The sequence below is a fragment of the Poecilia reticulata genome, chromosome 12 (genome assembly GCF_904066995.2).
Source record: "Poecilia reticulata chromosome 12, P_reticulata-male-v2, whole genome shotgun sequence".
Lineage (NCBI taxonomy): Eukaryota > Metazoa > Chordata > Actinopteri > Cyprinodontiformes > Poeciliidae > Poecilia > Poecilia reticulata.
Window position 1 is genome coordinate 28,103,429 of NC_088841.1, and position 144,179 is coordinate 28,247,607.

Below are 144,179 nucleotides of genomic sequence, written 5' to 3' on the forward strand. Positions count from 1 at the left end.
AACATCAGTGCCCCTAGGCTGTGATGATCTTTAAAGTTTTGTTTATGAACCCTGTCTGAATACACTGATTGCAGCTAGGTCATTTACTTGAATTAAAAACGAACTTCCATCAGTACAGGCACATTTCTTTCCTCCTGTCTATGTTATTTATTGCTGTTGCAAGCCAGATGAAGAGAAGTAAAGAGCTGAGAACCTGATCTTTGAACACAGAGACCATAGGTCAGGAGCAGCCTGGGATGCTTACTGAGGAGCATCCAATGATGATACCAGAGAACCAGGAAGATACTGTGATAGTGCTTGATCTGGTTCCTGTTTCTCCTCCTGTTGTCCCATCCTCTCAGTCTTTTCAGAAGAAGAAAAGACCCAGAAGCATCTCTCCAGCTGCCTCTCCTCCCAGTCTGTCATCTGTCTCCCCCCAAAGATCAGACAAAGACAAAATATATATTTGTCTTTATTTTTTTATGAGGACAAAAACGGGCATCACAACATGAATAAGTAGTACGTATACCACATAAGTCACAACATCTTTGGGTGAAACAAATTCATACAAAAAAGTCAGCATTTGCGCAGAAACATAGAAATATAGAGATAGAACTCAAAATATCATAATTAGGCCGCTTATCAGCAAAGGAATGCTGATTTTGATATTTGGACTTTTTAAAGGTGATTCAACACTTATTATTTAACACTGTGCTTTTTATAATTCATATAAGCTGGAAATTAAATAAATCTGAAGCTGTCACTTTTTCCTGTTTTGATTGTTAGACTTTTCTAAGAAACTGAAGCACTACAAGAGAATTTCATTGTTTGTGTAGTGGTAATAATTACTGTGCAGTCAGTTTATCGTTTACCACTTAAGTCAAGATAATATTGTATCTTTGGGACAAAACAAGATGTAAGTACTAGCTGGCATTTGGGTGGATGTAGGCATAGAAAATACATTGGCTACATTACCTTCTTTTAAAGTCAGGTATACATCTTAGAAAGAGATTTGTGAACTTTACAGCACATAAAATCCACATCCTGATTTGATTGTTGTTCTTTTCTAGCGGAAAAATCTGGGATGATACCTGGGAACCTGCAAGTAAATCCTCTCATGTTGCTGTCCCCCTAGTGCCACTTCCTTCAGACAGCGAACAAGTCCTTTCTTTATGTTACTTTTTTGTATTACAAAGTATTAATTTATTTTCTATTTTTGACCATTTTACGAAGTTTTATGTGTAATATTGTTTTTGGCCATTCACTGAAATAAATGCTATGGTTGTAATATAGTAGTTATGTAAGCTTCTGTTGGGCTGTTTACTGACACATTTTTGTCAAGTTCTGTAAAAGACTAAGTGAGGCTCATTGAGTCACTGCATCAGTCAGGTATCGTGCCTGTATTAAGTCTTGAAATTTACAACACAATGGTTTGTAGATTTTGTTCAGTAAATATGACCAAAAGTCTTAAAAACTTAAAACATGGTATTGTACACATTTCTTTTTGAGTGTTTTTAATGTTGATGCGGATGTACAAAGTAAAGTCTATAATAACAAAATAAGCACAAGTTGATTTTAATATAACTAATTGGAAGTGTTTTTTTATCTCAAAAAGCTTTAAATTTAATATCTTTTTTGTGTCATAGATTTTGTCAATCAAGACTGTATTTGCAAAATGCTATAATAAAATTGCTTTCAAATGCAGTACATTTATTTTTAAACACAGTAACTTTAAGTGAAGTTATTGATGAAGAGCATGATAAAATACATTAATGTCCAAATCAACTGACTCTATTAGAACAACACATTTTAATAAACCTATGCCACAAATGCCATACACCATACAGAATTTTGAAGAACACACAAAAATAGAAATTTGCATATATATATATATATATATATATATATATAGCAGGGACACAATATTTAACAGCCAAATACAGGACGATTCCGTATTTTAAGGGACGGGTGGCAACCCCAGCTGTATGTGACCTACAAGCTATCAGTAGCTTTTATCTGTTTCATTTATGGTGAGGTTAGTTTTGTGATACCAAACATTTGACATTTGTTTATTTTTTTTCTCTATGTACAGAAATCCTGATTTATGTCAACTGTTTGGCCAAAAGAAAACAAATCTGAGTGAATAAGAGTACAAGTTAACCATGAATTTGTGGAAGATTTTAAATATGGAACCTGGAAAAGATGGATGGATGGATGGATGGATGGATGGATGGATGGATGGATGGATGGATGGATGGATGGATGGATGGATGGATGGATGGATGGATGGATGGATGGATGGATGGATGGATGGAGCAAAGTCATTAATGATAACATAACTCTGTTTTATTTTATTTTGCTGTTTTGGATTAACAGGATACATTCATGAAGAATGGTCATCTGTTCCCATGAAGTAGCTGATATATTCGTTTGCATGAAATTCTTCCATAATGAAAAAGAAAAATACAAAAAAAACATTGAGGTTTGGATTGGAAGCAGCTCATTTGTACAAACAATAATGCTTAAACCAAAATGACATAATTTTTTCAATGTTTGTTCAGATGGTGATGTTGAAAACTTCTATAGATAAAAAATCCTTGTTTTTACAAAAACAAATGGTTTTAATCAGGAAACTGGAGATTATCTTCAGTTTCTTGATTAAAAACATTTGATTGTCAAAGTAATAGAAATAAAATTTCTAATGCAGCAAGCTACAGAGTCAATCATAAACTTACCAATCATCTGATCAATAATGATTAATTTGTTCTTCATGTTGAGATCACCAGCTGCTGTCTGATCACGGAGATCTTTATTGGTTGGATCTTTACTGTTTTATTAGTGTAGAAGAATGGAAACATCTTCTTAGTGAAGGTGTGTGTGAAGGTGTGTATGTGTGTGTTAGTATCCAGATCAGAGAAGGACAGTTTTCCTCTGTCCCAGTCCAGATTCACTCTGATCCTCTGAAGATTCTTCTGGACTGAGAGAAAAATGGAAGGAGCTGGAGGAGATTCTGCTGAGTATTCACATCCATTGAACTCTATGTTCAACAATCCATACTTTATCCTTCCCTTCCTCTGAACAAACTCTTCTATCACACCAAGATCCCAGAATGAACTGCCTCCAACATCAACATCCCAGCTGTGGTTCCCTGAGTTAAAACCCTCAGAACTCAGAACAGACCAGTAATAATCAAATCTCTCTGGATTATCAGGAAGCTGCTGTTCTTCTCCTAAAGTCAAACTGGTCAGATCTTCAGACAGATGGAGTTCTGGACCAGCCGTGTTTGGGTCCAGAACCAGAGGAGTGTAGGTCACCATGGTCTCCATGTGGCTCCAGATGTTGAAGGCCAGGTTGCCCAGATGTTTGGCCTGGTCTATCAGAGCTCCTGAGGGCAGCTGTGGATCCTCCAGCAGGGGGCAGCGCTGGACTCTTTCCACTGCAGCCTTGTAGTTGTGCAGGAATGAGACGTCTGCAGCTCTCAGCTCCTCCTCTGTGGCTCTGACTGTGTCTGAAAGAGCTGCTATCTCTCTGCTCAGAGCCTCCATCTTCTCCTTCATCATCCCTCTCTTCTGCTCCTCTTCCTCCCTCAGTGCAGCCAGCCTGGCCTCCTCTTCCTCTGCTAGAAACTGATGAAGCTGCTTAAACTGCTCCCTAATCTGCCTCTCTGTGTGTCGGGCCTGGACCTTCAGGTGTTCTGCTGTCTGATCAAACTCCTCCTGAACTTTCTTCCTGAGCTCCAGCTTCTCCTTTAAAGGCTCCAGAGTTTCCTGAAGCTTCTTCCTGTGGGGCCGAGCAGCTTCATCGATGGGTCTGAATCTGTGGTCGGTGTGTTTTTCTGAATCTCTGCAGACGAGACAAACTGGCTGCTGATGGTCCAGACAGAAGAGTTTGAGTTTCTCAGAGTGCAGAGAGCAGAGACCCTCTGAAGCTTTTTGGTTTCTCTGCTGTAACAAAGACTCACACAGATTCTTCAGAGCCAGATTACAGGGAGGAGCAACTGATGCTGATCTTTTCCTACAAACAGGACATGAGCGACCAGGTCTTGCTCTCCAACATTTCTGCAGACATTCCTTACAGAAGCTGTGGCTACATGACAGAAGAACCGGATCCGTAAAGATGTCCTGACAGACCAGACAGCAGAGATCCTCCTCTAAGCTGGAAGCCATTTTGTCTTAAAGTGAAGCTGAAAACCCAGCAGACTTAAAGTTAAAACAGGAAGTCAGTTTCTCTCCTGCAGAAACTTTATTCTCTTACTTTGAGTATGATTCCCTTGTTTTTCCTCCAGCAGCAGTCTGTGTTCCAGCGTCGGGTTCCTCAGCTGTCTGTTCTCCTTGTTCAGTGTCAGTCGGTGATCAAGTTGACCCTGAGTGATTTCTCGATTAGTTTTTTCTCTCTGATCTATTTGCTGTTGGATTTACAGCCTTCTGGCTATAAATATCAGTCAATGTTTTCCAGTATCATGTCCTGGATGACACCAAGCACTGCTAATCCACCTCATTTGCTTTTGCTGTTCCTCTTTAAATCTCTGTTTGGTTAGAAGAGACGGTTTGAACTTCCTCTTTCTGCTCCGCCTACATGAAGCCTCTGTTTCAGTTCCTAATAGATATTTGGAGTCATAGTTCAGATTTTATTTCAGCTTTTGTGAGGTAATCAGCTGCATCTTGTTGTAGAAACACCTCGTTTGTTGTTGGGACAAAAGAAAGCGAGAGACATATCCAAAGTGCACACAAGAGTGTGCTGCTTCTTCCAAGAAGAAGGATCGGCTCTACAACTCGGTTTTTCTTTTCCACATTTTTATTAATTTATTTGAAATTGTCTGAAATATATGTTCAAATTTTGTAAATTTCTCAAACTATTCTGCTCTCTTTCACACCTATTTTAACCTGGGTATTCTATTTTCACTATCTGTACAGTAGTTTTATTTTGCAATAAATTTGCCCTAATTGTACAGTTTAATTTTTTATGATCTTTCACCTTTTTATGTGAGTCTGCATGCTTCCCTCAGTCTGTCACTTTGTTGCTGATACACCTGATTTTTTCCCCATCGTTTTCTCTGTAGCATTAATCATATCTGGCCCAAAAGCTGCTTTAATAAACTGACATTAGGTTATTTTCTCTAAGCAGGTGCAGTGAAAAAAAAACAAGGTTTCCTAAATATTCCAAGCATTTTCTTCCCACAAAATATTAAATTAAAAGTTTTATTAATAGAATATTGACTGTATTTCCTGTTGTGCTCTTTATTGGAGATAATAATTGGGTTAAAATAGAATGATGATATAATTTTAATTTATTAGCTTCATTTAATGAACCCAAGCAATAATAAAAAAAGCTGGAGATCAACTGTTTTCCATGTATTTGCTACTGAAGCAAAATTATAGCCAGGCTTCTCTCCAGCTTTTAATTGCAGTAGTTAAACTCATCCCCATCTCTGATAATTTGTTCTTCAGCTGCCCGCCTCCTCCACTATTCTCCCATCAGTTAACCAGCACAGGATGCAGAGACTCTAAATGTGCCATAACTCCAAGGTAGTGGTTCTTAACCTTTTTTGAGGTACAGAACCCCCCAGTTGCATATACGCATTCACCGAACCCTTCGGCCTGTAAAGTTCTGGTTCTGGCCTTTGAGCTCATCGTTGTCTTCTCTCCTCAGGTGGACAGATTTAGGAGTGAGATCGCTGCGGTTCCACATCAGTACGGGGTCTTCAGGCAAATGATCAGAGTATCGGCAGCTCAGGAGGACAGACTCCGCCCCCTCATTAACCTCCACCACTCCAGCCAGGGCATGCTGGGAAACTGAGGACACAGACAGGAAACACTACGTGTTCAGTGGGAAGAAATTACATTGCAAGGATCTTATGTGGGATTTTTAATTGGTGAACAAAGATTTTTAAAAAGATTCAAGTCCTGGACTCCATGATTTGGGTCGAAGGGATCACTCTTTACTTTGGACCCTTTAAATAAACAGGGACATAAAAGTGTCATAAAAACTGATAGTTTAATGAAAGTATAGCTCATCGTACCATGGTAAAGAAATGTAGCTGTCAGAGCAGCAACTTCAGTTTGAACATTAATATAAACACAAAGATAAAAAGTATAAAAGTGAGAATACGGAACTACAATCAGGACGACTTTAACACTTGATTCAGATTCAAACATATTGATCCCAAGGGGAAATTAAATGTAACGCATATTATTCAAGGCTCTTCAAAGACTTATTGTAGGTGGTGATGGTTGTGGGCAGGAAAAGTCTCCCGTAGTGGTCTGTGTCGCAGCACATTTCAAGGAGCCTCTGACTGAAGACACTGTTTCTCTAAGGCCGTCTGATGAAGAGGATGGTCAGGGTGATCCATAATGTTCCTGATTTGATCTAAAGTTCCTCTGGACCATCATCTCCAGTAGCCCCACAGTCATCCCCAGAACAGAACCAGAACCAGAACCAGCCTTTTCACCAGGGATCCAGACGGTCTCAAACTGGTTTTTCCTCTTTGGCTCCGTCTTGGTCTGATCTGACAAATTGTGTCCAGGCTGGTTTGAGACTTTATGGATTTAGTCCAAATGACCACAACATAACTCGTCTTTATCTTCACCTGCTCAGCAAACTGAATTTAATTAAAAGCAACATGATATTTAATAGATTAGATTTAATAGAGACTCTTTATGTTCACATGCTGACGTTTGCTGAGAAAACACCTGGAACCTGATAGCAGGAAATTATTACATTTGTCTTTTTAAAATACATATCTATGTTAAAAAACATTTAAAACATAAAAATACCTGTTTATTTGATGACTGCCAAGATGAACAATATGTGAAGAGAAGGAGACAAGATCTAGTTTTACTAGATCTACAGCAACAAAAGGACAAGTAGCATCTGATTTACTAACTACATCAACCTTTGTCAAAAGTGCCAACATTGTGTAAAATGTGTTCAAATCCTAACTGAGCCATTAAAGACAGAGCAATGCTAGAGCATCGCTGTCTGAGCCACACAGGAACCCTTTCAAAATAAAGGCCCAACAGCTTCAACCATCATCACACAGCAAAACTCACTGAAGCAGTGGCTGGTGAAGAGGAGAAACCAGACTAATGTCATCAAGTCAGAGACATCAATTCAGTCTCATCTCCAATGAGACGTCGTTAACTCTAACTGGTTACATTTTGGCATCTGGGGACAACATGGGACATTTTGGGGAGCCTTTAATTGTCCCCAGATTATCCAGCTGTGGCTCATTTTGTCTGCCCCACTCATGCACCGAGTAAAACTCACTGACAGCATGTTGGATTAAAGATCACAGAGAAATATTACATTTGGAGAATAAATGTCAGCAGATGCTCATTTACAGCTGTCAGCTTCACATGGCAACAATATGTCCATGTTGTCCAGCTTCACATGGCAACAATATGTCCATGTTGTCCAGCTTCACATGGCAACAATATGTCCATGTTGTCCAGCTTCACATGGCAACAATATGTCCATGTTGTCCAGCTTCACATGGCAACAATATGTCCATGTTGTCCACAGATGAAACCAGCATCACCAGTTCAGACTGGTGTCTTCTCCTCTCAGCTCTGAAGCAGGTTGATCTTTTCTTCCTCTCCTCTGATCCTGGACAGCAGACCAGTGGAGGTGGTTAAAGCTCAGTCACACACAGTTTCAGTCCAAATGTCCAACAGGAGACAGACAGTCGTCCCCTGAATGGAGACGTCTCATCGGTTCTCTGGTGTCAAATAAATCAGGATCAACAGAAACTTCAGAGCCTGGAGGTGATGAAGGTTTCCTTCATCTTCCTCATCTTGTTGATCCACTGGATCACTTTGATCAGCTGGTGGTGAGAGAGGGACGTCATCTGGTCCATGGAGGACAGGGCTGAGGAGTTGAGGTCAGAGGTCAGATGCACCACAGTGAGGCTCAGACAGAGGAGAGAAGAAGAAGCAGATAGAAATCGATTAGGGTTTGTTTTGTTGTTTTTATTGTTTATATAAAAATAAACATCTTATTTTTCCTTCTGCATGATTGTTTTAGTCACTTATTATCCTCCTTTTCAAAATAAAACCATTTGCTTATTCAAACTCACTAAAACATATTAAGGCCTGTAATTTATCGACTAAAGATTTATGTCCAGAATTAGAAGCATTTCCATCTGTTCATCATTTTTCCGTCTTTCTCTTCTTTTTCTCTTTCATTCAACTTTCCAAACTTTCCTCGTTTCTCAGGATCAACTCGACTCTTCGTTTCTCATTTCTTTGCCTCAGTTCACTTCCTCTGCTTCTAATTATCTTTCTCTTCCTTTCTAAACGATCAGCTTCAACGAACAGGAGAAATGACACTTTTCATCCTTTCATTCACATCATGCAAACTTTCTTCTCCATGTTTCATTATTATATAGTGAATCGATTCACCCTGAGGAGGAGAAAAGACCCAGGAACCACTCAGACCCGTTTCTGCTGAATAGGTGGGATTTCCTCTTTAGACTGCAAACGTCTCCACAGAATCCAACCAACCAGCTTTGTGGTCGCTCTGCCTCTTCATCCTCCAACAGGTTTTTATTTCTCATCAAGTCTTTAGATTCTCTAAAGGTTTGGTTCCCTGAATTTAAAACTCTAGTAAATACCTGCCTTATCCTCCAATAAGGACTTTAACTAGGACTCATCCTAGAACCTGTGGTTCCATCAAAACTCTGTAAAGGTTTTTATTCAGCTTTACAAGAAAAACTAAAATATCCAATCCAAATGTTCAGTTCTTGATGTTCAGTCAGAGTTGAACCAGTGAATGTAAATGTTGCTCCATGTCTCCATCTAGTGGACTGATAGTAGAAGTGCAGCAGCTGATGGCAGCTTCCTCTGCCTCTCTGCTGTCTGACTGCATTCACCTGACACTGATATGAAGCAGAGAAGAAGAGCCAATCAGAGGAGGAGCAGCTGATCTTTTTCCAGCACTAATGATGTAAAGGATGATCAGAGTTGATGTGCAGATGAATGATGTGTGTTTCCTCTGCAGGTGAAGCTAGAAAGTGTGTGTGAGCTGATGTGAATTCAGCAGCATGGATCAGTGTGAGGACAGAGAGGAGGGAGTCCCTCCCTCTAAAACCACTCTGTGTGGGGAAGATGAGAGCCAGAGCAAAGGTCAGAGGTGAGGTCACCATCTCTAACTGTCCACAGCCCTTTTCACACAGCGTTCACTATATCAGGCCCAAACAGACGTGAACAAACAAATGAAATGTGCTATACCAATAAAATTTGATTGATTGATTGTTTGATTCAATTTAGTCTGTATTGCTGATCTATTGAGCTCATTTTAAAAGCTGCTGAGGAACAAATAATTTTTTCATTCATGTCCTAATGAATGAAACCTAAGAACTGATTCTGGTTCTGATCATTTTTGGACATCACTGACATCTTAGGATCATGGAAAAATGCTTCATCAGGGTTTAATAATCATTCATCATGCAGGTTATTTTTTCACCACCAGAGGAATAAAAATCAGATGAAGAGTCCAGTTGGTTCACAGTTAAAACAGATTTTGGTTCCAGAACAGCTGAACAGAACCTGTATCACCAGAATTACAGGAACATTATTTGTGTACAAACTGGGAGTTAAAATAAGGGTTCATGTGTTGAGACAACAGTGGAAGTCTAAGTCATTCTGACCAGTCTGACCAGTTGCAAAAGGACACCAGGAGCTCTGTCCTCTGGGCTCATTTCTCTCATAACACTTTCAGTTTAAACTCACCTGTTCAGGTGTGGCACCAGTCTGGTTCTGTTGGGTCTCAGTCTGTTACTCAGATGTTCTTCTTCAACTCTTTGGATCATTTGACCAAACTGTAAGTTTCATTTATTTCCTATTTGAATTTCGTCTTCAGAAACTTTCCTGTTTGTTTCTGCTTCCTGATGTGAGAAAATATTCACTTCTGATTTCAGCTCAAAGTTTAATCTGTTAATGACAGATTATCTACATGATTATTAAATTAATGATGAACTGGAATTAAATAACATTATGAACAGATAGTTGTTTTCTTATGTGAAAAAACAAAACACAGCTTAATTTTTTTTTCTTTTTCTAAAATTAATATTTGGTCTCCATCTTCTTTTTAGTTCTTCTTTTCTAAATTAAATATGGTTAAAGCTTTTTTAGGTGAGATTAATAAATAGGTAATCTTTTATGGAGCAGATAACTCACTTTAATACGTTTAATAAATGTGAAATAAAGTTCTTGATAAGTCAATTAGGTGAATGTGAAAGTTGCTCCATGTCTCCATCTAGTGGATTGATAGTAGAAGTGCAGGTTGAACCAGTGAATGTAAATGTTGCTCCATGTCTCCATCTAGTGGACTGATAGTAGAAGTGCAGCAGCTGATGGCAGCTTCCTCTGCCTCTCTGCTGTCTGACTGCATTCACCTGACACTGATATGAAGCAGAGAAGAAGAGCCAATCAGAGGAGGAGCAGCTGATCTTTTTCCAGCACTAATGATGTAAAGGATGATCAGAGTTGATGTGCAGATGAATGATGTGTGTTTCCTCTGCAGGTGAAGCTAGAAAGTGTGTGTGAGCTGATGTAAATTCAGCAGCATGGATCAGTGTGAGGACAGAGAGGAGGGAGTCCCTCCCTCTAAAACCACTCTGTGTGGGGAAGATGAGAGCCAGAGCAAAGGTCAGAGGTGAGGTCACCATCTCTAACTGTCCACAGCCCTTTTCACACAGCGTTCACTATATCAGGCCCAAACAGACGTGGTGATGAAGCTGCTGCTGCTCCTCTTTGCTGCTTCATCCAGACTGAACAGATTCAGTTTTAATCATCATGTTTCTGTCAGGATCCATCAGAGACTCAGACCAGAACCAGAACCAGAACCCAGCTGTGTGTCCTTTAAGAGCGACAGGTCAAAGGATGGATTCATTGACTTTAAATCTCCTGGATCTCCACCATCAGAGAGGTGAGCTGTTTCTAACTGCTGTAACTGATCTGTTCATATCAAATAACATTTTATTTGAACAGCACATTTCAATATCAAGGCATTTCAAGGGCTTTACAGAAGCTCCATCAGATCCTCCTTGGATGGTCAGAGTGGAAACGACTCCTGGTTCTTCTCCATGTCAGAGATCAACACTAACATCACCAAACTTCTGTCAGTCATTTAAACCAACATGTTTGTCTCAGAATCAGATCTGCTCTTTAAACAAGGCTGGACATTATTCAAGAGGATCAATGATCAGGACCATTTTGGATGATTGGACCGGTTCTGATCATTTCTTTTATTTTTATTTTTCCTTTATTTAACCAGGTGAACCCTGTTGAGATCCAGATCTCATTTTCAAGAGGGACCTGGGCAGAAGTCTGCAACACACAGCAACCTGGTTACAAAATAAAACTAATTAATACATATGCACAAATGTAAAACAGTAGAAAACAATTTAAAAACAGTGACACTGTTCAGTAGCATCTCGTTGTCTATTTTTAAGAATCACTTGAAATAAATCCAGAGAAACCAGTTCTGACATCTTGAGTTCAGACTGGAGCTGATTCCAGGCTGAAGGAGCATCACACTGAAAGCTTTCTTCCCTTTTTCAGTTCGGAAACGTGGAACATGCAAAAGAAAAATGTTGTTAGAACATAAAGAATGAGAATTAACAGATCTACGTAAAAGAGAGTTTCAGTATGCTGGAGCCGAGTAGAGATTTATAAATCAGGATCATCAGGGGCCTCATGCATAAAGATGCGTGCGCACAAAAAATGTGCAGTCCCATATTTTACGCAAAAGTTGGCGTGTACTGTATAAAAATTAACTGCGTCAAAGTTTGCATAAATATACGCACTTTTTCAATGGTATGAAAATGTGCGGCCAATGTTTTTCATGATTTTAATATTTTATTGCTTTGTGTTCCTACATCAGTTGTGAGCAATAGGGGGATTTCTGATAGTTTTCTAGAGTGTGAAAAAAACATTGCTTTTGTCTGATCCACATTCAGAACCAACTTCAGAGTTTGTAAACGAGTTTGAACTACATTAAAAGCAAAACCTGTATGGTCTGAAAAAGTGATGAAGAGTTGCAGTAAATTACTAAATCATCTGCATAAAAATCATAAAAAGCATTTGACAGATTTTCACACAAGTTATTTATATAAATAGAGAATAAAAGTGGGCCAAGAACTGAGCCCTGTGGGACACCATTTAAAATCATACAAATAGAGGAAGTGAAGCCGGCCAATTGGACTCTCTAGGTTCTGATCAACAGGTAATCAGCTGCCCACATGGTAGCTTGATGTGAGAGAACAATGCTGTGTAGAATATCAATTAAAAATGTGATTTACTGTGTCAAATGCCTTTGATAAATCAATAAACAGAGCAACACAAAGCTTTTTGTTATCAAGAGCCTGAATAAGATCATTAATAACCTTTAAAGTGCCAGTAACAGCACTATGTTTTTTCCTAAAACCAGACTGTACATTTTGTAAAACACAATTAGAATCTAAAAAAATCTTCAATTGATCTGCAACTAATCTTTGAAGAATAATTGCTATAATAAGTAGTTTAGAAATTGGTCTGTAATTGTTTACCTGTGACGATTCTCACTCTTGAGGCAAAACAAATGCTGATTTCCAGACACTCAGGATTTTCTTATAGATTAAACTTAGATTAAAAATATGAGACAATGGCTCTGCTATAAACTCCGCAGCTAATTTTAGAAAAAAAGGATCCATGTTATCTGGCCCTGCTGATTTTTTGGTGTATATGTTTTTCAATTCTCTGAGAACCTCAGCTGATGGAAAATTAAAAGTGGTGAAGTAACAATCATTATTCAGAAACTGATCATCTCATTGGATCATCTAAATTTTTTGGCATCTCTGCCAGGAAATAGTCTGACTTTTCTTTTTTAATTAATAAGCCAGATCTCCATAGTATTGTTTTTCTTTCCAAAGCTGCATCTCTTTGTTTAAGCAAAGCCCCAATAGCTGAAGAAAACCATGGATTATTTCATCCATTCACCCTAATTTTACGTACAGGAGCATGTTTATTTATTAGTCTTAAAAACTATTCATGGAAATACAGCCAGGCAAGGTCAACGTTATCAAAAAGAGAGACCCTATTCCAGTTAAAATGTAACAAGTCATGAACAAAAGCTTGATCATTTAGGTGTTTTAAATCTCTTTTGGTCAAGATATGTGGCTTAGGTTTTGGTAACTTGAGATTTCTAACTGTACCTACAGCACAATGTCACTAAGGTTGTTTGCAAAAACTCCTATCCCTGTATATTTATGTGGCGCGTTTGTCATAATTAAATCAAGGAGTGATGATTTTAGAGGACATTTGTTATTAAGTCTGGTGGGTTATTAATTAACTGGGTGATATTTAAAGAATCACAGACAGTTTTTAAGCTGAGGATGAAATTTAGAACATCTAGTTGATGATCTGTCTGGTTCTGCTGTGTCTCAGCTCTTTATTTTACAATCAGTCCCACTAATTAAAGCAAAACTCCACAACAAGATTTTAATGAGTTTAACACAAGAGTTTGTGAGTTTCACACAAGAAGAATCAGAACACAGTTGTGTGTCCTTTAAAAGCAACAGGTCAAAGGGTGAACTCAGTGACTTTAAATCTCCTGGAGCTCCATCATCAGAGAGGTGAGCTGTTTCTTACTGCTCTAACTGTTGAAAGCTTCATGATGTGGTTGGTGAGATCTGCTGGAACTCAACCAGACTGATCTGATGTGGACCATCAGAGGTTCTGCTGATTAGTGGATCAGCAGGAACATTAAATCTTTTCAGCTACTTGGATCATCTGGATCACTGCTCACATCCAGATATCCCTTCATGGACCTTTACCTTCTGATTGTCTCTGTGTGGACAGATATAATGTGAGCTCACTGGCTTCCAGGATCTACAGGATCCATTTTAAATCCTCTACAACATCCAGGAGAGGATCCCACATGGACACACCCACATATCTCAGAGCTCCTCCATGTCCACATCACCTCAGATCCAGTCATCAGAACCTGATGGATGTCCCACACTGTCCTGAAGACCTGTGTGGACAGAGCCTTCACTTCCACTGTCCCCAAGCTCTGGGACTCTGTCTCCACCAGCATCAGATCTGCTGACAGTGTGGACAGTTTGAAGTCCAAGTTCAGCACCAACTTTTTAAAATGTCTACTGGTGATTCTGGTGTTACTGGTCTTCATCCTTGTAGTTCATCTTCCTCTTTCTAACTTCTTTGTATTGTGTTCATGTGATGCTCTGTTTTTCTGCTTTAAGGACTTTTAATGTGAAACTCTTGGTGATTTCCTCTGTGAATACTGCTGGATGAATATTTCCTGACTTCCTGATTGTTCCTGGTTCCTCCACAGAGTGGACCAGCAGAGCTCAGAGGTTCCCAGTGGTCCGTCTGCCCAGCAGCATCAAACACAGCTGGACTCCATATTTATGGTCTGTACATGAACAACAACTACTTTTCCATGGTTCTGTTCACAGTCGTCTCCATGCTGCACTTTGTAGACCAGAGGACTGTCAGTCTGTCCAACATCCATCTGGTGTTTGGCTCCATGATTTCAGTCTGATGTTTCCTTCATCTATTATTCTGTTCCAGCTGCTGGAGGAAAACATTGTCACTTCTGTGAAGAACGAGCTGAACAAGATCCAGAAGATTCTGAGTCCAGATTACCCAGAATGCTTAGAGACTCAGAGAGAGGATGATGAGGTGTTGGCAGGTGAGGATGTGCTCTTCATCAGGAGGAGCAGTACAGAGGCAGTGATGAAGATAACACTAAACCTCCTGAGGAGGATGAAGCAGGAGGAGCTGGTTGACCATCTGCTGAGTAAGAGTATTTCTAAAAAAGATTTGACCTGGTGGATAAATCAAACATTTACTGATATCTGAAGTGATGGAATCACATTAATTTAAATTTTCTTCAGGAGATGATTTTGTTTTGTTCCTAATTTTACATTTTGTCTTTTCTAGAACATTATGCTGCAGTCTGTCAACATCAACTTAAATCTGGTCTGAAGAAGAAGTTCCAGTCTGTGTTTGAGGGGATTGCTAAAGCAGGATGTCAAACTCTTCTGAACCAGATCTACACAGAGCTCTACATCACAGAGGGAGGGACTGGAGAGGTCAATGATGAACATGAGGTCAGACAGCTTGAAACAGCACCCAGGAAACCACAGAGACCAGAAACAACAATCAGACAAGAAGACATCTTTAATGTCCCACCTGGAAGAGATCAACCAATCAGAACAGTGATAACAAAGGGAGTGGCTGGCATTGGGAAAACGGTCTTAACACAGAAGTTCACTCTGGACTGGGCTGAAGACAAAGCCCACCAGAACATCCACTTCATATTTCCATTCACCTTCAGAGAGCTGAATATGTTGAAAGAGAAAAAGTTCAGCTTGGTGGAACTTGTTCATCACTTCTTTACTGAAACCAAAGAAATCAGCAGCTTTGAACACTTCCAGGTTCTGTTTATCTTTGATGGCCTGGATGAGAGCCGACTTCAACTGTACTTCCACAACAAGGAGATCCTGACTGATGCTACAGAGTCTAGCTCAGTGGATGTTCTGCTGACAAACCTCATCAGAGGGAGACTGCTTCCCTCTGCTTTCCTCTGGATAACCACACGACCTGCAGCAGCCAATCAGATCCCTCCTCAGTGTGTTGACATGGTAACAGAGGTCAGAGGGTTCAATGACCCCCAGAAGGAGGAGTACTTCAGGAAGAGATTCAGAGATGAGCAGCAGGCCAGCAGGATCATCTCCCACATGAAGACGTCACGAAGCCTCCACATCATGTGCCACATCCCAGTCTTCTGCTGGATCACTGCTACAGTTCTGGAGGATGTGTTGGAGACCAGAGAGGGAGGAGAGCTGCCCAGAACCCTGACTGAGATGTACATCCACTTCCTGGTGGTTCAGACCAAAGTGAAGAAGGTCAAGTATGATGGAGGAGCTGAAACAGATCCACACTGGAGTCCAGAGAGCAGGAAGATGATTGAGTCTCTGGGAAAACTGGCTTTTGATCAGCTGCAGAAAGGAAACCTGATCTTCTATGAATCAGACCTGACAGAGTGTGGCATCGATATCAGAGCAGCCTCAGTGTACTCAGGAGTGTTCACACAGATCTTTAGAGAGGAGAGAGGGCTGTACCAGGACAAGGTGTTCTGCTTCATCCATCTGAGTGTTCAGGAGTTTATGGCTGCTCTTCATGTTCATCGGACCTTCATCAAATATGGGGTCAACCTGATGGAAGAAGCACAAACATCTAAAAAGTCTTCATTATTTAATAAACCTAAACTAAAGTCTCTCCATCAGAGAGCTGTTGACCAGGCCTTACAGAGTCCAAATGGACACCTGGACTTGTTCCTCCGTTTGCTCCTGGGACTTTCACTGCAGACCAATCAGATACTCCTACAAGGTCTGCTGACACAGACAGGAAGTCGCTCACAAACCACTCAGGAAACAGTTCAGTACATCAAGGAGAAGATCAGTGAGAATGTGTCTGCAGAGAAAAGCATCAATCTGTTCCACTGTCTGAATGAACTAAATGATCGTTCTCTAGTGGAGGAGATCCAACAGTCTCTGAGTTCAGGAAGTCTCTCCACAGATAAACTGTCTCCTGCTCAGTGGTCAGCTCTGGGTTTCATCTTGGTATCATCAGGAAACAATCTGGATGTATTTGACCTGAAGAAATACTCTGCTTCAGAGGAGGTTCTTCTGAGGCTGCTGCCAGTGGTTAAAGCCTCCAACAAAGATCTGTAAGGACACACATTGTTACTGCAGTTATTTTTTTGATTGAGAAAAATAAAAGAAACCACTAAAGTTGTTTTGCGAGTAGAAAAGTTACAGACGTCCTTCGGCGACTGGCCATGATGTTGTATTTTCAAGGAGCAAGACTCCAGCAGAACTTAGGTCATTGTGGTATTTAATAGTTTTCTTGCCAGCCTCTTTTTTATTTTTAGATAAGGTCTTAAAAATTGCATGCCAACTATAGACTGAACCATTTCACAACACAACCGGTTCAGTGTAGTTGTAATATAAGACACATAAAGATGTTTTAAATGAAACAGTTCCTTAAATCTTTCCAAGAACATTGTCAACTGGAAGTAAAACATTCATTTTGATTAACTTTTTAACAGATTTTACTTTCTGTCTACTCAGACTGAGTATCTGTAACCTCTCAGAGAGAAGCTGTGAAGCTCTGTCTTCAGTTCTCAGCTCCCAGTCCTCCAGTCTCAGAGAACTGGACCTGAGTAACAACAACCTGCAGGATTCAGGAGTGAAGCTTCTCTCTGCTGGACTGAAGAGTCCAAACTGCAAGTTGGAAACTCTCAGGTAAAATGATCTCAGTCCTGGTGATGCCAGATTTCTGTTCACTAGCTGCTAAGAGATAACACTATACTGCTAAAAGTTCAGTGCCTTGCTAAAATATTCGACACCCTTGAACTTTTCAACCTTGTGCCATTTTTCAGGCTTCAAACATAAAGATCTAAAATTTGTATTATTTTGTGAAGAATCAACAAGAAGTGGCACACAATCGTGAGGTGGAAAAAATTTTTTTGGGTATTTTAAACTTTTTTAACAAATACAAAACTGCAAAGTGGGGCATGTAATACTATACTTTACTTTCAGTGCAGCAAACTCACTCCAGAAGTTCTGTGATGATCTCTTATCCAGGGTTGGGTCGCGGGGGCAGCAGCTTCAGAAGGGAGGCCCAGACTTCCCTCTCCCCAGCCACTTCTTCCAGCTTCTCCAGAGGAATCCCAAGGCGTTCCTATGCCAGCTGAGAGACATAATCCCTCCAGCGTGTCCTGGGTCTTCCCCGAGGCCTCTTCCCGGTGGGACGTGCGCGGAACACCTCACCAGGGAGGCGTCCAGGAGGCATCCTGACCAGATGCCCGAGCCACCTCAACTGGCTCCTCTCGATGTGGAGGAGCAGCGGCTCTACTCTGAGTCCCTCCCGGATGACCGAGCTTCTCTCTCTAAGGGAGAGCCCAGCCACCCTGCGGAGGAAACCCATTTGGGCTGCTTGTACCCGTGATCTCGTTCTTTCGGTCATGACCCAAAGCTCATGACCATAGATGAGGGTGGGAACGTAGATCGACCGGTAAATCGAGAGCTTCGCTTTTTGGCTCAGCTCTCTCTTCACCACGACGGACCGGTACAGCGCCCGCTTCACGGCAGACACTGCCCCAATCTGCCTGTCAATCTCCCGCTCCTTTCTTCCCTCATTCGTGAACAAGATCCTCAGATACTTAAACTCCACCACTTGAGGCAGGACAACACCCCTGACCCGGAGAAGGCACTCTACCCTTTTCCGGCTCAAGATCATGGCCTTGGATTTGGAGGCACTGAGCCTCATCCCGGCCGCTTCACACTCGGCTGCGAACCGCTCAAGTGAGAGCTGCAGATCACGACCTGATGAAGCCAACAGGACCTAATCATCCGCAAAAAGCAGAGATGTGATTCTAAGTCCACCAAAAAAGATTCCTTCAACACCTCGGCTGAGCCTAGAAATTCTGTGAAAGTAATGAACAGAATCGATGACAAAGGGCAGCCTTGGCAGAGTCCAACTCTCACTGGAAACGAGCCCGACTTACTACCAGCAATGCGGACCAGACTCTGACACCGGTCATATAGGGACCTGACAGCCCGTATCAAAGGGCCCAGTACCCCATACTCCCAGAGAACCCCCCACAAGGCCTCCTCTTCAGGCTGAGCCTGACTGGGCTCCGTGGGTAAAAGCCTGGCCATCAGGCGCTCACCATCGTGCCCCACCTCCTGGTCTGGCTCCAGAGTGGGGCCCCGGTGACCCACCTGCAGGCGAGGGAACAACAGATCCAAAGATATTTTCCATCATAAGGGGTCTTCGGGCTGGACTTTGTCTGGTTCCTCACCTAGAACCTGTCTGCCTTGGGTGGCCCTACCAGGGGCATAAAGCCCCAGACAGCATAGCTCCTAAGATCATTGGGACACTCAAACCCCTCCACCACAATAAGGTGGCAGCCCAAAGAGGAAACTGAGAATCAATTTTATTTTTGTTTTTGGTTGTTTTGTTTATTTAGTTTATTAGTTCCAGTGCTATGTGTTCTTTTCAAAATAAAGTGTATCTATCTATGGCAGGAAATAGCATGCATTATTACATAATTTCAATTAAATTAATTTCAAAAGGCCTTTTAAACAATATTATCGTTTATGGCAATAATTTTTTAGACAATCGCTCAGCAAAATTTTCCATCGTGACAGGCCTATTGTCAGATTGCTGCATCCTAGGTGTACAAATGACCATTATTGCAGATCCTTCCTCCCAGCAGTTGTTAAGACTTTTTAGCCAGAACTGCTTCCAACAATCTCAGTAATTACATCCTGACTGTTACAGGGAGTCTTTTTAGGTTTCTTTTAAATAGCCTATAGCTGTTTTAACATAAATATATACTTCTTATACATGATTATAAATTGCTCTACTCACCTTCATGTGTCTTTCAAACTGATGCTGTTTTTATTAAATATCCAGCATTATCATTCCTCTGTTGTAAATGTGTCTTTACTGTACAGCCTCCTATTATTTTTTGTTTTTACCTTTTCTTGAACTTCTGATTCTTCCATTTACCCTAAACTTGTTGCTGGTAAACCTGAACTCCCTGCTGTGGATCAACAAAGGATGTTTCTATTCTGATCTGTTCTACATGTGATAAATGTTGATTTTTATTATCCACAAAAACTACAGTGTTATTATTATTTAATTCCATTGACCTGTTAAGTACAATTTATGGACTTTTTTCCTCTCCTATAAATGTCCAGTTCAGACCTTGGGCTCTACCTCAATGTTCTCATCTTCTCATCATGTGATGAATTGTGTGTCTGCAGCTTATCAGGCTGTTTGGTCTCAGAGGAAGGCTGTGCTTCTCTGGCCTCAGCTCTGACCTTTAACCCCTCCCATCTGAAAGAGTTGGACCTGAGCTACAATCATCCAGGAGACTCAGGAGTGAAGCTGCTGTCGGCTGGACTGAAGGATCCAGACTGGAGACTGGAAGCTCTCAGGTATGGAGGAACCTGCTGCAGGAGCAGAGAAGGTCTGATAGAGGAGGAAGAGGAGAAACGTCTTTAGTCAGTCTGATGGGAAATGTTTAGTTTGAAGAATATTTAGTTTGATTATTAAATATTTAGACGCCTCATCTGGAGGCAGAGATCATTACCCAGTTTTCTGGAATATTCTCCTGACTAAGAACGGCTCACAAGGAAAATTAAAGAGTGGGATGGATTTAATAGAGTTTAATAGGGAATCTGACTAAATGAATAAAAGTGAAGTTCAGTTAGATTTCCATGATGATCTACTGATGACAGAAAGGACTTTAAAACAATATTTGATGGAGCTCCAGACCAATCAGCCCCAAGGAGCAAAGATGAGAAGAAAAGTAACTCCATGTTGGTCAGATGGATGTTTAAAAGTTAAGAGAGAAAAATAAAGATTTTTAACAAAACTCACAACTTTCAGGATTTAATAAAATATAAAATACATAAAAAGTGAAGAAAACTATTCATAAGGCAAAGAAAGTGAAAGTTTAGCAATTTTATCCATTTAGTAGTTTGTTCTCCACCAGGGGGCGACATCTGGAAAATTATCAAATGAATGAGAGGAATCAGGAGAGAATGGAAATCCATTGTTTTCCAGAGGAAATGGAGAATTGCAGTGAATGATGAGGAGAAAGTAGAATTGTTCTCTGTTGACCGTGGTAGAAATTAAAAACAATAATAAGACCTTTTAGAGTTCAGCTCCAAGAAAAGACTGATGTGTTTAGGTTTTCAGTAGTTGGGAAAGCTTTTGGGATTGTTCAATAAAGTTTGGGAAAAATTACCAACGTCTTGGAAAAAGGCAGAAACCCTTCATGTTGGAAAACCAGGGAAATATCCATCCGACCAATCAGATTCCAGATTCACTTCTCTGACGTCCCATTTAGGAAAGTAATGGAATCATAATAGAGAAAGAAAAACCTTTTATTTGTAAAGTAGAGGGATGATATCAGCCCATCAGATGGTTTAGAAGAGGGAGAGGAAGCATCATGGACTGCAGAGGTCCTTCACCTGATCCTGGTTGTTGGGACAAGAACTTTGTTACTGAACTTAAGGACATTTTTCATGGATCTGTAAGTAGATTTAATCCTGGCTACTTTTACTCCACTACATTTTACAGTATCTGTACTTTCTACTTCACTACATTTCTATAAAGCGTTGCGTTACACGTTACATCCAAGCCGCATTGAGCTTTTTTGATTTGTTTGTTAGTTTGAAAGTAATCAGTGATTCTGGTGCCACCTTTGCCTCCCTGTTAGCATGAACTGCTAGCTTTAAAAATTCATCGTCTGTAAAAACATATTGAGGTAAGTTAAGCTGCTAAACGCTGTCTGAGTTTTGGGTGTGAAACTGATTCAGGTTAGAGAAGTTTAATGTAATCTTACCAGCTTCTAGTTTAAATCAACTGTAATAAATAAACACATTAAATAGTTGTAAGCTAGCATGAACTGGCAGTAGCATTGATTACTGCGGTCGGGGCGCGTGGAGCGCAGCGTCTCCTGCCATGAATGTCCCAGTAACGTTAAACTCCTCCACATCCTGGTTACTGAGTTAATGCCAATAATATCCATCTCATATTTAATTCAATAAATTAGACTATGGTTCCAATGAGGCTCTTTAAAACAACTTAAACAGATATTAAACATATTTTTCATCAGACCCAAACTTCTGCATTAAGGTTTTTTATTGGTCTATAAATTGATTGGAAATGTCATGTTTTCATGAGCTGTAAGCAACAAATCATCATCATTAACAAATAAAACAGTTTGTGGGGAATTAATCTGTATGATGTGTTTAACTTGTGAGCTGAGTTACTGAAATACTTTTCATAAATATTCTAATTTATTGAAAATGACTGTAGTTAAGGACTGCTAGAGTGACGCAGGTCATCCTGAGATTCTGATGCATAGAATCACAAATCTAGATCTAAACTGTCAGAGAGAAAACACAATAAAACTTGATTTATCTGCAGCATAGTTCATTAAACGGCTGATGTATTAAAATTAAATATGATAGAAACACTTAATAATATTGTATTAGGTAATACATTCAGCAAGTACTTTTACTACTTTAAGTATTTTTAAAAGCCAAGTAAGTAAGTGCTTTCTTACTTTTATTCAAGTAAAAATGTTAATGGGGTTATTTTACTAGAGAATATTTTTGTCTGTTTATTTGTACTTTTACTTAAGTACATTATTTGAGTTATTTCTCCAGCTCTGGTGAACAGCCAGTAGGTGGCGCTAGAGTCAGCAGGAGGCAGCCTGGAGAAAAGGCTGTTCCTCCCTGATCTGTTTCCCAGCAGTGTTGAAGTTGAGAGCTGGAGAAGTTTCCTCCTGTTGCTGCAGCAGCAGAGATGTTCTGCTTCATGGACTGAATCAGGTTGGAAAGAGGAGAGATCTTTACTGAGCTGCTGTTTAGGCAGCTTCTTCTTCTTGGTCTCATTATAAATGCGTGCAGCGCCACCTGGTGGTGCTTGTAAGTAGAAGTGCTGAAAGGTTGGAGGTGTTTGTCAGAGGTGTGTGTTGATGGAAGCCTCTCCCTGGTTTGTGAGTCTGAGCTCAGAGATCAAATCTTTGGTTCTTGTTGAACTCTTTGTTGAATGTGATGCAGCTTCTCCTTTTTAATGTTTGTATTTCTGGATATTACAGTGAGGCCACAGCAGGTTTTCAGCAGCAGGGCTGTTTAGTGTTTCATTCCTTCATCTGTGTGTGGGAGTGTGGATGGAGCAGGTATCCAGGTGTTGATCAGTTTAGATTGATTGGATTTATTGGTGATTATTAAATCAGGTTGAGCTTCCAGAAATGTTTCCTTAGTTTCCTGATGTCCTTTCAGGCTTCAGTGAGTTTCTTCAGGTTGTTACTGAGGGATTTCCTTTCTCCTCTCTGTTGGAGCTTTTCCTGTGTTTGGAGAAATGAGTTGTGCTGCAGCAGCACCAACTGTCCTTCCTACATCCACTGCAGTTTGCAGGCCAGATGTTGGACTGTTCCTGTCTCAGTGGAGGACAATGTGTGTCTGAGAGACATGTAATGTCCATGTTTGCTGCTGAAAGAGACTGATGGTCTGACCCCCCTCCTCCTTTCAGGGTGGAGCCTGCTGGAGGCCGATTCTTGACACCAGGTCTGAGGAAGTGTAAGTGTGTTTTTCATCTGATTCATGACAACAAAGCAGCTCACATTCAACCATCTTCAAACTGTCACATCACTCATTCAGGATCATCATCAAAGATCAATAAATGATCAATAACTGCAGCTGGATTGTGTTTGTTCTCTCCATCAGATTCCTGTCAACTCACCATCGACACAAACACAGTGAACAGAAACCTCAAACTGTCTGAAGACAACAGGAAGGTGACATACAGGTGGATGGAGCTTCAGTCATATCCTGATCATCCAGACAGATTTGATCACTGGCATCAGCTGCTGTGTAGAACTGGTCTGACTGGTCGCTGTTACTGGGAGGTCGAGTGGAGAGGAGGAGTTTATATATCAGTGAGTTACAGAAGAATCAGGAGGAAAGGAGACAGTAGATACAGTAGTTTTGGAGGAAATGATCATTCCTGGAGTCTGAGATGCTTTAATGATGGTTACTCTGTGAGGCACAATAACATAGAAACACCTCTCTCCTCCTCCTCTGTCTCTCACAGAGTATCAGTGTATGTGGACTGTCCTGCTGGCATTCTGTCCTTCTACAGAGTCTCCTCTGACTCACTGATCCACCTCCACACCTTCAACACCACATTCACTGAACCTCTGATTCCTGGATTTAGGTTGTCCAGTTCTGATTCCTCAGTGTTTCTTTGCTGATTTGAGTCTAAATATTTTAATCCTGTCAGAGAAAATCTCTCACTGTTGAACAGATAGTTCGTCTCTACAATCTATTTCTTGGTGAAACTTTTCTGATCGAGTCCTTGGAATCTTGTTCTTCTTCCAGTCCTTTAAAGATGGATGCTGGGATTATAACAGGATTATTCCAGGATTATTCCAGTTTCCTCATGTTTTCCTGTTTGTTTCCAGTCAAAGCTTCACACTGAATATCAAGATGTTGTTTCTCTTATTTTTTCCTTTTATTCATCAGATTTCATTGAAATGTTGATCAGTTTTTCTCAATCACTGAACATTTTCTGTTTCTGTCGGCTCCTAATTTTATAAACTCGTCAGATTTGAATATTAAATCTGTTTTCTTTATTTGCTGCAGTTTTTCTTCATGTGTTTTAGAGAAATAAAAACAATTTTCTTCTTCTGCATTTGGTTCATTTCTGCTCATTCTGTTCTTTTCCTGTTCAAATTTAAATATTGCATTAAAAATATTTTTTCATAATTTCTCAGTTTGTTAATCTATTTAATTCATCCCCATCTACTAGGCATATAAAAGAGGTCTGGGCTTTATGGAGAGCCGTTTCAGCCAAAATTAAATAAATAAATAAATGGGTGAAATATATAAAAAAATGAAGAAAATGAGTGAAATAAATAAAAAAATTGTTAAATAAATAATTTTGCTTTTACATTAACCCAATTTTTCATTTATTTATTTTTCATATTATCAATTTCTCAATTTCCCTTATTTCATTAATCTACTTTTTATTTACCCATTTTTCATTAATCTATTTTTCATTTAACCATTTTTTAATTTAGCTTTTTCATTAACCCAATTTTTCATTTATTGATTTTTTATATTATCAATTTCTCAATTTCTCTTTTTCATTATCTATTTTTCATTTATCCCTGTATCCATTTACCCATTTTTCATTCATCTATTTTTCATTTAACCCCTTTTCAATTTCCCTATTTCATTAACCCAAATTTTTCATTTATTTATTTTTCAGATTATCATTTTCTCAATTTCTCTTTTATCATTTATCTATTTTTCATTTATCTATTTTTCATTTGTCAATTTTTCATTTATCCTTTTATCTATTTACCCATTTTTCATTACCCATTTTTCATTAATCTATTTTTTCTTTTTTCCATTAACCTGATTTTCTATTTCCCAGTTTCATTAATCAATTTCTCATATCCCTTTTTTATTTACCCATTTTTCTATAATCTATTTTTCATTTAACATTTGTTTGAAAAATAGTTACTTTTCCCATTTTCCAATTTCCCTTATTCATTTAGCATTTCCTTATTTTCTTATTTATCACATTCTATTTCCCCGCAAAACTTGGAAAAAATAAATGCAAATGAGGAGAGGCACGTCATCAGGCTACAACTTCCCCAATTGGTTGGTTAGCGTCACACCCATACTTTGCTTCAAGAAAGATGGCGACCTACTAACGGGTTATCAATAAGCTGAAGCTCATTAACTTCATTAGAAAATAGTGTTGTTGACTTTAGTTCTCGTGTGGCAGCTCAGACAGAACGTGTTTGAGTTGGCGGCTCTCATGGACTCAGAGCTTCACCGTCGGGAGTTTTTATAGTTTGGACGAAGCGGCCGCTGAAGTTGGCTTACGATTGAAGGTTCGGGACACCTTCGTAGCTACCAGCTGTGATCCAACTATAAGGAGCAACTTTACTGTATATCGTAAGTGAACTGCAATATCCAGAGGCAGCTCTACGGAGCATTGAGCTGAAAGAATGAGAGTGGAGAGCCTTGGACATCTGCATCGGAGGCCATTTTTAAGACATGCACCGCTGCTGTCCGTCCAGGATCCTCCGCTTGCCCAGACGTTACACGGTAAGCTACCGCTGATGTTTGTTTTCCAACTACAGTCATATTTAATCAATAGGGCTCAATTACGATCGCGGAAAGTTTTGAGTTGATCTCGGCAGTAGGTGACAAACTGAACGCCTCCAGCATGTTGAGACCAGCACGTCCTCTGATCCAATACATCTTATTAAGTATAAAATCAACAAAACGTCTTCAAATTAATGGCCCAACAAAATTAATAATCTCAGTAATTATTGTTTAAACAAGGTGTGTGCATTTCTGTGCATTTCGGTTCCCTTACAAAAATAAAAAGGGACTCAAAGACCCTGATGAGCAGCAGTAAATATGAAGCCTGAAAACCTAATATCTTAATGGACTGAATCTTTTGTGTTTTTAACTAATCTCTGCTGGTTTGTGGGGCGCAAGCGGTTGCCACGGCAACAGATTGATTAAATGACATTAAAAAGTTAGAGGTTTAGAGTCGATCGCCTTGTTTTACCTTTGTTTACCTTTGCTGGGATGCATCACAGCTGCTGTTCACATTACACTAAACTGGATTAAACCTGTTCACATTACACTAAACTGGATTAAACCTGTTCACATTACACTAAACTGGATTAAACCTGTTCACATTACACTAAACTGGATTAAACCTGTTCACATTACACTAAACTGGATTAAACCTGTTCAATAACTGTTGCTGAATGGAGGAGAAACTGAAACATGACAACATGATGGAGCGTCTGACTGAACAACCAGACATGAAAACAGGTCATTAAATATGTAGTTTTTAAAATTAATATGGAATTTGAAAATAAAATTTTAATTTGGAAAAAAAAATTTTGAACCTAAATATTAATTAGTAAATATTTTATACCAATACTTAGTTTGTAGGCATTTCCAATTTTTTTCTGTGTGAAATGCTAAATAAACTAAAATATCGATGTTAATTTTTCTACAATAATCAGTACAGTCATCATGGTCTAAACGACATGTGTCAAACTCCAGTCCTGGAGGGCCGCTGCCCTGCAACTTTTAGATCTGCCTCTGCTGCACCACACCTGAATAGAATAATTAGGTCATTAGCAAGGCTCTGGAAAACGTATCTACACAAGAAAGAGGTAATTAAGCCATTTCATTCCAGTGTTTTGTACCTGTGGCACATATAAAAACTGCAGGACAGCGGCCCTGGAGGACTGGAGTTTGACACCCCTGGTCTAAACTAAGTAAATTCTCATGAAGATTTGATCAACCTGCCTCTGATTTCACTGCAGACCTTCTACTTCCTGGTTCTGCTGCTCTGAAAGAAGAAACTACAAACCACATGAGCTGTGACATCATCAGTTACGCAACATCCGTTACATTTACTTTCAGTTTGAATTACACTGTTAAGGTGCGGCTCTGATTAGAAGGTCCTCGCTGCAGCAAACAGAAAAGGGCGGGACGGACCACTGTCAGTCCCATACCTTATTTGGAAATGGGACTATTGCACTCCGGAAGTGAAGGGGGCGCCATTTTCCTAATTGCTAGTATAAATACCTTAAAGTAGCGGGGTTGAGATGTCGATTGAAAGACGTTTGAGAGGTTATTTCATTGTTCCACATGTTCGGCACACGATCCAAAATGGAAAAGGCACAAAGTCAGCAAAAGGTATTTTTACCTTCTTAAAACTTTTTTCACACAGTAAATCAATACGCTTTTCTAGATGAGGTTGAACATATAATAAACAGCTGTAAACTATTGAAATTCGTAATTCATTGAGGGTAAAGTTAAATTTAGCATGTAGCATAGGTAATTATTTCCCTGCAGGGCACCATTAGATAAAAATAGAAAAGTAGATAAAATGTATAATTGAGAAGTGTATTTTATGCTCAAACTTTGTTTTTTATTGTCTTTAACAGATCCACGTTTCTATTTGCAACCTTCGGAACAGCGAGAAGATTCTTCCGTATTGCATGAATGATGGATATTGCTGTCCCCTTTGCTCATACAGTGCCGATGAGTCGTTCAAGGTAGTGAACCATATAACAAGTACAGCTACGGTTCAACATAACGGTATGTAAAACTACACTTACACTACAATTTATTTATTTATTTACATCAACAGTTTTCTAGTGGTTTTTTTATTTTTTTATCATAAAACAACCACTAGAAAAAGGTTAATCCTTTTTGAAATATGTTTTTGTACATCAACATTTCTGGAAAGTCTTAATACTTTTTATAAACTAAAAGCTGCCATCATAGGTGGGTGTAGTACCCTCTACTTCAATATATTTTAGTAGTAAATAACTGCAAAAACACTAGTAAGAGTAACAGTATTTGGTGAAATGTCTACTATTAAGTATGGTTTTACCGATCATAATGTGCAATTTAATATTACTCATTTATTTCTGCAGACATGAATAAAAATGAAGTTATGTGCACTGTTAGGTATTTTAAAAACAAAAATTAAAAACATTAATATAAGTCAACAAATTAAGGTTAGAAGAAATCTAACAAACAACATTTATCTGTGCGTCGTGTTTTTTTATGGGTTAAAATATGTTCTTCATTCTGTGAAGTTACTCGCATTAGGTTGCATATCAACAAAATCTACTCAAATAAGAGTATAACGTATGACAAAATAGTCCATATATATATATCAAAACATATTTAATTGTTTGCAGTGGATTTATTACCTGGAAGCCATTGTGACTCCTAAAATTAGTTGTTGAATCCTACAAAACTGGAACAATAATGTTAAAGAATGTAAAGTGATTCATTTCAAAAATGCCTTTTTTTAAACCAATCATTTGTATATATTCTGATGTGTTCTAACATTTTTGTTTTATGTTTGTAGCTATTACACTGTGTCCTTGCTCTATTTTTAGTGGAAATGAACCATTTCTTGTTTAAAAGTATCCATAGTTTAAAAAGATGTTGTTTTTAATTATATTAATTTCTTTTTGTCACTGCAGAATTCCAAATCTTCAGATGTGGCCTACCCTGTAGACGCACATCTCACTTTCATTGCCCATACTGGTTTTTTTAACCATCGACAGAAGGGATAGGTTTGTGAATCATTTGTTGAACCATACAATGACTTTTAACATGGTGTCCAGCTGTGCATCAGCACAGACTCCTGTCCAGCCAGCAGCTACCAACATGCAGGAAACACAAGCTGCTGTCCGCTCAGAAGACATAATTACATGTGAAATATGCAATCTTCACTTGAGAAAAAAAAATCTTCGTATTCATTTGAAAAGAAAACACCTGGGAAATGTGGAGCTGATTTCACAAAAACGTCATTTAAGGAGTCAGTGTGTGGATGCCAAAAAAGGTGTTTTTGCTGTTGAGAAATCCTTTTATGGTCCATCAAAACCTATTGATGTAATAAAAAACACCTGGTCACAATTTCACAGATCAGAATGTGAGCTTGACAGGTGTAATGTGAATGCACAGTTTGCCAAGCGAAGTGGGATTTTGCCTTTTGAGTGCGAACACATTCAGTCATTACGCTTCTGTCCACGCGCCACAGACTCAGAAGAACCTCTGTCTGAATCTACCCTCAACATCCTGGTTGACAACTTATGGTTCAGTCTTCAAAGAAAAGAAGAACTTTTGAAAAGACAGCGGGAGGCCCTATCAAATAATACGCCGTTTTCATTTCTTCTTTTTGTCAGTGGGACGGAAACAACTTTTCATTTGTCTGTCTTTGAACCTAAAACCGCATTTTTCAGCAGACTTGGAAGGGTCATTGTCACTTATGACAAAGAAAATAATACCTGGCATTGTGCATGTACAGAGGGCAACAGATCCTGTACGCACAAGGCTACAGCAAAGTGGCATCTCTTTGAAAAAATGCCAGACATGTTCAAAGCGGCAGTAAATTCAGAGGAGGATGTTATGTGTGGGACGACAACAGTATCAGAATGTCAGGAGGAAAGTGGTTCCATTACTGATGAAGCAGCAGAGAGGATAATCAAGTACTTGATTTACCAGAAGAAAATACCTGCTGATCTTCCAGAAAGTCTTATCACCATCAATAGAGACGCCAAGGCTCTCAATGGGTTCCCCAAACATCTGATCCCATCAGAGACTGAATGCACAGAATGTGGACAGCACACCAATCTTAGTGACCCTCAGTCAGTATCATCCACAGCTAAAATATTGACTATGACAGGAGTAGTTAAAGGTTTGTAATTTGTTCTAATCTTCTCTGATTACAAGTGTATATTCCATTATGTCAATGTAAGATCTTAATGATAACCGTTTTAATATTCTTATAGGTATATCAACATACAGGAAGACTTGCCCCAATACGCAAAGATAAAAAATAAACATTCAGCAAACTGAACTCAAATGTCACAGTTTAACCAGAAAAAGATTTAATAAAGAACAACGAGTGAAGAACTGGAACATTTCCTCTGAATCAGTAAAATGAATTTATTCCACCTCTAAATCTCCAGCAGCTTTTAAAATACATATATTAAATTTTTGTTGACAGTTTATAAAAACACAAAAAATCTGTAAAAATATTGATCTCCTCTGTTTTCACCCTGTTCTCGACACAACCAATCAGTGCCAGGAGGCGGGTCTTAGCGCTGTCAATAACTAACCCACCGTTTTCTCTGCTACGTACAGCTAGCGTAGCATGTTGTGGATGCTAAGGCTAGTTAGCATAGCCACCGATGACAGCGGATTAATGTTTTTTTTTTATAACGGTAAGTTGTCATGATTTTGTGCTGCAGCTTTAATAATCCATCTAGCATCATGTCTATCTGTCATGATTTTGTGCTGCAGCTTTATTAAGCCATCTAGCATCATGTCTGTCTGTCATGATTTTGTGCTGCAGCTTTAATAATCAGTCTAGCATCATGTCTATCTGTCATGATTTTGTGCTGCAGCTTTAATAAGCCATGTAGGATCATGTCTGTCTTGATTTTGTGCTGCAGCTTTATTAGGCCATCTAGCATCATGTCTGTCCGTCTTGATTTCGTGCTGCAGGTTCCGCAGCCTGAACACGGCGTTCTTCAGGGACGCCATGGGCTTCCTGCTGATGTTCGACCTGACCAGCCAGCAGAGCTTCCTCAACGTTCGCAACTGGATGAGTATGAAACATTCATCTGACCCAGCAGAGCTTAAAACTCATCAGAGGTTTAATATTTCAGTTTATAGTTCAGGAATATCCTGTAAATATTTTTATAGATCTATTTTAAGACATTTTTACTAAGTTGATGTTCTAGTTTATGAATTTATTCAGGAAAGAGATGGACTAGAGTAAAATCATCTCCATCCTCGGTGCAGAAATCAGCATAAACTCAGATCCTTCCTCCAGAACCATCACTGCTCACATAAACTCCATAAATATTCACATCCTAACTTTTATTTACAGTTTTATTTTCCACATTTTTTATATTATTCAGTCTCATATTTCTTTGGATCGGATTTTATTTCATGTTGTAATTTTGCTGTTATTTTACTTCTTTAAATTTATCAAACTTTTATTTTTGTATGAATCTAAATTCCTCAGTTGCTCTTAGTTCTGGGCGACATGGCTTAAAAATAAAATCTCAAATTTTCTCATAAATTTCTGATTTAATTAATTATTTTTTTACAGAAAATATTTTTGAAAAAGTTCAGTTAGTTGACTGTAAGGACTTTTGTTCAATTCTGGGAAAATTTAGTGATAAAGTTTTGATTTAGCAGGAACTTCAGAAAATGTTCAACATTCCTAATTTAAAGTTTTTGTTGTTTCTCACAGTTATAAAATCATTAATTTATTCTGGTAACATTATGAGTTTATTCTGGTTTTACTTCAACTTTTTTCTGTGAATAATAATCTTAATCTGCCTTCTGTATTTTGCTGAATAATTCAAAATCAAAACAGAAGCTGTAAAAACACGTTTGTAAACCAAGATGGCCGCCGTTGGCTCTGAAGAATCAAAACCCAAAGAGCAAATTGGTGAAAAACTCCTGATTTTTTTCCAAACTTCAGGAATTTAATTGATAAATCTGATCTATCTGAGGTCAATCGTCACTTTACTGCTGCTACGTCTGAATTAACGTCACGTTTCTCCGTACTCTGCTGCGCCGCCTGGTTGCCGTGGCGACCGAACCGCAGGCCAGCTGCAGGCCAACGCCTACTGCGAGAACCCGGACATCGTTCTGGTCGGGAACAAGGCGAACCTGGCCGACCAGCGGGAAGTTCAGGAGAAACAGGCAAAGGAGCTGGCCGACAAATACGGGCAAGTGGCGATTAAAACAGTTCACTGAGTTTTTACCACAAAACATTTCACTGAGTTTTTACCACAAAACATTTCACTGAGTTTTTACCACAAATAAAAACATTGCCAAGCTGGGCGAGGGAACGCCCGACCCGAAAAGATGCTCATGTTAGACCCGGAGACGCTGCTCCGTCCTCTGTCCTCCTCACGTCCCCTCCGTCTCTTACTTTTCTCCCTGTCTGTCCTCAGCATGTTACTTTCATCTTTCAGTCATTCCTGTTTGCAGCTCTGACAGTTAACACCCTGCAGCTCCCTCTAGTGGAAATCCGAGGCATCGCAGCCTCCGCCTGTCAGCCTTGAGGAGCAAATTGAACCAGTAGGGGGCGCCGTCATCGCTGTCAGACGCATTATGTGCCTCGCCGAAAACCTGCAGCCTGGGAATTAAACTCTGCACGCTCCTGCTTCACCGTTTGTCAGAACCAGAAATCCAACCTCAGTTCACGGCTTCACCGCAGGAAAAGGTCCAACTTTGGGTCAAATCTGGACTAAAACGAGTTTAATGCCAGGCTGTGAGAATGAAGCTTTTTATCCTGGACGACACTGAGGATTAGTGGGACCACTGTGTTTAAATTATATTCCTTTGTTTCTCTCCGCTCTGTTCCGGACCGGTACCAACCACACATTAGAGAAGCTTTGTTTTAGACATTTACTGAACATGTGCCAAATGTGTTTTGTGTTAACGGGCTTTACTGGGAGTCTGACACAAACATGGAGCGGCTCCAGCGTTTCTCTACATGAAGCTGTTTGTGGTGTCTTTTTGTGACCACTTTGTTTTATTTTTTATTAATCAAAGCTTTTTTAGCTAATTTATGGAAGTATTTCAGCTTCAGTCATATTTCTTGCTTTACTTCTTGCTCTGTGAATATGTTTTTCATACTCGCTAACTTCACTAACATGATAAAAAATCAAGCTAACCCAGCTTAGCCTACAATGTTTTGCTTGTGAAAACGGAAAATAAATTACAGTGGCTCTCAAATCTGTGTTCACAGTAATCATGTTTCTACAGTTAATAGAGATATTTTTCAGCAGTTCATCAAAAATAAGAAAACTTTAATTTTCACAGGCTGTCCACACTTTTAAGATCCAATGCAACTAAACCATCTCTTTGTTTTGATATGTTGTAATAAATATTTTGTTGTGTTATTATTGTGGACATCCACCACAAATGGTCGTCCAAAATTAAACCTCTGTTAACATTTATTTACTTTTTTAAACAGTGGATACAAAAGACTCATTAGCTAATGTAGCATTAATGCTAGCCAGTTAGCTTTTATAACTGCTAGCAGGATGCTAACGTATCAACAGTAGCTACTTTTAATTTTAACTAAAAAATAAAGTTTTTATGTTTTGCTTTATTTTCATTTGGTTTACTTCTGATCAGAACGCACTAGCATGCTAAAGAAAGGCTAACTTAGCATAGCCACCTAGCATTTTTTAGCATGACATAAAATTGACTAGTATTGGCATTGTTTTGTCATCTGTACACTTTATAGCTACAGTTAATTTCCAGCACAAAGGAACCTGAAGTTTAAAGTGAATGAACCTCAGTTAGCATCATTATACCTAATGTAGCTTCAGTGCTACACAGTTAGCTTCAAAGATATTGTAATGTATCAACATCAGCTCAAGGTTTTGCATATTTATTTTAAGCAATTCTATGTATATTTTATTATCTTTATCTGCCTCACTAACTTATTTTATTCATAGTCATGCTAGTTTAGCAGAGCCGGCTTTTTTTTTTTACACAAACATCAGAGCTTGGAGTAAATTAATTTAAACCTACATTGTTTGATTCGTCATATGGTGTAAAAAATTTAATGTTTTAACTATGGATGTCCATCTTAGCTGAAAAAATAATAAATGCTCAGTTAGGCAGCCGTTCCGTTTTGTCTCTTTGCCATTTTTTGTTTTTTTATGCCAGACTTTCTCCAGTACAAACTGTCTTGTAGACGCCGGGTTGTTTGGTACCGACGGATGTTTGTGACAGTTATTTCCTAAATTTATAGAAAATACTTCAAAAAAAGTTTATAGTTTAGTTAAATGGCTTTGCTACAAAATATCGATGCGTTTTTAGCTGATGGTTGAATGAATTTCCAGAGGGGCAACTGACCCGGATACATTTAATTAACACTAAATTTTATTTGAATAGCAAACAATAATAACTCTACAGTATTTATTTACTAATGTAGCATTGTTGCTAAGCCGGTAGCCTTCATATCTGCTAGCACAATGCTGACTGGAGTGACTCAAAGTTTTCCCATTTTTCTGTCTCAATGAAATAAATCAGTTTTGGTGCCTAATTTGCCTCATTTGCATCAGAAAAGTTTTCATAACTTCGATCTATCTGCAATTTATATGTTATAAATTTTCCCTGTGGATGATTAAGTTGCTCTGTGTTGATTTTCACCCAACAAGCATTAAAGTTTTTTTTGTTTAAATTACTGACATGTTCTTCTTATAAATTAATTCATATCATTATTTTACCACCACTGTGCTTCATTGTTGGCTTCATTACTACACTTACTAAAAAATATTAGTTTGTTTTATTGTTTTTGGGAGCAATAAGTTTTATTTAGGTGTGACTCAAAGTTTGCTAAAAAAAACACAAACTTGTTGCTGCAGCAGCAATTCTATGGAATACCTCACATGCCAAGATTGGCTCAAATGATCTGTGTTGGAGAATTGAACAATAATCTGCATATTAATAATGAAAATACAGAATAATTTCAGTAAATCAGAAAAACACCAAATGAGCTCCAGACTAACTCTGTTAGCATCTTTTAATGTTTCAGAAAGGAGGAAAAGACGTGGAGATTTAATTCCTTTTAAATCTCCATAAATAATTACATATATGTTGCATGACCAGTTGTGGAACCAATGCCTTGTAATCATGAAAATCTTTGATACGGTTAGTTTTCTGCATCGCTGCTCTTTGTTTATATTTTTTAACGCTACCTTTAGCTTAACTCTTTATATTTGATTTTGTTTCTGGTTGTTTTCAACACATCTGCCATCTTGAAACCTGAACATTATGTTGCGTTCATGTTGTGCCTGTTGAACCTTCCTGTTTGTGAGGTTTTGTCGGCTGCTGAATGTCTGAATAACAAACCAGAAAGTCCTGAAGTTGGTTTTATTTTTGGAAACGCGTCTGTGTGAGTTTCTCTGATGCCTCCAGTTTGAACTCGTTTGTTTTATCGCTGTGCGTGTCGATGCCTGTATGTTGAGCATGTTGGACACAATGAGAACAACATGAGATGCTTTGTGTTTCTGGTGCCAGAGCTGAAATAAATCGGTTGGTTTTATCCGCACAACTGTTTTGGTTTGGTTTTTTATTTTGTTTTTTACAGATTAGTTTTAAAGTAAATAGTAAAAACAGTTTTTGTGCTTCATTTTATAAAGGAGATAAAGTTGGACTAAAGTCTGTCAGAATCCTCTGAGACCCGTTTCTACATTTAGTTTCTGCAGCGTTGAACTCAAAGGGAAGATTTTTCGTTTCATGTTCTGAGGTAAAATGGATGAGGGTCCAAAGCACAGAAACACTGAACACACCAGTCTCTTCCTGCATAGAACACACAGGCCTGGTTCTGGTCCAGATTCTGATCAACTGATCGTAACACAGCTGGATCAATTGAAGGCTGTTCCCTGATGACTCTGACTTCTGTTCCAGCATCAGACTGATGGCTGCAGTCGGGTCGACATCCTGATCTTTGTCCTCATCAGAATCTCTCTCAGATTCTCATCACACTGTAATCTTACAGCTTCAGGAGCCAGAATCCACCGTTCATCCATCACATCGTCTCTGTTTGGTTCTCCTTCTTCCACCGACTCTGAATCTCCTCAGGAAAGTTTCTCATGTTTGTCTGTCTGTCTTAAAGCTTTTCACAGACTCAACGTCCTCAGAACCAGGAAGTCGTCTGCAGCCAGAACAGTAGAAGAGCTGATGGGTTTGGACCATCATGATGTTGGAATAATAATAGTGCCGACTGAATACCAACATGAATCAGCAGCTTTTTAATGCAGGTGGAAAAAAGACCCAAACAGGCGACAAGAAGGTGAATCAGTGACAAACAGTCTCCACAGCAGAGAGATGAATCACGGCTCCTCCTCCTCCTCCTCCTCCTCCTCCTCCTCCTCCTCCTCCTCCTCCTCCTCCTCCTCCTCCTCCTCCTCCTCCTCCTCCTCCTCCTCCTCCTCCTCCTCCTCCTCCTCCTCCTCCTCCTCCTCCTCCTCCTCCTCCTCCTCCTCCTCCTCCTCCTCCTCCTCCTCCTCCTCCTCCTCCTCCTCCTCCTCCTCCTCTCCTCCTCCTCCTCCTCCTCCTCCTCCTCCTCCTCCTCCTCCTCCTCCTCCTCCTCCTCCTCCTCCTCCTCCTCCTCCTCCTCCTCCTCCTCCTCCTCCTCCTCCTCCTCCTCCTCCTCCTCCTCCTCCTCCTCCTCCTCCTCCTCCTCCTCCTCCTCCTCCTCCTCCTCCTCCTCCTCCTCCTCCTCCTCCTCCTCCTCCTCCTCCTCCTCCTCCTCCTCCTCCACTGAGTTCTGATGGGTCGGTTCAGATCGTCTCTGAAGATCAGACACCAGAACAGAGGCGGATCAGAACCAAAGCCAGCAGCTCTGCTGAAGCTCAGGAGAACTCTGAGTCCAGATGTGGACCCTGGTCTCCTCCAGAACCTCCTCTGTTCTGCTGTGGAGGAGGAACTGTGTGGCTTCAGTTCTGCAGCAGGACCTTCTCAGCTGCAGCAGAAGAAGAAAGGACTTCCTGTGTTCAGGTTGGATAGAAACCTGGATCTTTTTCTAGCTTGTGGCTCTGCTTCCAGCGTAGATGTTCTCCAGGTTCTGGTCTGGATCTAGTGGAAACAAACAAACCCTAAAGTCGTCCCTGCAGACCAGCTTTAGATTTGGATCAACTGAACATCAAGCTTCAGTAACATCTCAGTTAAAGTTTGTTTTCCAGATCTGAGGTCATTTTTCAGTTTTCCCTAAAGTTGAAAGTGTTTACATTGTACAACCAGCTCCAAGAGTTGCTCCAACATGCTGAATTGTTTTGTTACCTTTAAAATGATCTGCAGCTTTTGCTCCTTGGTCCTAATGATGCTGCCTGTTCACCAACGTTCACTAACAAATACACTTCTAGTTGCTGATAAGCTCCATTACCAAAGCTTATAGATGATCAATGCAAATCTTCTGTATGTGTTAAAAAGTATCAAATAGTCAGATTAAGTAAAATATTAATGAACTCAGATCAATCATAAATATTAATATTTTCCTCTAACAAGTAATTTCTCCTTTTCAGGAGCCTAAACCGTATAAACAGAATGATTGAAATATACTATGAAAATATTTAATTTACAGAATCCTGATGATAAACTTCAGTTGTGAACTGAATGAAAGTGGAGGAAAATGTTCTGTTCACACTAAATGTTTCTGAGCTCAATTCATTGTCATGTTTAATAAAATTCCTCATCACATCAGACATTTTATTCATTCGACTTCAAACAAGAATTTAAATGAATCTAAAGTAAAATAAACTTAATTTAACTTGATATTTTGAGTGAAACAATAGAGAAATGTTTGCTCTTTCACCAGGTGACGACAGTTTTTATTACATATTGTGAAATAATTATTTAGTTTAAATTGCAGCTTTAAGTTAAAACTGAAAATTCAAGATTAATGAACTTAAAAACAATGTTTAGACAACTTGTCTCTTGTTGTTGAATAAACTTCATGAACTTGAGTTAAAACCAAAACTAATTTCTTGTTGACTTAAATTACATTTTCAAGGCAGCAGGTGGATTTTTATTTTCAAGTTAAATCACCTTCAAATGTTTTACAGTGCAGCTGGTTGGTTGATTTGATGCTGATGAAACTTAATGAGACATTTTCCATGTAATACAGTTTGTTACTGGTTTGACCTGCTTATAGAAACTGGGATCTGTTCTATTCATTCATCTCTATGCACTGTAAACCTTGACAAGTTGACTTTACTTAAAAATTGAGGATTGCACTGAAAAATGTGAGTAAGTTTAACTACTATTCTTATGTTTAGTTTCCTTAACATATTCTTGTTCAGTTTACTTAACACCTTGTTGTGTGAACGTAATTGTGTCGAGTTAATTTAACTTAGTTTAGTGAATTTGTTTCAACTTAGAAATATCAAGTAAATGATCCTCTTCTTAACTCGACTACATCAAGTTAGTCCATCTTACATGAACAGTTTACTTAGCAGAATCTAGGAAACCAGTTGCCTTAGTAAGTTATGTAACCACAACGAAAGACTTTAAGTTCACATGATTCAACATTTTATCTGAACAAAATGATAAACTTAACATAACAGTCAGTGACCCCACATGAACCAGGATGAAGTCGCCATGGCGTCTGAATCCTGTGGATAATAAGAAAAGCACAAGTTAAAAACAGATGAAAGTTTAGATTTTTGACAAACAGAAAAGCAAAACATAGCAGAGACATTGTAGAAGCCTGTCATCGTCCTGGAGGACAACTGAGAGACATGGCAGGACAGCAGGCGTCATGGCAACAGCATCTTTGGTCTACAAGTAGAAAAACAATAAAAGCTCAAGCATATTCTGAAGAAATCACTTTTTCACAATAAGTGTCCTAAAATAATTGTTCACCTTATTTGCTGTCTAAGCCTGATTGGACTGTTGATGGTTGTCCAGTTAAAGGAGAAACAGCAACGATCCAACCTGCTGTCAGCTGATTATTATATTAAAGCCACAGGCTGTTGCTCAATCATTCATTATTTCAACAACTAACTGTGTTTTTTCTCGTCTCAATCACCCAAATATCATCGATACAAATCCCCCCAAACAATGTGACTCAATGTCCCTTTAATGCAGCATCAAACTGGCTGCTTGTTGCAAATGACAGGATGTGAAGAGGAGTCATGTGCATGTGAGCGCGTCCAACTGAACAACATATGGATTAAAAACATGCAGGATCTTCTTCACCTTGAACAAAATCCTTCATGAAGCTCATCCTTGGTTCAACCTGGACACGAATCTTGGGAAGTGTGTCGTCAACGACTCGTTTCCAGAGCTGAAAGCAGCTCAGGAGATCCCAGCATGCACTCTGGTGACCTCTGCAGAAACAGGAACCATCACATCCAGCTCCACAGGACTTTAGATGGCTTTGGGAAGGCATTTGATTTAATATGGATACATAAACAACCTTCAGATCAAATGCTGATTTTGCTTATTGATATAAAAAACTAATGATGTAAAAACTCACATATAGAAAATGCTGATCAATGTTTATGCTCAGATTTGCATAAACATTTGCTGATATGTTGCAGAAGTCTAAGAATCTCATGTTTCCAATCACTGAAGTCTATTTCTTTATACAAAGTCAATCTACTCAAGTATCAATAGTTCCTAATATTATTTAAACTGCTATCAGTAAAAGTGAAAAGTTCACTTCCCCCCAGTAAATGACTCATGTAAATGTTTCCACTAGCTTGAAGGAAACCAACAAAATGAGTCGCCTGTTCTTAACGAGCTTCACCTGATAAATTGTAGATAACATTGTTTGCCCAACAGCTTTACTTCCTTGGTTTGTTTAGAAAAAAGCTGCAGTGCAAAGATTTTAGTCTTTTAACCATGACTTATGAAATACTCTTATTAAAATCTTCATCTGGGTTTCAGACGGTGTTCTGGAAAGAAACCAAGAATAATCCATCACTCTAATGATTTGATGCCAAAGTTACAGTTACTTGTTTTACTTGTAGGTTTTCCCTCAAAGTCAGTTTTCTTCTAAGTAAACCTGCTCTGATTCTTGTCCATGCTGTGTTCAGCTCTCATCCAGCTCACCTGCCACCCTGATTGCTCACCTGTTCCACCTTAAACTCGTCTCAGTCTCTGCCTCGTTGCCAGATTATCTTTAAAGTCCCTGGATGTTGCGTTTTGGATCTCCTGGTGCAGATCTTCATTGCTCCCACTGTTCCTCTGGTTTCCTGCATTTCCCTGTTGTCAGACCCTCAGCTCCTCTGCTCCACCCGTCTGCTGCTCTGCAGGCCAGTTGAGATGAACATTTCAAAGATACCCTCCGTTATCTGAGCATCACCAGCCTTCTCGCCTCTCTCCTCAGTGCTGTGTTTGACAAACTCTTCCTGAACCAGAGTCTGAATATTAACTAAACTTGTTTTTTCACTGCTTCCTCCTGTGTGTGGTTGAATTTCTGGGTCCCACTGAGTGTCCTTACAAAACCAATATTAATTTAAATATTTCACTTTAGGACTGATCCTCAACACAACCATCCTCCAACTTTTGTTTAACATGTCAGAGTTTTAACAATGAAGGAAAACACAGAGTGCCATTTTATCTTTAGGTTTCATGTCAGTGATTCTTGAGAATAGGGACAAAATGGGTTTTAATTTTCCCTTTTTTTCATTTCTCAACCTTAAGTATGCAACAATGACAAATGATGTTTTGGAAATGTAAAGATGCTAAGCTACAGGCTCCCAGTTGCAACATAAAAAAAAAAAAAAACATTTTTAATGGACCTGACCTACAACGTTGTCATCACCATCTGACAAAAATAAATATAAAATAATTTTAATGACCCTATTAGTGATATTTTACTCATTTTACTGACAAATGCTTCTCAAGAAACAAAATAAATATTATTTAAAACAAAAAAACAACAAAAAGTACGTCTGTCGGAGTTGACACAGAACTGTAGGTGACAAACTAGTGAGTAAAATGAAAAACTAGGTACATGTGATGTAATGCAATTTATGTAAAATACATTAAAATGAATTAATTGCACATTTAAGTGAGATTTGACAACAATTTCACTGAAAGAGTCACAGAAACTCTGACGGAGTTGACGGAATGTCAAACTATCTCAATTTATATGATCTTATTCTGAAGGACCATGAAATCTTTACATTTTACCAAAATTAAGCTTTTATTTCACAAAATTTCATCAAAGTTTTGTAAATTGTCCGTTATGGTGTTGACACATCATGGTTGTGACAAAAAACTTGGGAATAAAAAGTAGAAAAAACTAAAGAATAGCATAAGCTAACCGGAGCTAACTAGCCCTGTTAGCAAAGGAAGAAACAGGAAGTGGTCATGGGGTCCTCAGAAGTTCTGGTGCCCCCAATAATGCCTGATTTTTTTTTACATTCTTTTCATTTCTGACAGTGTCGACAAAAACTAGGGACAAATTTCAATGGAGTTGGAAAATATATAAAAATGATTTTTAATTCAATTTATTAATACGTTTATAATTATTTATATAATTACTTATACTTAATTGTCATAATATATAGTTATTTTATTTCTTTAATTGTTTTAAACTATAATAATGTATTGAGTTCTGCTCCTGGACAAAGGGTTTTTACAGGCACCATCCACCGACTGTAATGTTTAAAATTAAAAGGAAAATATTCCGCAAATACCAGGAAAATATACATAAATAATGTCACACTGAACACAAATCCTAATCAATAATCTCTACTGTATCTGCTCCTTTCTTCTTCTTCTGCAGCCCCTGAATTAACAGGAACAACTGATGTTTGTTCGTTCTGTAAGAAAAAAAACAACAAAGTTTTGCTTCTTTTACATTGCTGATTTTAGAGCACACACATGATACAGTACTTAATAAATTAAAATGAAAGTTGTTCATTTACATTATATTCATTTAGCCACAAAAGGAAAGTTATTAGTCATATTCTATAATTCAGAGGGGAAAAGTTTTAGACATTTTAATGAGATAAAAATGTTTTCAAAGTTTTGACAAACCTTAACGTCTCTTCGTCTCCTGGAGTCGTTTCAGTGAAGTTTGCTACTAATCTGCTGTCATGTCATGAGCTGGAAAAAGAAATCAAAGATAAGACTTACAAAATAGTTTCATAATTTTGGTTATGGTTGTAGAATTTAAACTGAGGTAACACTGAACAATACATTGTTGGGTGAATAGTGTGAAAAAGAGGAGATATTAAAGAGATTCTAACATAAATGGCTGCAAATGCATCCGTTGCTGAAAATGAATAAAACTCATGTAACACAGTGTAATGATTCTCTGAAACACTTTGAGTCGCCGAGCTTTATGCTTTTCAAACCCTTGTTATTTGGTCAGTTTGATTTCAGAAGAGCCGATGACATTTCTATTACAGAAACATAAAATGTACTCATCTTTAAGACGACTAGAACAAGACTCACTGATGGCGATGAGTTCAGCCAAAAGTAAAACATTCAGGATTCCCAAAGCCACACAGAGGCAAAAACCTGAACAAAATGTAATTAAATACATACTAGTGTAACAAGGCGGCCGTTTTGCGGTTGGATTTTACGATGATGAAGATTTCAGGAGGCAGAGTCAGATAGAAACAGCAGTGGGTTTATTCTCCTCACAGCATCAATACACAGATAATAATTATTCTCTTCACAGGTGAAAACTGAAGGCTTAAATAGTCTGAGCTGTGTTGGACTCAACCACTTCCACTTCACAGTGGGATCTCCCTTAACAAATCTCCACCTATTTAAATAAAATACACTTTAATATAAACATTTAAATTTACTTTTTATAAATATTTCATATTTTATCCTACACCAAATGAAACACCACAAAAACCCATAAACAATTATCTCCCCACACCTTTCAATGGCCTCTCCCAGAACCTATAAATGGTGTCTGGACCCCCGGGGTAGTATTTGCCCAAACACCCTGGAGAGGACACAGAAAAGACAGGTGAGTCACTCAATATCAGCACTCCACACTTTACAGATTATGCACACACATTTGTTCAGTTTTACCCACCAGTAGCTCATTGCTCTGAGTAACAATTATCCTCCCTCCACAGAAAACCAGCTCACTCTCCAATGACGAGCAGCTGTGCAGAGCCCAGAACAAAAGGCTACATGCTAATTACTAAAAATACTCAATAAATACCATTAAAACTTCTCGTGTACAAATTGTTATTTATGTGCAAATCTCTGCTTAAAGTGCAGTGCTAAATAAAGTGCTTGTTAATAAAGTGCAAAAAGTGCATTTAAAGTGCTATACAGCGATTTAAGTAAAAGTAGACCCAGTAATGAAGCTCTCTTCATTACAACTAGATTTATCTTTAACTTTATTCTTACCTGTGTGATTAGATGCAGTTTGTCCAACAGGCTCCATGTTGACGTAAATTTCCTCCATCGCTTCAGATTCTGTGCTGCTTTTAACACTGACTATAAAATCCACTGCAGTCGTGGAACTAAGTGAAAAACTGGGAAAGAGGTGAGACGTCATAAAAAGTAACGTGTTTTAGAGATAACAGTCAAAGAAATTCATGAGTGCAGTTTCACTATTTTCTTAAATATCGTACACAACATAAGATTCTAGAAGGTTCCAATAGTTTCATAAGTTCATATTTTCTGATTTGGTTTTGTATCAATGAATATTAATTTCTCCTTTTTCTTTGTTTTCCTTCAGCTCAGTTAATCCTACTCATAATAAACATTTTACACTTTTCTGTCGGTGAAGAAGAATTGACTTTTACATTCAAGCACAGCTTTGCCGTCTACTGCATGGTATCAAAAATTATAATAGTTTTAAATCACTGATATAAGGATGAAAAATATCTGATATAAGGATGTTGTGATGTTCCTGCTCCTGGTGTCCAGACATGGTTCCTAAAGGTAATAAATTGTTGGAGCAGATGACTGGTTCTCTCCTTGGTCATAAGGACCCAACAGTTTTTCAGGTCTCATTTTGTCCTGATAACTAGTCATAACCCAGTAAATACAACTATCAACTATTTTATTTCTAAATCCTCGTTTAACCCTATTCCTTGTCTTCTTACTGTCTCACTCCAGTAGCAGAAACACTGACATTAAGGAACCACAATCCCTGAATTGCATTACTACCAAACTTCTATAACCGCTGGATCGAATAATTATGAAATTGTACGTATTTATTCATAATTTAAAGATATATACTTGTAGGGCTGCCATCTAGTAAAAAGCTGGATGAGCTATCAACTAGTGTCTAAAACTCAGTCACCATGTCTTCTCATCTTCTGAGGGAGATCAACAGTTTGACAAACAGTTTGCTTTGTGAAGCATCGCCTCACTGGGAGGGAACTGAAAGGCCAACATGCCAATCAGGTGCAAGTTGGGCGGTTAAAGTAAGAGAAACCAGATGCTGCATTCATAGCATGAAGACCAGCAAGCAAAGCTTTCACAGAATGAATTCTGTAGAATATCAGAGTACAGGAGATACAGGATAGAAGATTTGACTGAATCAAGACATTGTCCAGAAGTTCAGACTGGGAAGCTAACTGGAACATTGCTAGCCAAGTATGTGGAGCAGGAAAATAGGTTGTAGTTACTTAAATTTATGCAAACCAGTTGCCTCAAAAGATTCAATTACTGCAGCATGTAAAAGACAAGTGTAGTTACATTGTGTGATTTTGGCAAACAATATTCTTAAACTCATCCAAAATATTATTCAATGCAAATTTTATTTTACTTTCTGCTTAGAGCAGCAGCAGCAGAAATGTATTTACTACATAGATTAAAGATACATGTTGTTGACAAAGTTGTTCTGTTCAAAACCTCAGTTTGCTTGAGTAGAAATGGAGTAATGTCTGTGTATGTTAAAATGTTAAACATTTACCATCAAAAATCCTCACTACTATCAAATAATTCACTTTTTATTTTATTCTATTTGTTGCAGACTCAACTTAAATAGATTAACTTGTAAAGCATCTTTTTTTCTTTTTTAAATCCAAATGTTTCTGCCACTTATTCAAGATGAGAACAAACAAGTTGATGAGAATTAAATGATGTTCACTTGAGCTCTTTTATTAAGCAGAATGTTTTATTTTACAGTGAGGAAGGCCGGAGTCCAGCTTTAGCAGACGGCTGGAGGCATCTGACCCGCTTCAAACTCAGTACCTGTTTGCTCCACGGCAACAATTTGGTAAGATTAAATTTAGTCGACTAAAGAAAGTCAGACGGTTCATTAGAGTGAAATCCATTGAGGTCGTCACGTTTCTTGTTTGTTCAGATGTTGCTAGTCATTTCCATAGTATTATTACTAATTAACAGTTGATTTGCAATCTAATCATTCAGTTCACAATTGAAGTTTTATTATCAGGATTCTGTGAAATAAATATTTTCATCGTATATTTCAATCATACAGCCTAAAAAGGATACATTACCTTTCAGAGAAATATAACTCTGATTATTTTGAGTATCATGTTATTTTACTTATTCTGACTGATATGATCTTCTTGAACGCAAACTGATGCTTCACATTGATCATTTATAAGATGATCAATTACAAGAAGTGTAAAGTGTACCAATGGCAAACTTTGTCAATGTTATTATAAATTAGTCCAGGTGGGAACTTGAGAAAAAAACACAAATTCACTGATTGAATTGTTGGCTGATAGCAACTGGATTAAACCTGTTCACATTACACTAAACTGGATTAAACCTGTTCACATTACACTAAACTGGATTAAACCTGTTCACATTACACTAAACTGGATTAAACCTGTTCACATTACACTAAACTGGATTAAACCTGTTCACATTACACTAAACTGGATTAAACCTGTTCACATTACACTAAACTGGATTAAACCTGTTCACATTACACTAAACTGGATTAAACTTGTTCACATTACACTAAACTGGATTAAACCTGTTCACATTACACTAAACTGGATTAAACCTGTTCACATTACACTAAACTGGATTAAACCTGTTCACATTACACTAAACTGGATTAAACCTGTTCATGCCATGAAGGTAGCATGAGAAATGGACCAGCTGTATTTTGGTATTAATAAATGGAATTTATGATTTAAACTCACTGACTTTTCTTTAACCTCATAAATCACAAAATTAGCATGGAGAAGAGATAATTCTCCAAAATCCTCATTTCCATCAGAACTTCTCTTTTTCCTCGTGAAGATTTTATCAACCTGCCTCTGATTTCACTGCAGACCTTCTACTTCCTGGTTCTGCTGCTCTGAAAGAAGAAACTACTAACCACATGAGCTGTGACGTCATCAGTTATACAACATCCGTTACATTTACTTTCAGTTTGAATTACACTGTTAAGATGCGGCTCTGATCAGGTTGTTGGATCTTTATTTGCTGTTCAGATGTCCTTCTTCAACTCTTTTGATTGTGGATCATTTGAACAAATTGTAAGTTTGACTTGTTTACTTGAACTTTGTCTTCAGGAACTTTCCTGTTTCTTTCTGCTCTCTAAAGTTTGGAGAAAAGATTCACTGTTTATTTCAGCTCAAAGTTTCATCTCTCTGCTGTTAGAAAGTCAGTATTATATTACTGATGAACTGGAATCAAACAACGTGATAAAATGACGATGTTTCTATGATTTCTTCTCTGAAAAATCTGCTTCCTGTTTTTATTTCCTGTAATCAAACTCTGGTCTCCACCATCAAGGTCAGAAGAAACAATAACTTGTTGCTTCCTTTCAAAGTAAAATATCTATTTATATCATCTTTGATGAAGAATATAATCCAATCACTACAAATGATACAAGTGATTAATAATGAACTAAAATCCTTCCTGTTGTTCAGGTTGAACCAGTGAATGTAAATGTTGCTCCATGTCTCCATCTAGTGGACTGATAGTAGAAGTGCAGCAGCTGATGGCAGCTTCCTCTGCCTCTCTGCTGTCTGACTGCATTCACCTGACACTGATATGAAGCAGAGAAGAAGAGCCAATCAGAGGAGGAGCAGCTGATCTTTTTCCAGCTCTAATGATGTAAAGGATGATCAGAGTTGATGTGCAGATGAATGATGTGTGTTTCCTCTGCAGGTGAAGCTAGAAAGTGTGTGTGAGCTGATGTGAATTCAGCAGCATGGATCAGTGTGAGGACAGAGAGGAGGGAGTCCCTCCCTCTAAAACCACTCTGTGTGGGGAAGATGAGAGCCAGAGCAAAGGTCAGAGGTGAGGTCACCATCTCTAACTGTCCACAGCCCTTTTCACACAGCGTTCACTATATCAGGCCAAAACAGACGTAGTGATGAAGCTGCTGCTGCTCCTCTTTGCTGCTTCATCCAGACTGAACAGATTCAGTTTTAATCATCATGTTTCTGTCAGGATCCATCAGAGACTCAGACCAGAACCAGAACCAGAACCCAGCTGTGTGTCCTTTAAGAGCGACTGGTCAAAGAGTCTTACCATTACCGCACAAAAAAAGGGATGCATAAAGCGGCACGTGGCGGCACACCTGTCCTTTATAAATCCTAATTTGCGGGAAATAGAGCAGCTGCTGGTCCACCTGTCGCCACCCATAAATACATATTAATGTAAATTAGTATAAATACCCAGAAGTCTGCCACCACTTGAAGCAGTAACCATGGCTACGTCCTTGTTTGAAGAAGTGTAAGTATTTATAATTATAATAATTATAGTAATTATATATTTTTTTGAAAGGTACTTTGAGGTGGGTGTGGTGTGGTGTGGTGGCGCAGGGGTTAAGCACAACCCACATATGGAGGCCTCAGTCCGGCTGTCACAGGTTAAATTCCCAGCCTGGAGACCCTCGCCGCATGTCTTCCCTTCTCTCATTACCTGCTTTCCTGTCAACTAACTATCAAATAAAGGCCACTAGAGCCAATAAAATGTTTTTTTTAAAAAAAGGTCCTTTGAGGGCACATAATGTCGCCTCACAAAAATAAAAATACATTTTAAAGAAAAAAAATACAAATTAAAAATATAAAAAATAAAGAGATTGTGCAAATGCCTGTCTAAACAGCAAAGTGTTCAGCTGGGATTTAAAGACAGACAGTCAGAGAGTCCATTGAGTGGGAAAGTGTATGGTTATTCTAAATGGTAGAATCATGTTTATAAGTTTTACATTTACAGAATAAAGATGCGTTATGTCCATAAGGCTCATTCACAAAGTGGGCGGCTCGATGACTGCATCTGGACCGGTACCGCTCGGCTTTTTCTTTAAGTTCTGCTCAGAGATCCAGGATGATCAGTCTGGATTAATCTAAACACTAATAAACCATCATCAACATTTCCCAGCAGCAGATCAATATGATCTCTGATCAATCCTCCCTCTGAATCCTTTCATTGATGATGTTCTTCATCAGAGCCAAAAGCTCCATAATATGACTCACCTTGATGCAGCTACTGATATACGTGTGATTGCAGACACACCTTGATCACCTTAAAAATAATCAAACCTGTTGATTATTTTTAATCAGCAGGTTTGAGTTAATCTGCTGATCCAACCCCGTTTTCTTCTTTTAGTGGGAATAAAATTACCCCATAGATGCATTTCATGCGCTTCGGCTCACAGACCAATGAGTTACATCTTTATGAGACAAAAACTGAGAAGTTCTATTTATATTCTAGTGAGGTTTTCACATACTTTTATTTTTATTTTCTTTATTTTGTGTGCGTGTTAGCTTATCATCTGAGGATAAATGCGGTTCAGTTTCATCGTTTAAACAATAAAATATTAAAATCATAAAAAACATCGATTTGATGCTTCTTGGTCTAATAACTGAATGTAGTCAGACTTCAGTGTATTTAGGTGAGTTTTGATGTTTTGTGGTTTGATATTGTCCGCAGAAAAATTTTGTGTGTATATATTTACGCAAACCTTGACACAAAGTTAATTTTTATACATGCCGACTTGTGTGTAAGATATGGAACCGCACATTTTTTGTGCACACTGCTTTATGCATGAGGCATCTGGTGACATCGTAATATAGAGCTGTGTATCATCTGCATAGTTATGGTAGCTGATCTTATTTCCTGTTATAACCTGAGACAGTGGGAGCATATAGATGTTGAATAAAGAGATCCTAGGATCATGTGGATCTGGTTGAGCTTCAGTGTCTCTAACTGACCATCTGGTTCTGAATGAAGCTCCATCAGATCCTCCTTGGATGGTCAGAGTGGAAGCGACTCCTGGTTCTTCTCCATGTCAGAGATCAACACTAACATCACCAAACTTCTCTCAGTCATTTAAACCAACATGTTTGTCTCAGAATCAGATGTTTCTGCTCTTTAAACAAGGCTGGAATTTATTCAGGAGGATCAATGATCAGGAACATGTTGGAGGATTGGACCGGTTCTGATGGGAATCATTTATTTTATTTTTCCTTTATTTAACCAGGTGAACCCGTTGAGATCTAGATCTCATTTTCAAGAGGGACCTGGGCAGAAGTCTGCAACACACAGCAACCTGGTTACAAAATAAAACTAATTAATACATGTGCACAAATGTAAAACAATAGAAAACAATTTAAACTCAACAGATTTCCCTCTCTTCCTCCTCTCTGAGTTGTTTCTTTTCCAGTTGGACTTGTTGTTTCTCCTGCAGCAGTGAGAAACTCTTTGTCTCTCTAAGCGCTGCTGGAAACCTGAACAGATCTGCTGGAAGCTGAGAGTGATCAGATCCTCCTCATGATCTCCATGGATCACCTGATCCTGAATCTCTCTGATTGTTGGTCCGTCTGGAAAATATTCCTTCCACATATTCCTGCCTCTCTGACTGAACCGACTCTCAGCAGGAGGACTGGCAGCCCGTCTAAAGGAGGTCTGGACCCCACAGGTTTCAGAACCGCTGCTTTAACTGAGCCCATCTGTTCAGGACCAACACATCACCACTTCATAGGAAATGTTCACTCCTTCATTCACTACATCTGACCTCACTCTGGATGTTTCTGCAGACCTGGAACATGATTCCAGTTCAGGTTTCAGGTTTTAAATGTTGTTAATAAAGTCAGAAGTTCTCCAGAAGGTTCTGGATCAGCCAGCAGACATCAGAAGGTCATGAAGAAGTGAAGGAGAGAACAATTCAAACCCAGATGGTTCCTGCTGGATCAGGTTCCTCTGATCCTCTGAACACATGATGGGATCAACTTTCTGCTGACTGGATCACTGGGAACTGACTGGTACTGGTTTCTCTTTCAGACTCACTGAAATCCAGAAGATGGAAGATTTGGACCTAAAGCAGGACAGAGCAGAACCTGCAGGATCCGTCTGTCCCTCTATGAGGAGTGACCGGTCCAACGATCAACCTCCAGACTTCAGTAATGAACCTGGACCCTCAGACAGGAAGTAAGAAACCAGTTTCTCACTGATTCATGTGACTCCACACAGATTTATTTAATATTAACTTGTTTATCTTCAGCAAATAAATAAAAATAAACTTAATTTTTCTGCCAACTTGAAGCTGAGTAGACATGAGGAATGTCAGCCAATCAGAGGAGTTTTAATGAGGCTTCAGTGAGTCAGAGATGGATGGAAATGATCCATGGAAACAGAAACAACCAGAACTTTAGAGAGCAACAATTCAGAGATAAACCCACTGAGAGAGGAAACTTCTTTACTGGGACCAGTTTATATACTGGGAACACTGGGACCAGTCTATATACTGGGAACACTGGGACCAGTCTATATACTGGGAACACTGGGACCATGTGATCCAGGTTGATGATCCAGAACTTTAAACTTTCTGTTTCTCTGCAGCAGTTTGTGTTCTGGAGCCTCAGGCATAAAGCGTCCGCACAAAAAATGTCTGGTCCCATATTTTATGCAAAAGTCGGCATGTATAAAAATTAACTTTGCGTCAAGGTTTGCATAAATATACACATTTTTTCACTGGCGTGATAATGTGCAGCAGCCAACAAACTTTTTCTGTGGACAATATCAAACCACAAAGAGTCAAAACTCACTAAATACTGAAATCTGACCATTTAGACCAAGAAGCATCAAACTCGATGGTTTTCATGATTTTAATATTTTATTGCTTAAACGTAAACGATGAAACTGAACTGCATTTATCCTCAGACAATAAGCTAACAGACACACACACACACACACACACACACACACACACACACACACACACACACACGGACACAAAATAAAGAAAATAAGAGTGAAAGTATATGAAAACCTCACTAGAACGTAAATAATACTTTTCCTCAGTTTCTGTCTCATAAAGATGTAACTCATCTATGGAGTAATTTCATTCTCACTAAAAAAGAAAACAGGTTGGATCAGCAGATTAACTCCAACCTGCTGATTAGAAATGATCAACAGGTTTGATTATTGAAGGTGATCAGGTGTGGAGACAATCACAGGTCCATCAGTAGCTGCATCAAGGTGAGCAGCTACCTGAGGAGCTTTGGTTCTGATGGAGAACAATGGAAGGATTCAGAGGGAGGATTGATCAGAGATCAGATTGATCTGATGGTTTATTAGTGTTTAGATTAATCCAGACTGATCATCCTGGATCTCTGAGCAGAACTTAAAGAAGGAGCCGAGCGGTACCGGTACCGGTCCAGCTGCAGCCATCCTTCAGTCGAGCCGCTTTGTGAATGAACCTTATGGACATAAAGCATCTTTATTCTGTAAATGTAAACTTATAAACATGATTCTACTATTCAGAATAAACGTCCACTTTCCCACTCAGAGACTCTCTGTCTGTCTTTAAATCCTGGCTGAACGATCTGCTGCTCAAACAGACATTTGAACTTAGATCTCTTTATTTTATTGTTTTAATTTGGATATTTTTTTAAATGTATTTTTATTTTTGTGAGGTGACATTATGTGCCCTTAAAGCACATTTTAAAAATATAATTATTATTATTATAAATACTTATGCTGCTTCAAACAAGGACGTTGCCATGGTTACTGCTTCACATGGTGGCAGACTTCCAGGTATTTCTACTAATTTACATTAATATGTATTTAGGGAGGCGACAGGCCGACCAGCAGCTGCTTTATTTCCTATAACTTAGGATTTATAAAGGAAAGGTGAGCAGGTTTTATGCATCCGATTTTTTTGTGTGCCAAACTTTTCTAAATTTTTCTGTTCTCCAAGTTTTAGTGTCAAAACTGTGCAGTCTTTTCTGCATGAGGCCCCAGATCTTCTTCAGTGTTTTTATCTCAGAGTTTCTCAGTAATTGATCTGAATAACGTTTTGTGTTTCAGAGATCAGAACCTCAGACTGAGAGCAGAACCTGCAGGATCCGTCTGTCCCTCTATGAAGAGTGACCGGTCCAGAGGAAAACCTCCAGACTTCAGTACTGAACCAGAACCATCAGAGTAAGAAACCAGTTTCTAAGTTATTCATGTGACTCTGCAGAGACCAACCAGGATTTAAACTTTGATCTCAGCTTACAAACTGATTCATAGAGACCAAAACATCATTTTAAATCATTTTAGTTATTTTTTCAGTTGTGATCTTTGAGAGAACAGAACAAACTGGAGGAAAAACTAAATGGTTTCCTTTGTGTCTTTATGAATCTCTATAACAGTGGTCCCCAATCTTTTTTCTGTGAGGGCCACATGACTTTTCCCTTCTCTGGTGGGGGCCGGAGTCAGTTTGTAACAGAAAAAGTGTGACGATTGCAGGAGTGCCTAAATGTAAAAATATATTGTTTTCCAGAAAGCACAATCAAATAACCCTCTCTGGGTTCTTCACAGAAACAATCCAGGAAGGATTATAGTCCGTATTTTCCGAACTATGAGCCGCACCGGACTATAAACCACAACCCCAAAGTTTTTTGTTTTAAACCAGTAAACATGCACATCTAAGCCTCAGATATCTCTGTCGCTCCAGGTTTTCCACAACGATGCAGCAGCAGCAGAGGGGGGCGGACACCCAAAAATTGAGTCATAACAGGTCAATTGAATATCAAATTTATTAGGGTTGAAAAAGAAAAAGTTGCCAAGAGTAGATTTAACAGAACTGATTACAGTAGTTTCTGAACAGTAACTGTAACAGTAAAAGTGCTGATCCTTCGTGTTGCTACTACCGTAGCACGTGCTAAATCATTGGTCCCCAACCTTTTTATTACCGCGGACCCGTCAAGACTTGGAAATTTTGTTGCGCCCGGGGGGGAGAGAGGGAAGGGGGTGGTGAACAGTCAGATAAGGCTTCTGCATGTTGGTGTTCCCACTTAATACTGAATATGCCCTATTTGTCTTGGCCCTTTTATCGCAGCCTGTGGGGTTTTTCCTGACTTGGAACGAGAATACGACCTATTGAATGTGACAGGCAGCCAATCAGAAAGCGCGGTGACGTAAGAACGGAGGGGAATCCCAAACAGCTGACATATCGCGCAACTTAAGAGTCTGGTGAATATCGGAGATGATATGTGGAAATGTTAATTATTAAATCTAAAAGGTCATTATTATGTTTATTCAGTTAAAAATGTTAACTATGAAAAAACATTCACCTCCAAATTATAGTGCAGCAAATAGAGCGGCTGCTCCGTCGTCTTTCATCCACCGCCTTTTCTTTTTGTTACAATGACTCCACAAACTATCACTATTGCGTCTACATTGTTATCCGTGTTTGCTTATTCTAAATTCCCGCTATGTTGGGGGTTTTACTGGATTATCCTCTGGAATCGGGATGTTCGTGACTGGAATCGGTTCGTGCCGTGTGGCTGAACACGAACCGATCGAACCTGTTGTACTTTATCAGCTCTGTGGTCACAGAGGTTTGGAGAATCGGCCGACAATTCTTAAATCTTGCCGTCTAAACCAGACTTAAGACTCATAAACTCTACTCCTCTCCTCTCGACCACTGTCCAAACGCTCTGACTCTGGTCGCTATGGTAACGTTTATATATCCCTTCAAAATAAGATACAGATGTGCCACAAAAATGAACATTTTGCTTTTGTGAAAATTTTAACTCACAATACTGACTAACAAAGCCCTGAGCTTGTTTCTCTGCAACCAGACGGTCCCATCTGGGAGTGATGGGAGACAATGACACCCGAAGTGTTGCTTATATGCACAGCCTGCTTGGTCTCTACTGGCAAAGCAGCTTGAAGCTTCATTGCCTCATTAGCAGCCGGTCGCAGTATTGTTACGCAGAGCGGCTTGTAATGTGGGACTCACTTACCGGTCCGGGATAAATCCATTCTCCTGTCTCTTCTCTGGGCCTTTTCCCCTTTGCAAAGAAACTTTCCAAAGACATCCGATCTGTTTCTTACTAATTTTTTATGTTTGTGGGCTCAATGTTGGCGCGCAAGTAACCAGACTTCCAATGATTCACTTCCTGCTAAAGAACCCTATGGTGGTTGAAGAAAAATCCACATATAAACGGCTTATAGTCTGGAAAATACGGTAAATGGAAAAAACTCTGAATGCTTTCTGGTATTTTTCAGGGGGCCGGACCAAATGTGGAGGCGGGCCGGATCCGGCCCGCGGGCTGTAGTTTGGGGACCACTGCTCTAGAACAACCACATGCTAGCAGCAGGCACGACAAAGAAATGTTTCAAACTCGTATGATGCAGCTTTTAAGTTGAGGGATGTCGATCTGGCACTATAGGAGGGAAATGGAGCCGCTGCACTTAAGCTCGGCGTGAACGAAACCATGATTCGGCTTTGGACACCGAGGGCTGCGTCCTTAATATATGCAGCAGACTTAATATGTCTCAAAGCTCAGTATTTTAAAATGTTCCACATTCAAAATCAATTTTACAGAAAAAATACACAGAAATATTTTAATGAGAAAATATTTCTGTGTATATATTTTTGAGTCTCGGTCAAAGGGTGAACCCATTACCTTTAAATCTCCTGTATCTCCACCATCAGAGAGGTGAGCAAATTTCAAACTGCTGTAAACTGAACCAGTAAGTTTCAGATGTTCCCAGTTATATTTACAGATGTTTGATCCATTATCTAAATCAGCTGCTCTGTTCTAATGAAAACACCTTCATATCTTCATCTCTGGGTGATGATGATGATGTTCTGCTGCTTCCTGGCTCCATGTCAGACTAACAGTGGGACACATTTCCACCACCCACTGGGAAATACCTGGTAAACCAGTCTGGTCCACCAGGACTTGGTTCCTGTGTGCATTGTGAGATCAGTTCAGCAGGAAGGAAAGCTTCATGATGTGGTTGGTGAGATCTGCTGGACCTCAACCAGACTGAGCTGATGTGGACCATCAGAGGTTCTGCTGGTTCTTAGTGGGATCAGCAGGAACATTAAATCTTTACAGCTACTTGGATCATCTGGTTCACTGCTCACATCCAGATATCACTTCATGGACCTTTACCTTCTGATTGTCTCTGTGTGGACAGATATAATGTGAGCTCACTGGCTTCCAGGATCTACAGGATCTATTTTTAATCCTCTATAACACATGTGTCAAACTCAAGGCCCGCGGGCCACATGTGGCCCGCCACATCATTTTATGTGGCCCCAACGTTTTATAGGCCCATGATTGACTTAAAATAGGTTTTGAGCATGAATTGACTACAAACTACATCTCCCATAATGCATTCCGATTGTTACCAGCCAACATTGTGGTTTCTCGCCACTAGACAGCAGCAGAGTCACCTCAAGCTGCTTATTAATTTTCCCAGTGAATAAAACTGAGACATCGACAAGCTAACATCAAAAAGCAGGGCCGCGCAGAGAGCACTAAAGGGGCAGGTGCTCAAAAAAAATGCACATCTAACCGGATTTTAGAACAGAATATTAACAAAGCCACACAGCTTTCGGAGTTTAATAAACAACGATACATTACAAAATTGTGACATATACAATCAAAGCTGAAGCAGAAACGATATGTTTAATGTTTTCCATCATCTGACAAGTAGCAAGTCTGCTCCACATTATTCACCATAAACGTTTTATTTTTAATTCACCAAAAACTGTTCTGTAATCTGAAACTTTCGCTACGTTGAGCTCCACAGTTATCCGCCTTATCTCACTGCACAAGAGGCATTTGTGTCATACGTCACGGGCAAAGGTCAAAGGTAACAAGGTGACTGGCTTATTAATGTTGTACAAAAAAACACAGAAAAAAACAAATAATTTTAGTACATGTTATGTGTCAGAAGAGGGCTTAGGAAATAATAATACCAAAAAAAGAAATGGACCGAAAGGGCACTTGGGGGCAAGGAGCAAAAGGGGCAGGTGCTTCTTTGTATTGTCTTCATGTGATGCTCTGTTTTCTGCTTTTAATGTGACACTCTTAGTTATTTTATTAGTAAATATTGCTGGATTAATATTTCCTGCCTTCTTGATTGTTCCTGGTTCCTCCACAGAGTGGACCAGCAGAGCTCAGAGGTTCCCAGTGGTCTGTCTGCCCAGCAGCATCAAACACAGCTGGACTCCATATTTATGGTCTGTACATGAACAACAACTACTTTTCCATGGTTCTGTTCACAGTCGTCTCCATGCTGCACTTTGTAGACCAGAGGACTGTCAGTCTGTCCAACATCCATCTGGTGTTTGGCTCCATGATTTCAGTCTGATGTTTCCTTCATCTATTATTGTGTTGCAGCTGCTGGAGGATAACATTGTCACTTTTGTGAAGAATGAGCTGAAGAAGATCCAGAAGGTTCTGAGTCCAGAATACCCAGAATGCTCAGAGAGTCAGAAAGAGGATGATGAGTCGTTGGAAGGTGAAGATGAAGAGCAGAGGAGGAGCATCAGAGAGGCAGTGATGAAGATCACACTGAACTTCCTGAGGAGGATGAAGCAGGAGGAGCTGGCTGACTGTCTGCAGGGCAGTAAGAAGATTTCTACAAAGATTTAACCTGATGGATAAATGACACATTTACTGATGTCTGAAGAAATGGAATCACAATTTTAAAATCATTTTCAGAAGGTATTTTTGTTCCATCCCTAATTTTACTTTTTGTGTTATTTTAGAACATCCTGCAGCAGTTTGTCAACAACTTAAATCTGGTCAGAAGAAGAAGTTCCAGTCTGTGTTTGAGGGAATCGCTAAAGCAGGAAGTCCAACCCTTCTGAACCAGATCTACACAGAGCTCTACATCACAGAGGGAGGGACTGGAGAGGTCAATGATGAACATGAGGTCAGACAAATTGAAACAGCATCCAGGAAACCACACAGACCAGAAACAACAATCAGACAAGAAGACATCTTTAATTTCCCATCTGGAAGAGATCAACCAATCAGAACAGTGATAACAAAGGGAGTGGCTGGCATTGGGAAAACAGTCTTAACACAGAAGTTCACTCTGGACTGGGCTGAAGACAAAGCCCACCAGAACATCCACTTCATATTTCCATTCACCTTCAGAGAGCTTAATGTGCTGAGAGAGAAAAAGTTCAGCTTGGTGGAACTTGTTCATCACTTCTTTACTGAAACCAAAGAAATCCGCAGCTTTGAACACTTCCAGGTTCTGTTCATCTTTGACGGCCTGGATGAGAGTAGACTTTCACTGGACTTCCACAACAAGGAGATCCTGACTGATGCTACAGAGTCCAGCCCAGTGGATGTTCTGCTGACAAACCTCATCAGGGGGAAACTGCTTCCCTCTGCTCTCCTCTGGATAACCACACGACCTGCAGCAGCCAATCAGATCCCTCCTCAGTGTGTTGGCATGGTGACAGAGGTCAGAGGGTTCACTGACCCACAGAAGGAGGAGTACTTCAGGAAGAGATTCAGAGATGAGCAGCAGGCCAGCAGGATCATCTCCCACATAAAGACTTCACGAAGCCTCCACATCATGTGCCACATCCCAGTCTTCTGCTGGATCACTGCTACAGTTCTGGAGGATGTGTTGGAGACCAGAGAGGGAGGAGAGCTGCCCAGAACCCTGACTGAGATGTACATCCACTTCCTGGTGGTTCAGACCAAAGTGAAGAAGGTCAAGTATGATGGAGGAGCTGAAACAGATCCACACTGGAGTCCAAAGAGCAAGAAGATGATCAAGTCTCTGGGAAAACTGGCTTTTGATCAGCTGCAGAAAGGAAACCTGATCTTCTATGGATCAGACCTGACAGAGTGTGGCATCGATATCAGAGCAGCCTCAGTGTACTCAGGAGTGTTCACACAGATCTTTAGAGAGGAGAGAGGGCTGTACCAGGACAAGGTGTTCTGCTTCGTCCATCTGAGTGTTCAGGAGTTTCTGGCTGCTCTTCATGTTCATCGGACCTTCATCAACTCTGGTCTCAACCTGATGGAAGAAACACAAACATCTAAAAAGTTTTCATTATTTAATAAACCTAAACTAAAGTGTCTCCATCAGACAGCTGTTGACCAGGCCTTACAGAGTCCAAATGGACACCTGGACTTGTTCCTCCGTTTCCTCCTGGGACTTTCACTGCAGACCAATCAGAGACTCCTACAAGGTCTGCTGACACAGACTGAAAGTAGCTCACAGACCAATAAGGAAACAGTTCAGTACATCAAGGAGAAGATCAGTGAGAATGTGTCTGCAGAGAAAAGCATCAATCTGTTCCACTGTCTGAATGAACTGAATGATCGTTCTCTAGTGGAGGAGATCCAACAGTCTCTGAGTTCAGGAAGTCTCTCCACAGATAAACTGTCTCCTGCTCAGTGGTCAGCTCTGGTCTTCATCTTAGTGTCATCAGGAAAAGATCTGGATGTGTTTGACCTGAAGAAATACTCTGCTTCAGAGGAGGTTCTTCTGAGGCTGCTTCCAGTGGTTAAAGCCTCCAACAAAGCTCAGTAAGGATACACATTGTTACTGCAGTTATTTTTGATAGGTAGAAATCTGCTAATTATGAGGTAAATATTCATGTTTCAGTTTATATATTGGTGCTTTGTCTCTTCAAGGTGTCCCACTGAGGGGCATGTGCAGTAAAAAAACAGACTTTCTTTAGCAGCTGAACATAATGTTACATAGTCAAGCAGCAAAACTCCTCCACTTTATGTTAACATTGAAATTGGATTAATATAGTTAATTGTGTAATTTTATAATTCTCTTTCCAACCTCCATGTTACCCATAGTTCTGTCATTTAAGGCTGGAGGCCCAACTATAGAATGAACTAGTTCACAACAAATACAAAGGTTGTGTAAAATAAGATGGTTCCTTCTCTGTCCAATAAAAACATTGTTGATTTGAAAGAACATGAATTTAGAAGAATTGTTTAATAACAGATTTTTCTCCCCGTCTCCTCAGACTGAGTGACTGTAACCTCTCAGAGAGAAGCTGTGAAGCTCTGTCCTCAGTTCTCAGCTCCCAGTCCTCCAGTCTCAGAGAACTGGACCTGAGTAACAACAACCTGCAGGATTCAGGAGTGAAGCTTCTCTCTGCTGGACTGAAGAGTCCAAACTGCAACCTGGAGACTCTCAGGTAAAATGTTCTCAATGCTGGTGAAACCAGATTTCTGTCCTTTACCTTCTTTCAAAGATGATGACATTAATATTTGTTATAATAATAATGTCTGACTATGACATGGTTAACTTGCTAAATCTCAACACATAATAATGTCTAATTTTCATTTCCTCCAGGCTGAAAGAACCACTGATAAGTATATTGTATGTATTGTATATACAATTCTTTGTATGTACAATACAATATATTGTTTTTTTATTTTGTGTATATAATACAATATATTGTATATTTATTTTAGATATTGTAAATTTTGGATAACCTTTTCTGCATGCTTGTTCATGACATACTGGATTATAATTGCTATGCTAATGCTATTCAGAAAGTAAAAACTTGAGCGTCTTTTTAAACCAGAGCAGATTAAAGGTTGGTAAAAAAAATAAAAATAGACAGACTAGCCCTTTAGATATTTACTGAATGGGAAGATGCATTTAGCAGCCATTGGCTCCATATACAAAACAAAGTTGGAGATAAAGGCTGTCTGTGTGAAGGTATCATGATCAAATTAATTACATGCCGCTTTGGGCGAGTGTAGAAAAACAAAGTGTGCGGGACAGAGAGGACTATGCAGGGAGACATGCTTGTTCATTTCAGGCTGTGTACTGTAGTATTTTCTGCCAGCTGCAAGTGACCAATGTCCGGTATTATTTGTTTCTCACAGGAGAATTAGTTCAACTGACTTCCGGCTAGCAGTAAATACTACAGTTTATATAGCCTGAAATGAACAAGCTTGTCTCCCTGCAGCCTGCATAATGTGTGTGATACGACCCCTGTGTTGCCGGACAGAGAGAACTTCCGGGTCAGACCGATTGTCAAAAATGAAATAATGACAAGTGAAATTAACAGGTCGTTTTATTTTTTCTTTTTGCAATCACAGTTTTTCTAATTTCATTTTAAAAACGAGAAAACAAACAAAAAAACATATGGATGTTTTGTTTTTCCAGTTTTATTTTGAAACAAAAAAAGACAAAAAACAAACCATACACGGATTGTTAGGCTACAGTTTATAAAATTATTCCTCTCCTACAAATGTCCAGTTCAGACCTTGGGCTCTACCTCAACGTTCTCATCATGTGATGAATTGTGTGTCTGCAGCTTATCAGGCTGTTTGGTCTCAGAGGAAGGCTGTGCTTCTCTGGCCTCAGCTCTGACCTTTAACCCCTCCCATCTGAAAGAGTTGGACCTGAGCTACAATCATCCAGGAGACTCAGGAGTGAAGCTGCTGTCGGCTGGACTGAAGGATCCAGACTGGAGACTGGAAGCTCTCAGGTATGGAGGAACCTGCTGCAGGAGCAGAGAAGGTCTGATAGAGGAGGAAGAGGACACTTCATGACAAAGTCGTAAACATTCATAAAGACTCCTTCATCTTCATGACAGAAGATATTTTTGACAGTTTCATGTCAATCTTATTCACAAATAAAGTGTTAATTTTTTTGTATCTAATTTTGGCTAGTGCTTGTTTTTGGATTGTTTTAGGAGCAAATTTGTTTCTATGTTTTCCCACATTACTATTGTCGCAATTTTTTTCTCACAACTAAAGGCAACATAATTATATATAAAACAGTCACTTAAATCAGTAAAACAGGAATATTGTTGACTGGATAGAAAAAGAATATAAATTCTGATGAATTGTTTAATAACAGATTTTCCTCCCTGTCTCCTCAGACTGAGTGACTGTAACCTCTCAGAGAGAAGCTGTGAAGCTCTGTCCTCAGTTCTCAGCTCCCAGTCCTCCAGTCTCAGAGAACTGGACCTGAGTAACAACAACCTGCAGGATTCAGGAGTGAAGCTTCTCTCTGCTGGACTGAAGAGTCCAAACTGCAACCTGGAAACTCTCAGGTAACTCTGGGCTCTTGACAAATTGCTGCATCTTAGGAGCAAAAAGAAGAATTATTACAGATCCCAGCAGTTGCTTGGCTTTCTTATTTATTCCACACGTTCCAAATCCATCCATCCATCCATCCATCCATCCATCCATCAGTGACCAGTTCAGGCCTTGGGCTCTACCTCAATGTTATTAATCTTGAGGGGTTTCTTAATGGCACAATATTTTTTTACCTGCAAGAGTTTTCCACACTAGGAGAAGAGATTGGACATTCTTGAGTTAATCTGATATGCTTCCGTCTGTCCGCCATATTGGATTTAACAAAACAATTCTTGCACTTGCAATAAATGGACAGTAGTTGGCAGCGTTTTGCCTGATGCACAAGTGTCCACTTCAGTGGACTGTGTGCATTTATAGCATAAAAATCCACAAGAAACACAAGAAAATGTTTTTTAGATAGATGTCCACTGTAGTGACCACAATGCGAGAAAGAGTTAATGTTTTGCCAGTGCAAAGTTTTGGTTTTGTGTCTTGGAACGTTTTTTTTCCTCCTCCATTAGTTATCATGGATTTTTGTTGGTAAGACTTTTAGGACAATCCTGCTACCGACCAATTTGACTGTATAAAGGAACAGCTTTTTCAATTGCTGCTCAGTTTTTGATCTCTCCATCCAAACAGTTAAAAAAGAGATGAAATCTGAGATTCTCTCTGCTTTGATTCCCAGGATTGACACTGGATTAATTTAGTTCATTGTTGCATTTTATAGTTCTCCTGCCTTGCAAATTTTCTTGTTGCCTGTAGTTCAGTCCTTCCAGACACCCAACTATAGCATAAACTAGTTCTGAAAAAATGCAACATAAAGACATAAAACAAGACACAACCTTCAGCCTTTCTAAAAAGATCATAGTTGACAATAAAGAAAAACATAAATTCTGATGAATTGTTTAATAACAGATTTTCCTCCCTGTCTCCTCAGACTGAGTGGCTGTAACCTCTCAGAGAGAAGCTGTGAAGCTCTGTCCTCAGTTCTCAGCTCCCAGTCCTCCAGTCTCAGAGAACTGGACCTGAGTAACAACAACCTGCAGGATTCAGGAGTGAAGCTTCTCTCTGCTGGACTGAAGAGTCCAAACTGCAACCTGGAAACTCTCAGGTAAAATGTTCTCAATCCTGGTGAAACCAGATTTCTGTCCTTTACCTTCTTTCAAAGATGATGACATTAATATTTGTTATAATAATAATGTCTGACTATGACATGGTTAACTTGCTAAATCTCAACACATAATAATGTCTAATTTTCATTTCCTCCAGGCTGAAAGAACCACTGATAGTGTAACTCTGCGTACTTGACAGAACAAAGTAGATTTTTGCAGATTTTTCCAACCAGCAGTTGTCAAACTTTCTCAACCATCGTTGGGGCAAAGGCGTGGGAACGAGTCTGCCATTGGGGGGGACGCATATCGGAAACCTGACAGATCAGTAAATATCTTGAGCAGAAATTTCAGAAGCTATTATGTCATCAACACGTCAGTAACACATTACTCTAATCTGACCCTTGTTTCAGTAACAAGTTTTCTAACATGTTACTATTTACAATCCAATAATCAGATTAAAGTTATGCATAGTATAATGACCGTCATTCCAGGATGAACACCAGATTCTGATATATTTTATTGGTCAAAATGCATTGATATAAATTGACTTGCAATTGAATTGGTTCTACTTCTTTCTAAAACCAAAGTAGAAAACAGCTCATATAATAAGACTCAGCAGTTTTAAACTCAATACATCAGTTTAACCAACAAAAATAAAATCTAAAAAACAAGTTTTGTTCTTCTTGAACATCTCTCTACATCAGTGCAACAGTTTGATCTACAAAATAAATAAAAATGATACTTCTCACGTCTAACAGACCTTTAGCTCCTCACTGTTAACTCAGTCTCACTTCCAGCTCTGCATTCAGTAACTTAACAAACATGAGCCATAAAAACACTGAAGCAAAAAGACTACAGTAATTTACAGGATCAGAATGTGAACTAAATATAAAAAGTATGTTTTTATCATACAGAATGAGAATTTAAATAACTTAATTTTCAGATGTATATATTATACATCTAAACTCTATTTACTGTGTAGCAAAATTTTTCACTAATTTATTTTTGAACCTCTCCTCGAGCACTTTTCTTATCGTCTCCTAACCGTTACCCTATAGTGTGGAAATTATGAAAAAATATTGAAACGTTGAAAGAAATCAACCTGACATCAGTCTTCAAAGTTCTCCTTTCTGGTTTTATTGTATTAATGTAATTTTTATATTTTCACACTTTGAAACTCCACCTGGCTCTCCTATGCCCGACCTGCTCCTCTAATAATAAAATAGTTTAGTTTATTTAAAAATTAAAAAAAGTTATTACATATTTCAATAAACTAAATGAAGACCTCACCAGAGCTTCTTCACCTTTCAACATTATTGTAGCTCTGCTGTTCTCCCAAATATCTAAATATAATATAATATAATATAATGTTAAGTGGTCGAGTATGAAAGGGTGTTGCTCATTTCAAATATTAAAAAGGCTCATTTTGCTGCTGTTTCAGTCTCATTCTAAATCATTGTGACTAGACTAGCTAACTTTTAAACAAAAGTTAGCAGTAAAATATTGGATATGTGACTATTCCAGAATTAAAGTGGCTTAACCAAAAAGATTTAGTTCTATATATGAAAGTAAACTGACAACAAGATGTAATAAAGGAGCGATATTCATGGCAACATTCCTGACAGTTTACCTCATTGCCTTTACTCTGAGCCGTTCAGAGGGGGATGGGGAGGAAGCGCTCTGCTGAATGCGCTGTTGTGCGCCTTCAAAATAAAAGCACGCGAGTGGAAGATTTTAAAATTCTTCACAACTACGGTGAAATTATTGGGGAGACCAATGTGACTGTCTCTAATATTGGGGGGACATGACCCCTGCTATCCCCCCCAGCCTGATGCTAATCTTCAACCAGCTTTGATACTCAGGATTGACACTGAATTCAATTAGTTCATTATTTCATTTTATAGTTCTCCTGCCTTGCAAGTTTTCTTGTTGCCTGTAGTTCAGTCCTTCCAGACACCCAACTATAGAATCAACTATTTCACAAAAAAGGCAACATAAAGAAATAAAACAAGACACAACCTTCAGCCTTTCTAGAAAGATCATAGTTGACAATAAAGAAAAACATAAATTCTGATGAATTGTTTAATAACAGATTTTCCTCCCTGTCTCCTCAGACTGAGTGGCTGTAACCTCTCAGAGAGAAGCTGTGAAGCTCTGTCCTCAGTTCTCAGCTCCCAGTCCTCCAGTCTCAGAGAACTGGACCTGAGTAACAACAACCTGCAGGATTCAGGAGTGAAGCTTCTCTCTGCTGGACTGAAGAGTCCAAACTGCAACCTGGAGACTCTCAGGTACAATGTGACCAATCCTGGTGAAACCAGATTTCTGTCCTTTACCTTCTTTCAAAGATGATGACATTAATATTTGTTATAATAATAATGTCTGACTATGACATGGTTAACTTGCTAAATCTCAACACATAATAATGTCTAATTTTCATTTCCTCCAGGCTGAAAGAACCACTGATAGTGTAACTCTGCGTACTTGACAGAACAAAGTAGATTTTTGCAGATTTTTCCAACCAGCAGTTGTCAAACTTTCTCAACCATCGTTTGGGCAAAGGCGTGGGAACGAGTCTGCCATTGGGGGGGACGCATATCGGAAACCTGACAGATCAGTAAATATCTTGAGCAGAAATTTCAGAAGCTATTATGTCATCAACACGTCAGTAACACATTACTCTAATCTGACCCTTGTTTCAGTAACAAGTTTTCTAACATGTTACTATTTACAATCCAATAATCAGATTAAAGTTATGCATAGTATAATGACCGTCATTCCAGGATGAACACCAGATTCTGAAATATCTTATTGGTCAAAATGCATTGATATAAATTGACTTGCAATTGAATTGGTTCTACTTCTTTCTAAAACCAAAGTAGAAAACAGCTCATATAATAAGACTCAGCAGTTTTAAACTCAATACATCAATTTAACCAACAAAAATAAAATCTAAAAAACAAGTTTTGTTCTTCTTGAACATCTCTCTACATCAGTGCAACAGTTTGATCTACAAAATAAATAAAAATGATACTTCTCACGTCTAACAGACCTTTAGCTCCTCACTGTTAACTCAGTCTCACTTCCAGCTCTGCATTCAGTAACTTAACATGAGCCATAAAAACACTGAAGCAAAAAGACTACAGTAATTTACAGGATCAGAATGTGAACTAAATATAAAAAGTATGTTTTTATCATACAGAATGAGAATTTAAATAAATTTTCAGATGTATATATTACACATCTAAACTCTATTTACTGTGTAGCAAAATTTTTCACTAATTTATTTTTGAACCTCTCCTCGAGCACTTTTCTTATCGTCTCCTAACCGTTACCCTATAGTGTGGAAATTATGAAAAAATATTGAAACGTTGAAAGAAATCAACCTGACATCAGTCTTCAAAGTTCTCCTTTCTTGTTTTATTGTATTAATGTAATTTTTATATTTTCACACTTTGAAACTCCACCTGGCTCTCCTATGCCCGACCTGCTCCTCTAATAATAAAATAGTTTAATTTAAAAATTAAAAAAAGTTATTACAACATTCCTGACAGTTTACCTCATTGCCTTTACTCTGAGCCGTTCAGAGGGGGATGGGGAGGAAGCGCTCATCTGAATGCGCTGTTGTGCGCCTTTAAAAATAAAAGCACGCGAGTGGAAGATTTTAAAATTCTTCACAACTACAGTGAAATTATTGGGGAGACCAATGTGACTGTCTCTAATATTGGGGGGATATGACCCCTGCTATCCCCCCAGCCTGATGCTAATCTTCAACCAGCTTTGATACTCAGGATTGACACTGAATTCAATTAGTTCATTATTTCATTTTATAGTTCTCTTGCCTTGCAAGTTTTCTTGTTGCCTGTAGTTCAGTCCTTCCAGACACCCAACTATAGAATAAACTATTTCACAAAAAAGCAACATAAAGAAATAAAACAAGACACAACCTTCAGCCTTTCTAGAAAGATCATAGTTGACAATAAAGAAAAACATAAATTCTGATGAATTGTTTAATAACAGATTTTCCTCCCTGTCTCCTCAGACTGAGTGACTGTAACCTCTCAGAGAGAAGCTGTGAAGCTCTGTCCTCAGTTCTCAGCTCCCAGTCCTCCAGTCTCAGACAACTAGACCTGAGTAACAACAACCTGCAGTATTCAGGAGTGAAGCTTCTCTCTGCTGGACTGAAGAGTCCAAACTGCAACCTGGAGACTCTCAGGTACAATGTGACCAATCCTGGTGATTTCTATCCACTAGCTGTTAGCAGAGATTGACAAAAGTATTTTACCAGCATCCAAACGATGGGAATCAGGTGTTCCAGTAACTTCCATGGCCACAGGTTTATGAAAGTAGCACCAAGGCATGTAGACTATTTTTACAAACATTTGTGAAATAATGTCTTGCTCTCAGGAACTCAGTGGATTTCCAGCCTGGAACTGTGACAGGAAACTATGTGTTGCTCATCCTGTCACTAACAAGTTTCTACACATAAACGTTGCTGGTTTTCATTCCCTCCATGCTGACAGAACCAAGAACAGAGGTGTTTAGAAAGGCAGGGGTCAGACTTCATTGATAGTGTCGACAGATTGCTGCATCCTCGGTGCACAAATGAACATTATTACAGATCCTTTCTCCCAGCAGTTGTTAGACCTTCTAACTAGAACTGCTCCCAATAGGGAGCTCCCAATCAGTGCACCCCTAGCTCCCAGGAAACTCATTAATTATATACATTCAGGCTGTTACCAGGTGCCTTTTTATATTTATTTTAAATAGTCAATTGCAGGTTTCTGGCCGATCACAGATTACCAATCTCTTAAAAAGCCTAATTTACCAATCCTGATTTTGGCCGATACAATGTTTTTGTCTGAAATGTTGCTCAATATATGAAGAAAGTTACTGAATTGGCAACAATGGGGCGACTTTTGTTAACTGTAAATGTGCAGACATGAGCTGGTCGGCCGGTTTGTCAGTCAAACCTTTCGCACGGGAGAAAAGAAAAGCACAGTGGTTGATTTTTAGACGTTTGCTGAGGTTGATAACATCGGTGGATAAGATCATTTTGACATGCAAAAATTGGCCGATTACCGATCTCCTAAAATTAAGGAAATCGGCACTGATGAATCAGTGCACCCCGAGCTCTCAGGAAACTCATTAATTATATACATTCAGGCTGTTACCTGGTGTCTTTTTACATTTATTTTAAATAGTCTATTGCTGTTTCAACATACAAATATAAACATCTTATAGATGATTATAAATTGCTCTACTCAGATGCACATTTCTTTGAAACCGATGATGCTGTTTTTATTAAATGTACAGCATTATTATTATTCCTCTCCTACAAATGACCAGTTCAGACCTTGGGCTCTACCTCAACGTTCTCATCATGTGATGAATTGTGTGTCTGCAGCTTATCAGGCTGTTTGGTCTCAGAGGAAGGCTGTGCTTCTCTGGCCTCAGCTCTGACCTTTAACCCCTCCCATCTGAAAGAGTTGGACCTGAGCTACAATCATCCAGGAGACTCAGGAGTGAAGCTGCTGTCGGCTGGACTGAAGGATCCAGACTGGAGACTGGAAGCTCTCAGGTATGGAGGAACCTGCTGCAGGAGCAGAGAAGGTCTGATAGAGGAGGAAGAGGAGAAACGTCTTTAGTCAGTCTGATGGGAAATGTTTAGTTTGAAGAATATTTAGTTTGATTATTAAATATTTAGACGCCTCATCTGGAGGCAGAGATCATTACCCAGTTTTCTGGAATATTCTCCTGACTAAGAACGGCTCACAAGGAAAATTAAAGAGTGGGATGGATTTAATAGTTTAATAGGGAATCTGACTAAATGAATAAAAGTGAAGTTCAGTTAGATTTCCATGATGATCTACTGATGACAGAAAGGACTTTAAAACAATATTTGATGGAGCTCCAGACCAATCAGCCCCAAGGAGCAAAGATGAGAAGAAAAGTAACTCCATGTTGGTCAGATGGATGTTTAAAAGTTCTGAGAGAGAAATAAAGATTTTCAACAAAACTCCCAACTTTCAGGATTTAATAAAATATAAAATAAATGTAGTAGTTTGTTCTCCACCAGGGGGCGACATCTGGAAAATGATCAAATGAATGAGAGGAATCAGGAGAGAATTGAAATTCCTTGTTTTCCAGATGAAATGGAGAATTGCAGTGAATGATGAGGAAAAAGTAGAATTGTTCTCTGTTATTTATTAATAAAACATTAAGCCTAAAACGTACTACAACAACAAACTAAATGTTCTGTGTGAAAAATTCTTGAATGTTTTTGGTGTTAAATCCTAAATGAAGTGGCATTGTTGTCAGTTGCTATGGCAACGAGTCTGCGTAGCTTGGCGACTACAGATCACTTTGCTGTGGATCATAGCAACAAATTAATTCCTACATTTATAAGTTTCACTGAGTTAACGCGGCTATGGATGAATGTAAAAGATTTGTCTTTTTGCCCCCCAGCGTTGTACGCATGCGCGAAATTTCCGTAGGTCCAACAAGATGGATGGTGTCCAGGGGCGGATCTAGCGGGTGGCAGGGGAGGCAGTTGTCACCCCAAACCAGAGCCTCGCCACCCCTGTTGCCACCCCAGCTAGCGACATGAATTCAATAAATAGTTATGGCAAATCGTACATTAAGCGCACGAAACTCTTTTTTCCCGACAACATTGAATGCAACACAATGTAACCTGACACCTACTGCTGAGTAGCAGGAAGTGAGAGAGAAGGACAGAGCGCGAGGCAGCAGCATTGATGGATGTATATGTTACTGGACATTATGTGATTTACCGTAAGTCACACATGATGCGCCATTTCTGTCCATTGAGTCAGAAATATCGGTGGTCAGGAAAATACTACAATCACGCAAAGAATCAGAACAACGGACGCAATGTTTAGCAGTTAATTCAACCATAGATAATGGTAATAAGGGCTTCAGATTTCACAGGTGAGGAAAACTTTTAATTTAAAGAAAACATTGAACAAGTGAGCAGTGGGTCAGTTATGCTAGGCTAACATTGATAACCTTAACATGCTGCGCAGTTCGGAGTGTTTTGGTTCCGTTGGCACTAAAACAGGTCAACCCGCCACCACGTCATCAGTAGAGCAGCTGTTTATTAAATCAGCTGATCAACCGCCGCTGCGCTCAGGCGAAAACTTATTAATAATCCAAATATAGACATCAAGCCTGACGGCATAATGTAACAGACTGGATGTTCTGTTTGACTGTTTCTGCTACTTTTTGTGAGGGAAATGTTTGTTTTTTGGTGCTGATTCCCCTGATCGGTAATCTCTGCTCTATGTGCTCGTTGAGCTGTTGTCTGTCGGTCGCCATGGCAACGGGTCCGCGTAAAGCGACACAGAGCGAGAAAAGGCAGAATAAAAGTTGTTGGAGCTATTTTTACTTTATTTCTTTATCCATTTGAATTTTGTTACTTTATTCTTAAATTTCTATTTTTTGTATTATTTACAGAGTTTGTTTGTAGGTTGATAACTGTTGATTTTATTTATTAATTTCTTATTTATTGTCTAAATTCAGACAGGAAGTAATGTGGGTCAGTCCACATAGATCAGTGCAGGGGCCTGGAGAAGGACCAGCAGGCATTTGGGTTTGGGGCCGATGGTTTTTAAGAGTGGTAGCATGAGAACAAATGAAGGTTTGATGTCTGTAATTGTTTTGGTGAAAGAGGAAAATAAATCACCAAGAACAATCAATAAGTTTGGACATTGAACCTTGTTTTGCCCGTGTCTAGAATCTTGACCCCAGTGCCTCAGTAGTGGCTTGGTGGACCTTTTACTGGATGTTTGGCTTTGCAAACAGTCAGAAGTGGTTCTGTTTGGTTCTTCACCTGTTTATCAGCTTTATTGTACCTTTATTGTGGCGCCACTGCAGAAGCTGCAATTCCTAAAACAAGCGACAAAAACTGAGCGAATCCCCTGAGTTCTAAAAACATGGTGATATTTATAACAGTCGTCAAACTACGGCTCCTACAGCATATTTAAAATAAACCGATTGACCAATATAAGTAGATATTCACCCTTTCTTGTATCTTGACAGAACTAACAGAAACTGAACTGTTTATAGATTTTTATCATGGAGAATTGATCAAACATCAGTTTTCTAATCTAACAAATGATGGCGCTGCTAATATTTTGTGACAGATTTCTCCTTGTCCTGTATAAAATGGTTTTCTGGACACAATGCATGTCAATTGATATGCGTATCAATAATGAATATCAATTATCAGGAGAATGAAAGACGTGAAAATAATTAACTACAGTAAGAAATTGAATTTAAGCCTCGTTGCTACATGGAGCTCATTTTGAAACAATGCAAGTTAAAAACATTATTTCATATTTAATACGGAATATTAAAACAATACATATATAAGACTTTTATTTTGAAGTCTTTTATATTCTTCAAAATAAAAGACTTCCTCTATTCAAATAAATCACTTAAATATATTTCACTTCACCTTTGTAATTATATACAATCATGTTCAGATCAATTAATAATAATCATGTAAATGATGCTGAACATATAATTGTAAATCCGTCACTTATGAAAATAAACTGAACACAACATGGATTTTAATGCCGATATTAAATCAGGTTGAGCTTCCAGAAATGTTTCCTTAGTTTCCTGATGTCCTTTTAGGCTTCAGTGAGTTTCTTCAGGTGGTTACTGAGGGATTTCCTTTCTCCTCTCTGTTGGAGCTTTTCCTGTGTTTGGAGAAATGAGTTGTGCTGCAGCAGCACCAACTGTCCTTCCTACATCCACTGCAGTTTGCAGGCCAGATGTTGGACTGTTCTTGTCTCAGTGGAGGACAATGTGTGTCTGAGAGACATGTAATGTCCATGTTTGCTGCTGAAAGAGACTGATGGTCTGACCCCCCTCCTCCTTTCAGGGTGGAGCCTGCTGGAGGCCGATTCTTGACACCAGGTCTGAGGAAGTGTAAGTGTGTTTTTCATCTGATTCATGACAACAAAGCAGCTCACATTCAACCATCTTCAAACTGTCACATCACTCATTCATCATCAAAGATCAATAAATGATCAATAACTGCAGCTGGATTGTGTTTGTTCTCTCCATCAGATTCCTGTCAACTCACCATCGACACAAACACAGTGAGCAGAGAGCTCAAACTGTCTGAAGACAACAGGAAGGTGACATGTGAGGAGGAGCTTCAGTCATATCCTGATCATCCAGACAGATTTGATTATTATCCTCAGCTGCTGTGTAGAACTGGTCTGACTGGTCGCTGTTACTGGGAGGTCGAGTGGAGAGGAATAGTTTATATATCAGTGAGTTACAGAAGAATCAGGAGGAAAGGAAACAGTAGAGACTGTTTGTTTGGATATAATGATCATTCCTGGAGTCTGAGATGCTCTGATGATGGTTACTCTGTCTGGCACAATAACATAGAAACTCGTCTCTCCTCCTCCTCCGTCTCTAACAGAGTATCAGTGTATGTGGACTGTCCTGCTGGCATTCTGTCCTTCTACAGAGTCTCCTCTGACTCACTGATCCACCTCCACACCTTCAACACCACATTCACTGAACCTCTGATTCCTGGATTTGGGTTCTGGTGGTTCAGTTCTGGTTCTTCAGTGTTTCTTTGCTGATTTGAGTCTAAATATTTTCCTCCTGTCAGAAACTCTCTCACTGTTGAACAGATAGTTCATCTCTACAATCTATTTCTTGGTGAAACTTTTCTGATCGAGTCCTTGGAAACTTTTTCTTCTTCCAGTCCTTTAAAGATGGAAGCTGGGATTATTCCAGGATTATTCCAGGATTATTCCAGGATCCTCATGTTTTCCTGTTTGTTTCCAGTCAAAGATTCACACTGAATATCAAGATGTTGTTTCTCTTATTTTTTCTTCTCATTCATCAGATTTCATTGAAATGTTGATTAGTTTTTCTCAATCACTGAACATTTTCTGTTTGTCGGCTCCTATTTTTATAAACTCGTCAGATTTGAATATTAAATCTTTTTTGTTTATTTGCTGCAGTTTTTCTTCATGTGTTTTAGAGAAATAAAAACATTTTTCTTCTGCATTTGGTTCATTTGCTGCTCATTCTGTTCTTTTCATGTTCAAATTTAAATATTTCTGTTAAAAATATTTATCAACTCTGCCTTTCAGAAAGTCCTAGTTAAAGTAAAACATTCCCATCCCATGAAGGTGAAAGATGAAAAAATATAATCTACAACATTGGGTCATTTAAATACAGGTTTGTCTCACCAAATTAGTTTCCAGCAGTTAATTGTTTATTGTAAAATTAAAAGATGGCACTTTGTCTATTCCCTCAGAATAAACTCTGGACTCTCAGTGCAGAATTAGTAGTTTGAACAAATTCAGGCATTTATAGCTGCAGTGTGTAACTTTTATTAAAAATATGTTTTTTACATATTTGTGAAAAATGTTACCGTGTCATGACTGTATGGCATAAGACAGACGAAATGTGAACAGATCAAACTCCTCCATGAGCTGCTATTGAGGTTTGAAGAAATACACCAGGTTGGTGTAGCGCGTTAGCATTAGCTCCTGTTAAGTACCATGTTATGTAGTGCTTTAGCATTAGTTTCAGATAAATGCATTAGTGTAGCGTTTTAGTGTTAGCTACTACTAAATACCATGTTGGTATAGCGCAGTGGTTCCCAAACAAGAATCAACTTTTTCAGGGACAAAATGAATGGTAGCTGAACACAGTCAACAACATTGATAGTCTACAGACTACTTGTTAAGCTTAAGGTGCTGTATTGATATTAGCTAGCTAGTCATCTTTTAGCTAACATTACCTCCATCCAATAGCTTCACTCAACTCAGTCGGTTAGTTTGGGGGAAAAACAGTGAAAAGTTCTTAGCGTTTTGCTGCCATGATTCTAACACACCTGTGTAGTTCTGTGGACTACACAGGTGTGCAGTCCACAGACACGCTGTGGACGCTGCACCAATCCACCTGTTGATTTCTCACAGTCACTGAAGGACACGGTCGAACACCTTTTCCAAGTTCACAATACACATGTAGATTGATTGGGCGAACTTCCATGCACCCTCCAGGACCCTGCTGAGGATGTAGAGCTGGTCTAGTGCTCCACGACCAAGACAAAAACCACACTGCTTTTGACTAATCCAGAACCACTGAATAGACATTACCAGGGAGGCCTAAGAACCCTCTGTAGCTGGAGCATACTCTGTATCCTCCCTTTTTAAATAGGTGGACCACCACCCTGGGATGCCAGTCCAGGAGAACTGCCCCCAATATACATCTTCTTTCACTCATTCACCTTCCAAGTAAAATTTTGATCGCGCAATATCCTTAAATGAATCGAAAAACCATCAAATTGGATCATGAGTTAAAATGGGCCCCTCTGAATCGAAGCATTTTTGGACATTTTAATTGATATCCAGCATTACTTCCTTTTGCCCTTCCTATTAGGTAATTAATATTTGTTGCCATAAAATAGTGTAACCAAAAACTAAATCAAAAACTGCTGTAATTCTGTAAAAAAAAAACAATAAGAAAGAGTATTAAAGTTTAAATGCACCATGTATTTATATTTTCATTTCAAAAAGACACTGTTCATCACCGTAATCTTGTTTTTCATTACCACAACAGGTCTCAAATTACGTGGTAATGAAAGTTGTGCATTACGGTAATGAGTGACATTTGCATTAGATAGCTTAAAATGGTAGCATGCTATGGGGACTCAGCAAAAAAAAATTCACCTACAATACAAATTCCCTAATATCTTCTTTACAGGAAAATATCTAATTATTAACTTTTTAAGCACATGAGGTAATGCACATTACGGTAATGATCACTTCAAGTGAGGAAATAGGCATATTCAAGGAGAAACGTAACAATTATAATCAAAAGATGTCAAACAATCTTATTTTTTAGCCATCTTTTGTCTTTTCTTTGTGGCGCATTATGGGTCAAAATAACTCCTGTTTGTTACTACCCAATAGTAAGTCCCACCTACGCCTCACAACTCTTCGGACTCACTACTGCCCAGTTCTCTGTCTAACAGGTCCGGAAAATCCCCAAATCTTGGGTCTTACCCTAGCGATAGTTTGTGGAGGATTATCTATTTAAACTGGGGTCGGAAAGGACTCGTCTAGCTCTAACTACCTTCAATCCAGAAGTTATGACCCTTTACAGTTGAGGAACAATCAGCTGAGTAGCCCTCACAGCTGCATAACCCCTACAACCACTCCTGTTAACGGTAGCTCCTCTCCTAATGTAACGGCACTTGTTGACTGCTAGATTAGATTCAGTGACTTAGATTTAAGTCCCAGGGTCATTATTTTAACACTCACCAGAGGAAAACACAAAGCCACCCTATCTTTAGAATCATGTATATTAACTTTACCATAATCAGGAGAACCGACAATAATTAAGACTGACACAATTAAACCCACTGTTCACAAGCTTTAGCAGGGGTATTTAACAGGCAGGTTAATTTCCCAAAAGTTATAAAATAGGTAATCATATAACAGATTCAAATAAAAATCATTCACAATCTATCCTTGTTCTTGTCCCTAACTTGTGTCACTAAGTTCACTGAGCGAGGCTTTGGGGGGAGCAGGTCAACTCATACCCGATGGTTCTTGCTCTCGGCAGCTGTAATCTTTGGATGTCCTTGGTCAGAGTCTTTGTCCAGCCGGAGCATAGTCCTCTTTCTGAAGAGAAGCGGATCAGAGCTGTTCGTTGTCCTTCTAACGTGCAGAATCTTTGTCATTAAATGACCTCAGTCTCTTCTCCAAGTCGGCTGCGGCAGGGTTGAGAGCGTTGGGTAGAGGCAGAGGAGTTGGTCGGATTTGGAACCAGGGTTGGTGGCCAGTGGAACTCGTCCCTTCTTTGCGGCGTGAAGTCTTGAGCTTTTCCTCGGTCCCGGGGTGTAGTCCTCCGCTGGTCTTTAGCCTGCTTCCTCTCGTTGGCTCCTCTTCTGCGCCGGGGACGAAGAACCCCGTTTCTGCCCTGTGCTCCAGCTTTTAAGCTCTCAACTCAGGGCGGTCTACTGGGCAGGGCTGCATTACTTCAGCGCCTGCTCACTGTGTCTCACTGTCTGTGGAAAGCCCCAACCTTCCCCAAGACTCTGATGACTCATTCCTGCCTCCTTACCTCATCAAGGCACCTCCCTTGTTTTTCGTTGACCATATGTTTCTAATTCCGCCCCACCCTCGCTCAGCATACAGTGACTCATTTTGAGTCTTATTCTCCTCACAAAACATAATCAACATTTTACTTCATGATCTCTCCTCCTCACATATTATTCTTAATCTTTAATAGTCATTGATTAAATTCAACCCTTACTTTCCACAATGTATTATAACATTCAGCTGATTAAAGGTACAGAACATATATTTTTGATTACATATTACAGGCATTCCGTCTTTGGCATATGTGTGGTTATTTCAACTTGTTACAATCCATAATCATTGTTAAATCATCATACAATGTTTACCGTTATTTCTCAGGCCTTTAATCCGTTTTTTGCGTGTACCTGGACAGATCTCACATGCTTATACCAGATTTCACGACACTCCATTTTGAAAAATTCTATAAATATAAAAGGACTTCCAACAAGGTGCTACGGTAATGAGTTTTTCACCTCCGGACACTCACTTTTATTAAAATAGTTTTTATTATTTAATAGGAAATTATATATTACAATATTGAGTTAGTTTACGTAGTTTTAAACAAGTTGGTAGTATTTTTTAATAAACCAGCTTGAATAATTACAATGATAAATTGAGGTGAAAGCATTTTTATTTACTTGGGACGCATTACGGTAATGAATTTCTGACTCCAAAATTAGTTAAAAAACATTTTAAAAAGTATTTTGGTAACAAACAATTAATTGTGCCAAATATTAGAAATGATGATTGTTCAAATAAAAGTGAATTATTTTTAGTTTTCATGAGTATGACTTTAAAATCTTCGAAGACATTCAAAACACTGGGTTCGTGAGAATCACCCAACCGTTCCTGAAATATGGAAGACACTGTAGTGTTTTACAGAGTATCATTTAAAGCCATCAAAACCTTCTTATAGTAGCTGTCCAGCTTTCTGTATGTTGCTGATATTTTGAATTTTTAACGACAAGCACTGTAGCTAATATTAGCTGGTATCCTGCCGGTGGACGTAAATACAGTAAAGTAATATTCTAATCACAATATATACACAATAATATGTCCATCTTACTTGTGAAATGTCGTTTGTGGAGCCCTCGCATCAATAGTCCGTCGATTCGAACAACAATGTCCCTCAGTGCTGAGGCATCTTCTGCTGTTTTGATTGAGCAAAGTAGGAGGGACGACCCATCCAAGATGGCCACCGTAATTCCTTTAACGGAGCAGCCAATGCGGGGTAAAAACACATTTGTCCAAGAAGCAGAAGTGTTAACATTTATTGGAGGACCAAACCAAAAATAGAAAATTTTTTTGACAAATAAACATTTTTTAATATACATCTCAATAAATAAATGCACTTTAAAGGCAATTAAGAACTTTACCTAATGTTTTATAAATTTAATTGACCATCTATAATGTCCATATTCATTTTCCACCTTAGTTCCAACAAATTATAGATTTTAGCCTACAGTCAGCACGTCGATGCAAAACTTTGACCAAGCGTCGACATATGTGCTTCTGAGTAAATGTAACAATACAAAAATTGTATTTTCTCTTAAAAAGTTCTATAAGCGCAACCGAGTAGCAAACTGCGTTTAGCTAGCTGCATTAACCAACTCCTGCCCTCGACAGTTAGCAAGCTGTTGTTTTACGTCTCGTGCTTAAACATGCAACAGAGACACGAACTTTTAACTCTTAATAACACGTTTTAAAAATGGATGGCATTATCAAAAATCGATAAATGCAGCTTACCTTACTTTTATGGCTCCAGCTCACTTCGCATTTAGAAAAAAATGCCCCGCCGAATTTGAACGCCGTTGGGACGGATCCAGGTCTTGGTAAAATGGTATTCATCCGCGACTTTGCTTTCAACGTCCTTAATCTGGTCAGGTGGTGTTCCTCTTCTTCATTTAATATACAATTTAACTGGGATGGAGAACTTTATAAAGTCTTTACTTTATAAATTTTTACATACATCTCAAATAAATGCACTTTAAAGGCAATTAAGAACTTTACCTAATGTTTTATAAATTTAATTGACCATCTATAATGTCCATATTCATTTTCCACCTTAGTTCCAACAAAGTATAGATTTTTGCACATTTACAGTTTATCATTTTTAAAAAAAATGTTTTTCCCCCTTACTTAAAGATTCATCTATTACTCTTAAATATTTTATCTTTTTTTTTCCAAAAAAACTTTTCCAGGTGTTGCTTTACCTGTGCATTTCTCCTTTATTCTGCAAATAAGGCGGGCAGTGACATTTTTCTACTTTAAGACGAGACAAAAATATTGGGTTAATGAAAAGACAAGGTTTTAAAACAATTTAAAGGAACCACCACTGACTAAATGGGGGCTGCATATCGATAGTGAAAAAAATATTCAAGCTCTTATCAATTAACTTGTTACTCAATATAACAATAAACTCAATAAAATAAATCTATGAAAAAACAAAACAAAAAGTATTTTAACATTTAAGATAATCAGTAACAGCAGTGTGGGGCAAGGACACATGAAACAAAGGACACGGCTAATTACTGACAGGGAACACGACTAATTAATGATGGACAGCCTTTCCCGAAGCCGCTAACTCACCTGCAGTCAGCACGTCGATGCAAAACTTTGACCAAGCGTCACATATGTGCTTCTGAGTAAGTGTAACAATACAAAAATCGTGGTAGCTGCTTGTATTTTCTCTTAAAAAGTTCTATAAGCGCAACCGAGTAGCAAACTGCGTTTAGCTAGCTGCATTAACCAACTCCTGCCCTCGACAGTTAGCAAGCTGTTGTTTTATGTCCTGTGTTTAAATATGCAACAGAGACACGAACTTTTAACTCTTAATAACACATTTTAAAAATGGATGGCATCATCAAAAAACGATAAATGCAGCTTACCTTACTTTTATGGCTCCAGCTCACTTCGCATTTAGAAAAAATGCCCCGCCGAATTTGAACGCCGTTGGGACGGATCCAGGTCTTGGTAAAATGGTATTCATCCGCGACTTTGCTTTCAACGTCCTTAATCTGGTCAGGTGGTGTTCCTCTTCTTCATTTAATATGCAATTTAACTGGGATGGAGAACTTTATAAAGTCTCACATCATATTTAGTCCCTTATCAGATAAAGAGTGGCACTATTTGGATCTCGCATTAATATTGCCAGTGGTGATCAGTTTTTATAAGATCCGGTTACCATTTTAAAACTCAGCTTGTCAAGTTATGTTCACACATTTAAATTTATGTTTCACTGAACTGACCCGTTTAATAAACCGTACTGGTCAGTAGTAAACCAAGGGCAATACACATGAAGAGAGCACAGTTAGCTTTCAGCATTTAGCACACTTAGTGCAACCGCGCTGTCTCAGAACTGTATAAAACAACCCTTTAAAGTGAATACATAAGAAATAAGCAAACAAGGCTGAATGTATCAACCACACTATTCAGTCTCTTGAATTAGTAAAGCAGTCAGTTAGCTTTACAAACGTTGCAGGCCTGAAGGGACTCAGTTAGCATTCGTCCTCGGAATAGCAGCTCCAAAGATGGCGGCTCCCAGAACAACTACAAGGAATGGGTTACTCACCCCACCATGGATTACAGTTTTAAACGAACGGTAATAAAACGGCTCCAACTCCAGTCCAACAGTCCTTTCCGGTTCACGAGCGTGGTCCGGTTCTGTGGCTCCAAAAAACGTCCAGGGAAAAGTTCGTAGCTCCAACTGGTTAGTTAAAAAATAAAAGTCCACAGCAGCAAAGATCCAACCTCGTCCATGAACGGCTGCTGACCAACTGCCAGTACGTAGCAGCGGCACGTGCACCTCCAGTCCCGTTCTCACCCATCACAGCCAATCAAATTGCTTAAACTTGATTTTGCCCTTGACTGACCAGTGAGGTGGTAGAGACAAGTAAAAACGATGCATTTACTGGCCGTAGTAAATAACAGTTACTGACGAAATGCTGCATTTACTGCGTGTTTTAAACCAACTGAAAATACTTGTGCGGACTATAATGTTAAGGACTTTTACAGCGGGAAAAACCTCCAATATGTGAGTGTAAAACATTAACCAGGTTAAATAACAGGCGATTATTACTGTTTAAATGCATTGTATTTAAGAACATGTCTAAGGTGTGTAGGAGAAAAGAGCCATATAACCCGAGGCGTTACACTTGCCTTTTCATGGCTGATAGGAAAATCCGTCATAGTGGCGACTGGAACCGGGTTCTGGACCCAGTCTGGACTGGGATCAGGATCTGACCAAACACTGAGCTGAAGTAGGGAAACAGTCCCAGATTTTATGAGAGAATTAAATCTGGTAGATATCTGGAGACATTTAGAACCAGCTGAAATAATCTACTCATGACAATCAAGAACATATTTGACTATTTATTGATTCCAATCGAATTTCTCTCAAATGTAACTGATTGTTGCTATGGTAACGTGCTACTGTCAGATCACGCTCCCTGTAGTTTCATGTATTCTAACAACAGCAAAAGCAGAGATCATCCCACTTCCCAAGCTGGAGATTTAGTTTAATAGTAATAAATAAATAAAGTTTCCTTTAAAGTTAATCACACTAAGTAACATTTAGACCCAACAGTCAAACTTTAATCAAATCAATCAGGTTGTCTGTTGTTTTGTCTCCAGCAAACTTTGCTTTAATTCTACTTTCTTTTTTCTATCTAATCATAAAAACAAAGTCAGGCTGAAAGAGAGTCATGAAACAGGAACAGCAGGTTTCCTGAGAGAAGAGGAAGTTTCCAGCTCATAGATTCATAGAAATAGTTGAAATTATTCCTTATTTCAAAGCATAAAAGTGTTAAAGAATGAAGTCTAAACATTCTGAGTAATTGAATAAGACCTAAAGTGAAATATTTAAATTAATATTGGTTTTGTAAGGACACTCAGTGGGACCCGGAAATTCAACCACACACAGGAGGAAGCAGTGAAAAAACAAGTTTAGTTAATATTCAGACTCTGGTTCAGGAAGAGTTTGTCAAACACAGCACTGAGGAGAGAGGCGAGAAGGCTGGTGATGCTCAGATAACGGAGGGTATCTTTGAAATGTTCATCTCAACTGGCCTGCAGAGCAGCAGACGGGTGGAGCAGAGGAGCTGAGGGTCTGACAACAGGGAGATGCAGGAAACCAGAGGAACAGTGGGAGCAATGAAGATCTGCACCAGGAGATCCAAAACGCAACATCCAGGGACTTTGTAGATAATCTGGCAACGAGGCAGAGACTGAGACGAGTTTAAGGTGGAACAGGTGAGCAATCAGGGTGGCAGGTGAGCTGGATGAGAGCTGAACACAGCATGGACAAGAATCAGAGCAGGTTTACTTAGAAGAAAACTGACTTTGAGGGAAAACCTACAAGTAAAACTAGTAACTGTAACTTTGGCATCAAATCATTAGAGTGATGGATTATTCTTGGTTTCTTTCCAGAACACCGTCTGAAACCCAGATGAAGATTTTAATAAGAGTATTTCATAAGTCATGGTTAAAAGACTAAAATCTTTGCACTGCAGCTTTTTTCTAAACAAACCAAGGAAGTAAAGCTGTTGGGCAAACAATGTTATCTACAATTTATCAGGTGAAGCTCGTTAAGAACAGGCGACTCATTTTGTTGGTTTCCTTCAAGCTAGTGGAAACATTTACATGAGTCATTTACTGGGGGGAAGTGAACTTTTCACTTTTACTGATAGCAGTTTAAATAATATTAGGAACTATTGATACTTGAGTAGATTGACTTTGTATAAAGAAATAGACTTCAGTGATTGGAAACATGAGATTCTTAGACTTCTGCAACATATCAGCAAATGTTTATGCAAATCTGAGCATAAACATTGATCAGCATTTTCTATATGTGAGTTTTTACATCATTAGTTTTTTATATCAATAAGCAAAATCAGCATTTGATCTGAAGGTTGTTTATGTATCCATATTAAATCAAATGCCTTCCCAAAGCCATCTAAAGTCCTGTGGAGCTGGATGTGATGGTTCCTGTTTCTGCAGAGGTCACCAGAGTGCATGCTGGGATCTCCTGAGCTGCTTTCAGCTCTGGAAACGAGTCGTTGACGACACACTTCCCAAGATTCGTGTCCAGGTTGAACCAAGGATGAGCTTCATGAAGGATTTTGTTCAAGGTGAAGAAGATCCTGCATGTTTTTAATCCATATGTTGTTCAGTTGGACGCGCTCACATGCACATGACTCCTCTTCACATCCTGTCATTTGCAACAAGCAGCCAGTTTGATGCTGCATTAAAGGGACATTGAGTCACATTGTTTGGGGGGATTTGTATCGATGATATTTGGGTGATTGAGACGAGAAAAAACACAGTTAGTTGTTGAAATAATGAATGATTGAGCAACAGCCTGTGGCTTTAATATGATAATCAGCTGACAGCAGGTTGGATCGTTGCTGTTTCTCCTTTAACTGGACAACCATCAACAGTCCAATCAGGCTTAGACAGCAAATAAGGTGAACAATTATTTTAGGACACTTATTGTGAAAAAGTGATTTCTTCAGAATATGCTTGAGCTTTTATTGTTTTTCTACTTGTAGACCAAAGATGCTGTTGCCATGACGCCTGCTGTCCTGCCATGTCTGTCAGTTGTCCTCCAGGACGATGACAGGCTTCTACAATGTCTCTGCTATGTTTTGCTATTCTGCTTGTCAAAAATCTAAACTTTCATCTGTTTTTAACTTGTGCTTTTCTTATTATCCACAGGATTCAGACGCCATGGCGACTTCATCCTGGTTCATGTGGGGTCACTGACTGTTATGTTAAGTTTATCATTTTGTTCAGATAAAATGTTGAATCATGTGAACTTAAAGTCTTTCGTTGTGTTTACTTAACTTATTAAGGCAACTGGTTTCCTAGATTCTGCTAAGTAAACTGTTCATGTAAGATGGACTAACTTGATGTAGTCGAGTTAAGAAGAGGATCATTTACTTGATATTTCTAAGTTGAAACAAATTCACTAAACTAAGTTAAATTAACTCGACACAATTAAGTTCACACAACAAGGTGTTAAGTAAACTGAACAAGAATATGTTAAGGAAACTAAACATAAGAATAGTAGTTAAACTTACTCACATTTTTCAGTGCAATCCACAATTTTTAAGTAAAGTCAACTTGTCAAGGTTTACAGTGCATAGAGATGAATGAATAGAACAGATCCCAGTTTCTATAAGCAGGTCAAACCAGTAACAAACTGTATTACATGGAAAATGTCTCATTAAGTTTCATCAGCATCAAATCAACCAACCAGCTGCACTGTAAAACATTTGAAGGTGGTTTTACTTGAAAATAAAAATCCACCTGCTGCCTTGAAAATGTAATTTAAGTCAACAAGAAATTTGTTGACTTAGCTGCTCAGCTTCCTCAACAGAAGGCATGTTGGTGGGATTGAGGAGGTCTTCGAAGTATTCCGCCCACCGGCCCACAACGTCCCGAGTTGGGGTCAGCAGCACCATCCCCACTATAAACAGTGTTGGTGCTGCACTGCTTCCCCCTCCCGAGACGCCGGATGGTGGACCAGAATCGCCTCGAAGCCGTACGGAAGTCTGTCTCCATGGCCTCTCCAAACTCCTCCCACGCCCGAGTTTTTGCCTCAGCGACAACCCGAGCCGCATGCCGTTTCGCCCGCCGGTACCTATCAGCTGCTTCTGGAGTCCCACAGGCCAAAAAGGCCCGGTAGGACTCCTTCTTCAGCTTGACAGCATCCCTCACCGAAGGTGTCCACCAACGGGTTCGAGGGTTGCTGCCGCGACAGGCACCAACAACCTTGCGGCCGCAGCTCCGATAGGCCGCCTCGGCAATGGAGGTACGGAACATGGTCCACTCAGACTCAATGTCCCCCACCTCCCCCGGAACGTGTTCAAAGTTCTGCCGGAGATGAGAGTTGAAGCTCCGTCTCACAGGGGACTCCGCCAGACGTTCCCAGCAGACCCTCACTACACGTTTGGGCCTGCCAGGTCTGACCGGCTTCCTCCCCCACCACCGGAGCCAACTCGTCACCAGGTAGTGGTCAGTGGACAGCTCCGCACCTCTCTTCACCCAAGTGTCCAAGACATACGGCCGCAAATCCGATGAGACGATGACAAAGTCAATCATCGAACTGCGGCCTAGGGCGTCCTGGTGCCAAGTGCACATATGGACGCCCTTATGCCTGAACATGGTGTTCGTGATGGACAATCCGTGACGAGCACAGAAGTCCAACAACAGAACACCGCTTGGGTTCAGATCGGGGGGGCCGTTCCTCCCAACCACGCCTCTCCAGGTCTCACTGTCATTGCCCACGTGAGCGTTGAAGTCTCCCAGTAGAACAAGGGAGTCCCCAGGAGGGGCACTCTCCAGTACCCCCTCTAAGGACTCCAAGAAGGGTGGGTAATCTGAACTGCCGTTTGGCCCGTAAGCACAAACAACAGTCAGAACCCGTCCCCCCACCCGTAGATGGAGGGAGGCCACCCTCTCGTTCACCGGGGTGAACCCCAACGTACAGGCGCCCAAATGGGGGGCAACAAGTATGCCCACTCCAGCCCGGCGCCTCTCACCGTGGGCAACTCCAGAGTGGAAGTACGTCCAGCCCCTCTCAAGGAGACTGGATCAAGAACCAGAGCCATGCGTCGAGGTGAGGCCGACTATTTCTAGCCGGAACCTCTCAGCCTCGCACACTAGCTCCGGCTCCTTCCCCACCAGAGAGGTGATGTTCCACGTCCCGAGAGCCAGCTTCTGCAGCCGAGGATCAGACCGCCAGGGTCCCCTCCCTTGGCTGCTGCCCATAGCACAATGCACCCGACCCCTTTGGCCCCTCGGACAGGTGGTGAGCCCATCGGAAGGGGGACCCATGTCTCCTCTTCGGGCTGAGCCCGGCCGGGCTCCGTGGGTAAAAGCCCGGCCACCAGGCGCTCGCCATCGTGCCCCACCTCCAGGCCTGGCTCCAGAGTGGGGCCCCGGTGACCCGCGTCCGGGCGAGGGAAAACGCAGTCCAAAGTTCGTATTCATCATAGGGGTCTTCGGGCTGCACTTTGTCTGGTTCCTCACCTAGGACCTGTCTGCCTTGGGTGACCCTATCAGGGGCATAAAGCCCCAGACAGCATAGCTCCTAGGATCATTGGGACACTCAAACCCCTCCACCACGATAAGGTGGCAGCCCAAGGAGAGGATCATTAAATATGAAGATTGGAAAATAAATATTACATTTTCAAATGAAATGTTAATTTGGAGAATAAATTTGTAATTTTCTAAATAAATATTTACTTTGAAGTTAGATAAGTGTTTTTAAAGTTATGCAAATATCTAGTTTATATGTATTTTGCCATTATTTATGTGATATTCTACATAGCAAAAAATATTGCTAAATATTTTACAGTCATCACTACATTGATGATCAAAAGTCAGTACATCCTGTAGAGAATAAATAATTCTCTGTTTTACTTCTGTCTCTTAACTAGTTGCAAAGCTAAAGCTAAAGCAAATGACATGTTAGAAAATGCCCTCAAAGTTAAGGTTAAAGGTCGTGACACACTAAGGAGTAGCTGAGATAGAAGCTGACGAATCGGATTCAAAACTGTTTTTGGTGCCATATTGTCCTGCTGGCTTCAGAAGTTAGCATGAGAAATGGACCAGCTGTATTTTGGTATTAATAAATAGAATTTATGATTTAAACTCACTGACTTTTCTTTAACCTCATAAATCACAAACTTAGCATGAAGAACAGATATTTCTCCAAAAATCCTCATTTCCATCAGAACTTCTCTCTTTTTCCTCATGAAGATTTTATCAACCTGCCTCTAATTTCACTGCAGACCTTTTACTTCCTGGTTCTGCTGCCCTGAAAGAAGAAACTACAAATCACATGAGCTGTGACATCATCAGTTATACAACATCTTTACATTTACTTTCAGTTTGAATTACACTGTTAAGGTGCAGCTCTGATCAGGTTGTTGGATCTTTATTTGTTGTTCAGATGTTATTCTTCAACTCTTTTGATCATTTGAACAAATTGTAAGTTTGATTTATTTACTGAACTTTGTCTTCAGGAACTTTCCTGTTTCTTTCTGCTCTCTAAAGTTTGGAGAAAAGATTCACTGCTTATTTCAGCTCAAAGTTTCATCTCTGTGCTGTTAGAAAGTCAGTATTATATTACTGATGAACTGGAATCAAACAACGTGATAAAATGACGATGTTTCTATGATTTCCTCTCTGAAAAATCTGCTTCCTGTTTTTATTTCCTGTAATCAAACTCTGGTCTCCACCATCAAGGTCAGAAACAACAACAAGTAAAATATCTATATAATCGTTGATGCAGAATATAATCCAATAACTGCAAATGATTAATTATGTGTTAATCATTTGCAGTGATTAATAATGAACTAAAATCCTTCCTGTTGTTCAGGTTGAACCAGTGAATGTAAATGTTGCTCCATGTCTCCATCTAGTGGACTGATAGTAGAAGTGCAGCAGCTGATGGCAGCTTCCTCTGCCTCTCTGCTGTCTGACTGCATTCACCTGACACTGATATGAAGCAGAGAAGAAGAGCCAATCAGAGGAGGAGCAGCTGATCTTTTTCCAGCACTAATGATGTAAAGGATGATCAGAGTTGATGTGCAGATGAATGATGTGTGTTTCCTCTGCAGGTGAAGCTAGAAAGTGTGTGTGAGCTGATGTGAATTCAGCAGCATGGATCAGTGTGAGGACAGAGAGGAGGGAGTCCCTCCCTCTAAAACCACTCTGTGTGGGGAAGATGAGAGCCAGAGCAAAGGTCAGAGGTGAGGTCACCATCTCTAACTGTCCACAGCCCTTTTCACACAGCGTTCACTATATCAGGCCAAAACAGACGTGGTGATGAAGCTGCTGCTGCTCCTCTTTGCTGCTTCATCCAGACTGAACAGATTCAGTTTTAATCATCATGTTTCTGTCAGGATCCATCAGAGACTCAGACCAGAACCAGAACCAGAACCCAGCTGTGTGTCCTTTAAGAGCGACGATTCAAAGGATTACTTCATTAACTTTAAATCTCCTGGATCTCCACCATCAGAGAGGTGAGCTGTTTCTAACTGCTGTAACTGATCTGTTCATATCAATCAAATTTTATTTGTATAGCACATTTCAATATCAAGGCATTTCAAAGTTCTTTACATCATAACAAACAAAAACACAGAGTCATGCAAGGGAGCCCAGTGTTTCAGCTGTTTTACAGTTTTCTGGAAGTTTGTTCCAGATTTGTGGTGCATAGAAGCTGAATGCTGCTTCTCCTCGTTTGAACTTGAGGGGTCTAGATGGTTGGTATGACACCACCAGGGGTCTCATGCAGAAAAGACTGCACAGTTTTCAAACTAAAACTTGAGTACAGAAAAATTTAGAAACGTGTGGCGCACAAAAAAAACCAGATGCAGAAAGCCGCACGTGGCGGCACACCTGTCCTTTATAAATCCTAATTTGCGGGAAATAGAGCAGCTGCTGGTCCACCTGTCGCTACCCATAAATACATCTTAATGTAAATTAGTATAAATACCCGGAAGTCTGCCACGATGTGAAGCAGTAACCATGGCAACGTCCTTGTTTGAAGCAGTGTAAGTATTTATAATAATAATAATTATATATTTTATTTAAAAGGTGCTTTGAGGGGGTGTGCTGTGGTGGCTCAGGGGTTAAGCACAACCCACATATGGAGGCCTCAGTCCTCGACGCGGCTGTCGCAGATTCGATTCCCGGCCTGGTGACCCTTGCCCATGACCCCCGCTCTCGTTATCCACCTTCCTGTCAACTATGAATCATGTGTATAAGTTTTATCAAATAAAGGCCACTAGAACCAATAAAACCTTTAAAAATAGGTGATTTGAGGGCACATAATGTCACCTCACAAGAATAAAAATACGTTTTAAAGAAGAAAAAGAATCCAAATTAAAAATATAAAAAATAAAGAGCAAATGCCTGTCTGAACAGCAAAGCGTTCAGCCGGGATTTAAAGACAGAGTCAGAGGGTCCATCGAGTGGCAATGTGGACTTTTATTCTAAATAGTAGAATCATGTGAAAAAGTTGTAAATTTACAGAATAAAGATGCTTTATGTCCATAAGGCGCATTCACAAAGCAGGCGGCTCGACTGAAGGATGGCTGCAGCTGGACCAGTACCAGTACCGCACAGCTCCTTCTTTAGGTTTTGCTCAGAGATCCAGGATGATCGGATTGATAAGAGATCATATTGATCTGCTGGGAAATGTTGATAATGGTTTATTAGTGTGTAGATTAATCCAGACTCCCTCTGAATCCTTCCATTGATGATGTTCTCCATCAGAGCCAAAGGCTTCTCAGGTAGTGACTCACCTTGATGCAGCTACTGATATACGTGTGATTGCAGACACACCTTGATCACCTTAAAAATAATCAAACCTGTTGATTATTTTTAATCAGCAGGTTTGAGTTAATCTGCTGATCCAACCCTGTTTTCTTCTTTTAGTGGGAATAAAATTACCCCATAGATGCATTTCATGCGCTTCGGCTCACAGACCAATGAGTTATATCTTTTTGAGACAAAAACAGAGGAAAACTACTATTTACATACTAGAGAGGTTTTCACATACTTTTATTTTTATTTTCTTTATTTTGTTTTGTTTTATTTTATTTATATTGTGTGCGTGTTAGCTTATTGTCTGAAGATAAATGTGATTCAGTTTAATCGTTTAAACAATAAAATATTCAAATCATGAAAAACATCAGTTTCATGATTCTTGGTCTAATAACTGAATGTAGTCAGATTTCAGTGTATTTAGGTAAATTTTGACACTTTGTGGTTTGATATTGTCCACAGAAACAGTTTCTGTGGCTGCTGCACATTTTTACGCCAGCCAAAAAGTGTGTGTATATTTATGCAAACCTTGACGCAAAGTTAATTTTTATACATGCTGACTTGTAAGATATGGAACTGCACATTTTTTGTGCACACTGCATGAGGCCCCAGGTGACATCGTAATATAGAGCTGTGTATCATCTGCATAGTTATGGTAGCTGATCTTATTTCCTGTTATAACCTGAGACAGTGGGAGCATATAGATGTTGAATAAAGAGATCCTAGGATCATGTGGATCTGGTTGAGCTTCAGTGTCTCTAACTGACCATCTGGTTCTGAATGAAGCTCCATCAGATCCTCCTTGGATGGTCAGAGTGGAAGCGACTCCTGGTTCTTCTCCATGTCAGAGATCAACACTAACATCACCAAACTTCTCTCAGTCATTTAAACCAACATGTTTGTCTCAGAATCAGATGTTTCTGCTCTTTAAACAAGGCTGGAATTTATTCAGGAGGATCAATGATCAGGAACATGTTGGAGGGTTGGACCGGTTCTGATGGAAATCATTTAATTTTTATTTTTCCTTTATTCAACAAGGTGAACCCCGTTGAGATATAGATCTCATTTTCAAGAGGGACCTGGGCAGAAGTCTGCAACACACAGCAACGTGGTTACAGAAAAAAACTAACTAATACATATGCACAAATGTAAAACGGTAGAAAACAATTTAAAACAGTGACACTGTTCAGTAACATCTAGTTGTCTATTTTTAAGAATCACTTGAAATAAGTCCAGAGAAACCAGTTCTGACATCTTGAGTTCAGACTGGAGCTGATTCCAGGCTGTAGGAGCATCACACTGAAAGCTTTCTTGTAGAATATCAATTAAAAATGTGATTTACTGAGTCAAATGTCTTTGATAAATCAATAAACAGAGCAACACAAAGTTTTTTGTTATCAAGAGCCTGAATAAGATCATTAATAACATTTAAAGTGGCAGTAACAGTACTTTTTTTTTCCTAAAACCTGACTGTACATTTTGTAAAACACAATTTGAATCTAAAAAAATCTTCATCTGATCTGAAACTAATCTTTGAAACTTTTTTGCTGTAATACATAGTTTAGAAAATGGTCTGTAATTGTTTAGCTGTGACGATTCTCCACTCTTGAGGCAAAACAAATGCTGATTTCCAGACACTAGGGAATTTATTAGATTAGACTTAGAGGTAACACTTTATTTGAAGGGGTGTGCATAAGACTGACATGACACTGTCATAAACATGACATCTATCATGACCATTAAGTCTTTATGAATGTTTATGACAGTTGTCATGAAGTGTCATTCGGTAAATAATGACACTTTTAATGCAAGGTTGCTCTAAAAGTTGCAGTAAAAGTCCATTAAAAATGCCAAATTTATCTGGCCCTGTCGATTTTTTGGTGTCTATGTTTTTCAATTCTCTGAGAACCTCAGCTGTACAAATAGGGGAAATTAAAAGTGGTGAAGTTACAATCATTATTCAGAAACTGATCATCAGTATTTACATTTGGGCCGAATGAATTTAAACAATCAAATAAAGAGCCTACAGAAATAAAATGCTTGTTAAAATAATTTTAAATTGATCATTTATCAGACACCATTTTACTTTTATTCTAAACAAAATCTGGAAAGTCAGTCAGTGGCGCCTGGTCAGCAGCTGATTTCACTGTTTTCCTAAATTTCTTTGGATCATTTACATTTTTGGCATCTTGGCAAGGAAATAGTCTGACTTTGCTTTCCTAATTGATAAGGTACATTTATTCTACAATTTCCTGAAACAGAGCCAGCTCTCCTCAGTTTGGTTTTTTTCTTGCCCAAGTTGCATCTCTTTGTTTTAAGCAAAGCCCCAATAGCTGAGGAAAACCATGGATTATTTCATCCCTGGTTCGTTACTCCCCAGTAGTAAGCCCCGCCTACGTCTCACAACTCCTCGGACTCACTACTGCCCAGTTCTCTGTCTAACAGGTCCGGAAAATCCCCAAAACTTGGGTCTTACCCTAGAGGCAGTTTATGGAGAATTATCTAGTTAAACTGGGGACGGAAAGGACTCGTCTAGCTCCAACTACCTTCGATCCAGAAGTTATGACCCTTTTCAGTTGAGGAACAGTCAGCTGAGTAGCCCTCACAGCTGCATAACCCCTACAACCACTCCTGTTAACGGTAGCTCCTCTCCTAAAATAACGGCACTTGTTAATGGCTAGATTGGGTTTAGTGACTTAGATCTAAATCCCAGGGTCATTATTCTAACACTCACCAGAGGAAAACACAAAGCCACCACATCTCTAGAATCATGTATGTTAACTTCACTATATTCAGGAGAGCCGACAATAATTAAGACTGACACGATTAAACTCACTGTCCACAATTCTCATTGATATTTTAGAATATATTTTTATTAAGCAAGCTTTAGCAGGGGCATACGACAAGCAGGTTAATTTCCTTAAGATCATGAAATAGGCAAGAATATAATAAAATCAATATTTAAAATCAATCACATCCTGTCCTCATTCCTATCCCTAACCTGTGTCACTAAATCTACTGAGCGAGGCTTTGGGGAAGCAGGTCAACTCATACCCGATGGTTCTTGGTCTCGGCAGCTGTAATCTTTACATATCCTTGGTCAAAGTCTTTGTCCAGCCGGAGCAAAGTCCTCTTTCAGAAGGGAAGTGGAGGAGAACTGTTCGTTGTCCTTCTAACATGCAGAATCTTTGTCATTAGATGACCTCCGTCTCTTCTCCAAGTCGGCTGCAGTAGGGTGGAGAGCGTTGGGTAGAGGCAGAGGAGTTGGTCGGATCAGGAACCAGGGTCGGGGGCTGGTGGAACTCGTCCCTTTTTGGCGGCGTGAAGTCTTTGAGCTTCCCTTGGTCCCGGGGTGCGGTCCTCTGCTGGTCTTTAGGCTGCGTCCTCTTGTTGGTTCCTCTTCTGCGCCGCGGACGAAGAACCCCTTTCCTCCCCTGTCCTCCAGCTTTTATGCTCTCGACCCAGGGCTGTCTACGGGGCAGGGCTGCATGCCTTTAGAATCTTCCCACTGTCTGTGAAAAGTCCCAACCTTCCCCAACTTCCTTATGACTCACTCATACCTCATTACAGCCATCTTCGGTACTTCCCTTTGTTCCACTGGCCATCTGGAATTCATAATCAAATTCCCCTGGCCATAATCAATTTTCCCCTGGCCATCTGTTTCTGCCGCACCCTCGTCCTGCTCAGTGTACTCAGCGCAACGCAGTTCATTCTCCTTCTAAGTCTTTCTCTTATCACAAAACATAATCAATGTGTTACTTTCTCAACTTATTACTTCAGTATGTTTCTTCCTCACTCATTATTTCTAACCTTTAATAATCAATGATCATTATACAACAATCAAGTTGTTACTGTTAACTCAAAAGTACAAACCTAAATTTCCATAATGTATTATAACATTTAACTGATCAAAAATACAGAACATACATTTGATTATACATTACAGACTCTTGTTACTCTTGATCATTATTAAATTAATATTCAAGATTTACTGTTATTTCTCAGGCCTTTATTCTGTTTTCTGCGTGCACCTGGACAGATCTCACATTCTCATACCACTTTTCACGACACCCTTTATCCTAATTTTACATACAGTAGCATGTTTATTTATTAGTCTTAAAAACTCTTCATGGAAATACTTCCAGGCAAGGTCAATGTCATTAAAAAAGAGACCCTATTCCAGTTAAAATCTAACAAGTCATGATCAAAAGCATTTAGGTGTTTTTTGAATCATTTAGGTGTTTTAAATCTCTTTTGGTCAGGATATGTGGCTTTGGTTTTGGTAACTTGACATTTCTAACTGTATACAGCACAATGTCACTAAGGTCGTTTGCAAAAACTCCTATCCCTGTATATTTATGCAGTGCGTTTGTTATTACAATAAGGCAGACCAAAAATTTTTTAAAGCAAAACTCCACAGAAAGTTTTTAATGAGTTTTTTTTATTACCAGGATCCATCAGAGTTTTACACAAGAAGAATCAGAACCCAGCTGTGTGTCCTTTAAAAGTGACAGGTCAATGGATCATTTCATTGACTTTAAATCTGGAGCTCCATCATCAGAGAGGTGAGATGTTTCTATTTGCTCCAACTGTTGAAACTGAACCAGTAAGAACTCAGATGTTCCCAGTTATATTTACAGATGTTTGATCCATTATCTAAATCAGCTGCTCTGTTCTAATGAAAACACCTTCATATCTGGGTGATGATGATGATGTTTTGCTGCTTCCTGGCTCCATGTCAGACTAACAGTGGGACACATTTCCACCAACCACTGGGAAATACCTGGTAAACCAGTCTGGTCCATCAGGACTTGGTTCCTGTGTGCATTGTGAGATCAGTTCAGCAGGAAGGAAAGCTTCATGATGTGGTCGGTGAGATCTGCTGGAATTCAACCAGACTGAGCTGATGTGGACCATCAGAGGTGCTGCTGGTTCTTAGTGGGATCAGCAGGAACATTAAATCTTTACAGCTACTTGGATCATCTGGTTCACTGCTCACATCCAGATATCACTTCATGGACTTTTACCTTCTGATTGTCTCTGTGTGGACAGATATAATGTGAGCTCACTGACTTCCAGGATCTACAGGATCCATTTTAAATCCTCTATAACATCCAGGAGAGGATCCCACATGGACACACCCACATATCTCAGAGCTCCTCCATGTCCACATCACGTCAGATCCAGTCATCAGAACCTGATGGATGTCCTACACTGTCCTGAAGACATGTGTGGACAGAGTCTTCACTTCCACTGTCCCCAAGCTCTGGGACTCTGTCTCCACCAGCATCAGATCTGCTGACAGTGTGGACAGTTTGAAGTCCAAATTCAGCACCAACATTTTAAAATGTCTACTGGTGATTCTGGTGTTACTGGTCTTCATCCTTGTAGTTCATCTTCTTCTAACTTCTTTGTATTGTGTTCATGTGATGCTCTGTTTTCTGCTTTTAATGTGAAACTGTTGGAAATTTCCTCTGTGAATCCAGCTGGATAAATATTTCCCGACTTCCTGATTGTTCCTGGTTCCTCCACAGAGTGGACCAGCAAAGCTCAGAGGTTCCCAGTGGTCCGTCTGCCCAGCAGCATCAAACACAGCTGGACTCCATATTTATGGTCTGTACATGAAGAACAACTACTTTTCCATGGTTCTGTGCATACTGCTCTTTGTAGACCAGAGGACTGTCAGTCTCTCCAACATCCATCTGGTCTTTGGCTCCATGATTTCAGTCTGATGTTTCCTTCATCTATTATTCTGTTCCAGCTGCTGGAGGAAAACATCGTCACTTTTGTGAAGAACGAGCTGAAGAAGATTCAGAAGGTTCTGAGTCCAGATTACCCAGAATGCTCTGAAAGTCAGAGAGAGGATGATGAGGTGTTGGAAGGTGATGAAGAGCAGAGGAGGAGCAGCAGAGAGGCAGTAATGAAGATCACACTGAACTTCCTGAGGAGGATGAAGCAGGAGGAGCTGGCTGACCGTCTGCAGAGCAGTAAGAGGATTTCTACAAAGATTTAACCTGATGGATAAATGACACATTTACTGATGTCTGAAGAAATGGAATCACATTTGTTAAAATCATCTTCAGGAGAGGGTTTTGTTAAGATCCTGTCTTTACATTTTGTCTTATTTTAGAACATTTTGCTGAAGTTTGTCAACATCAACTTAAATCTGATCTGAAGAAGAAGTTCCAGTCTGTGTTTGAGGGGATTGCTAAAGCAGGAAGTCCAACCCTTCTGAACCAGATCTACACAGAGCTCTACATCACAGAGGGAGGGACTGGAGAGGTCAATGATGAACATGAGGTCAGACAGATTGAAACAGCATCCAGGAAACCACACAGACCAGAAACAACAATCAGACAAGAAGACATCTTTAATTTCCCATCTGGAAGAGATCAACCCATCAGAACAGTGATAACAAAGGGAGTGGCTGGCATTGGGAAAACAGTCTTAACACAGAAGTTCACTCTGGACTGGGCTGAAGACAAAGCCCACCAGAACATCCACTTCATATTTCCATTCACCTTCAGAGAGCTGAATGTACTGAGAGAGAAAAAGTTCAGCTTGGTGGAACTTGTTCATCACTTCTTTACTGAAACCAAAGAAATCAGCAGCTTTGAACACTTCCAGGTTCTGTTCATCTTTGATGGCCTGGATGAGAGCAGAAATCCACTGGACTTCCACAACAAGGAGATCCTGACTGATGCTACAGAGTCCAGCTCATTGGATGTTCTGCTGACAAACCTCATCAGGGGGAAACTGCTTCCCTCTGCTCTGCTCTGGATAACCACACGACCTGCAGCAGCCAATCAGATCCCTCCTCAGTGTGTTGGGATGGTGACAGAGGTCAGAGGGTTCAATGACCCCCAGAAGGAGGAGTACTTCAGGAAGAGATTCAGAGATGAGGAGCAGGCCAGCAGGATCATCTCCCACATGAAGACATCACGAAGCCTCCACATCATGTGCCACATCCCAGTCTTCTGCTGGATCACTGCTACAGTTCTGGAGGATGTGTTGGAGACCAGAGAGGGAGGAGAGCTGCCCAGAACCCTGACTGAGATGTACATCCACTTCCTGGTGGTTCAGACCAAATTCAAGAAGGTCAAGTATGATGGAGGAGCTGAAACAGATCCACACTGGTGTTCAGAGAGCAGGAAGATGATTGAGTCTCTAGGAAAACTGGCTTTTGATCAGCTACAGAAAGGAAACCTGATCTTCTATGGATCAGACCTGACAGAGTGTGGCATCGATATCAGAGCAGCCTCAGTGTACTCAGGAGTGTTCACACAGATCTTTAGAGAGGAGAGAGGGCTGTACCAGGACAAGGTGTTCTGCTTTGTCCATCTGAGTGTTCAAGAGTTTCTGGCTGCTCTTCATGTTCATATGACCTTCATCAACTATGGTATCAACCTGATGGAAGAAACACAAACATCTAAAAAGTCTTCATTATTTAAACCTAAACTAAAGTCTCTCCATCAGAGAGCTGTTGACCAGGCCTTACAGAGTCCAAATGGACACCTGGACTTGTTCCTCCGTTTCCTCCTGGGACTTGCACTGCAGACCAATCAGAGACTCCTACAAGGTCTGCTGACACAGACAGGAAGTAGCTCACAGACCAATCAGAAAACAGTTCAGTACCTCAAGAAGAAGATCAGTGAGAATGTGTCTGCAGAGAAAAGCATCAATCTGTTCCACTGTCTGAATGAACTGAATGATCGTTCTCTAGTGGAGGAGATCCAACAGTCTCTGAGTTCAGGAAGTCTCTCCACAGATAAACTGTCTCCTGCTCAGTGGTCAGCTCTGGTCTTCATCTTAGTGTCATCAGGAAAAGATCTGGATGTGTTTGACCTGAAGAAATACTCTGCTTCAGAGGAGGTTCTTCTGAGGCTGCTGCCAGTGGTTAAAGCCTCCAACAAAGCTCTGTAAGGACACACATTGTTACTGCAGGTATTTTTGATAGGTAGAAATCTGCTAATTATGAGGTAAATATTCATGTTTCAGTTTATATATTGGTGCTTTTTCTCTTCAAAGTGTCCCACTGGGGGGGACACAACAAAGAAACAGACTTTCTTAAGCAGCTGAACATAATGTTACATATTCAAGCAACAAATCTCCTCCACTTTATGTTAAAATTAAAAATGGATTAATATAGTTAATAGCGTAGTTTTATAATTCTCTTTCCAACTTCCTTGTTACCTGTAGTTCTGTCATTCAAGGCTGGAGGCCCAACTATAGAATGAACCAGTTCACACCAAATAGAAAGATTGTGTAAATAAAGATGGTTCCTTCTCTGCCCAATAAAAACATTGTTGATTTGAAAGAACATGAATTCTGATTAATTGTTTAATAACAGATTTTCCTCCCTGTCTCCTCAGACTGAGTGGCTGTAACCTCTCAGAGAGAAGCTGTGAAGCTCTGTCCTCAGTTCTCAGCTCCCAGTCCTCCAGTCTCAGAGAACTGGACCTGAGTAACAACAACCTGCAGGATTCAGGAGTGAAGCTTCTCTCTGCTGGACTGAAGAGTCCAAACTGCAACCTGGAAACTCTCAGGTAAAATGTGACCAATCCTGGTGATTTCTGTCCACTAGCTGCTAGTAGAGATTGTCAAAGTATTTGACCTCCATCTACATGATAGGAATAAGGTGTTCCAGTAACTTCCATGGCCACAAGTTTATGAAAGTAGCACCAAGACATGTAGACTATTTTTACAAACATTTGTGAAATGTTTTGCTCTCAGGAACTCAGTGGATTCCAGCGTGGAACTGTGATAGGATGAGCAACTAGTGGCATCCTGTCACTAACAAGTTTCTACACATAAACGTTGCTGGTTTTCATTCCTTCCATGCTGACATAACCAAGAACAGAGCACTTCATTGATAGTGTAACTCTGGATACTTGACAGATTGCTGCATCCTCGGTGCACAAATGAGCATTATTGCAGATCCTTCCTCCCAGCAGTTGTTAGACTTTATAACCAAAACTGCTCCCAATAGGGCTGCACCGATTGCAGTTTTCTGGCCGATCATGGATTACCGATCTTTTAAAAAGTCTAACTTACAGATTCAGATTTTAGCCGATATCATGTTTTTGTCTGAAATGTTGCTCCATATATCAAGAAAGTTACTGAATTGGCAACAATGGGACAACTATTGTTAACTGTAAATGTGCAGACATGAGCTGGTCGGCCGGTTTGTCAGTCAAACTTTTCTCACTGGAGAAAAGAAAAGCACAGTGGTTGATTTTTAGACTTTTGCCGAGGTTGATAACATCGGTGGATAAGATCAGATTCACATGTGAAAATTGGCCGATTACCGATCTCCTAAAATTAAGGAAATCTGCAGATATAGATGATTATAAATTGCCCTACTCAGCTGCACATTTCTTTGAAACTGATGATGCTGTTTGTATTAAATGTATAGCATTGTTATTCCTTTGTTGCAAATGTGTTATTACTATACAGTCTCCCAATATTTATTTTTACCTTTTCTTGAATATCTGATTCTTCCATTTAAACTTGTTGCTGGTAAACCTGAACTCCCTGCTGTGGATCAATGAAGGATGTTTCTATTCTGATCCGTTCTACATGTGACAAATGTTGATTTTTATTACACTCAGAACTACATGAGAGTGTTATTACTATTTCACCTTATTGACAGGTTAATTTATTGACTTTTTTCCTCTCCTATAAATGTCCAGTTCAGACCTTGGGCTCTACCTCAAAGTTCTGATCTTCTCATTATGTGATGAATTGTGTCTGCAGCTTATCAGGCTGTTTGGTCTCAGAGGAAGGCTGTGCTTCTCTGGCCTCAGCTCTGACCTTTAACCCCTCCCATCTGAAAGAGTTGGACCTGAGCTACAATCATCCAGGAGACTCAGGAGTGAAGCTGCTGTCGGCTGGACTGAAGGATCCAGACTGGAGACTGGAAGCTCTCAGGTATGGAGGAACCTGCTGCAGGAGCAGAGAAGGTCTGATAGAGGAGGAAGAGGAGAAACGTCTTTAGTCAGTCTGATGGGAAATGTTTAGTTTGAAGATGAATATTTAGTTTAATAAATATTTAGACGCCTCATCTGGAGGCAGAGATCATTTCCCAGCCAGTGACTCAACATAGAATGGTCTTTAGAACCGTAAGCCCTGCAAGCCCTCTGCATAGGCTGAGGCATAGCACCCCTGCCACTCTGGGTTCTAGACATCTGGTCATGTTGTAGCACTAACCTATCCAATAAGCTCACCAGGCTTCTCAGACAGTCATTATCAGTGCCTTCAGCCAACGGCATAGCTAGTGGAGGGATCCTAGACTGACCAGCTGGACCAGCAATGTCTGAAACAGGACTGTCATTCTTATGCACATGATATTGGGAATGTACCTTTTGTACTGTGGAGTTTTCTCTCGGCTGCTGAGTGAGTGGAGCATTCTGAGATTTCTTCCCCATCATGTGTTCGTCCAGTCTCTCTTAAATTTCAATTGCCGACCACTTTTCTGCAGACTTAAATTTGAAGACACTGTCAAGAGGTTGTGGGCAGTGTTTAATAAACATCATGCTAACTTGTTGTGGGTCATCGATCCCATGACCCCGTCTCTTTAAGCATTCATCTGCCACATCCATCATCTTGTTCAGCCGTATCCAGTACTCCATGGCATCCTCACCAGGCACTGGCAATGTGTTGTAGAAATCTGCCAGTGACATACTGGAGTAAGTCACCTCACTGAAGTGCCGTTTCAAGATGTCAGTGACTAAACTAGGACTTCTGACATGGTCAATACACTTATCATTACGTATTTTGATTCTCACCATATCCCCAGCCTTGCCCATTAGCCTTGCTAATATTTCTTGTTCATGAACTGGGACAGCTCTCCTATTCACGTATTGTGAATTTGTCAGAGCCATCACCTCTAAATATAGGTGGTTCTTTTGTGTCAGAGTGCATAACAAGACTCATATTGGGTGGAGTCGCCTCAATTGACAGATTGGAAGTCCCTGTACTACATGGGCTCTCACCAGAAAGGAGCTGAGCTCTAATAGAATCACCCAGTTTCTCAGCCAACTGAGTAATAAGAGAGCCTTGATCTTTATTCTGCTCAACCTAATTGGACACAGGCCGGCCCAAAAACTGGGTTGAAGTAAGTTGCAGGGTATCAAACGTTGTTTCTCTCTACCCTGGTGATCTGGGTTCTAATGTCTGGTTAAGAAACCCAAAGAACATCAAATTTGTACGGGCGAGCCACAAGATCTGGGTCCCCACCCTCAACAATGTAGGTTCTAGACTCAGCCATGACTCTCAAACTGTACACACAGTATTGAAATACTTAAAAGCAAATGAAAATGGTAAGGTAACAAGCCAAAAGCAAGATGGCTACCAAATAGTAACAAATATACAAAATAATCTCAGGAAAATTCGTGGGGGAAAAAAAACAGGTTTCCAATAACAAAACCACATTTTGTGCAATAATAAAGTGAGTTCCACAGAAAAACCTCAACAGTGTGAAAAGGAAATAAAAACAAAGCTCAAACAGCTTCCCACGGCGGACGAGCTGATGGTCGTCCTCAAATAAGATCCAAAAGAAAGGTCACGGCACCATTGTAACCGGTGTATACTACTAGTGTTCTTTTACTAATAATCTAGTCATATACAGTCGGTTAACCTTGATGTGTTCTGCGTTGTGTTCAGATGAAGAAGGGAGTCAGACCACTGGAGTTGCTGGTTGATCTTTAATGCAGGTTGCTTTCAGAGGCCTGCACAAACAGAAATACAAAAAGCCCTTTAACATGCAGCTCTTCCATGCACAGGAGTCGGAATTCCCCTCTTCTCAGGCGGTTACTGCGGTCGGGGCGCGGGGAGCGCAGCCATGAATGTCCCAGTAACGTTAAACTCATCCACATCCTGGTTACTGAATAAATGCCAATAATCTCCACCTCATATTTACATTTACAGTCATATTCAGTAAATTAGAATATGGTTCCCATGAGGCTCGTTTGTCCGATTTAAAACAACTTCAGCAAATATTAAACATATTTTTCATCAGACCCTCATTTCTGCATTAAGGTTTTTTATTGATCTGTAATCTGATCAGAAATGTCATGTTTTCATGAGCTGTTGGCAACAAATCATCATCATTAACAAATAAAAGCTTTAAAACAGTTTGTGGGGAATTAATCTGTATGATGTTAGTTTGCGATCAAGAAGAAACCAGACTGGAACCGGCAGTTTTTAGAGCTCTCAATATTTTTTCTTTTATCTTCAGTTTCACACATTTGAGTTCAGTTTACAGCATAGCATGTTAGTCAAAACAAGAAGGAGAATCTCCCTCCCATCTGAACCACCTGGCTTTTAAGGGATTGGCTTCTACAAAGACTAATTAGAGGGGTGGAGACATTCACATTTCCAGAAAGAAAGAACAGACATTTGTACTAAACTATATTCCTAAAAAAATGTCTACACAGTTAACTCAAACAAAACTAGAAACAAAAACAAGCTGCTCCAAACAAAAATAAAAATACATCTCTCCTCCCTCTCAGACAATGGATTTTCCCAATGAGGCTGATTGGAAACACCAGGTCCTTGTCAGCACTTCTCATGGGCGTTTCCATGGCAACACATGACCAGGTGACTTCAAAGAGATGAGAAGATGATTAAAACAAGTAAATTAAATTACTTCCCAAAACACAAAATACATTTACCCAAATAAATTAGAATATATAAAGTACACAAAAAACAGCACCTGTTAGGGAGGGAGGGGGTAAATCCCTCACAGATATATTTAACTTGTGCGCTAAGTTACTGAAATACTTTTTATAAATATTCTAATTTATTGAAAATGACTGTAGTTAAGGACTGCTAGAGTGACGCAGGTCATCCTGAGATTCTGATGCATAGAATCACAAATCTAGATCTAAACTGTCACAGAGGGAAAACACAATAAAACATTATTTATCTGCAGCATTGTTCATTAAATGGCTCATTACTGATATATTAAATATGATAGAAACACTTAATGATATTGAATTAGCCATCAGGTAATACATTCAGCAAGTACTTTCACTTTTAATACTTAAGTATTTTTAAAAGCCAGTACTTTCTTACATTTCCTCAAGTAAAAATGTAAATGTGGTTCTTTTACTAGAGAACATTTTGTCTGTTTATACTTAGGGCTGTATAATTATATCGATTCTACGATATTTATCGATTTTTCATCAATCAGTAACGCGTTACTTCTTTCAGTAACCAGTAATCTAACGCGTTGCTATTTAAAATCCAGTAGTCAGACTACAGGTACGTATCGAAACCACTTGGCGTTACTATTTTCTTTGTAATTTAATTTTATTTCCTCTACCTATCTTGGGGAGAACCACCGTTTCCATGCAACAGAATCAGCAGTGACAGAAACAAATAATGGAGGGAGATGCACATTTTGTTGCTGGAAAATCAGGAAGTATTCTGAGTTTCACTAACCAAGTCCGATTATTATAAACGGCTTTGAACTTCTTTTTTTCTAAAGCTGCTTGCTTATTTATTGAGTTGTGGTTTTTGGGCTCGGAAATAATCAGACAGAAACCCCAAAATGTGTCTGACACTCAGTTAGATTCAGTTTCTCTCCCTGTCCATCATTTCCAGGATGATCCGTCCCGCTGAGTTTTTGTTAATGCCAAGTTCATATATTACCTGTGAACGACGTCGAGCTTCACGTTGAGCTCCAGAAAACTGCAAACATGGAGACTAATATGTACAGAGCAATAAATGTGAAAACAGGCACGAATGAACGAGTCGGTAAAGTTGTGCAACTAAACGCCATTATAATAATTAATATTGAGATAAGCGTCACTAATCTGTGCAGCCATCTGAGTTGTGGAGACGCAGAAGAAGCTGCGTTACTCTGTGTGCTGCAGACGCAGGGCCGTAACGCAGAAACTGGACTCTAGGGCGGGGAGGGGGGGCTCTACAATTCATTTATATTTTTCAGACAATACAGGAACACAAAACACACAAATTACTAAAGATGTTTTTGTACTGATGCAACTATTAAACAATCTTCCCTTCAATTCAACCTTATAAATGGAGACACATTGTTGATGTTACCATTATAAAGTCACTTAAATTAAGTTTGGGCAAAGATCAATGTAGCTTTCTCAGGTGGTGGAGCGTTGTTGTTAGCAGCTGAAAGTAACTAAAAAGTTACTTTTAATGTAACTTAGTTACTTTCCAAATCAAGTAACCAGTAATCTAACTAAGTTACTTCTTCTAGTAGTAATCAGTAATCCGATTAAAGTTACTTTGAAAAAGTAACTATGTCATCACTGGTTAAACCATAGGGCTCCACAGGCTTATAGCGTCTTTTTAACATGTCTGTAAATGATCTCTGGCGTTGCCGTTAGTGATGTGCGGATTGATACTGAAATATCGATTCTTCCGATACCAGAACTTAATTCTTTAAAATCTATTGTCAGATCCAAGGATCAATACTTTCAACACTTTAGTAATTTGAGATAATGTAGATTAACAAGAGCACGTTAGAAAGTAACTAAATTATTGAGATCTTGCCTAAATGAAACGTTAATGGGAACTACTTTTTCTTCCGCCTGGTAAGTATGTAATGTGTAAGGACGTAATGCCCAAGCGCAGCGTGCTGCTGACTCTCACTCACTCAGAAATGGACATGTTGACAGATTATTATAAAAGTGACATGGAGCTATTTCAGCTGTCATTTTATAGTAGTTTTAATAATTAAACAAGGATGTTTCTAGTAGGGTTATTACTTTACTAATTTTCTCTTTTTTAGTTTGCAACTCGATTTTCACATGTTTTGTATATTTCAGCTGAATTAAAATAGTTTATAGTAAACGAGATTGTTGTCTCAATGTACTTCTGAGTTTAAAATGAGTGCATCAGAGTACATTGTGTTCTTTTTATGAAGCCAAGATATGGATTACATTTATTTTTTATTTAATTTAGAAACAAACTAACTGTCTTTGCACAAAGTATGGGATCTGCATTGCCAATACCAGCTTAAATTTTACTCAGTATTGGATCGGAAAGAAAATCTGTTGCATCGAACATTAATACTATCTCACTGACATTTTGGGCGCTTTCCCATTTGGATTGTATGATGTCATAAAAGGGGTTACAAACATGACGAATAAAATGTTGTTCAAACTAATATTAGTAACTTATAAAGTAAGAATTTGAAATATAAACCAAAAACTTAAATATTTATCATGACATTGAGCTAATCAATATTGTTGATTCTAATCTCATTGTGTGGAAAACCAGCCATTTCAAATCACATCAATAGAAATTTCATGACATGTCAGTAAGAGGTCCCACATCTTGCATCAAGAAAATCAGATTAAGGTCCAGATGGAAACATGCCAAGAATTATCTTGATATATAAACTGATATTGTCTCTGAAATTGTTGTGTTAAATGTCAACCGTTTAAATATTAAATTATAATTTCCAGTACACTCTGCCAATTTATACAAGAGTATAAGTTCATGGGGTTTTTTATTTTTCATTGTCAATAACACAAAGGATTCCATTTGGACATAGTCTCTTTTAATTATCTGAAGACATTTCATTAAGTATGTGATTTCGCTTTCTGTGCTTGAAATAAGAAATTTTAACTTATATAAAATAAGTTCTAGACTTGAAGTTTGATTGGTAAATATTGATATTCTAGATTCTAGCACATATTTACTCATAATAAGTAATATTTTCTTAATATCAAGCTTTTATATCTTACTTAGATAATTAAGTACAAAAACACTTAAAATAAGAAAAATATTCTAACATAAATCCCTCTTGGTGAGAAAAATTATCTTGTTAGAAAGAAAACAAGAAAAATCTCCTTAATTTCAGATTTCAGTTTTTGCAGTGTAGTAGTTTGTTCTCCACCAGGGGGCGACATCTGGAAAATGATCAAATGAATGAGAGGAATCAGGAGAGAATTGAATTCCTTGTTTTCCAGAGGAAATGGAGAATTGCAATGAATGAAGAGGAAAAAGTAGAAATGTTCTCTGTTGACCGTGGCAGAAATTAAAAAACAATAATAAGACCTTTTAGAGTTCAGCTCCAAGAAAAGACTGATGTGTTTAGGTTTTCAGTAGTTGGGAAGCTTTTGGGATTGTTCAATAAAGTTTGGAAAAATTCCCAACATCTTGGAAAAAGGCAGAGACCCTTCATGTTGGAAAACCAGGAAAATATCCATCCGACCAATCAGATTCCAGATCCACAGCTCTGACGTCACATTCAGGAAAAAAAATGGAGTCGTAATAAGAGAAAGAAAAACCTTTTATTTGTAAAGTAGAGGGATGATATCAGCCCATCAGATGGTTTAGAAGAGGGAGAGGAAGCATCATGGACTGCAGAGGTCCTTCACCTGATCCTGGTTGTTGGGACAAGAACTTTGTTCCTGAACTTAAGGGATTTTAATCAGCTCAGACACTAATACAGTTTGTATTGCAGCACTGAACTCCTGGACACACTGTTGTAAGACTCTCTCCAAAAGGTGTCCGATGCTCCGGTATTCCGAGCCTGTAGCTTCCATAAAGCAATTGTGAGTCTTTTTTCCAATGTTAAACATTTTAGAAAGGTAGTATCTGTTCGCTCCAAAACGTGGCGTAATCTTGCACACAGATAATTTATTGTGTCTTCAGACATCAGAAAGTTCTGGAGTCACTGTGAATCGGTGAAACCTGGAACTATAACGTCCCACCAGTGTGAGCTTCAGTTAATGGCCCAAACCGTCGGTTCCCGGAGGCGAAGAAACGAAGAAAAAGTTTAAACGACGTTTTTAAACACCGTAGAATGTTTTAGTCACTTAATCATTCATGTATAACTGATATATATATCAGTGACATGGGGTCAGGGTAGGCAACCTCTCGCTAACTGCACTGGCTGCCATTATGACAGCATGTTCGTCCTGTCTGTACGCCGGCAATAAAATGGTTAAAAAACATTTAATATATGGACTGATTTTCCATAATTTTTCTTATGTATATAATGTACAGTGTTTTTGTCACTAACTGTGTGTATCGTGTTTTGTGTGCGGAGGAGCGATAAGAAACGGCAGAGAACAGACTGGAGGTGAGGCAGGCAGTTCTCTTGCCTCACCGCTGGGGGCGCTCATGATCCCAGATATTGTGACTGCACAACTGCAGAGTAAGACACAGTGAGCTAGCCATGGAGCTAGCCACACAGTAAATAAATACAGCGATATATTTGTTTTCTTCTCTCTTCCGACGTCAACATGAAAGACTACATTTCTACACTTGAACAGTTTTCTAAAGTGGGTTTTCAACTGAAGCAGGAGATAATAACTAAAGTTAGACCAACACGGAGCTGAAGGTTTTACTTCAGGACAGTTTGATTCTCAAACGGAGTAGAAAAGACATGGAGGATAAACTTGGCTTTGGATGAACGGATATTTTTATACAGAATTAGCGGCGCATGGATTTCATTGATACGTAAAGGTAAGACAGCAATAAGATGTTTTTGTTTAGTTTTTTAATTAAATGTGCGTTTTGTGGGCTACAGTTAATGTTTAAATAATTCAGTAAAGTAGAAGCGGTAGCTAATCCACCACAGCAATTATTTATTAACATTAAGCCCAAAACGTACTACAACAACAAACTAAATGTTCTGTGTGCAAAATTCTTGAATGTTTTTTGGTGTTAAATCCTAAAACATGAAGTGGCATTGTTGTCAGTTGCTATGGCAACGAGTCTGCGTAGCTTGGCGACTACAGATCACTTTGCTGTGGATCATAGCACCAAATTAATTCCTACATTTATAAGTTTCACTGAGTTAACGCGGCTATGGATGAATGTAAAAGATTAGTCTTTTTGCCCCCCAGCGTTGTACGCATGCGCGGAATTTCCATAGGTCCAACAAGATGGATGGTGTCCAGGGGCGGATCTAGCGGGTGGCAGGGGGGGCAGTTGTCACCCCAAACCAGAGCCTCGCCACCCCTGTTGCCACCCCAGCTAGCGACATGAATTCAATAAATAGTTATGGCAAATCGGACATTAAGCGCATGAAACTCTTTTTTTGGTGTTTTTTGGTGCTGATTCCCCTGATCGGTAATCTCTGCTCTATGTGCTCGTTGAGCTGTTGTCTGTCGGTCGCCATGGCAACGGGTCCGCGTAAAGCGACACAGAGCGAGAAAAGGCAGAATAAAAGTTGTTGGAGCTATTTTTACTTTATTTCTTTATCCATTTGAATTTTGTTACTTTATTCTTAAATTTCTATTTTTTGTATTATTTACAGAGTTTGTTTGTAGGTTGATAACTGTTGATTTTATTTATTAATTTCTTATTTATTGTCTAAATTCAGACAGGAAGTAATGTGGGTCAGTCCACATAGATCAGTGCAGGGGCCTGGAGAAGGACCAGCAGGCATTTGGGTTTGGGGCCGATGGTTTTTAAGAGTGGTAGCATGAGAACAAATGAAGGTTTGATGTCTGTAATTGTTTTGGTGAAAGAGGAAAATAAATCACCAAGAACAATCAATAAGTTTGGACATTGAACCTTGTTTTGCCCGTGTCTAGAATCTTGACCCCAGTGCCTCAGTAGTGGCTTGGTGGACCTTTTACTGGATGTTTGGCTTTGCAAACAGTCAGAAGTGGTTCTGTTTGGTTCTTCACCTGTTTATCAGCTTTATTGTACCTTTATTGTGGCACCACTGCAGAAGCTGCAATTCCTAAAACAAGCAACAAAAACTGAGCGAATCCCCTGAGTTCTAAAAACATGGTGATATTTATAACAGTCGTCAAACTACGGCTCCTACAGCATATTTAAAATAAACCGATTGACCAATATAAGTAGATATTCACCCTTTCTTGTATCTTGACAGAACTAACAGAAACTGAACTGTTTATAGATTTTTATCATGGAGAATTGATCAAACATCAGTTTTCTAATCTTTATTTTAAGTCGTATTTAATAGATATATCCAATAACAAATGATGGCGCTACTAATATTTTGTGACAGATTTCTCCTTGTCCTGTATAAAATGGTTTTCTGGACACAATGCATGTCAATTGATTTGCGTATCAATAATGAATATCAATTATCAAGAGAATGAAAGACGTGAAAATTATTAACTACAGTAAGAAATTGAATTTAAGCCTCGTTGCTACATGAAGCTCATTTTGAAACAATGCAAGTTAAAAACAATATTTCATATTTAATACGAAATATTAAAACAATACATATATAAGACTTTTATTTTGAAGGATTTTATATTCTTCAAAATAAAAGACTTCCTCTATTCAAATAAATCACTTAAATATATTTCACTTCACCTTTGTAATTATATACAATCATGTTCAGATCAATTAATAATAATCATCATGTAAATGATGCTGAACATATAATTGTAAATCAGTCACTTATCATGAAAATAAACTGAACACAACATGGATTTTAATGCTGATATTAAATCAGGTTGAGCTTCCAGAAATGTTTCCTTAGTTTCCTGATGTCCTTTCAGGCTTCAGTGAGTTACTTCAGGTTGTTACTGAGGGATTTCCTTTCTCCTCTCTGTTGGAGCTTTTCCTGCGTTTGGAGAAATGAGTTGTGCTGCAGCAGCACCAACTGTCCTTCCTACATCCACTGCAGTTTGCAGGCCAGATGTTGGACTGTTCCCGTCTCAGTGGAGGACAATGTGTGTCTGAGAGACATGTAATGTCCATGTTTGCTGCTGAAAGAGACTGATGGTCTGACCCCCCTCCTCCTTTCAGGGTGGAGCCTGCTGGAGGCCGATTCTTGACACCTGGTCTGAGGAAGTGTAAGTGTGTTTTTCATCTGATTCATGACAACAAAGCAGCTCACATTCAACCATCTTCAAACAGTCACATCACTCATTCATCAAAGATCAATAAATGATCAATAACTGCAGCTGCATTGTGTGTGTTCTCTCCATCAGATTCCTGTCAACTCACCATCGACACAAACACAGTGAACGAATTCCTCAAACTGTCTGAAGACAACAGGAAGGTGACATGGGAGGAGGAGCTTCAGTCATATCCTGATCATCCAGACAGATTTGATGTCTGGTCTCAGCTGCTGTGTAGAACTGGTCTGACTGGTCGCTGTTACTGGGAGGTCGAGTGGAGAGGAGATGTTTATATATCAGTGAGTTACAGAAGAATCAGGAGGAAAGGAGGCAGTGGAGACTGTTTGTTTGGATGGAATGATCATTCCTGGAGTCTGATCTGCTCTGATGATGGTTACTCTGTCTGGCACAATAACATAGAAACTCGTCTCTCCTCCTCCTCCTCTAACAGAGTATCAGTGTATGTGGACTGTCCTGCTGGCATTCTGTCCTTCTACAGAGTCTCCTCTGACTCACTGATCCTCCTCCACACCTTCAACACCACATTCACTGAACCTCTGATTCCTGGATTTGGGTTCTGGCTCAGTTCTGGTTCTTCAGTGTTTCTTTGCTGATTTGAGTCTAAATATTTTCCTCCTGTCAGAGAAACTCTCTCACTGTTGAACAGATGGTTCATCTCTACAATCTATTTCTTGGTGAAACTTTTCTGATTGAGTCCTTGGAAACTTTTTCTTCTTCCAGTCCTTTAAAGATGGAAGCTGGGATTATTCCAGGATGATTCCAGGATGATTCCAGGATCCTCATGTTTTCCTGTTTGTTTCCAGTCAAAGCTTCACACTGAATATCAAGATGTTGTTTCTCTTATTTTTTCCTCTCATTCATCAGATTTCATTGAAATGTTGATCAGTTTTTCTCAATCACTGAACATTTTCTGTTTCTGTCGGCTCCTATTTTTATAAACTCGTCAGATTTGAATATTAAATCTTTTTTATTTGCTGCAGTTTTTCTTCATGTGTTTGAGAAATAAAAACATTTTCTGCATTTGCTGCTCATTCTGTTCTTTTCATGTTCAAATTTAAATATTTCTGTTAAAAATATTTTTTATCAACTCTGCCTTTCAGAAAGTCCTAGTTAAAGTAAAACATTTCCATCCCATGAAGGTGAAAGATGAAAAAATATAATCTACAACATTGGGTCATTTAAATACAGGTTTGTCTCACCAAATTAGTTTCCAGCAGTTAATTGTTTATTGTAAAATTAAAAGATGACACTTTGTCTATTCCCTCAGAATAAACTCTGGACTCTCAGTGCAGAATTAGTAGTTTGAACAAATTCAGGCATTTATAGCTGCAGTGTGTAACTTTTATTAAAAATGTTTTTTACATATTTGTGAAAAATGTTACCGTGTCATGACTGTATGGCATAAGACAGATGAAATGTGAACAGATCAAACTCCTCCATGAGCTGCTATTGAGGTGTGAAGAAATACACCAGGTTGGTGTAGCGCGTTAGCATTAGCTCCTGTTAAGTACCATGTTATTGTAGTGCTTTAGCATTAGTTTAAGATAAATGCCTTAGTGTAGCGTTTTAGTGTTAGCTACTGCTAAATACCATGTTTGTGCAGCATGTTAGCATTTGTTTCCGCTAAATATAATAAGTACTATGTTGGTATTGTGCTGTAGCATTAGCTAGTGCTAAATACCATGTTGGTGTAGCGCTTTACAGCTAGCTACTGATAAATACTGAGTTGGTGTAGCGCAGCACTGTAGCTAATATTAGCTGGTATCCTGCCGGTGGACGTAAATACAGTAAAGTAATAGTCTAATCACAATATATACACAATAATATGTCCATCTTACTTGTGAAATATTGTCTGTCGAGCCCTCGCATCAATAGTCCGTCGATTCGAACAACAATGTCCCTCAGTGCTGAGGGATCTTCTGCTGTTTTGATTGAGCAAATTAAGAGGGATGACCCATCCAAGATGGCCGCCGTAATTCCTTCGCCGGAGCAGCCAATGCGGGGTAAGAAACAACAATTGTCCAAGAAGCAGAAGTGTTGACATTTATTGGAGGACCAAACCAAAAACAGAAATAAATTTGACAAAGAGAAACAATTTTTTACATACATCTCAAATAAATGCACTTTAAAGGCAATTAAGAACTTTACCTAATGTTTTATAAATTTAATTGACCATCTATAATGTCCATATTCATTTTCCACCTTAGTTCCAACAAAGTATAGATTTTAGCACATTTACAGTTTATCATTTTAAAAAATTTGTTTTTCCCCCTTACTTGAAGATTCATCCATTACTCTTAAATATTTTATTATTTTTTTCCAAAAAACTTTTCCAGGTGTTCCTTTACCTGTGCATTTCTCCTTTATTATGCAAATAAGGCGGGCAGTGACATTTTTCTACTTTAAGACGAGACAAAATATTGGGTTAATGAAAAGACAAGGTTTTAAAACAATTTAAAGGAACCACCACTGACTAAATGGGGGCTGCATATCGATAGTGAAAAAAATATTCAAGCTCTTATCAATTAACTTGTTACTCAATATAACAATAAACTCAATAAAATAAATATATGAAAAAACAAAACAAAAAGTATTTTAACATTTAAGATAATCAGTAACAGCAGTGTGGGGCAAGGACACATGAAACAAAGGACACGGCTAATTACTGACAGGGAACACGACTAATTAATGATGGACAGCCTTTCCCGAAGCCGCTAACTCACCTGCAGTCAGCACGTCGATGCAAAACTTTGACCAAGCGTCACATATGTGCTTCTGAGTAAGTGTAACAATACAAAAATCGTGGTAGCTGCTTGTATTTTCTCTTGAGAAAAGTTACCGAGTAGCAAACTGCGTTTAGCTAGCTGCATTAACCAACTCCTGCCCTCGACAGTTAGCAAGCTGTTGTTTTACGTCTTGTGCTTAAACATGCAACAGAGACACGAACTTTTAACTCTTAATAACACATTTTAAAAATGGATGGCATCATCAAAAAACGATAAATGCAGCTTACCTTACTTTTATGGCTCCAGCTCACTTCGCATTTAGAAAAACTGCCCCGCCGAATTTGAACGCCGTTGGGACGGATCCAGGTCTTGGTAAAATGGTATTCATCCGCGACTTTGCTTTCAACATCCTTAATCTGGTCAGGTGGTGTTCCTCTTCTTCATTTAATATACAATTTAACTGGGATGGAGAACTTTATAAAGTCTTTACTTTATAAATTTTTTTACATACATCTCAAATAAATGCACTTTAAAGGCAATTAAGAACTTTACCTAATGTTTTATAAATTTAATTGACCATCTATAATGTCCATATTCATTTTCCACCTTAGTTCCAACAAAGTATAGATTTTAGCACATTTACAGTTTATCATTTTAAAAAATTTGTTTTTCCCCCTTACTTGAAGATTCATCTATTACTCTTAAATATTTTATCATTTTTTTCCAAAAAAACTTTTCCAGGTGTTGCTTTACCTGTGCATTTCTCCTTTATTATGCAAATAAGGCGGGCAGTGACATTTTTCTACTTTAAGACGAGACAAAATATTGGGTTAATGAAAAGACAAGGTTTTAAAACAATTTAAAGGAACCACCACTGACTAAATGGGGGCTGCATATCGATAGTGAAAAAAATATTCAAGCTCTTATCAATTAACTTGTTACTCAATATAACAATAAACTCAATAAAATAAATATATGAAAAAACAAAACAAAAAGTATTTTAACATTTAAGATAATCAGTAACAGCAGTGTGGGGCAAGGACACATGAAACAAAGGACACGGCTAATTACTGACAGGGAACACGACTAATTAATGATGGACAGCCTTTCCCGAAGCCGCTAACTCACCTGCAGTCAGCACGTCGATGCAAAACTTTGACCAAGCGTCACATATGTGCTTCTGAGTAAGTGTAACAATACAAAAATCGTGGTAGCTGCTTGTATTTTCTCTTAAAAAGTTCTATAAGCGCAACCGAGTAGCAAACTGTTTAGCTAGCTGCATTAACCAACTCCTGCCCTCGACAGTTAGCAAGCTGTTGTTTTACGTCTTGTGCTTAAACATGCAACAGAGACACGAACTTTTAACTCTTAATAACACATTTTAAAAATGGATGGCATCATCAAAAAACGATAAATGCAGCTTACCTTACTTTTATGGCTCCAGCTCACTTCGCATTTAGAAAAAATGCCCCGCCGAATTTGAACGCCGTTGGGACGGATCCAGGTCTTGGTAAAATGGTATTCATCCGCGACTTTGCTTTCAACGTCCTTAATCTGGTCAGGTGGTGTTCCTCTTCTTCATTTAATATACAATTTAACTGGGATGGAGAACTTTATAAAGTCTCACATCATATTTAGTCCCTTATCAGATAAAGAGTGGCACTATTTGGATCTCGCATTAATATTGCCAGTGGTGATCAGTTTTTATAAGATCCGGTTACCATTTTAAAACTCAGCTTGTCAAGTTATGTTCACACATTTAAATTTATGTTTCACTGAACTGACCCGTTTAATAAACCGTACTGGTCAGTAGTAAACCAAGGGCAATACACATGAAGAGAGCACAGTTAGCTTTCAGCATTTAGCACTTAGTGCAACCGCGCTGTCTCAGAACTGTATAAAACAACCCTTTAAAGTGAATACATAAGAAATAAGCAAACAAGGCTGAATGTATCAGCCACACTATTCAGTCTCTTGAATTAGTAAAGCAGTCAGTTAGCTTTACAAACGTTGCAGGCCTGAAGGGACTCAGTTAGCATTCGTCCTCGGAATAGCAGCTCCAAAGATGGCGGCTCCCAGAACAACTACAAGGAATGGGTTACTCACCCCACCATGGATTACAGTTTTAAACGAACGGTAATAAAACGGCTCCAACTCCAGTCCAACAGTCCTTTCCGGTTCACGAGCGTGGTCCGGTTCTGTGGCTCCAAAAAACGTCCAGGGAAAAGTTCGTAGCTCCAACTGGTTAGTTAAAAAATAAAAGTCCACAGCAGCAAAGATCCAACCTCGTCCATGAACGGCTGCTGACCAACTGCCAGTACGTAGCAGCGGCACGTGCACCTCCAGTCCCGTTCTCACCCATCACAGCCAATCAAATTGCTTAAACTTGATTTTGCCCTTGACTGACCAGTGAGGTGGTAGAGACAAGTAAAAACGATGCATTTACTGGCCGTAGTAAATAACAGTTACTGACGAAACGCTGCATTTACTGCGTGTTTTAAACCAACTGAAAATACTTGTGCGGACTATAATGTTAAGGACTTTTACAGCGGGAAAAACCTCCAATATGTGAGTGTAAAACATTAACCAGGTTAAATAACAGGCGATTATTACTGTTTAAATGCATTGTATTTAAGAACATGTCTAAGGTGTGTAGGAGAAAAGAGCCATATAACCCGAGGCGTTACACTTGCCTTTTCATGGCTGATAGGAAAATCCGTCATAGTGGCGACTGGAACCGGGTTCTGGACCCAGTCTGGACTGGGATCAGGATCTGACCAAACACTGAGCTGAAGTAGGGAAACAGTCCCAGATTTTATGAGAGAATTAAATCTGGTAGATATCTGGAGACATTTAGAACCAGCTGAAATAATCTACTCATGACAATCAAGAACATATTTGACTATTTATTGATTCCAATCGAATTTCTCTCAAATGTAACTGATTGTTGCTATGGTAACGTGCTACTGTCAGATCACGCTCCCTGTAGTTTCATGTATTCTAACAACAGCAAAAGCAGAGATCATCCCACTTCCCAAGCTGGAGATTTAGTTTAATAGTAATAAATAAATAAAGTTTCCTTTAAAGTTAATCACACTAAGTAACATTTAGACCCAACAGTCAAACTTTAATTAAATCAATCAGGTTGTCTGTTGTTTTGTCTCCAGCAAACTTTGCTTTAATTCTACTTTCTTTTTTCTATCTAATCATAAAAACAAAGTCAGGCTGAAAGAGAGTCATGAAACAGGAACAGCAGGTTTCCTGAGAGAAGAGGAAGTTTCCAGCTCATAGATTCATAGAAATAGTTGAAACTATTCCTTATTTCAAAGCATAAAAGTTTTAAAGAATGAAGTCTAAACATTCTGAGTAATTGAATAAGACCTAAAGTGAAATATTTAAATTAATATTGGTTTTGTAAGGACACTCAGTGGGACCCGGAAATTCAACCACACACAGGAGGAAGCAGTGAAAAAACAAGTTTAGTTAATATTCAGACTCTGGTTCAGGAAGAGTTTGTCAAACACAGCACTGAGGAGAGAGGCGAGAAGGCTGGTGATGCTCAGATAACGGAGGGTATCTTTGAAATATTCATCTCAACTGGCCTGCAGAGCAGCAGACGGGTGGAGCAGAGGAGCTGAGGGTCTGACAACAGGGAGATGCAGGAAACCAGAGGAACAGTGGGAGCAATGAAGATCTGCACCAGGAGATCCAAAACGCAACATCCAGGGACTTTGTAGATAATCTGGCAACGAGGCAGAGACTGAGACGAGTTTAAGGTGGAACAGGTGAGCAATCAGGGTGGCAGGTGAGCTGGATGAGAGCTGAACACAGCATGGACAAGAATCAGAGCAGGTTTACTTAGAAGAAAACTGACTTTGAGGGAAAACCTACAAGTAAAACTAGTAACTGTAACTTTGGCATCAAATCATTAGAGTGATGGATTATTCTTGGTTTCTTTCCAGAACACCGTCTGAAACCCAGATGAAGATTTTAATAAGAGTATTTCATAAGTCATGGTTAAAAGACTAAAATCTTTGCACTGCAGCTTTTTTCTAAACAAACCAAGGAAGTAAAGCTGTTGGGCAAACAATGTTATCTACAATTTATCAGGTGAAGCTCGTTAAGAACAGGCGACTCATTTTGTTGGTTTCCTTCAACCTAGTGGAAACATTTACATGAGTCATTTACTGGGGGGAAGTGAACTTTTCACTTTTACTGATAGCAGTTTAAATAATATTAGGAACTATTGATACTTGAGTAGATTGACTTTGTATAAAGAAATAGACTTCAGTGATTGGAAACATGAGATTCTTAGACTTCTGCAACATATCAGCAAATGTTTATGCAAATCTGAGCATAAACATTGATCAGCATTTTCTATATGTGAGTTTTTACATCATTAGTTTTTTATATTAATAAGCAAAATCAGCATTTGATCTGAAGGTTGTTTATGTATCCATATTAAATCAAATTCCTTCCCAAAGCCATCTAAAGTCCTGTGGAGCTGGATGTGATGGTTCCTGTTTCTGCATAGGTCACCAGAGTGCATGCTGGGATCTCCTGAGCTGCTCTCAGCTCTGGAAACGAGTTGTTGACGACACACTTCCCAAGATTCGTGTCCAGGTTGAACCAAGGATGAGCTTCATGAAGGATTTTGTTCAAGGTGAAGAAGATCCTGCATGTTTTTAATCCATATGTTGTTCAGTTGGACGCGCTCACATGCACATGACTCCTCTTCACATCCTGTCATTTGCAACAAGCAGCCAGTTTGATGCTGCATTAAAGGGACATTGAGTCACATTGTTTGGGGGGATTTGTATCGATGATATTTGGGTGATTGAGACGAGAAAAAACACAGTTAGTTGTTGAAATAATGAATGATTGAGCAACAGCCTGTGGCTTTAATATAATAATCAGCTGACAGCAGGTTGGATCGTTGCTGTTTCTCCTTTAACTGGACAACCATCAACAGTCCAATCAGGCTTAGACAGCAAATAAGGTGAACAATTATTTTAGGACACTTATTGTGAAAAAGTGATTTCTTCAGAATATGCTTGAGCTTTTATTGTTTTTCTACTTGTAGGACCAAAGATGCTGTTGCCATGACGCCTGCTGTCCTGCCTTGTCTCTCAGTTGTCCTCCAGGACGATGACAGGCTTCTACAATGTCTCTGCTATGTTTTGCTATTCTGCTTGTCAAAAATCTAAACTTTCATCTGTTTTTAATTTGTGCTTTTCTTATTATCCACAAGATTCAGATGCCATGGCGACTTCATCCTGGTTCATGTGGGGTCACTGACTGTTATGTTAAGTTTATCATTTTGTTCAGATAAAATGTTGAATCTTGTGAACTTAAAGTCTTTTGTTGTGTTTACTTAACTTATTAAGGCAACTGGTTTCCTAGATTCTGCTAAGTAAACTGTTCATGTAAGATGGACTAACTTGATGTAGTCGAGTTAAGAAGAGGATCATTTACTTGATATTTCTAAGTTGAAACAAATTCACTAAACTAAGTTAAATTAACTCGACACAATTAAGTTCACACAACAAGGTGTTAAGTAAACTGAACAAGAATATGTTAAGGAAACAAAACATAAGAATAGTAGTTAAACTTACTCACATTTTTCAGTGCAATCCACAATTTTTAAGTAAAGTCAACTTGTCAAGGTTTACAGTGCATAGAGATGAATGAATAGAACAGATCCCAGTTTCTATAAGCAGGTCAAACCAGTAACAAACTGTATTACATGGAAAATGTCTCATTAAGTTTCATCAGCATCAAATCAACCAACCAGCTGCACTGTAAAACATTTGAAGGTGATTTAACTTGAAAATAAAAATCCACCTGCTGCCTTGAAAATGTAATTTAAGTCAACAAGAAATTAGTTTTGGTTTTAACTCAAGTTCATGAAGTTGATTCAACAACAAGAGACAAGTTGTCTAAACATTGTTTTTTAAGTTCATTAATCTTGAATTTTCAGTTTTAACTTAAAGCTGCAATTTAAACCAAATAATTATTTCACAATATGTAATAAAAAACTGTCGTCACCTGGTGAAAGAGCAAACATTTCTCTATTGTTTCACTCAAAATATCAAGTTAAAATAAGTTTATTTTACTTTAGATTCATTTAAATTCTTGTTTGACATTGAATGAATAAAATGTCTGATGTGATGATGAATTTTATTAAACATGACAATGAATTGAGCTCAGAAACATTTAGTGTGAACAGAACATTTTCCTCCACTTTCATTCAGTTCACAACTGAAGTTTATCATCAGGATTCTGTAAATTAAATATTTTCATAGTATATTTCAATCATTCTGTTTATACGGTTTAGGCTCCTGAAAAGGAGAAATTACTTGTTAGAGGAAAATATTAATATTTATGATTGATCTGAGTTCATTAATATTTTACTTAATCTGACTATTTGATACTTTTTAACACATACAGAAGATTTGCATTGATCATTTATAAGCTTTGGTAATGGAGCTTATCAGCAACTAGAAGTGTATTTGTTAGTGAACGTTGGTGAACAGGCAGCATCATTAGGACCAAGGAGCAAAAGCTGCAGATCATTTTAAAGGTAACAAAACAATTCAGCCTGTTGGAGCAACTCTTGGAGCTGGTTGTACAATGTAAACACTTTCAACTTTAGGGAAAACTGAAAAATGACCTCAGATCTGGAAAACAAACTTTAACTGAGATGTTACTGAAGCTTGATGTTCAGTTGATCCAAATCTAAAGCTGGTCTGCAGGGACGACTTTAGGGTTTGTTTGTTTCTGCTCACCTGGAGCGCCAGCCGGGTGGAGTCAGTCTGAGTTCCTTCATCATCTAAAGAGAGCTGGAGAACATTGAAGCTCCTCCTGGAAAACATGGAGCTTTGGAAAGAAATGAGCAGGAAGTGAAAGAAAAATGGATCTTCATCACTTGTGAAGTGACGACATCAGAGTTGGATTCAGTGGAGTCACATGAAGAACAGAAACACTGAGGCTAGAATAATAAACATCATGCTAAATATTAGCTGCAGCTGCCAGAAGAAGCTTCAGGTTGAATCTAAAGAAGCTGAAGATCTCAGAGTGATGAGAGGAAACCTGATGAGCTCTACAGTCCACTAGATCCAGACCAGAACCTGGAGAACATCTACGCTGGAAGCAGAGCCACAAGCTAGAAAAAGATCCAGGTTTCTATCCAACCTGAACACAGGAAGTCCTTTCTTCTTCTGCTGCAGCTGAGAAGGTCCTGCTGCAGAACTGAAGCCACACAGTTCCTCCTCCACAGCAGAACAGAGGAGGTTCTGGAGGAGACCAGGGTCCACATCTGGACTCAGAGTTCTCCTGAGCTTCAGCAGAGCTGCTGGCTTTGGTTCTGATCCACCTCTGTTCTGGTGTCTGATCTTCAGAGACGATCTGAACCGACCCATCAGAACTCAGTGGAGGTGGTGGAGGAGCGGAGGAGGAGGAGGAGGAGGAGGAGGAGGAGGAGGAGGAGGAGGAAGAGCCGTGATTCGTCTCTGCTGTGGAGACTGTTTGTCACTGATTCACCTTCTTGTCGCCTGTTTGGGTCTTTTTTCCACCTGCATTAAAAAGCTGCTGATTCATGTTGGTATTCAGTCGGCACTATTATTATTCCAACATCATGATGGTCCAAACCCATCAGCTCTTCTACTGTTCTGGCTGCAGACGACTTCCTGGTTCTGACGACGTTGAGTCTGTGAAAAGCTTTAAGACAGACAGACAAACATGAGAAACTTTCCTGAGGAGATTCAGAGTCGGTGGAAGAAGGAGAACCAAACAGAGACGATGTGATGGATGAACGGTGGATTCTGGCTCCTGAAGCTGTAAGATTACAGTGTGATGAGAATCTGAGAGAGATTCTGATGAGGACAAAGATCAGGATGTCGACCCGACTGCAGCCATCAGTCTGATGCTGGAACAGAAGTCAGAGTCATCAGGGAACAGCCTTCAATTGATCCAGCTGTGTTACGATCAGTTGATCAGAATCTGGACCAGAACCAGGCCTGTGTGTTCTATGCAGGAAGAGACTGGTGTGTTCAGTGTTTCTGTGCTTTGGACCCTCATCCATTTTACTTGTATGTCAACGGTGGAGCAGGAAGTGGAAAATCCCCCTGATTAAATGACTCTGAAGCCAGCACTGCTCTGGACCATCAGGTCCATCAGGAGCCTCTTCTACTGATGGAGACGAGGCTGACAGATCCGATCAAACTGTCATGTTGGGTCATTTACAGGAACAGCAGCTTTTTCTACCAATGGCTGTTTGTTACATTCGCTGCTCAAACTACCAGGAGTCTAAAACCTCCCATTCAAGGACTTGATGCTCAACTAGATGAAGTCAGATTTCAGCTTTTAATGCTGAAATTATTGCTACTGATGATATTTCAGTGGTTTCAAAACCTCTTTCTGCTGATGTGGATGCAAGACTGAAACCAAAGGAAATCACTGAGATTCTGGAGGAACGTCTGTTTCAGGGTCGTTGACGTATCAGGATTTCCATCAGGGGAAATTAAACATTTAAAAATATGTAAATCCATTGCAATTATTAGAACATTTGAAATATTTTTCACACAGAACTCAAAATTAAAAATTAAAATGAGACATTTTCAGAGGATTTTTATCAATATGAAAAGGCTGTGGTCTTAAAAAATGTTATGTGCTGATTTATCTTAAGATAAGGTATTTTCCATGATGTATTAAACATTTTTTATAAGTTTAATTTTATTTAAGATGTATAAAAACAAATTTTTGTATTTTTCTGGCAATTATGACAGTTTACCCTCCAAAATCGCTGCTGATTCATGTTGGTATTCAGTCGGCACTATTATTATTCCAACATCATGATGGTCCAAACCCATCAGCTCTTCTACTGTTCTGGCTGCAGACGACTTCCTGGTTCTTCCATAATGTTTTCAATTAACCTTCCATGACCTTTAACACTTAGCATGCTAATGCTAACAGAGGATTGAGAGATTCCATGTTTTCACTTTGGGCTGAAATAAAATTTCTTTCTGGAGGAAAATGAACTTCACATAGTTTAGAAATGAAGGATTAAAGAAAGTTTTCTGTTTCTAACAGACGTAAAGACAACCTGACGATCCGTCAGACTCTGGACAACCTGAGGTTGGACCTCAGCGGAGACGAAGACGACGATGATGAAGAGAAGAAGCCGCTAAGTGAACAACCAACCAGTGTGACTAACGTTTAACCCTCCAGCGCCACCTGCCTGTGGAGAAATGGGATCATTTGACAGGAAACCAGAAGATCTGCAGCAGCAGAAACAGAAAACACTTTTAGCTGCTTGGAAATAATCTCATGTTTCCAGGAAAGTTCTTCACTATAAACTGAGAAAGTCATTGAGATGAAATCTGGTGCTAGGTTGTAGCAAACTTTGTTTTCAGGTTGTTCCTGCCTGACATGAAAACACAAAGAGGTTCAGATCAGGACTCTCTCTTCCTCTTTTCATGATTTTAAGAAGTTAAATTCCCTCGGCTCCCTCTGCTGGTGGCCACCAGGAACTACAACCGCTTCATTTTGCACTCAGCTGCTCTTTTCTCTCAAAATGTTTATAGGAGTTGTGATCTAGAGGAAAACTTAATTTCTCCTTATAGAAAATGTAGAATAAGCTTTAAGAAGAAACTGTCCTTCATCTGAGACGCCTCGGTTTTTATTTTCTGTACAGGAAAACGTTTATCTGCAGTATTTGTGTTTAAGATGCTTCAACGGGTCGTGAAAGTGTCTGTGGGATCTTTGATCGTGGCTTTTTTCATCTCAATCACAGCAAAGATTATTTATATGTTTTGAAGTCTTTCTGGGACATCTTAAAAGTTCAATTTTTTGCATATTTATAGGGTTTGCTGCTGTTTTAATGTAACTCTGCCGTTTGTGTAAAGACGTTGTTTGAACGTTTAACGGGGCGAGGAAGCCGTTCATCGTTTGCAACAACAGGAAATCAGAAATATGACCTTTAACTCCATGAGCAGGTTGATTTCTGCCGTGTTTACAAAGTTTCTCATTTTAAACGAGCACAAACATTAGGTTTTAAATCTGAACGCCACATTTAGTTTTCTCTCATGCTGGGTATTTATTTTTCAAACTTCGGTACAAAATAAACGTTAAATCTTTGACTAATGGAGTTTGGCCTGATCTTTCATAAACTGTGAGAAAAACAAAAAATCTGTTTTATGATGGATACAAATCCATCAAGATCAATAAGTGGAACTGGGCCAATATGATTTAGTTTTTATCAAAGTTTATTTAATTATTGTTAATTATTTATCCAGACAGAGTTTAGCGGGTCGGTCATCTGGTGTTTGTTTGATCAGGTGAACAAGATAATAAGATATTGATTTTCTCTGTCATGATGCAAAAACCAGAAACATGAATATTGGCCGAAATCTCAAATCGGTTCAATCATAGAGTAAATGTAGATCAATTTAAAAAAAAGAACTTATTTAAGCAGAAATTATGGTTTTTATGAACATAAAGCCTTAATTTTGACTGAAAATTATGAAAATAGTTAACAAAACAAATTAAGGCTGAATCTTCATATTATTGACAGACCTGGAATTGAACCACAACAGTCTCTGCATCAACGCCAAACACGCTACCAACTGAGATAACAGAGGCTCAGAAACACGTATGATTTTTTATTTTTAACAAGAAAAGAAAAAGTTTCTTCAAATTTTGCAGACATTTTGCCAACAAATCAAGACAGACTATGTCCTGTTGGGTTTCCAGGGCCAAAAATACAAGATAAACTTGTTTAACTTGTTAAATTAAGAATAAATATCCAATTGATTAAAAAAAATTCTAAATCATATATGTATATTTAGAGAGGCCAATTAACCTGACAGTCATGTTTCTGGACTGTGGGAGGAAACCGGAGTACCTGGAGAAAACCCACCATGCACAGGGAGAACATTGAGACTCCATGCAGAAAGACCTCAGGCCGGGAATCGAACCTTCTTGCTGCAAGGCAACAGCTCTACCAACTGCACCACTGTGCAGCCATGGAATAACTCATTTTAAGGTTAGTTTTTTTAAGCATAACCAATAATAATGTAATTCATAAGTTCCCCAAATGTTGCTTCTTTCAAAATGGAAAAGATTTCAATGAACTTCTAAACCTTCATGTTCCTCCTGGATCGAGACGATAGATAGATAGATAGATAGATAGATAGATAGATAGATAGATAGATAGATAGATAGATAGATAGATAGATAGATAGATAGATAGATAGATAGATAGATAGATAGATAGATAGATAGATAGATAGATAGATAGATAGATAATCACTTTATGCTTCATAGCATTGACCTCTCACCTTCATGGGATGGGAATGTTTTACTTTAACTAGGACTTTCTGAAAGGCAGAGTTGATGAAAAATATTTTTAACAGAAATATTTAAATTTGAACATGAAAAGAACAGAATGAGCAGCAAATGAACCAAATGCAGAAGAAGAAAAATGTTTTTATTTCTCTAAAACACATGAAGAAAAACTGCAGCAAATAAACAAAAAGATTTAATATTCAAATCTGACGAGTTTATAAAAATAGGAGCCGACAGAAACAGAAAATGTTCAGTGATTGAGAAAAACTGATCAACATTTCAATGAAATCTGATGAATGAGAGGAAAAAATAAGAGAAACAACATCTTGATATTCAGTGTGAAGCTTTGACTGGAAACAAACAGGAAAACATGAGGATCCTGGAATCATCCTGGAATAATCCCAGCTTCCATCTTTAAAGGACTGGAAGAAGAAAAAGTTTCCAAGGACTCAATCAGAAAAGTTTCACCAAGAAATAGATTGTAGAGATGAACCATCTGTTCAACAGTGAGAGAGTCTCTGACAGGAGGAAAATATTTAGACTCAAATCAGCAAAGAAACACTGAAGAACCAAACCAGACTGTAAATCCAGGAATCAGAGGTTCAGTGAATGTGGTGTTGAAGGTGTGGAGGTGGATCAGTGAGTCAGAGGAGACTCTGTAGAAGGACAGAATGCCAGCAGGACAGTCCACATACACTGATACTCTGTTAGAGACGGAGGAGGAGAGACGAGTTACTATGTTATTGTGACAGACAGAGTAACCAACATCAGAGCATCTCAGACTCCAGGAATGATCATTATATCCAAACCTACAGTCTGTACTGTTTCCTTTCCTCCTGATTCTTCTGTAACTCACTGATATATAAACATCTCCTCTCCACTCGACCTCCCAGTAACAGCGACCAGTCAGACCAGTTCTACACAGCAGCTGATAAACATCAAATCTGTCTGGATGATCAGGATATGACTGAAGCTCCTTCACTAATGTCACCTTCCTGTTGTCTTCAGACAGTTTGAGTTTTCTGCTCACTGTGTTTGTGTCGATGGTGAGTTGACAGGAATCTGATGGAGAGAACAAACACAATCCAGCTGCAGTTATTGATCATTTATTGATCTTTGATGATGAATGAGTGATGTGACAGTTTGAAGATGGTTGAATGTGAGCTGCTTTGTTGTCATGAATCAGATGAAAAACACACTTACACTTCCTCAGACCTGGTGTCAAGAATCGGCCTCCAGCAGGCTCCACCCTGAAAGGAGGAGGGGGGTCAGACCATCAGTCTCTTTCAGCAGCAAACATGGACATTACATGTCCCTCAGACACACATTGTCCTCCACTGAGACAGGAACAGTCCAACATCTGGCCTGCAAACTGCAGTGGATGTAGGAAGGACAGTTGGTGCTGCTGCAGCACAACTCATTTCTCCAAACACAGGAAAAGCTCCAACAGAGAGGAGAAAGGAAATCCCTCAGTAACAACCTGAAGAAACTCACTGAAGCCTGAAAGGACATCAGGAAACTAAGGAAACATTTCTGGAAGCTCAACCTGATTTAATATCAGCATTAAAATTCATGTTGTGTTCAGTTTATTTTCATGATAAGTGACTGATTTACAATTATATGTTCAGCATCATTTATATGATGATTATTATTAATTGATCTGAACATGATTGTATATAATTACAAAGGTGAAGTGAAATATATTTAAGTGATTTATTTGAATAGAGGAAGTCTTTTATTTTGAAGAATATAAAAGACTTCAAAATAAAAGTCTTGTATATGTATTGTTTTAATATTTCGTATTAAATATGAAATATAGTTTTTAACTTGCATTGTTTCAAAATGAGCTCCATGTAGCAACGAGGCTTAAATTCAATTTCTTACTGTAGTTAATTATTTTCACGTCTTTCATTCTCCTGATAATTGATATTCATTATTGATACGCATATCAATTGACATGCATTGTGTCCAGAAAACCATTTTATACAGGACAAGGAGAAATCTGTCACAAAATATTAGCAGCTCCATCATTTGTTATTGGATATATCTATTAAATACGACTTAAAATAAAGATTAGAAAACTGATGTTTGATCAATTCTCCATGATAAAAATCTATAAACAGTTCAGTTTCTGTTAGTTCTGTCAAGATACAAGAAAGGGTGAATATCTACTTATATTGGTCAATCGGTTTATTTTAAATATGCTGTAGGAGCCGTAGTTTGACGACTGTTATAAATACCACCATGTTTTTAGAACTCAGGGGATTCGCTCAGTTTTTGTCGCTTGTTTTAGGAATTGCAGCTTCTGCAGTGGCGCCACAATAAAGGTACAATAAAGCTGATAAACAGGTGAAGAACCAAACAGAACCACTTCTGACTGTTTGCAAAGCCAAACATCCAGTAAAAGGTCCACCAAGCCACTACTGAGGCACTGGGGTCAAGATTCTAGACACGGCAAAACGAGGTTCAATGTCCAAACTTATTGATTGTTCTTGGTGATTTATTTTCCTCTTTCACCAAAACAATTACAGACATCAAACCTTCATTTGTTCTCATGCTACCACTCTTAAAAACCATCGGCCCCAAACCCAAATGCCTGCTGGTCCTTCTCCAGGCCCCTGCACTGATCTATGTGGACTGACCCACATTACTTCCTGTATGAATTTAGACAATAAATAAGAAATTAATAAATAAAATCAACAATTATCAACCTACAAACAAACTCTGTAAATAATACTTTATTCTTAAATTTCTATTTTTTGTAACAAAATTCAAATGGATAAAGAAATAAAGTAAAAATAGCTCCAACAACTTTTATTCTGCCTTTTCTCGCTCTGTGTCGCTTTACGCGGACCCGTTGCCATGGCGACCGACAGACAACAGCTCAACGAGCACATAGAGCAGAGATTACCGATCAGGGGAATCAGCACCAAAAAACAAACATTTCCCTCACAAAAAGTAGCAGAAACAGTCAAACAGAACATCCAGTCTGTTACATTATGCCGTCAGGCTTGATGTCTATATTTGGATTATTAATAAGTTTTCGCCTGAGCGCAGCGGCGGTTGATCAGCTGATTTAATAAACAGCTGCTCTGCTGATGACGTGGTGGCGGGTTGACCTGTTTTAGTGCCAACGGAACCAAAACACTCCGAACTGCGCAGCATGTTAAGGTTATCAATGTTAGCCTAGCATAACTGACCCACTGCTCACTTGTTCAATGTTTTCTTTAAATTAAAAGTTTTCCTCACCTGTGAAATCTGAAGCCCTTATTACCATTATCTATGGTTGAATTAACTGCTAAACATCGCGTCCGTTGTTCTGATTCTTTGCGTGATTGTAGTATTTTCCTGACCACCGATATTTCTGACTCAATGGACAGAAATGGCGCATCATGTGTGACTTACGGTAAATCACATAATGTCCAGTAACATATACATCCATCAATGCTGCTGCCTCGCGCTCTGTCCTTCTCTCGCGCTTCCCGCCACTCAGCAGTAGGTGTCAGGTTACATTGTGTTGCATTCAATGTTGTCGGGGAAAAAAGAGTTTCATGCGCTTAATGTCCGATTTGCCATAACTATTTATTGAATTCATGTCGCTAGCTGGGGTGGCAACAGGGGTGGCGAGGCTCTGGTTTGGGGTGACAACTGCCCCCCCTGCCACCCGCTAGATCCGCCCCTGGACACCATCCATCTTGTTGGACCTACGGAAATTTCGCGCATGCGTACAACGCTGGGGGGCAAAAAGACTAATCTTTTACATTCATCCATAGCCGCGTTAACTCAGTGAAACTTATAAATGTAGGAATTAATTTGGTGCTATGATCCACAGCAAAGTGATCTGTAGTCGCCAAGCTACGCAGACTCGTTGCCATAGCAACTGACAACAATGCCACTTCATGTTTTAGGATTTAACACCAAAAAACATTCAAGAATTTTGCACACAGAACATTTAGTTTGTTGTTGTAGTACGTTTTGGGCTTAATGTTAATAAATAATTGCTGTGGTAGATTAGCTACCGCTTCTACTTTACTGAATTATTTAAACATTAACTGTAGCCCACAAAACGCACATTTAATTAAAAACTAAACAAAAACCCCGTATTGCTGTCTTACCTTTACGTATCAATGAAATCCATGCACCGCTAATTCTGTATAAAAATATCCGTTCATCCAAAGCCAAGTTTATCCTCCATGTCTTTTCTACTCCGTCTGAGAATCAAACTGTCCTGAAGTAAAACCTTCAGCTCCGGTGTTGGTCTAACTTTAGTTATTATCTCCTGCTTCAGTTGAAAATCCACTTTAGAAAACTGTTCAAGTGTATAAATGTAGTCTTTCATGTTGACGTTGGAGGAGAAAAGAAAACAAATATATCGCTGTATTTATTTACTGTGTGGCTAGCTCCATGGCTAGCTCACCGTGTCTTACTCTGCAGTTGTGCAGTCACAATATCTGGGATCATGAGCGCCCCCAGCGGTGAGGCAAGAGAACTGCTTGCCTCACCTCCAGTCTGTTCTCTGCCGTTTCTTATCGCTCCTCCGCACACAAAACACGATACACACACAGTTAGTGACAAAAAACACTACATTATATACATAAGCGAAATTATGGAGAATCAGTCCATATATTAAACGTTTTTTAACCATTTTATTGCCGGCGTACAGACAGGACGAACATGCTGTCATAATGGCAGCCAGTGCAGTTAGCGAGAGGTTGCCTACCCTGACCCCATGTCACTGATATATATATATATATATCAGTTATACATGAATGATTAAGTGACTAAAACATTCTACGGTGTTTAAAAACGTCGTTTAAACTTTTTCTTCGTTTTCCCGTGTTTTTAGATCAGTTTTCGTCGCCTCCGGGAACCGACGGTTTGGGCCATTAACCGAATCTCACACTGGTGGGACGTTATAGTTCCAGGTTTCACCGATTCACAGTGACTCCAGAACTTTCTGATGTCTGAAGACACAATAAATTATCTGTGTGCAAGATTACGCCACGTTTTGGAGCGAACAGATACTACCTTTCTAAAATGTTTAACATTGGAAAAAAGACTCACAATTGCTTTATGGAAGCTACAGGCTCGGAATACCGGAGCATCGGACACCTTTTGGAGAGAGTCTTACAACAGTGTGTCCAGGAGTTCAGTGCTGCAATACAAACTGTATTTAGTGTCTGAGCTGATTAAAATCCCTTAAGTTCAGGAACAAAGTTCTTGTCCCAACAACCAGGATCAGGTGAAGGACCTCTGCAGTCCATGATGCTTCCTCTCCCTCTTCTAAACCATCTGATGGGCTGATATCATCCCTCTACTTTACAAATAAAGTGATATCTTTCTCTTATTACGACTCCATTATTTTTCCTGAATGTGACGTCAGAGCTGTGGATCTGGAATCTGATTGGTCAGATGGATATTTCCCTGGTTTTCCAACATGAAGGGTCTCTGCCTTTTTCCAAGATGTTGGGAATTTTTCCCAAACTTTATTGAACAATCCCAAAAGCTTCCCAACTACTGAAAACCTAAACACATCAGTCTTTTCTTGGAGCTGAACTCTAAAAGGTCTTATTATTGTTTTTAATTTCTACCACGGTCAACAGAGAACAATTCTACTTTTTCCTCATCATTCACTGCAATTCTCCATTTCCTCTGGAAAACAAGGAATTTCAATTCTCTCCTGATTCCTCTCATTCATTTGATCATTTTCCAGATGTCGCCCCCTGGTGGAGAACAAACTACTACATTTATTTTATATTTTATTAAATCCTGAAAGTTGGGAGTTTTGTTGAAAATCTTTATTTCTCTCTCAGAGCTTTTAAACATCCATCTGACCAACATGGAGTTACTTTTCTTCTCATCTTTGCTCCTTGGGGCTGATTGGTCTGGAGCTCCATCAAATATTGTTTTAAAGTCCTTTCTGTCATCAGTAGATCATCATGGAAATCTAACTGAACTTCACTTTTATTCATTTAGTCAGATTCCCTATTAAACTCTATTAAATCCATCCCACTCTTTAATTTTCCTTGTGAGCCGTTCTTAGTCAGGAGAATATTCCAGAAAACTGGGTAATGATCTCTGCCTCCAGATGAGGCGTCTAAATATTTAATTATCAAACTAAATATTTATCTTCAAACTAAACATTTCCCATCAGACTGACTAAAGACGTTTCTCCTCTTCCTCCTCTATCAGACCTTCTCTGCTCCTGCAGCAGGTTCCTCCATACCTGAGAGCTTCCAGTCTCCAGTCTGGATCCTTCAGTCCAGCCGACAGCAGCTTCACTCCTGAGTCTCCTGGATGATTGTAGCTCAGGTCCAACTCTTTCAGATGGGAGGGGTTAAAGGTCAGAGCTGAGGCCAGAGAAGCACAGCCTTCCTCTGAGACCAAACAGCCTGATAAGCTGCAGACACACAATTCATCACATGATGAGAACATGGAGGTAGAGCCCAAGGTCTGAACTGGACATTTATAGGAGAGGAAAAAAGTCAATAAATTAACCTGTCAATAAGATGAAATAGTAATAACACTCTAATTTTGTACCCTGTGTAATAAAAATCTAATTTTTTCACATGTAGAACGGATCAGCAACAAGTTGAAGGTAAATGGAAGAATCAGACATTCAAGAAAAGGTAAAAACCAAAAATAATTGGATGCCATGAGACCTAAATTCTGAACATCATAGCATGGAGTGCATCCCAGTTTTCCATGTCTGGCATATAACCGTTCATTTTAGCTTTAAAACTGGTTATATTGATCCTGTGTCCAGACATAGGGATAATCAGTAGCCCAGCATCATGACCCATTTGTTCTGAAGATCTTGCAGCTTCCACTTCTCTTCCTAACATGGCGCCTCCTCACCCTGACTCTCATACTGATAGGAGGAACCACAGAGCTCTGTTAGGTTAAAGCTCATCTTCTGAAGTTGGGATATTTTTCCTCCAACAGGTTCCAGAGGAATCACCTCAAACCAGATGTTGGACTGGATTTTATTTCTGTCATTTGTGAATGTTAGAGCCTTATTTTCAATAGTGGAGCTATAAAGGTTGAAAAAGGTTATTATTTTGGGCAAAGTCTAATCAACATAAATATTTCCATTAAATAAGAAGTAAAACATTTTTGATATAGGAAAAATGTCAGACTCTGAGATCAAAGTGAGATGCCAGGGAGCAATAAACAATTATTTTTAAATTACAAAATTTAATTTCACGTAATTATCGCGGTATAAGCCATTTGTTAGTTAAATACTTAAAACATAGTTACCGTGTTAGATGTTTGTTGTGAATGACGTATAGCTACACAGACTGAAAAGCGGCAAAAGGTTGAAAAGTTCAAGAACGTTGAATACTTTAGCAAGGCTCTGTACCTTTGGTAGTATAATGTATCTCTGATAGCAGCTAGTGGACAGAAATCTGGATTCACCAGCATTGAGAACATTTTACCTGAGAGTCTCCAGGTTGCAGTTTGGACTCTCCAGTCCAGCAGAGAGAAGCTTCACTCCTGAATCCTGCAGGTTGTTGTTACTCAGGTCCAGTTCTCTGAGACTGGAGGACTGGGAGCTGAGAACTGAGGACAGAGCTTCACAGCTTCTCTCTGAGAGGTTACAGATACTCAGTCTGAGGAGACAGGGAGGAAAATGTGTTAAAAAGTTCATCAAAATGAATGTTTTACTTCGATTGTTGTACTTTGTACAACAATCTAATTGCTCAATAGTCAGATTGTCCTAAAACTCCCACAATCTAAACTCAATTTTGTTTGAGAAAAGATAATTATGGCAAAACTAATGGAGGAGGAAAAAATGCTTCTGGACATCAAACCAAACATTAGCACATGTGAAAATTGAGCAAAGGGAAATTTACTGTGGCTTTTAATGTATGAGCTTCTGAAAACACCAACCTGACACTAAAGGTGCCACTGAAAAAGGCTTTACCAAACACATAGAAAACAAACTTTCTGAAGCCACCACAAGCAAAATTACACTCATAGATATCTTAACATTGAATGGTCCTACAAATATGTTTTTAAACATTTCTTTGGAATAGGATGAGAACCCAATATGTTACAGTCCTTATGTCATCACACAGTCCAGACCAGATCATGTTTTATTAAACCCAAGTCTGGACACAAAGTGGTTCTGGAGTCTTGGCTAAATAAAAGAGTGAGAGACGAAACAAACCAGGCAGCAGTTGGTAGTCAGATTCAGGCTGCTGTGGGGCTCACACTGATTCTAATACAACTTTTATATTTATCTCTCGTTAATGTAAAATAATTAATTTTTCTTTCTATTGTTATATTTAAATTCAAATTCAATTCATTCAAAGGTTTGTTGTAGATAGTTTTGGCTGTTTGCTTTAAAGATCTCTTGCAGTTTGTATAACAGTGAATTTGAAGAAGCCTTTGATTTAATATTATATACATTTCAGATCATTTCCTTTACTTGTTTCTCTGAATGTAGACAATCATTTCTATATGTTTTCATGTTCATACCTTCCTGTCCTTCCTGAAACATTTCTAATTATTCTAGAATCTACATTTGCTCTCAGCCATACCTTTTCAATGCCAATAATATCTACTTTAAGTCATTTATCTTTATATTTTTAACTTCCTGTCCATCAGCCAGTCAGCTTCTTGTAATTTCTCAGTAGACCAATCAGTGGAAGCCCCGCCCAGCCCATGATGCTCCTGGTTTGTGAAGACAGAGAGACAAACTGAACTCTGATAGGAAACAGTTTGAACAGATTTTCTTTCTCCAACCTCTTGGTTCCACATGGAGCTATATTTGGCCCCCTGCTGCTCTGACTACCAGGTCATTGTGGTTCCAGTAGATGGGTTGGTTTCCCAGGTTCATTCAGCACCACGGGAAAAATGCTGCTATATCGTATTAGGCTGTTCTTTGCAAAGTTACACAGTCAGAATTAACAGAAATAACTTTAAATGTCATAAGAGACAAAAGGATATTCAGAATATCAAGTTATATTTCACCATGTTATTCCTTTATTTATAAATCAAATGGCTCCAAACTAAATATTTAATCGTAAAACTACATATTTAGCTTCAACTAAACATTTCCCATCAGACTGACTAAAGACGTTTCTCCTCTTCCTCCTCTATCAGACCTTCTCTGCTCCTACAGCAGGTTCCTCCATACCTGAGAGCTGCAGGTAACACAAATCAACATCAATCACATGTAGAATGGAATAGGAAGTCTAACAACTGCTGGGAGGAATAATCTACAAATGATCTGTAATGATTCTCCTTGTGTCCACCAGGATGCAGCAATATGTCAAGTCTCCAGAATTAAACTATCAATGGAAACCTGACCAGCACCTTCTAAATATCTCTGTTCTTGGTTCATTCAGGCTGCAATAAAGGCAAACCAAACATGTTTATGTGTCAAGACTTCGCAAGGTTACCCACCTCACAGTAAGACATCTATTATTAATTAATTATTATTATTATTATTATTATTATTATTATTATTATTATTATTATTATTATTATTATACTATTGAAATAACGTTTGCCTCATATCTGATACAATGTAGCGGACAGACATCTGTTTTCTCCAGGACTGAGAACATTTTACCTGAGAGTTTCCAGGTTGCAGTTTGGACTCTTCAGTCCAGCAGAGAGAAGCTTCACTCCTGAATCCTGCAGGTTGTTGTTACTCAGGTCCAGTTCTCTGAGACTGGAGGACTGGGAGCTGAGAACTGAGGACAGAGCTTCACAGCTTCTCTCTGAGAGGTTACAGCCACTCAGTCTGAGGAGACAGGGAGGAAAATCTGTTATTAAACAATTCATCAAATGCATGTTTTACCTTTAAGTTATTGTACTTTGCAGAATAAAGAAGGAATCTATTGTTCAATCCACTTTTTCAATAGTATTTATATCATCTCTAAAAGCATCTAATGGACAGAAATCTGGTTTCACCAGGATTGAGAACATTTTACCTGAGAGTTTCCAGGTTGCAGTTTGGACTCTCCAGTCCAGCAGAGAGAAGCTTCACTCCTGAATCCTGCAGGTTGTTGTTACTCAGGTCCAGTTCTCTGAGACTGGAGGACTGGGAGCTGAGAACTGAGGACAGAGCTTCACAGCTTCTCTCTGAGAGGTTACAGCCACTCAGTCTGAGGAGAAAGGGAGGAAAATGTGTTAAAGTTCATCGAAATGAATGTTTTATTTCCAGTCGACAATGTTCTTGTAAAGGTTTAAGTAACTGTTTTATGTCTTTATGTTGGTTTTCGTTGTGAACTGGTTCAGTCTATAGATGGGCCTCCAGCCTTGAAGGACTGAACTTAAGGCAAGAGGGAGGCTGGCAGGAGAAACATTAAATTCTTTCTATGAACTAAATTAATCTAGTGTCAGTTTTAACAGAGTCCAATGGAAACCTGAGAATCAAGTCTAGTTTGAGGATCAGCATCAGAGCTGGTTTGAGGGAAAACACCAGATTCAATCAAAGCAGAGAGAATCTCAGATTTCATCTTTCCATTTTGGTTGATCTCTTCCATTTTGGAGTTTTTGATCTCCGTTTGTATACAGAGATCAAAAACTGAGCAGCAATTGGTAAAAACTGTTGCTTTGTACAACAATCTAATTGCTCATTAGTCAGATTCTCCTAAAACTCCCACAATCTAAACTCAATATTGTTTGAGAAAAGAGGATTATGACAAAACTAATGGGGGAGAAAAAAATGCTTCTCAACATCCAACCAAACATTAGCACATGTGAAACGTTGAGCAAAGGGAAATTTACTGTAGATTTTAATGTATGAGCTTCTGAAAACACCAACCTGACACTAAAGGTGCCACTGAAAAAGGCTTTACCAAACACATAGAAAACAAACTTTCTGAAGCCACCACAAGCAAAATTACACTCATAGATATCTTAACATTGAATGGTCCTACAAATATGTTTTTAAACATTTCTTTGGAATAGGATGAGAACCCAATATGTTACAGTCCTTATGTCATCACACAGTCCAGACCAGATCATGTTTTATTAAACCCAAGTCTGGACACAAAGTGGTTCTGGAAGTTTTGGCTTCACCATGTTATTCCTTCACTTATAAATCAAATGGCTACAAACTAAATATTTAATTGTAAAACTACATATTTATCTACAACTAAATGTTTCCCATCAGACTGACTACAGACATTTCTCCCTGTTCCTCCTCTATCAGAGGTTGTTACAGCCACTCAGTCTGAGGAGACAGAGAAAAATCTGTTTTAAAACAATTTATCAAAATGCATGTTTTACCTTTATGTTATTGTACTTTGCAGAATAAAGAAGGAATCTATTGTTCAGTTCACCTTCTTAATAGTATTTATAGCATCTCTGAGAGCATCAAGTGGTCAGAAACCTGGTTTCACCAGGATTGAGAACATTATACCTGAGAGCTTCCAGGTTGCAGTTTGGACTCTTCAGTCCAGCAGAGAGAAGCTTCACTCCTGAATCCTGCAGGTTGTTGTTATTCAGGTCCAGTTCTCTGAGACTGGAGGACTGGGAGCTGAGAACTGAGGACAGAGCTTCACAGCTTCTCTCTGAGAGGTTACAGCCACTCAGTCTGAGGAGACAGGGAGGAAAATGTTTTAAAAAGTTCATCAAAATGAATGTTTTACTTCCAATCAACAATCTTCTTTTTGGAAAGATTGAAGGATCTGTCTTATTTTAAACATCTATATGTGTCTTATTTTACAACAACACTGTACCAGTTGTGCTGTGAAAATGTTCAGTCTATAGTTGGGCCGCCATCTTTAAGACCTTATCTAAAAACAACAAAGAGGCTGGCAACAAAACTATTAAATACCACAATGACCTAAGTTTTGTTGGAGTTTTGCTCCTTGAAAATGTAACATCATGGCCAGTTGCTGAAGGAAGTCTGTAACTTTCCTACTTGTCTTCTACCAGTAGGTGACATTGAGAAGACGAAGCATCAATAAATGAAATAAAATAATATAAATCAATACTTAACACATCATTAGCAGTTTTCACTGAATCAAAAAAAATAATAGCAGTAATGATGTGTGACCTTACAGAGCTTTGTTGGAGGCTTTAACCACTGGCAGCAGCCTCAGAAGAACCTCCTCTGAAGCAGAGTATTTCTTCAGGTCAAACACATCGAGATATTTTCCTGATGACACCAAGATGAAACCCAGAGCTGACCACTGAGCAGGAGACAGTTTATCTTTGGAGAGACTTTCTGAACTCAGAGACTGTTGGATCTCCTCCACTAGAGAACGATCATTCAGTTCATTCAGACAGTGGAACAGATTGATGCTTTTCTCTGCAGACACATTCTCACTGATCTTCTCTTTGATATACTGAACTGTTTCCTGATTGGTCTGTGAGCTACTTCCTGTCTGTGTCAGCAGACCTTGTAGGAGTCTCTGATTGGTCTGCAGTGAGAGTCCCAGGAGGAAACGGAGGAACAAGTCCAGGTGTCCATTTGGACTCTGTAAGGCCTGGTCAACAGCTCTCTGATGGAGAGACTTTGGTTTAGGTTTAAATAATGAAGACTTTTTAGATGTTTGTGTTTCTTCCATCAGGTTGATACCATAGTTGATGAAGGTCAGATGAACATGAAGAGCAGCCAGAAACTCTTGAACACTCAGATGGACAAAGCAGAACACCTTGTCCTGGTACAGCCCTCTCTCCTCTCTAAAGATCTGTGTGAACACTCCTGAGTACACTGAGGCTGCTGTGATATCGATGCCACACTCTGTCAGGTCTGATTCATAGAAGATGAGGTTTCCTTTCTGCAGCTGATCAAAAGCCAGTTTTCCCAGAGACTCGATCATCTTCCTGCTCTCTGGACTCCAGTGAGGATCTGTTTCAGCTCCTCCATCATACTTGACTTTCTTGAATTTGGTCTGAACCACCAGGAAGTGGATGTACATCTCAGTCAGGGTTCTGGGCAGCTCTCCTCCCTCTCTGGTCTCCAACACATCCTCCAGAACTGTAGCAGTGATCCAGCAGAAGACTGGGATGTGGCACATGATGTGGAGGCTTCGTGATGTCTTCATGTGGGATATGATCCTGCTGGCCTGCTGTTCATCTCTGAATCTCTTCCTGAAGTACTCCTCCTTCTGTGGGTCAGTGAACCCTCTGACCTCTGTCACCATGCCAACACACTGAGGAGGGATCTGATTGGCTGCTGCAGGTCGTGTGGTTATCCAGAGGAGAGCAGAGGGAAGCAGTTTCCCCCTGATGAGGTTTGTCAGCAGAACATCCAATGAGCTGGACTCTGTAGCATCAGTCAGGATCTCCTTGTTGTGGAAGTCCAGTGGAAGTCTGCTCTCATCCAGGCCATCAAAGATGAACAGAACCTGGAAGTGTTCAAAGCTGCTGATTTCTTTGGTTTCAGTAAAGAAGTGATGAACAAGTTCCACCAAGCTGAACTTTTTCTCTCTCAGCACATTCAGCTCTCTGAAGGTGAATGGAAATATGAAGTGGATGTTCTGGTGGGCTTTGTCTTCAGCCCAGTCCAGAGTGAACTTCTGTGTTAAGACTGTTTTCCCAATGCCAGCCACTCCCTTTGTTATCACTGTTCTGATTGGTTGATCTCTTCCAGGTGGGACTTTAAAGATGTCTTCTTGTCTGATTGTTGTTTCTGGTCTCTGTGGTTTCCTGGATGCTGTTGCAATCTGTCTGACCTCATGTTCATCATTGACCTCTCCAGTCCCTCCCTCTGTGATGTACAGCTCTGTGTAGATCTGGTTCAGAAGGGTTGGACTTCCTGCTTTAGCAATCCCCTCAAACACAGACTGGAACTTCTTCTTCAGATCAGATTTTAGTTGATGTTGACAAACTGCAGCAAAATGTTCTAAAATAAGACAAAATGTAAAGACAGGATCTTAACAAAACCCTCTCATGAAGATGATTTAAATAAATGTGATTCCATTTCTTCAGCATCAGTAAATGTGTCATTTATCCATCAGGTTAAATCTTTGCAGAAATCCTCTTACTGCTCTGCAGACGGTCAGCCAGCTCCTCCTGCTTCATCCTCCTCAGGAAGTTCAGTGTGATCTTCATTACTGCCTCTCTGCTGCTCCTCCTCTGCTCTTCATCACCTTCCAACACCTCATCATCCTCTCTCTGACTTTCAGAGCATTCTGGGTAATCTGGACTCAGAACCTTCTGGATCTTCTTCAGCTCGTTCTTCACAAAAGTGACGATGTTTTCCTCCAGCAGCTGGAACAGAATAATAGATGAACGAAACATCAGACTGAAATCATGGAGCCAAACACCAGATGGATGTTGGACAGACTGACAGTGCTCTGGTCTACAAAGTGCAGCATGGAGACGACTGTGAACAGAACCATGGAAAAGTAGTTGTTCTTTATCTACAGACCATAAATATGGAGTCCAGCTGTGTTTGATGCTGCTGGGCAGACAGACCACTGGGAACCTCTGAGCTTTGCTGGTCCACTCTGTGGAGGAACCAGGAACAATAAGGAAGTCGGGAAATATTTATCCAGCAGGATTCACAGAGGAAATTTCCAACAGTTTCACATTAAAAGCAGAAAGACAGAGCATCACATGAACACAATATAAAGAACTTAGAAGAAGATGAACTACAAGAATGAAGACCAGTAACACCAGAATCGCCCAGTAGACATTTTAAAAAGTTGGTGCTGAATTTGGACTTCAAACTGTCCACACTGTTAGCAGATCTGATGCTGGTGGAGACAGAGTCCCATAGCTTGGGGACAGTGGAAGTGAAGACTCTGTCCACACATGTCTTCAGGACAGTGCAGGACATCCATCAGGTTCTGATGATTGGATCTGAGGTGATGTGGACATGGAGGAGCTCTGAGATATGTGGGTGTGTCCATGTGGGATCCTCTCCTGGATGTTATAGAGGATTTAAAATGGATCCTGTAGATCCTGGAAGCCAGTGAGCTCACATTATATCTGTCCTCACAGAGACAATCAGAAGGTAAAAGTCCATGAAGTGATATCTGGATGTGAGCAGTGAACCATGTGATCCAAGTAGCTGTAAAGATTGAATGTTCCTGCTGATCCCACTAAGAACCAGCAGAACCTCTGATGGTCCACATCAGCTCAGTCTGGTTGAGTTCCAGCAGATCTCACCAACCACATCATGAAGCTTTTCTTCCTGCTGAACTGATCTCACCATGCACATAGAAACCAAGGCCTGATGGACCAGACTGGTTTACCAGGTATTTCCCAGTGGGTGGTGGAAATGTGTCCCACTGTTAGTTTGACATGGAGCCAGGAAGCAGCAGAACATCATCATCATCATCACCCAGAAATGAAGATATGAAGGTGTTTTCATTAGAACAGAGCAGCTGATTTAGATAATGGATCAAACATCTGTAAATATAACTGGAAACATCTGAGTTCTTACTGGTTCAATTTCAACAGTTGGAGCAAATAGAAACATCTCACCTCTCTGATGATGGAGCTCCAGATTTAAAGTCAATGAAATAATCCATTGACCTGTCACTTTTAAAGGACACACAACTGGGTTCTGATTCTTCTTGTGTAAAACTCTGATGAATCCTGGTAATAAATAAAACTCATTAAAAACTTTCTGTGGAGTTTTGCTTTAAAAGATTTTTGGTCTGACTTATTGTAAAATCAAGAGCTGAGACCCAGCAGAACCAGACAGATCATCAACTAGATGTTTTAGGTTTCATCCTTAGATAATTTAAAAACTTTGTGATTCTTTAAATATCACCCAGTTAATTAATTACCTTACCCAACTTAATAACAATCGTCCTCTAAAATCATCAGTCCTTGATGTAATTATAACAAACGCGCCACATAAATATACAAGGATAGGAGTTTTTGCAAACGACCTTAGTGACATTGTGCTGTAGATACAGTTAGAAATTTCAAGTTACCAAAACCGAAGCCACATATCCTGACCAAAAGAGATTTAAAACACCTAAATGATTCAAAAAACACCTAAATGCTTTTGATCATGACTTGTTACATTTTAACTGGAATAGGGTCTCTTTTTTGATGACATTGACCTTGCCTGGAAGTATTTCCATGAAGAGTTTTTAAGACTAATAAATAAACATGCTACTGTATGTAAAATTAGGATAAAGGGATGAAATAATCAATGGTTTTCCTCAGCTATTGGGGCTTTGCTTAAAACAAAGAGATGCAACTTGGGCAAGAAAAAAACAAAACTGAGCAGACCTGGCTCTGTTTCAGGAAATTTTAGAATAAATGTACCTTATCAATTAGGAAAGCAAAGTCAGACTATTTCCTTGCCGAGATGCCAAAAAATTTAAATGATCCAAAGAAATTTAGGAAAACAGTGAAATCAGCTGCTGACCAGGCGCCACTGACTGACTTTCCAGATTTTGTTTAGAATAAAAGTAAAATGGTGTCTGATAAATTATCAATTTAAAATTATTTTAACAAGCATTTTATTTCTGTAGGCTCTTTATTTGATTATTTAAATTCATTCGGCCCAAATGTAAATACTGATGATCAGTTTCTGAATAATGATTGTAACTTCACCACTTTTAATTTCCCCTATTTGTACAGCTGAGGTTCATTATTTACCGAATGACACTTCATGACAACTGTCATAAACATTCATAAAGACTTCATGGTCATGATAGATGTCATGTTTATGACAGTGTCATGTCAGTCTTATGCACACCCCTTCAAATAAAGTGTTACCTCTAAGTCTAATCTAATAAATTCCCTAGTGTCTGGAAATCAGCATTTGTTTTGCCTCAAGAGTGGAGAATCGTCACAGCTAAACAATTACAGACCATTTTCTAAACTATGTATTACAGCAAAAAAGTTTCAAAGATTAGTTTCAGATCAGATGAAGATTTTTTTAGATTCAAATTGTGTTTTACAAAATGTACAGTCAGGTTTTAGGAAAAAAACAGTACTATTACTGCCACTTTAAATGTTATTAATGATCTTATTCAGGCTCTTGATAACAAAAAACATTGTGTTGCTCTGTTTATTGATTTATCAAAGACATTTGACTCAGTAAATCACATTTTTAATTGATATTCTACAAGAAAGCTTTCAGTGTGATGCTCCTACAGCCTGGAATCAGCTCCAGTCTGAACTCAAGATGTCAGAACTGGTTTCTCTGGACTTATTTCAAGTGATTCTTAAAAATAGACAACTAGATGTTACTGAACAGTGTCACTGTTTTAAATTGTTTTCTACCGTTTTACATTTGTGCATATGTATTAGTTAGTTTTTTTCTGTAACCACGTTGCTGTGTGTTGCAGACTTCTGCCCAGGTACCTCTTGAAAATGAGATCTATATCTCAACGGGGTTCACCTTGTTGAATAAAGGAAAAATAAAAATTAAATAAACGATTTCCATCAGAACCGGTCCAACCCTCCAACATGTTCCTGATCATTGATCCTCCTGAATAAATTCCAGCCTTGTTTAAAGAGCAGAAACATCTGATTCTGAGATAAACATGTTGGTTTAAATGACTGAGAGAAGTTTGGTGATGTTAGTGTTGATCTCTGACATGGAGAAGAACCAGGAGTCGCTTCCACTCTGACCATCCAAGGAGGTTCTGATGGAGCTTCATTCAGAACCAGATGGTCAGTTAGAGACACTGAAGCTCAACCAGATCCACATGATCCTAGGATCTCTTTATTCAACATCTATATGCTCCCACTGTCTCAGGTTATAACAGGAAATAAGATCAGCTACCATAACTATGCAGATGATACACAGCTCTATATTACGATGTCACCTGAGGCCTCATGCAGTGTGCACAAAAAATGTGCAGTTCCATATCTTACACACAAGTCGGCATGTATAAAAATTAACTTTGCATCAAGGTTTGCATAAATATACACACACTTTTTGGCTGGCGTAAAAATGTGCAGCAGCCACAGAAACTGTTTCTGTGGACAATATCAAACCACAAAGTGTCAAAATTTACCTAAATACACTGAAATCTGACTACATTCAGTTATTAGACCAAGAATCATGAAACTGATGTTTTTCATGATTTGAATATTTTATTGTTTAAACGATTAAACTGAATCACATTTATCTTCAGACAATAAGCTAACACGCACACAATATAAATAAAATAAAACAAAACAAAATAAAGAAAATAAAAATAAAAGTATGTGAAAACCTCTCTAGTATGTAAATAGTAGTTTTCCTCTGTTTTTGTCTCAAAAAGATGTAACTCATTGGTCTGTGAGCCGAAGCGCATGAAATGCATCTATGGGGTAATTTTATTCCCACTAAAAGAAGAAAACGGGGTTGGATCAGCAGATTAACTCAAACCTGCTGATTAAAAATAATCAACAGGTTTGATTATTTTTAAGGTGATCAAGGTGTGTCTGCAATCACACGTATATCAGTAGCTGCATCAAGGTGAGTCACTACCTGAGAAGCCTTTGGCTCTGATGGAGAACATCATCAATGGAAGGATTCAGAGGGAGTCTGGATTAATCTAAACACTAATAAACCATTATCAACATTTCCCAGCAGATCAATATGATCTCTTATCAATCCGATCATCCTGGATCTCTGAGCAAAACCTAAAGAAGGAGCTGTGCGGTACTGGTACTGGTCCAGCTGCAGCCATCCTTCAGTCGAGCCGCCTGCTTTGTGAATGCGCCTTATGGACATAAAGCATCTTTATTCTGTAAATTTACAACTTTTTCACATGATTCTACTATTTAGAATAAAAGTCCACATTGCCACTCAATGGACCCTCTGACTCTGTCTTTAAATCCCGGCTGAACGCTTTGCTGTTCAGACAGGCATTTGCTCTTTATTTTTTATATTTTTAATTTGGATTCTTTTTCTTCTTTAAAACGTATTTTTATTCTTGTGAGGTGACATTATGTGCCCTCAAATCACCTATTTTTAAAGGTTTTATTGGTTCTAGTGGCCTTTATTTGATACAACTTATACACATGATTCATAGTTGACAGGAAGGTGGATAACGAGGGGGGAGGGGTCACCAGGCCGGGAATCGAATCTGCGACAGCCGCGTCGAGGACTGAGGCCTCCATATGTGGGTTGTGCTTAACCCCTGAGCCACCACAGCACACCCCCTCAAAGCACCTTTTAAATAAAATATATAATTATTATTATAAATACTTACACTGCTTCAAACAAGGACGTTGCCATGGTTACTGCTTCACATCGTGGCAGACTTCCGGGTATTTATACTAAGATGTATTTATGGGTAGCGACAGGTGGACCAGCAGCTGCTCTATTTCCCGCAAATTAGGATTTATAAAGGACAGGTGTGCCGCCACGTGCAGCTTTCTGCATCTGATTTTTTTTGTGCGCCGCACGTTTCTAAATTTTTCTGTACTCAAGTTTTAGTTTGAAAACTGTGCAGTCTTTTCTGCATGAGACCCCTGGTGGTGTCATACCAACCATCTAGACCCCTCAAGTTCAAACGAGGAGAAGCAGCATTCAGCTTCTATGCACCACAAATCTGGAACAAACTTCAAGAAAACTGTAAAACAGCTGAAACACTGGGCTCCCTTAAACCTCGACCTAAAACCACCTGGTTAGAGTTTCTTATGGAACGTAATCAGTTACTAATTTAATGATGACACTTGATTTAATGTGATGTTTTGATTGTTGATTCTATGTTGCATGACTCTGTGTTTTTGTTTGTTATGATGTAAATAACTTTGAAATGCCTTGATATTGAAATGTGCTATACAAATAAAATGTGATTGATATGAACAGATCAGTTACAGCAGTTAGAAACAGCTCACCTCTCTGATGGTGGAGATCCAGGAGATTTAAAGTCAATGATCCATCCTTTGACCTGTCACTCTTAAAGGACACACAGCTGGGTTCTGGTTCTGGTTCTGGTTTGCGTCTCTTTCGGATCCTGACAGAAACATGATGATTAAAACTGAATCTGTTCAGTCTGGATGAAGCAGCAAAGAGGAGCAGCAGCAGCTTCATCACCACGTCTGTTTTGGCCTGATATAGTGAACGCTGTGTGAAAAGGGCTGTGGACAGTTAGAGATGGTGACCTCACCTCTGACCTTTGCTCTGGCTCTCATCTTCCCCACACAGAGTGGTTTTAGAGGGAGGGACTCCCTCCTCTCTGTCCTCACACTGATCCATGCTGCTGAATTCACATCAGCTCTCACACACTTTCTAGCTTCACCTGCAGAGGAAACACACATCATTCATCTGCACATCAACTCTGATCATCCTTTACATCATTAGTGCTGGAAAAAGATCAGCTGCTCCTCCTCTGATTGGCTCTTCTTCTCTGCTTCATATCAGTGTCAGGTGAATGCAGTCAGACAGCAGAGAGGCAGAGGAAGCTGCCATCAGCTGCTGCACTTCTACTATCAGTCCACTAGATGGAGACATGGAGCAACATTTACATTCACTGGTTCAACCTGAACAACAGGAAGGATTTTAGTTCATTATTAATCACTGCAAAAAATTAACACATAATTAATCATTTGCAGTTATTGGATTATATTCTGCATCAAAGATGATATAAATAGATATTTTACTTTGAAAGGAAGCAACAAGTTATTGTTGTTTCTGACCTTGATGGTGGAGACCAGAGTTTGATTACAGGAAATAAAAACAGGAAGCAGATTTTTCAGAGAAGAAATCATAGAAACATCGTCATTTTATCACGTTGTTTGATTCCAGTTCATCAGTAATATAATACTGACTTTCAAACAGCAGAGAGATGAAACTTTGAGCTGAAATAAGCAGTGAATCTTTTCTCCAAACTTTAGAGAGCAGAAAGAAACAGGAAAGTTCCTGAAGACAAAGTTTCAGTAAATAAATCAAACTTACAATTTGTTCAAATGATCCAAAGAGTTGAAGAATAACATCTGAACAGCAAATAAAGATCCAACAACCTGATCAGAGCCGCACCTTAACAGTGTAATTCAAACTGAAAGTAAATGTAACGGATGTTGTATAACTGATGACGTCACAGCTCATGTGATTTGTAGTTTCTTCTTTCAGAGCAGCAGAACCAGGAAGTAGAAGGTCTGCAGTGAAATCAGAGGCAGGTTGATAAAATCTTCACGAGGAAAGAGAGAAGTTCTGATGGAAATGAGGATTTTGGAGAATTATCTGTTCTCCATGCTAATTTTGTGATGTATGAGGTTAAAGAAAAGTCAGTGAGTTTAAATCATAAATTCCATTTATTAATACCAAAATACAGCTGGTCCATTTCTCATGCTACCTTCATGGCACCAAAAAGTTTTAAATCCTATTTGTTAGCCTCTATCTAATCTACTCCTTACTGTGTCAGGACCTTTAACCTTAACTTTGAGGGTGTTTCCTAACATGTCATTTTCTTTAGCTTTAGCTTTGCAATTATTAAAAGAGACAGAAGGAAAACACAGAATTATTTATTCTCAACAGGATGTACTGACTTTTGATCATCAATGTAGTGATGACTGTAAAATATGTAGCAATATTTTAGGTTATTTAGCATATCACAGAAAACATGTCAAAATACATCTAAACTATTTAAATAACTTTAAAAACACTTATCTGACGTCTAAGTAAATATTTATTTGGAAAACTACAAATTTATTCTCCAAAATAACATTTGATTTTCAAATTCAATATTTATTTTCAAACTACATATTTAATTATCTTTTTTTCATGTCTAGTTGTTCAGTCAGACGCTCCATCATCTTGTCATGTTTCAGTTTCTCCTCCATTCAGCAGCAGGTGGTGAACAGGTTTAATCCAGTTTAGTGTAATGTGAACAGGTTTAATCCAGTTTAGTGTAATGTGAACAGGTTTAATCCAGTTTAGTGTAATGTGAACAGGTTTAATCCAGTTTAGTGTAATGTGAACAGGTTTAATCCAGTTTAGTGTAATGTGAACAGGTTTAATCCAGTTTAGTGTAATGTGAACAGTTTTAGTCCAGTTGCTATCAGCCAACAATTCAATCAGTGAATTTGTGTTTTTTTCTCAAGTACCCACCTGGACTAATTTATAATAACATTGACAAAGTTTGCCATTGGTACACTTTACCTAAAAATAAAATAAAATGACATGCTCACTACAGGCTCCAAGAGTTGGTCACAACATGGTGAATTGTTTTGTTACCTTTAAAATTATCTGCAGCTTTTAAACTTCTTGTAATTGATCAGCTTATAAATGATCAATGTGAAGCATCAGTTTGCATTCAAGAAGATCATTTCAGTCAGAATAAGTAAAATAACATGATACTCAAAATAATCAGAATTATATTTCTCTGAAAGGTAATGTATCCTTTTTAGGCTGTATGATTGAAATATACGATGAAAATATTTATTTCACAGAATCCTGATAATAAAACTTCAATTGTGAACTGAATAATTAGATTGCAATTAGACACAAAAGAATCAACTGTTAATTAGTAATAATACTATGGAAATGACTAGCAACATCTGAACAAACAAGAAACTTGACAACCTCAATGGATTTCACCCGTAATGAACCGTCTGACTTTCTTTAGTCGACTAAATTTAATCTTACCAAATTGTTGCCTGAGAGCAAACAGGTACTGAGTTTGAAGCGGGTCAGATGCCTCCAGCCGTCTGCTAAAGGTTGACTCCGGCCTTCCTCACTGTAAAATAAAACATTCTGTTTAATTAAAGAGCTCAAGTGAACTTCATTTAATTCTCATCAACTTGTTGTTTGTTCTCATCTTAAATAAGTGGCAGAAACATTTTTATTTAAAAAAGAAAAAAAGATGCTTTACAAGTTAATCTATTTAAGGTGAGTCTGCAACAAATAGAATAAAATAAAAAGTGAATTATTTG

At 39.1% G+C, this 144,179-nt stretch overlaps 6 protein-coding genes and 2 long non-coding RNA genes across 10 annotated transcripts; 5 read left to right on the plus strand and 3 right to left on the minus strand.

Annotated features, from left to right (window-relative positions):
* Positions 1-2,747: 2,747 nt before the first annotated feature.
* Positions 2,748-4,145, minus strand: LOC145554342 (nuclear factor 7, brain-like). The gene has a single exon (XM_081613912.1). It carries the CDS (start codon positions 4,143-4,145, stop codon positions 2,748-2,750), a length of 1,398 nt encoding a protein of 465 aa, XP_081470038.1.
* A 6,337-nt stretch (positions 4,146-10,482) lies between these two features.
* Positions 10,483-72,071, plus strand: LOC145554427 (uncharacterized). The gene is made up of 16 exons (XM_081614105.1): positions 10,483-10,632; positions 10,786-10,905; positions 49,859-50,005; positions 51,887-52,000; positions 55,970-56,048; positions 56,209-56,437; positions 56,580-58,368; positions 58,824-58,997; positions 60,132-60,305; positions 60,702-60,875; positions 61,838-62,011; positions 64,127-64,300; positions 66,052-66,225; positions 67,417-67,590; positions 70,921-70,967; positions 71,109-72,071. Exons 1-16 carry the CDS (start codon positions 10,544-10,546, stop codon positions 71,636-71,638), a joined length of 4,362 nt encoding a protein of 1,453 aa, XP_081470231.1. The 5' UTR covers positions 10,483-10,543; the 3' UTR covers positions 71,639-72,071.
* On the plus strand, positions 13,788-16,720 carry LOC145554307 (NLR family CARD domain-containing protein 3-like). The gene is made up of 3 exons (XM_081613862.1): positions 13,788-14,392; positions 14,553-14,787; positions 14,925-16,720. Exons 1-3 carry the CDS (start codon positions 14,390-14,392, stop codon positions 16,718-16,720), a joined length of 2,034 nt encoding a protein of 677 aa, XP_081469988.1. The 5' UTR covers positions 13,788-14,389.
* LOC145554308 (tripartite motif-containing protein 16-like) lies at positions 16,831-24,162 on the plus strand. Its single transcript, XM_081613863.1, has 5 exons — positions 16,831-16,835; positions 17,120-17,293; positions 19,826-19,999; positions 23,112-23,158; positions 23,306-24,162. The coding sequence occupies exons 1-5, from the start codon at positions 16,831-16,833 to the stop codon at positions 23,830-23,832; spliced, it is 927 nt and encodes a 308-aa protein (XP_081469989.1). The 3' UTR covers positions 23,833-24,162.
* LOC145553956 (uncharacterized) lies at positions 38,214-39,771 on the minus strand. Of its 2 annotated transcripts, XR_014090020.1 has the most exons (3): positions 38,900-39,771; positions 38,398-38,479; positions 38,214-38,313 (listed from the first exon to the last, which is right to left on the minus strand). It is a non-coding gene; the product is annotated as an uncharacterized LOC145553956 (long non-coding RNA). The 2 variants fall into 2 exon arrangements; XR_014090019.1 differs by having other exon boundaries at positions 38,398-39,771.
* A 5,752-nt stretch (positions 72,072-77,823) lies between the features above and the next one.
* LOC145554428 (uncharacterized) lies at positions 77,824-81,974 on the plus strand. Its single transcript, XR_014090388.1, has 4 exons — positions 77,824-79,193; positions 80,234-80,410; positions 81,158-81,288; positions 81,875-81,974. It is a non-coding gene; the product is annotated as an uncharacterized LOC145554428 (long non-coding RNA).
* A 3,048-nt stretch (positions 81,975-85,022) lies between these two features.
* On the plus strand, positions 85,023-108,308 carry LOC145554072 (NLR family CARD domain-containing protein 3-like). Its single transcript, XM_081613352.1, has 11 exons — positions 85,023-85,156; positions 85,789-85,920; positions 86,074-86,193; positions 91,951-92,064; positions 93,034-93,112; positions 93,261-93,486; positions 93,630-95,418; positions 95,872-96,045; positions 97,256-97,429; positions 107,231-107,277; positions 107,416-108,308. Exons 2-11 carry the CDS (start codon positions 85,832-85,834, stop codon positions 107,937-107,939), a joined length of 3,336 nt encoding a protein of 1,111 aa, XP_081469478.1. The 5' UTR covers positions 85,023-85,156; positions 85,789-85,831; the 3' UTR covers positions 107,940-108,308.
* Positions 108,309-121,539: 13,231 nt separating this feature from the next.
* LOC145554071 (NLR family CARD domain-containing protein 3-like) lies at positions 121,540-144,004 on the minus strand. Of its 2 annotated transcripts, XM_081613350.1 has the most exons (11): positions 142,204-142,676; positions 141,416-141,547; positions 141,144-141,262; positions 136,824-136,937; positions 135,763-135,841; positions 135,377-135,602; positions 133,446-135,234; positions 131,002-131,175; positions 128,858-129,031; positions 122,622-122,668; positions 121,540-122,480 (listed from the first exon to the last, which is right to left on the minus strand). In XM_081613350.1, the coding sequence occupies exons 4-11, from the start codon at positions 136,868-136,870 to the stop codon at positions 121,966-121,968; spliced, it is 3,051 nt and encodes a 1,016-aa protein (XP_081469476.1). In that variant the 5' UTR covers positions 136,871-136,937; positions 141,144-141,262; positions 141,416-141,547; positions 142,204-142,676; the 3' UTR covers positions 121,540-121,965. The 2 variants fall into 2 exon arrangements, with proteins under 2 accessions (XP_081469476.1, XP_081469475.1); XM_081613349.1 differs by lacking the exons at positions 121,540-122,480; positions 122,622-122,668; positions 128,858-129,031; positions 131,002-131,175; positions 142,204-142,676 and adding exons at positions 131,439-132,975; positions 143,893-144,004.
* Between the last annotated feature and the right edge of the window lie 175 nt (positions 144,005-144,179).

What these genes read in the sequence shown, in the direction of transcription:
- LOC145554072 (XM_081613352.1), top strand. Translation starts at nt 85,832, where the DNA reads ATGGATCAGTGTGAGGACAGAGAGGAGGGAGTCCCTCCCTCTAAAACC. An exon ending in AGCTGGACTCCATATTTATG is followed by an intron (nt 93,113 to 93,260) that starts GTCTGTACATGA and finishes ATTCTGTTCCAG; the next exon opens with CTGCTGGAGGAAAACATCGT. An exon ending in TGGAGACTGGAAGCTCTCAG is followed by an intron (nt 97,430 to 107,230) that starts GTATGGAGGAAC and finishes TCCTCCTTTCAG; the next exon opens with GGTGGAGCCTGCTGGAGGCC.
- LOC145554307 (XM_081613862.1), top strand. An exon ending in TGACCATCTGCTGAGTAAGA is followed by an intron (nt 14,788 to 14,924) that starts GTATTTCTAAAA and finishes TGTCTTTTCTAG; the next exon opens with AACATTATGCTGCAGTCTGT.
- LOC145554427 (XM_081614105.1), top strand. Translation starts at nt 10,544, where the DNA reads ATGGATCAGTGTGAGGACAGAGAGGAGGGAGTCCCTCCCTCTAAAACC. An exon ending in TGCAACCTGGAAACTCTCAG is followed by an intron (nt 60,876 to 61,837) that starts GTAACTCTGGGC and finishes CTGTCTCCTCAG; the next exon opens with ACTGAGTGGCTGTAACCTCT. An exon ending in TGGAGACTGGAAGCTCTCAG is followed by an intron (nt 67,591 to 70,920) that starts GTATGGAGGAAC and finishes TCCTCCTTTCAG; the next exon opens with GGTGGAGCCTGCTGGAGGCC.
- LOC145554342 (XM_081613912.1), bottom strand. Translation starts at nt 4,145, where the DNA reads ATGGCTTCCAGCTTAGAGGAGGATCTCTGCTGTCTGGTCTGTCAGGAC.
- LOC145554071 (XM_081613350.1), bottom strand. Translation starts at nt 136,870, where the DNA reads ATGGATTATTTCATTGACTTTAAATCTGGAGCTCCATCATCAGAGAG. An exon ending in TGCAACCTGGAAACTCTCAG is followed by an intron (nt 129,032 to 131,001) that starts GTAAAATGTTCT and finishes CTGTCTCCTCAG; the next exon opens with ACTGAGTATCTGTAACCTCT. An exon ending in GACACCAGGTCTGAGGAAGT is followed by an intron (nt 122,481 to 122,621) that starts GTAAGTGTGTTT and finishes TCTCTCCATCAG; the next exon opens with ATTCCTGTCAACTCACCATC.
- LOC145554308 (XM_081613863.1), top strand. An exon ending in TGCAAGTTGGAAACTCTCAG is followed by an intron (nt 17,294 to 19,825) that starts GTAAAATGATCT and finishes GTGTGTCTGCAG; the next exon opens with CTTATCAGGCTGTTTGGTCT. An exon ending in GACACCAGGTCTGAGGAAGT is followed by an intron (nt 23,159 to 23,305) that starts GTAAGTGTGTTT and finishes TCTCTCCATCAG; the next exon opens with ATTCCTGTCAACTCACCATC.